Source organism: Thermobia domestica, chromosome 6 (genome assembly GCF_964235325.1).
Source record: "Thermobia domestica chromosome 6, izTheDome1.hap1.1, whole genome shotgun sequence".
In the NCBI taxonomy this organism is placed as follows: domain Eukaryota; kingdom Metazoa; phylum Arthropoda; class Insecta; order Zygentoma; family Lepismatidae; genus Thermobia; species Thermobia domestica.
This window is the reverse complement of record NC_137459.1, coordinates 156098606-156242784: the sequence shown is the minus strand read 5'-3', so window position 1 is coordinate 156242784 and position 144179 is coordinate 156098606. Positions and strand designations below refer to the sequence as shown.

At 36.3% G+C, this 144179-nt stretch overlaps 1 long non-coding RNA gene across 1 annotated transcript; it reads left to right on the top strand.

The window, feature by feature from the left end:
- The first annotated feature begins 42933 nt into the window (after positions 1-42933).
- On the top strand, positions 42934-105069 carry LOC145688282 (uncharacterized). The gene is made up of 3 exons (XR_014131867.1): positions 42934-43241; positions 66520-66784; positions 104248-105069. It is a non-coding gene; the product is annotated as an uncharacterized LOC145688282 (long non-coding RNA).
- The last annotated feature ends 39110 nt before the right edge of the window (positions 105070-144179 follow it).

The window sequence follows — 144179 nt, the reverse complement described above, 5'->3', positions numbered from 1 at the left end:
AATTGTAATAATTGTAACAGATGTTTTTACGGTAACGAATGTATGGCGTATCATATAAAATCAGGTTTGTGCTCACAACTAAAAGTATGTAAAATATGCCTTAAAGCTTATGTTATCAAGAAAAATAGAAATCCTCACCAGTGTGGGGAAACATTCTGTATAAACTGTGGCAATATGATGCCCCCCGTCATTTATGTTACATGCAATCACGAAAATATTCAAACGTAAGAAAATGGATGATGATATTCTATGACATTGAGTGTAGGCAAGATGAAATATTCCGTGAATATGTGCCTAATTTGCTAATCACTCAGCAAGTATGTTATCATTGTTTTAAGAATAGCGAGGGTAATTCATGTACTATTTGCAGCAGAAAGGAAAACATTTTTTATGGTGAAGAGTGCGTTACTGATTTTCTGGAGTATTTATGTAGTAAACCATCCAATATTAATAAAGTTATATGCATTGCACATAATGCAAAAGGATATGATGCACATTTTATTTTGCGTGCAATGATATCAGCGAAACGGTGGACTCCAAGCGTCATAATGAAGGGGTGTAAAATAATGAGTAATGATTGTAAATATTTAAAATTTATCGATAGTATTAATTTCTTTCCGATGGCTCTATCAAAATTATCTGATGCATTTGACATAGAAGAAACAAAAGGTTATTTCCCGCACTATTTTAATACGAAAGATAATCAAAGTTATGAAGGGCCTATGCCCGACCCTAAATTCTATGGTTTTCAGTATATGAAGGAAAAAGAACAAAAACAGTTTATAGAATGGTATGAAAAATCCTCAAATCAGACATTTAATTTTAAAGAAGAATTAATTCGTTATTGTCGCATGGATGTTAACCTTCTACGGAACTCATGTGTTAAATTCGTAGTAGAATTCTAGCAAATAACTGATGTTAATCCATTGGTCGAAGCAATTAGTATAGCCTCGGCTTGTAATCTGGTATTTCGACGCAAATTTCTCAAAGAACAGACTATAGGTATTATTCCTCATAATGGTTATCGTTGGTCAGATCAACAGTCCATCGAAGCGATTCAATGGTTGGTTTACGAACAAGAAAGACTAGGTATTACAATCAATCACGCAGCAAATGGAAAGGAAATGGTTCTAATGGGTGTTTTTTAAGTAGATGGTTACGCACGTATAGATGAACAGACCCATGTATATGAATATGAAGGTTGTTTTTATCATGGATGTGTTAAATGTTTTAAAATAGGGCGTGATAAACCTATATATAATGATCTGCATACCACTCTTGAAATACGCTATGAAAACACCATTAGAAAAATTAATCATTTAAAAAACTTGGGCTACGTAGTTCATGAAATGTGGGGGTGTGAATGGAAGAATGAACTGCGTAAAAATCCGCAAATTGCAGAATTGGTGGCACATCACCCCCTATGTAGAAAAGATCCTATCAAACCTAGAAATGCTCTATATGGGGGACGATTTTCCGCTGTTAAATATTATTATAAGACTGCCCCCGGGAAGGAGGTGCACTACGTGGACGTCATTTCACTATACCCCTACTGCTGCAAGGTGAAAAAATATCCCATAGGGCACCCAAAAATCTATGTGGGTGCTGAATGTCCACCAATAGATAAATTTGAGGGTATCGTGAAATGTACAGTACTTCCTCCCCGGGATTTGTATCATCCCGTTTTACCATATCGCAGCAATCATAAACTTTTGTTCCCTCTGTGTCGCAGATGCGCGGACATTTCAAATACAGGAAAATGTGAGCATAGTGATGAGGAGAGGGCCCTCACTGGGACGTGGGTGGTGGACGAAGTACGTAAAGACCAAGAGAAAGGTTATAAAATATTAGAAATGCATGAGGTATGGGAATATAAAGTAGTGCAATATGATCCTGTTAAAAAAGAAGGTGGCATTTTTACAGAATATATAAATATGTTCATGAAATTAAAAACAGAAGCTCATGGTTGGCCAAAATGGTGTAAAAGTGAAGAACAGAAAAGTAAATACATTAAGGATTATTATGAAAGAGAGGGAGTACAGTTAGACAGATGGAAAATTGGAAATAAAAACAAAGCAAGAAAAAGTATTTGTAAATTAGCACTAAATTGTTTATGGGGCAAGTTTGCACAAAATGATAATATGACTCACACAGAAATTATTCCAGAACCTGCCATATTTTATGATAAATTAACAGACAGTAATGCTGAGGTAACCCAGGTAATTCCAATTGATGAGGATGCGTTATTATTAAATTACAAGATAATGGATGATGCAATTGTTCCATTAAAAAATACTAATGTAATAATGGCTGCATATACTACTATGCATGGTCGATTAGAATTATACAGTTATTTAGAGAAGGTAGATAAAGATGTGATATATATGGATACTGATAGTCTTATTTATATAGTAAGAGCTGGAGGTGTAAAATTACCTCTTGGAGATTATTTTGGCGAGTTAAAAAAATGAAATAGATAAGGTAGGTCCCAATGCCTATATTACAGAATTTTGCAGCGGCGGGACAAAAAATTATGCGTACGAGGTATTCAGTGGAGGTACAACAAAGACCTGTTGTAAGGTGAGGGGAATTACTCTAAATAGTGAAACAATGAAAATTGTTAATTTCGAACAAATTAGAAATATGGTTCTTAATGATGCCCCTCCTCTAACTGTATAAAACCCTTGCAAAATTGCTCGCACAAAGGACATCAAAATTATCAGCAAAGTGGAAACGAAAACCTATCAATTGGTACATACAAAACGCAAAAGAGTTGAAGGAAGTTATGATACAGTGCCTTATGGTTTTAAGAGAAATAGACTATTGTAAAAAAGAATAAGTTGTGTAAATAGATAATTATACATTATAGATAAAAACAACTTTTAAGTTCTTTCTACTTCATCGATAATTCCACTGATCTTTGTGTATATTTGAAATATAGTAGTGATTATAAATTTTATGTGTTTGTAAAATTACGCATTGTTAATGCATGTATTGTGTTATTAATTAATGAATGGTCCAGGTTTTTATCATATTCCATGTATATAAATGATTATTTTAGAGAAGGTGAAAATGCAACTGAATACGCACTAAGTGAGAAAACGAAAGTAATACTTCACGCTAATAATGACGATGATAATTTAATGTATATTTGTGCAAATGATGATAATAGTAGAGTTGAAATAGATTTTTCTACATGAAAAAAAATATGTTACTATTTCCCATGTATTGATGAAGCAATTTCTTCATGTTCTACACTTGCTCCTCTAATAAGTAAATATCTATATGAATGTGTTGTGAAGGGTAAATTTTCTAAAGTTACTATGGTTGAAGATGCTGTCACAGCAAATCGTATTCAACTAGAATTAGTTTCTATGTTATTGGGTGATTGATAAATATTTTTTTTTGAAGAAATATAAAATAGAGAGAAAATGGAGTTTCGCCATCCTTTCACTTGCATTATTGCAGGCCCCACTGGGTGTGGTAAATCATATTTTGTAAAAGAGTTTTTAAAACATTATGCCGAAAAATGGAAAATATAGTATGGTGTTATGGTGAGTGGCAACCTCTGTATAAAACTCTATCCTCAGGTTGTACATTTAAAGAAGGGCTCCCCAAAATAGATGATTTTTCAACACAAGCTGGCCCACATCTTGTAATTATTGATGATTTAATGCGAGAATGTGATACACGAATTGTTGACTTTTTTACTAAAGGTAGCCACCACCGAAATTTAAGTGTTTTTTTATAACACAAAATATGTTTCATCAAGCTAAAGGTATGCGAGACATATCATTAAATTGCCATTATATAATATGTTTTAGAAACCCCAGAGACCAGACTCAAATTAATTATCTAGCACGACAATTATATCCTGGTAACACAAAATTTGTACAGGAGGCCTATCAGGATGCAACACGAGATCCTCATAGTTATTTGGTTTTTGATTTAAAACAGGGCACTCCCGACGAACATCGAACAAAAATTTTCCCCTCAGATTCTTACAATTATGTTTATGTACCAGTAAAAAAATAATCTCAATAACTGTTATATTTTAATACTCACTTTTAGTATAATAGCTACAAAAAATGATTAGCAAAGAGAGTGCACATTTACTAAAACTTTTAGCAAAGGCAAAACCTAAAGTACGCCAAGCAATTTTACAAAATGCTGATCCCGAATTAATTCGCTCTATTTGTGAATGTTCCTATAACGTATTACAAGGAAATGTTTCGTTAAATAAAAAAGAGAAAAATAGATTAAAAAGATATAGAAAGGAATTGAGGTATTTAGCGAAAAAAGGTCCATCATTAAAACAAAAGAAAAAACGAATAATTGTACAAAAAGGTGGGTTTCTTACCGCTTTGCTTGCACCTATTATTGCAGGTATAGTATCTACTTTAATTAAATAATTATGCACAAAAGCTTGTTTTAATTGCACCAGAAAAATTGCACCAATATCAAACTATATCTAATTTAGATGATGAGATGAGAAATATGAGTGTTGAAGAAAAATGGATACGCTATAAAGAGGTGTTACAAAAATATTTACACATTGTGCAAAAACCTACTGCAACAACACCAAATAGTGTTGGTACTAAGAAGGAGGAGGAGGAAGAGGCCGAAGAAATACTATCTACTCTCCCCGAAAATTGTCTGCGTAAAGCAAGACCTTTATTACGTAAATTAAAACAAAGTTCCAACATTCATTGGGATGACAATGGTAATGTTAATATTTATAATAATTTAATTCCTGGTGCTAATATAGTAGATCTAATAGCAGATTTTGTCAGGTGTAGCAAGAAAAATATTCCCCCTACAGATTGGGAACCCTTTGCTGTACTGTTAGCAAAATCCAATATACCATTAGAGTATCTAGGTAACCCACAGCGCATAGAATATATTCGTAAGCTGACATCATCATCATCTGCCGCTGATCCAAAACAGGAAGAAGAAGAGGAGGAAGAGGAGGAGGAGCCACCACGTAAACGTAAAGTTGTCAACAGATGGCGTGATTATAAAATATGAAGAAGCTGGCCGATATTTATTATAACCCTTCACACCCTGCCTCGTTTTCAACTGCTACATGGAGAGCTGTGAAGAAGTCAATTCCATTACACAAGGTGCAACAGTGGGTAAAAGAACAGCCGACTTATACACTGCATAAACCAGTACGCAAAAAGTTTCCACGTAATCCCTATTTAGTGTTCAATATTGACGATCAGTGGCAAGCTGATTTAAACGATATGCAAAGTCTGCAAAAGTATAATGATGGCAATAGGTATATTTTAACAGTGATTGATTTGTTTAGTCGTTATGCATGGGCTGTGCCTGTACGTACAAAAACTGGTGAAAACATTATAAAAGCATTTAAGCAAATATTTGCATCTACCCGGCGTAGACCCTTACGTCAACAGACAGATAAAGGTACAGAGTTTGTTAATAAACCATTTCAGTTATACTTAAAAAAGCAAAATATTAAATTCTTCACAACACAAAATCCCGATATTAAGGCAAGTGTAGTGGAACGTTTTAATCGAACTCTTAAGGAACGAATGTGGAAATATTTTACAGCAAAGAAGACTTACTGGTACATAGATGTGCTATCGAAACTTGGTCAGTCATATAATTCTAGACCACATAGAGCTCATCAATTACCACCTGCCAGTGTGAACCAAGACACTTTTCGACAAGTTTGGGATAAATTAATAAAACCGATGCCTCATACTAACATTGCAAAATATAAAAAAGGTGATACTGTACGCATTACTAAAGCAAAACGGCATTTTGAAAAAGGGTACAAAGAAAAGTGGACTGTAGAAATATTTAAAATAAAACAGGTGATACATAAGAAAAGGAAAGTGGTTTATGTGCTGGAGGACTTAAATGGTGAAGTAATAGATGGTACATTTTACGAAGAGGAATTACAAGGAGTGCCTCTGCCTAAAGTTTATGAAATATACGAAATTTTAGAAGTTAAAGGTAAACGTGTACTCGTTCGTTGGCGGGGATACCCCCTTCCTTTAATTCATGGATTCCTGTATCGCATTTAAAAAACATTTAGCCACAATACAATATTATAAACGACTGTTATATTTGTGAATATAGGAACAAAAAATAATGAATGATCCATACTTTAAATACTATACGCATCAAGCAGGAAGTGGTTATAACGTGTATAGGGGTGCACCATATCAGGAAGGTTATGGTATTTTAAGTTTTTTAGGTGGTTTATTACGAAGTGTATTTCCGTTAATTAAACAAGGAGCAAAAACTGCTGGTAAAGAATTGTTACGTACAGGAATTAATGTAGCTGGAGATGTATTAGGTGATAATAGATCTATTGACGAAGCTTTAACATCACGTTGGGAAGAAGCTAAAAATAATTTAAAAACTAAAGCTCAAAATAAAATAAATCAAGTGTTGGAAGGACCTGGAAGAAAACGAAGAAAAGTTCATTTTGCAAAGACTGGTGGTAAATAGAAAAGGAAGAGGGAGAGTGATATTTTTGATTAATATGGAACAGACTAGCTTTTATCTTACATTACCGAGTAACAGTTCTATGGAGTATTTTCCACAAAATACTTTGTCATGTTATACTACCAAATTATATCATCCATTGCTGCTAGAGAAAGGTGAGTGGGAGACGGCAGTTGTTGAAGTACATTATACAAATTCATTTTAGAATGTTTCCAAATATACTAATAATATTTATTACCGTCTCATGAATACAAAAAGCTGGAACATAACTAAAATCTTACCAGGACACTATTATAATGTTGATGATATTCTATCTAAAATTAATCATAAAAGTGATATATTAAATTTACAATTAAAAGTTAAAGCATCAGTAAAACGAATCGAAGTCAGTAGAGTAATAAACGATCAAGAGAGGCATATAGAAGTACGTCTATCTCCTGAACTAGCCAGAATACTAGGCTTTGATCACATACAACAAGAAGATATTGCAGTTGTGCATCATGCTCGTTATCCACCTGATTTACAAAAATCGCTACCTACACTTATGTATATTTACAGTGATATTGTAGAACCACAAATGGTAGGTGACACCGTAGCTCCATTGTTACGTATTATAAATACAAATATTACAGAGTATGGTATTAATAATGTACATATTTTTGACAATCCTCACTATGTCCCCGTGCAACGTAAACAATTCGATCAAATTATTATTGATTTAAGAGATAGTACAGGTAATCCACTTCCTTTCCAACATGGCAGTGTATGTGTAAAATTACATTTTCGCAAACGTAATACGATATTATAAATTTTACCATGTGTGAATATTAATAGTAAGAAACGAAAATGCAGTGTGAGTGTATGAAATCAGAATTAGATTTATTTGCTGGTTCACCCACTCAAACCAGTATTATAGGTAATAAAATAGTTCCATATAAGCCTGTGGCTTCGATAACTGATAATGCACCAATAGAATTTCTTGTCCCCGGCCATGGGGATGACTATATAGACTTACCGCACACAATGTTTTATATTAAAGGTAAAATTACTAAATCAGATGGTTCTAATTTAACTTCTGCCGATAAGAAAATCGGCCCTGTAAATGTTCAGCGAAGTGCAATTATATTTAAATAATCAAATTATTTCCTACTCTTCACATACATATCCATATCGATCGTATATTGAAAAACTACTAAATTATAATGCTGAAGCTAAATCAACGCATCTTCAAACATCAATGTGGTTTAAAGATACTGCAGGGCATATGGACAGTGTGGTCGATAGTAATGTAGGATTTAAACAACGTTTTCTTCTCACTACTTAAGTCAGTCATTTGAATTATTGGGTTATATTCATGCTGATATATTTAATCAGGAGAAATTTTTACTGAATGGTGTACAACTGCGTATTAAACTAATTCCAGCTAAACCTACATTTTGTCTAATGGGTGACGTAGATGCTGATGGAAAAGTTGTAATTACAGATGCAACATTGCTTGTGAAAAAGGTTGATGTTTTACCAGCCGTTAAAATAGCCCAAAATAAAGTATTACAAAATCCTAAATTTAGAATAAAATATCCTATAACAAAAGTGCAGGTGAAGACAGAAACTCTGCCACAAGGAATTATGGATAGTACACTTCCAGATCTGTTTTCAGGCATAGTGCCTAAACGTATTATTATCGGGTTTGTTAGTAATACTGCTTTTAATGGTACTTATCAGACAAATCCGTTCAATTTTCAGCATTTTAATATGTCATTTTTTTCATTGTATGTTGATGGAACGCCTGTGCCATCCAAACCACTACAACCGGATTTTGATAATAAGCTATATATACAAGCATATTCCACGTTATTTACAGGTTCAGGTATTTATTATTCTAATCAAGGTAATAATATTTCACTCGCTGAATATCCTAATGGTTATACTCTACTGGTGTTTGATTTAACTCCCGATTCTAGTGCTAGTGCTGCATTTCATACTAGTCCACAACATCAAGGAAGTGTACGCCTAGAGGTTCATTTTAAAGAAGCATTGCCATCTCCTGTAACAGCGATTATTTACGGTGAATTCTCCTCAGAATTAGAAATTGATTTCCAGAGAAAAATATATATTAATTAAAAAATGTTAAATACACTTGAACTTTATGAGGCGCTACAACAAAATCTGCCTAAAAACCATTTTATTGAAGTATATGCTGCAGATGAGCTACCGCTGTTTATTCATACATTTCCAGCAGCCATAATTATAAATACACATTCTAGTGATAAGTCTGGGGAACATTGGGTTGCTGTTTATATAACTAATATGCGTGTGGGGGAGTATTTCGATAGTTATGGTATTCCACCTTATATACATCATCATATAAGGTTTTTAAAACGAAACTGTCTGTATTATACATGGAATAATAGACGAATTCAAGGTGATTTATCTCAATTTTGTGGACATTATTGTTTTTTATATCTAGCTTGTCGTGCGTCTGGTTATTCACTACGCAATTTCTTAAACAAATTCTCATTTACCACTATTGATGCTAATGATATTATGCTCTATTCATTTATGAGATGGTCACTGGCGCGAGATTAAGTTCTCCGTAAACCATGTATGTGTGATGGTCACTGGCGCGAGATTAAGTTCTCCGTAAACCATGGTCACTGGCGCGAGATTAAGTTCTTCGTAAACCGTGTATGTATGATGGTCACTGGCGCGAGATTAAGTTCTCCGTAAACCCTGTATGTGTGATGGTGGTTGACATGAGATTATATATATATGTGTGTGTGAATAACCAGACGTCGTTATTTTTTTTAAACTCTGCTAAAATGTCTACAAAATGAATAGCCTAACCTTTTAACTCCGCCATTGCCGGTCCCAAGCCCTGGATGAGAAAGGAGGAGGGAAGGTTCTAACAGAACGAGTACACCCCTGCTATGTTTCGTAGTCTCAGTGTAATTTCTGCTATGTTAAAATAGGGGTTCGAATGAATACACCCCTTTAACTGTTATCTGATCCTCTATGTGTTACGTAGTCTTATGTATTATCTGCTATGCTTTGTGTTCGTAATCTTAGGGGTTGAAACGAATACACCCCTACTGCTATGTTACGTATTCTTATGTATTATCGGTTCTGCTGTGTGTTCGTAATTTCTGCTATGTTAAAATTGGGGTTGGAAAATATGCTCATAAAAGAGAACGAGTTCACCCCTAAAATGGAGGTTGTTGTGTGTTACGTAGTCTTATGCTCTGCTATGTGTTCATAGTCTCAGTGTAATTTCTGCTATGTTAAAATAGGGGTTGGAAGATAAGCCATGTTCTTTTATTAGCTGTGCTATGTATATCTGTTCTGTTATGTGTTAATAGTCTCAGTGTAATTTCTGCTATGTTAAAATAGGGGTTGGAAAAGTGATCATAAAAGGGAACGAGTACACCCCTTAAAAAGTGCTCATAAAAGAGAATGAATACACCCCCTTAAAAAGGGCTCATAAAAGGGAACAAATACACCCCTAACATGGAGGTCGTAAAAGACCATCGGTTGGCGGTGCGTGGGTCATAGCGTATCGTGAGACGGTGGAAAATTGAGTCGTTGCTCTCAGGAGACTCTGGAAAAAAGGGCGTTTTTTCAGTTACCGGGGGTCAGGTGACAACCATCTACTTATATATATATATATATATATATATATATATATATATATATATATATATATATATATATATATATATATATATATATATATATATATGAAGAAAATAATAAAATAGTTCAACTTCAGATGTTCATTTTTTTCAGTCCTTTGTTTTCAAGATATAATATTGAAACTTTACACACGCATTGTGTATGTAACTATCTATTTTTCAAGTGGTTTCCAGATCCCTACGTGAACCCAGGTTTGGGCCAGAGAGGCGCAAATTTTTGAAAAAAAAAATTTCAAATACACTCCCTGTTAACCCCAATGTTACCGTTTCTGATGTATAATACGGAGAAGGCAGTGGCATCGTTGGAAATGTTGCTGTATTCTAAAAAAAAAAAAAAGAGGCATAGACAATAATCCTACGATAAATAGTAAGAAAGCAGTAGTGTTTTGACTGTAAGTCTAAAATTTCCCTCAAAAAGTGGAAATCCTAAGAGGGATAGGGAAAAGAAGGTACAAAGAAAAGTCTAGCCCAATATTGAGAAGGGTGGAAACAGTGGCGGTTCTAGAAGGTAAATCTGGGGGCAACCAGAACCCAGACTATTATAGGTATATATTATGAGTTTACTATAAACTTTCAAAAATATATAAATAATAGCTTCAGTTATTTTTGTCACTCAAAAAACTGGGAGCCTAGGTCCCCCCGGACCCGGGCTGCATCCGCCTCTGGGTGAAAAGCTGTCAAACCAATTGATTGATAACTGAATGGAAATTATGATAATTTAATATGTATATTGGAATTTTGTTTGGACCAGATGCGCTGTTTCATCCCCTGATTATCGTATTGTAAGTGTATTTTATATGGGTGCATCTTATTTTATGCGTCTATTCGACTATTCGACTAGTCTGGCTGCGGCTGTTCGACTATTTTGAAAGTGTAATTTTTCCACTTGCACTTGGAAACACTGAATTTGTACATTCGAACGAATATGTAATATATTCTTGTCAAAGTAACTGTTTCATTTTTCTTTAAGTACACAGATGGTGCCTCAGGGTAAAAGTCTTCTGTTGAGACGATTCAGAGATTCTCTCTTGAATAAATACGTGTGGAGTAGAGAAAAAAATGTAATTAACTTTGTTATGTTTCTGTTAGTACATAAACTAGCTGAATTTATATCATCAATTTGATATTTTCTTGTAAAAATAATATTTCGTTATCAGAGAGAATCATTTTAAATATAAAGGAAATTATTCAGGGTTCTGTAAAGAAGTCCTTGTTTAATTCCAGTGCCGGTATATCTTGATAAAATCTCATTCAATATTCTTGTTCCGAAGAATATTATCTATATTCCCTTAACATTTAGATTGAGTAATATTCTTCTATTAAGCAGCTGACTCCAAGAACAGTGTTTCCAACTCATTAAAAACTTACTAAATTCAAATTTTATCTTGAAACGTTTATCTTTCAATGTCTTAGTTTGGACGTTGTAATTCTCCAACATATTCTTCGCCTTCTTTATTAGTTTTAAGAAGATCTTGATTAATAATAATAATTATTATAATAATAGTAATTTGCAGATGCCGCTTGGCATTTTCTCTAACAACTGGCTGTTTGACAGGTGTACTACTAAAGTCCGTTGCAATTTAATTAAGAATAATCAAAATTTTGTGGGCTTATTCATTAAATATAGTGTGATTTCTGGAAGAAGGGAAATTATTTTTTTTTTGGTTTGTTTTTATGCTTTCCTATTGTCCTTTTGGCCTCTGGTATTTTCAGAAATATCAAATTCTATACAAATTGAGGAAATAACATGAGGTTAACGACAATCGTTAGTGCATCGTTAGTGCACTTAAACGCACTAAGCACTAATGTTAGTGCTACTATAGTTTGAGATTTATTCAGGATTTTGGTGGGGGCAACTTAAGAAGTATCAAATTCCATAGAAGTTAAAGTAGAATCATGTTGTTAGCGTCAAACGTTAGTGCATCGTTAATGTACTTAAAAGCGCTAAGCACTAACGTTATTGCTACTATAGTTTTATCATGATATTGGTGATTTGTTCATGATATTTTTGGGGTCAACTTTAGAATCAAATTGCATGTAAGTTGATTTAGAAACATGGGAAATGAAATCTTTGAGTTTTACGTCCCACGTTTATGTCGGTTAGGCTAAAGGAGACGGTGATGAGAGATGAATGAAATGGTGGAATGAAGAAAGTGGGAGGAAACGTGAGAACCCAGAGAAAACTCACGCACACGGTGTTTGTCCACCACAAAGTTCACTTCGCGGAAGCAGGGTTTGAACCCGAGACGCCAAGCACCAGAGGTGAACGCTCTACCACTGAGCCAGCGCGGTCCCTTAGAAACATGGGGTCAACGGCAATCGTTAATGTATCGTTAGTGCACTTAAACGCACTAAGCACTAACATTAGTACTACCATATTTTGGGATTTATTCTAGATTTTTGGTAACAGCCAACTTCAGAAATATAAAATTCCGTACAAACTGTCAGTGATTTCTTAAAGCACTAACGAGTGCACTAATCACTTTGTTAGTGGTTGAAGTGGGGGCAAGTTCACGCTGACCTCCAAAGATATTTTACTTGTAGCACCCACACTAATGAAGCACTAACGTTAGGGGTTGGTGCACTAAGATGCACTAACGATCCACTAACGATTGCACTAGAAGAGATCACTAATGCTTTTTAATTTGGCGGAAATTTGACACAATAAAAAACTCCCTTTAAATTTCTTATGTGATTTTCATGACATGTAACTAACCATAAAAACACCAATAGTAAAGCACTAACAAAACTGATAGTGTTTTCTAGAAGCACTAACGGTGCACTAACGAACGGCAATATTTTTTCTTTATTGCCTGAAGTGGGGGTTCCAACTTCAGGCTGAATGAAGCTCTAATGATAGGTGTTGGTGCACTAAGAAGCACTAATGATGCATTAACGATTGCACTAGAAGAGATCATTACTGCTTTTGATTTTTGCGCAAATTTGACGCAACGAAGAATTCCCCAAGAATTTCTTAATGGAGTTTCTTTGGATGTAATTAGCCATATCTACATCAATAGTTCTGCGTTAAGAAAACTATGAGTGTTTTCTAGAAGCACTAACAATGCATTAATGAATGGTACTTATTTTTCTTTAGTGCTAGAAGTGGGTGCCAGGTTCACGCTGGACCGCAAAGGCTTTTCTGCTTGTAGCACCTACACTAATGAAGCACTTGCGTTAGGAGTTGGTGCACTAGGAAGCACCAACGAATGACACTTATTTTTCTTAGTGTTTGAAGTGTCTGTGGCAGCGTGAAGTTGGTCCCCAAAAAGGTTTTTATTTGAAGCACCTATACTAATGAAACACTAACGTTAGGCGTTGATGCAGTAAGAATTACTAACGATGCACTAACAATTGACACTAAATCTATCATTAGTGCGTCATGTCGGGGCCAAGTCATGGACGTCGTTAGTGCTTCATTAGTGTAGATGCTACAAGTAATAATTTTTGGGGGGGCAAGTTCATGCTGCCACAGCCACTTCAAGCACTAATGGAAAAAATGTAGTGATTCTAAGTGCACCAACACCTAACGTTAGTGTTTCATTGGTGTAGGTTCTATAAATAAAAAAAACTTTTGTAAATAGCATGAACTAAGAACCACAATAAGAACTAACTAAAAAGTCAGTGCTATTCGTTAGTACATTGTTAGTACTTCTAGAAGACACAAATAGTTTAGTTAATGCTTCAACATTATTGTAGATATGGCCAATTATAAGTCATGAAACTCCCATAAGAAATACATGAGGAATTATTCATTGCGTCAAATTACCATAACATTGAAAAGCACTAATTACCTCTCCTAATGCACTTATTAGTGCATCGTAAGTGCTTCCTAGAGCACAAACACCTAGCGTTAGTGCTTCATTAGTGTAGGTGTTACATGTAAAAAAAAACCTTTGGGTGTCCAACGTGAATTTCGCACCCATATTTTAAACATTAACGAAAAAATAGTACCATTTGGTAGTGCTTCTCTAAAACACTAACAATTTCGTTACTAGTTCATTTTAGTGCAACTCTTGCCAATTACATGTCACGAAACTCACATTTATAGAAGAAATTTATAGAAATTTATAGAAATTTATTTAAGAACTCATAAGAAATTTATAGAAAATTTTCCATTGAATCAAATTTTCGCCAAATTCTAAAGCAATCGTTAGTGTATTGTTAGTGCTTGTTAGTGCATCTACATCTAACGTTAGTGTTTCATTAGTACAGGCGCTACAATTAAAATACCTTTGGGGAGCAGGGGGCGCCCTCACTTCAATCAATAATGAAAAAATACTTCCATTCGTTAATACATCGTTAGTGCTTCTAGAAAAAATAGCACTTTCACTAGTGCTGCACTATTATTGTAATTATGGCCAATTACATGTTACAAAACTGACATAACAAATTTATGGAGAATTTTTAATTGCGTCAAATTTCCGCCAAATTCAAAACCACTAATGGTCTCTTCTAATGCAATCGTTAATGCATCGTTAGTGCTTCTTAGTGCACCAACACCAAACATTAGTGCTTCACTAGTGTAGATGCTACAAGTAAAATATCTTTAGAGGTTACTTCAAGCGCTAACGAAACAATTAGTGCCATTCGTTAGTGCATCAAAGTGGTTCTAGGAAACACTAAGACTTTGTATGGAATTTGATGTTTCTGAAGTTGGCTTGGCCCCCCACCAAAAATCTTCAATAAATCCCAAAATATGGTAGCACTTACGTTAGTGCTTAGTGCGTTTAAGTGCACTAACGATTGCTGTTAGCCTTATCTTTCTACTTCAGTGTGTATAGAATTTGATTTTTTTCTGAAGTTGGCCCGCACTAAAATCCTGAATAAATCCCAAAATGTGGTAGCAGTAACGTTAGTACTGAGTGCGTTTAAGTGCACTAACGATGCATTAACGATTGCCGTTAACCCCATGTTTCTACCTCAATTTGTATTGAAATTGATATTCCTGAAGTTGGCACCCACTAAAAATCTTGAATAAATCCCAAAATATGGTATTAATAAATTGTGAAAAGATTGAAGTTTTACAAAATCAACACCAAATACTTACTCTATAACTGAAAATAAGGTAAAGCACATTTATTTATCCCAGCATTCTTTGCGGTCATGATTCCATGTCAAATCTACAATGATTGAAATTATGTTTTCAGTAATTTATTCGTTACATATCCATTTAATAGAATAAAAATTCCTTAAAACAATTACAGAGTAACATTAAGGGGAGTAAAAAATTGCAAAGTATTGCAAGTAAAAAATTACGAGTTCAGTTAAACAGTCATTAAGTTTTGTTTTAAGTGATAGGACATTTTGATGCAGAGGCACCTACTCCTGGGCTCTCTGCTGCTCGAGCAAACCCTAGAATTTTTGTTTGAGTATTTAGCACCCACAGAAAAGAAGAAATAAGTAAAATAAATAGAAAAAAAGAATAAGTAAGAAATAGTTTCTTCTCGTTTTTTAAATTATAATAGAGCATGTTATTTTCATACAGCGTCAAGGTGAAGAAGTCTTTAAAAGGGTGAAGAAGTCATAAATTTTGGAATCGTGGAGCATTTTTTTTTTAACGGAATCATTGAACAATTGTGTTTCTTTATGTTATTAACAGTTTAAAACTTTTCAAATTTCTTATGTCACAAGTGGTCTGCGTTCAGAATGAAGTAACAAAACCTTATACTTTTTTTTAATATTCGGATTCCGAATAGTTAATTGGAAAAATTACTGATAAAATCCAGAGTTAACATAAATGAGGATTCCGGTTAAAATCTGGAGATAAGAACATTCCAGACTTCGCACAAAATTCGAATTTCAGAAAAATCTGAATTTTAAAAACTCCAGAACTTAGAATGGGTTTGAAATTGAAGTAGTTTCTGATTAATACAACGTTATTAAGTGTGCAAGTCTTAAGTTGTCTCCCCAAATTTTGTTGTTCACTCTCTACGAATTGGATAAAGAAGTCCTGGGAAAAAATTAACCAATTGAAACATAATATACACTAATTATTGGTAATGGTTTCAGTTGATTCTGGGCATTGAGTATAGCCGTGTTACCTCCACTCAACCTTCTTTTAGTGGTCCCATGTAGCGTGGCGAGTGGTCCTGGGTTTGATTCCCTTTGGTGGTACTTCGTCGAAAAATTGTAAAACGCTTTTTCAGGTCAGCCACCCTGATTGAGGTTTTCCTGAGTTTTCCTCATTCACACCAGGCAAATGCCGTGGTGGTATCTAATTTATAGGTTCCAGGCCGCTTCTTTCCTTCCCCAATCCTTTCTTCCTTCCCTTTCCCGGATAGTGTGCTCGTCGAGAGATCATATTTCATACGTGACGGGCTAAATGACCATAAATGCCGAAAACCCAGAAATCTAATTCCCTCAACCTTCTTTTGCTCTATCTCTTCCTATGTAAGCGTGGACAAATTGTGGGGCATACTCAAGAAATTAAAACAAATTGTGATTTAATTATTATCAGTATTTTGATTGATTCTCTGATATTAAGTATGCAAGCGTCAAGTTGCTGCCCCACCTTGATCTGTTCTCTCTGCCTTCTTAAATAGGCGTGAGCCAATTTAGGAAAAGATGAACAAATTGAAACATATTTTGACCGAATTATTGTTAGTGGTTTGAATTGATGCCATGGCATTAAACCTCCAAGTGTGAAATTAGATGCAGCCCAACCTTATTTTGGTATCTCCTTAAGTGAGAGTAGACAGATTATAGAACATAGTGAACAAATTGTGCTCTAATTACTCTAGAAAATGACTTTAACAGTTACATATATATGTGGTGGTATATTTTATGACGATTTTGACGCTACATACCGGCTAACTAAATGTTGAAATACAGTGAGGGTATGTTGCCTAAAAGATTGTATTTCTATTTACATAATGACTAAAAACCATTAGAGAGTTTCTCTGTAGTTACACCGGGAAACATGAAGAGACTTTATCGCTTGCCAACAACTTTTCGGAGAAAAAAATCCCCTTATCTTGTATTATAGAAAATTATACACGAAAACGCTAAAGAACCGAGTTTTCACATTAACAATTTCCTGCGGGAAAACTCCCGGACCCACCACTTGACTGAGGGGTATTCCAAACCCCCGGAAGATCCGCCCCACAGCAGACAACTCCTAAGTCCGTCCATTCTCAAAACCCGACATTTATATGCATTAAGGTAAGAAGACACACACACACGTAAGAAAGAAACAATTCAATATGGCGTCAACATATAAAACTAGATTAACTTGTTTGAAGACACGTTATTTTAAAAACAAAAAAGTAGGAAAAAGACAACAAAAATGTCGTTGTTGTCAAATTAGAATTTCTCTCTCTCTCTCTCTCTCTCTCTCTCTGTATATATATATAGTTTGTAATAAATGTTTCACTATTAACCCTTTCGGACCAGGTGGCCAAAGTAGCAAACACGGCTCTGCCAATTTTTAATTTGCTCCTGTGTGGACACTATTTAAGATATCGGGATAATTTTTTGGTCAATTATGATTTGACCATAGTATATCATATTAGTTTCTTTCCTTCTGGATGTCTGACTTCTTTCTCAAATTTCAGCACAAAGTCAAAGGCCGTGTCCAAAAGATACAAGTGCACATTTGAAGTACGCTTATTTCCGGAACTGACGTCACCTAGTGTGCGTCGAAAGGTCCAAGTTCACAAGTCTGCGAGTGCATAGTGCGTAGTGTGCGAGGATGTACACTATGTTGGTATACTTGTGTGCTTGACATGGCGATTTCTAATAAAATAACCTAATAAAATTTTAACAACCATATCTTTAATATTTTTGTTCAGGCGAATTTATTTGTGAGCTGATCTAATAATAATTTACTCGATAAATATACAATATAGTGATATTACAAATGAAATATAAAAATGTTACAGAAATAACAAACCTATTTACGTTGTTCTCAGCATGCAAAGGGAAAGCAACCGAATAGTTTCTTTAATAATGCTATAAAGACATTTGTGTTTAAATATTGCATGGTTTATATAATTTAATTGAGATAATTAGACTATCGGTAATACAGCTATTTGCACGTAAATGACAAATATTAATGCCGTATGAATTAAAATATTAAGCTCTAGTATTGAATAATGAATACCTAGATTATTTATTTCTCTATAGCTACAGTTACAGATACATCTGTAAATGTTAATTCGTAGGTAGATAGGCCTAATTTTCTAGTTTTGATTCTAAACAAATTCCATTCAAATCTACCGTATTTCCTTGCACTTGTGAGCAGTGGCGGCGGTTGGACGTTAAAAGTGGGGGGGAAAGACATGATCTGAATATTTGATATCAATGTTAGTTTTTGCTGGTTGCTTGTAACACTTTGTTTGACGAAAGGTTGTATAACTATTAGGATACTGTCTTTTTCAGTTATACCGTATATCTTGTTTTATATTTTATTAAGTAAATTGACAAGAGCAACGCAAGTAGATACTAGCTCTTTGTACTCTTAAAAAACGAAGGTGTAAGAAGAGATTTGATTCCTTGCTCACGAATATCTGTCTGGAAAATTGTGTGATCAGATTAGGGGCCTATTTAATAACAAATTTGCAAAACAAATAAACAGAAAGGATAATATTAATCAAATAATCATAGTAATGAATAATTATTCATTATAATGAGGCTTGTTTTGCAAAAGTTATATTGAAACTGGAAATTAATGAAAAACTTATATTTTTAATTCCACGAATGATATTATGTGTTATTACTCTTAGAATGACAGTGAATACTATAAGCATATGCTACATTTAAAGAAATACTTTTGAGCTTCCCGAAACATGTTCGCTGCCATTAAGTACAGTTTTCACTTTCTTGGAATATATCAAAACTCAGCAATACTTAGAGTCACTCCACATTTCAGTTATGGGCCATTCCATCGTCACGGGCAGGACATTTACACTACATTTTTGATGCTTTAAAGTTGTATAATGCTAAAAGTACAACATAAATTCTGCTAATTGTATGATATATGAGCAGTACAGACTTAGGAGTATATGTAGCTGATGTTTTCAGTATTTTTTTTTCCGTTTAGAGTAGAAAATATTAATCCCTAAACGTCTGTCACGGGCGGGGACAAAAAAGAGAAGTGACTTTCGACACACGAAGTGAATGTTACAAAACTCTGTGAATTCTTAGCTCAAAATGTTTTTATTTAAACGGAAATGTATAAATGATGAAATTTTTAAACAAACTTTACGTAAGAGAAATCTGCCAAATATTTATATTGATAAATAAACTAAACTTTACTGTGTCACGGGCAGGACACATGATTGTCACGGGCAGGACACCGTGTGAATCAATACACAAAATCTCAATAAGAATGATTTCAAAAATGAAATAAAATCGAAAATAAGTCAATTTCTGCTGTTCTGTTATGGCATTGTACACAAATAATTCTATTTACTATACTTGAGGCTCGCTTTTATCACATAAAAATAATAATATGTCGTACACTTATTTCTCACCACCTACACTTTTGGAAATGGTTTTATTTGCCCATTTACACCCACCTTGTAGGGAAATTCGTACAAAACACTGTCTAACAGTATATAAAATAGGTGCTGGTATCCAGTGTCCCTGCCGTGGAAAATCAGCGCCCGGGGCGAGAGTATACGACGCGTCGCGACGGCGCCCCGTAAATATGAGTGAGGTCGACAGACCAGCCGCAAAGCGTCATCATGGTTCGCGCGACGCTTAAGAAAATCTTCAAAAATAAACCCTGCTTTTCCTTGATTTTGAGCACTTTTTAATACTTTTCTCCTTCCATTTTATATATATCTTTTATTTTTTCCTCCTGAATTTTGCGCCCCCTTACTTTGACGCCCGGGGCCACCACTCCGCTCGCCCCTTTCCCCCCGGGACGGCACTGCTGGTATCACATGTATTATTTCATCGAAATGCACGTAAGACACATCTTCAACAGTCTTGAAAATTTTTACCGCAATCGCTTACGGTCTTCATACGAATTTCGTTGACTTTTTCGTCCTCTTCCACTGGGCTTTGTGCGATGGTTGCATGTTTATGTTTTCTTTTTCTGTCCACTAGAGAAAAATTCCATCAACAAAAATGCTCCTTGTGTTATATCTTCAACAGCCGGTCTAACACAAGCCTTGTTAACATGCACACCTAAGTCGACCCTCAGGATAGCTTCATGGCTTTCGAAAACATCATTTTCAGAATCTGAATAAAAGTCTGTTAGAAATTTAAAGATTTTACACGGATGAAGCTCTGATTTAAAAGTTGGACGAACTACCAAATTTTCGCTGTCAAATTGCAGGGAAAAAACTGTTTTGATTGGAAACATTCAATTGACAAGAGCATTTTCCCATCTTTTATTCAAAGCGTCTTTTTTCTTTCAATTTCTGTTGATAAAGTACGGGACAAGAATCAACGACCAAAGATACCATTAAAACTAATGGCATTTTTGGTCGCTTATTCTTGTCCCGTACTTTAGTAGTAAAACAGATATTTTGAAACGAAGAGTTTAAAGCTACTACGAAATCAGCAGCACATAATTACTTTATTTTGTTTCACAAAGTTCCATACTGGCTTTTTTATACGTACTCCAATTCCATCCACTTCTCGATTGAAACGAGCAAAAAGGTGACGCTAATGATAATATTTATATGACACTTATTTTAAGTTAAAACATCATATTGACAGTAATAGGTAATCCTCTATTTAAGTAAATAATGTTCATGCTTAGAAAACTTTATTTTAGTGCACATGCAATCATTTTCTATTATGAATAACCAATGTACACAAGCTATCCCACCAGTGGCATGCCCACTGTCACGGGCAGGACAACTTTTCAAATTGAAATAAATCAAAATATATTATTAGCATTATTCCAAAATTTGGTACGTGTGAAGTACACGTGCAAATTGTTACTTCTACTAATTACGAACCACATTCTCAAATTTAGTAATTCAGTACAATAACTTTTGATAGTTTTCTGTCACGGGCAGGACACTCAAGTTGATGTTTATATCTTTAATGATATTATAAACAATTTTTATCCTGTAAACACTTTTTCAACTGCAGCTTGTAGCAAAAAGTAACATCTTGAATAGCTCGAAGTTACTTCAGCCAAACATGCACAATATACCGTAAAATGTTGCCGATTACAAGAATAAAAAAAATCCTCGCAGCTGACATGTTACAAACTCACAACTTAGACTTAAAATTTTACGTGAATTCTAAGTATAAATACGTTTTTCTTTCTGAAAAAGTAAATTTCGTTCTATTTACTTCATATATACGTAAAAATGCATTGGTTTTGACAGTTTTCGAAAATTTGGGTTCAGGCTCACTTTCGCGTGGAATGGCCCTTATACAAAATAATCCTAAAACCTAGAATTATGCTGAATTCACTAAATTTAATTGTATATACACAACTGTATATGTACACCCCTAAAACTCGTATATTGCACTGCAAAATTAATATTCCTTACTGAGCTCCTTCGTGGCAAAGCGGTTAGCGTACGCGCCTTAGACGTGGGAGAACCGGGCTCGATTCCCGAGAAGAGCTCAAGTGGTTCGGACTCCACGTTGATCATTAAGTCCACGTCTCATATAACTTCGGTGCTGAACAGGATGTTAAACTGAAGAAATCAAATCAAAATATTATTATTAGAAAGAAGAAAATACATTTTAGGAACTGTCGATTTTTGTACAATTAAAGAATAACTTGTGAAGGACTTCTTTTCTTGCGAAATGTTATCTCAATTAGTTCCAGAGCGGCTGACTAACATATCGATCAATTGCAAGAAGAAATGAAAGAACGCTCGAATTGTGGAGCAATAGGTTAATTTTTGGCCCATTTTTAGTAGCATTTCAAACGCAATTCCTGTAGCTTTCTTAATTCCACGGGAAGACAATCAATACGTACTCATAGAACGACAAATATTTTATAGCACCATTTTTATTCTATGAACCAATAATACTCGTACATACAAAACTTTATATTTTCAAATAAAACTATATACATTAATGGGTAATTTCAAAAAAGTGGGGGGGGGCAACTGCCCCCCTTTGCCCCCCGAATCGCCGCCCATGCTTGTGAGAGACTAATATGCCAATTATCGTACATTTTGATTTTTGACAGCTGCCAAAAGTGAAATACAAATCAAAAATTTATTTCCATACATTTATCACAGATTTCACAAATTCCTCATGGTAAGTTTTTACTTTGGTCAATTTATTCATTTTTTCGATTCAGGAGTTTGATCTTTCGGTGCCGATTTGAGAACTTTCCTGTTAACGCATACATATAGGTTAGTAGCTAGGTTGGTTCCTTTCTGTACCAAAGTTTAATATTTAATTCACATAGTATTGCCGAGCGAGCGTTAGCGAGTGAAGGCGGGTTAAAGCCTCGCATGGTACGTTGTTTTCTGTCTTCGTTACGAATCGGTTCATTAAACGGTTCATTGAATGAAATGGCCAAAGTAAAGACTTGCCTTCCTCTTAATTCATATAATCCCATTACTGTGCCCACTATGAAACGATTATGAACAGATAATTACTTCCGTATAGTTGAACAATGAGAGCGATTACGTAAGACACTGTATTTTTTCATAAAACCGTCTCTTAATTTTCATAAAATTCTTTTTATATTAGTAATAGTATTTTTTTATGATTATACTTGGATGAGGGGGATTTGTTTCATAACTGAGTAACCATTTTCGTAGTGGGAAGCATGTAGGAGAGACAGTGGGTGTATAACAAGAGAGAGATTTAGGGCACCGAAAGCGTAGTGAGTGCATACAATGTACAGGACTCCATTTAAGCGGGCTTATAAGATAATATAGTAATTCTTTCATTTTTGTTATTTTTACCATATTACTTTAATTAGGATTATTTACCTTAAGTATATGTGATCCTTATAAATTTGTATTTCATAGTTGACGTATATTAGCTATTTCCTGTAAATTTTTGTCCTCATGTTGTTCAGCTCCACTACTTCTTTCCTTGTCATCCTTGCAAGTGTTAACTTTTGGTGTAGATTAAGAATATGGAGTCACTAGTTCGAAGATTTACAGGTCAAATCTACAGATTCACAAAGAAAGAGTAACATATAAGGAACTTGATTACTAGCGCAATATGGTAGAAATAGTCCAATCAATATACCAGTAACTGAAGCAATACAGCAGAACTACAACTATGTGTTATTTATGTGTAATATTCCGTACAGGGAAGCATTTATACCCAATATGAACTCTCTCCCAAAGTAGTTTTGAGCCATATTATTGTAAATAGCGCTTCCCTCAGTACCTTCGGTGTGCTAATGCTTTTCAAATTGCCTACTTTCGCTTGCAATAAAATTCCTAAGCTTCTTCGCAACAGTGTCGTCAGTCCCCTAAGCACCAGTGCTACTGTTCTTCCGGGAAATTAATAAATAGAACATCGCCAATAGTTTAGTGGTTTTTATGCTGTTACGACTTTATTGTGCACATAAGACATCACACACACACACACACACACACATATATATATATATATATATATATATATATATATATATATATATATATATATATATATATATATATATATATGCATGCATTGGAGGTACAGCAAAGCTGAAGCTGTTAGCATACATGAAAGAAACTTTTAAGTCATGTTATGGTTACCCCATATTGTCAATCTGTACGATATATTTATATTTAATATAACTGAAAAATCATTCATCTAAAAAAAGAATGTTGTTTCTAGTACGCGAAATTCTCCCTTCTTTTGTTATCAATGTTCCATGTTCCACCACTATGAGGCGTTGGAATCAAGTGCGGATCAAAAGCTAATTTGACGAAGTGTACACTATTTAGTGTGCACTCCATTTGTAGACTTCGAGTGTGCATCCTCGAAGTGTGCACTATGTACTTTTGGACACGGCCAAAAATTTGAGAATTTTCGAATTTTCTTTTTTTCTCTTTTTTCCTCTAACTTCCTTCGTTGTAGAGAAATCTTCTTAAGATTTATCATGTAGATACCTCGGATAAATATCTATTTGTTGACATCAACATGAGGGACACACGTTCAGTGTTGTTAGCTAGGGAAATTAAAATTTCCCCAAAGTTGGGCAAAAAAAAAAATCGAAATTTTCGAAATATTTTGTTTATAAATCCGTACCTATACGTTCGAGCACAAGTCAACTTACGCAGGTCAAACGTTGGCTCTAACTGAACAAAAGGGAGTACAGATAGTTACAATGGAGTAATTAGGGGGCGCAATAAAGATTCGTATTTAGTTTTCAACCCTTGATTTGTCTAGTTTTTATCCTACTTTTCTGTTTACCGTAATGTATTTTTTGTAATTAGAAGCTATGTGTCTTAAATATCGTCATAATACTTGTAGGATATATTAGTGGTGTACCAATGTTATTTTAAGATAGTTTGCGTCTGTCTGGCAGCAGTGTCTCCAGTCAAAAATATAATTCCATAATTTTAGGGGGAAAATTTGCAAAACAAATCCTTGTTTTGTCCTTAATATTTCCCTCGTGTCGGATATATTCAAACAAACTCACAACTTTCTGAAACACTCGTCCATATCCTACACAACGAACTATAAAAAGATTCAATAGGATAATTAGGAAAAGTACAGTTGAGGTTAATAATAAACCATGTTCTGTAAATGGTAAGAAAATGGTGAATTTCTGAGGTGAATGAGATTTTCCCTTTAATTTCATGCTTAGTTTGTTAGATATCGCCATGACACTTGTAGGATGTATTAATGTGGTACTAAGATTTATTTTCAAATAGTTTGCGTCTGTCTAGAAGCAGTGTTTTCAACCACAAAATTAGTTCCCCGATTTTCGGTGAAAAATTCGGAAAATTCCTTTTCCCCTCTTTTATTTCCCTCTTGCTGGCTACATTGGAACAAACGTTCCACTACCTAAAAGTCTTATTCTTTGCCTACAAAACGCACTTATAAAAGTTTCAGTAGGATAATTAGGGAAGCTGTAGCCCCCGCATATCTGTTGATTTTTTTTGCTTGTGAGACATAAACAGTGTCAAAATTTCATGTGTATGATGTAAGAGCATTTTTTCTTTCTTTCTTTGTATGGCAACCAGCAACGTAATGTTTTACTGTGCCTTGTCAACAAACCAAATGTTTTTCAGGTGGCCTGGACCCATGTGGTAACAGTGGTGCCAACTACAAACAATCTTGAAATTTGGTTAGGGAATTTTTTGTATATTTTTACTGCTATATTTCCCTTAAGAATTTCCCTTTCGTTGCCAACACTGTAATGTAAATTACACCCAAAATAGCCACATCCCTCTTCTAAGAAACAAGGCCTCAATCGGATAAATAGTTTTTAGCAACAAGTCACTAACTTCAAATGTAGGAAAACGCCAAAAGAGATCTGGATCCGAAAGATTTAAGTCCAGACTATATATTATTTCATTTATTTCTAAAGAACTTGGAAAGGATCTTTTACTGAAATGTTTTATTGAGTTCTTTTTCCTTGAAGATTTCAGGAAACGATTGTTATAATTTTGTTCATGAGTAAATGTTGAGTAATAATTGAAATATAAAATAAATTAAGAAATGGAATGAAAAAGGATAGTTCAATGGCTTAAAACTTGTATTTTATTTTATTTCGTATTTTCCATATAGTTTCTTATTCATTTCTCCGAGTGCTGAATCAGTGAGTGGTACTTCATTTCCTATGATTGTATTATATAATCAGGGAAAGCTTCAGCTCCCTTGCAAAAAGAAGGTAAAACAACACGTGTCTTTACGTACCTAGAGATTGTGCCTCAACCTTGAACTAGTATCCCAAGAAGTAATCATATCCCTGCGAAATGTTACAAATTCACTAACGAATTTAAGAAAATGGACGGTTTGTAAGACTAAGAAGTATTAAGGCACGTAGAACAGATTGTTATGCGTTATTTCTCATTTAAATAACTAATTATCGTCATTGCAATAAATAAGAAAACAAACTCTAAGTATTTCTCATTTTAAATAGACACCTAGTTGGTTTCTGAGGAAGTTTCATGCTTCTTGCTCTTCGTTGTACTGGATCGTTCAGCTTAAAACAATTGTTTAGTTTCATCTTTGTTTTTCATTTTATGGTGTTCAAAAATACAAAGAAATATTATGTTTAAATAATCATAGTATACTCTTTCCACCCTCTAAGTTGATGCTAACGGGTTCTTGCTCCCACTGAAGTTTTTCGGACTGCATGTCATATGTATAACAGGTTTCCTTGAAATAAGCCAGGCGTTTTAGTGTTATGTTGAAATTTATATACGCATAGCTCTATATTCTTTCATAAATACCTATATATTTAACAGCATTCTAGCAAATATATAAAGGTATCCAAGAAAGTTCTGTCGCTTTTTGTGGGGTGTATATTCAATTCGCCGTCACACTGTGAATGTAAGCTTTGAGTTTTACGTTCCACGATTATGCCAGTTAGGCTGAAGGAGACTGTGATGATCAGTAATGAATGAAATGGTGGAATGAAGAAAGTGGGAGGAAACGGGAAAACCCCGAGAAAACCCACGCACACGGTGTTTGTCCACCACAAAGTTCACTTTGCGGGGGCTGTGATCGAACCCGAGACCCCAAACACCAGAGGTGAACGCTCTACCACTAAGTCACCGCGGCCCTCCCTCATACTGTGATTTGAATGCAATGGAGATGAGGCGAAAGTCAGTTGTTGGTGTGGGTATATCCAACATACTACCTGGTTGTGACAGTTCATAAGGCCGTGCATGCTGTACGCCCACTTCACATGAAAATTTGTAGCATATTTGTAAGTCTCTACACCAGATTTCCTGAACTTGTCAAACTCCTAGAAAGTGTAGAGAGCTTTACGTTGTTTATTTTACAGGCTTCCGTAATTGAGATCTTCGTGGCAGGTTCAGCTGCAACAGCTTCAATAGCTTGTTTTCATAGCACCCACTTTACACCAAAATTTACTTCATGCATTGTGATCTGCAAAAATAAATAAATAAATAAATAAATAAATAAATAAATAAATGTACTGAAGTACCTAAGAACATATTCGAAGATTTGTCATATGCTTGTGTTCCTTGCTACAACAAGAGATCATGTTTCAGAAATTTTGTTTTCAAAGTTATAAGTTTCAACTTCAGAAATAGAAAGTGGTGTAGTGTTGTTAACGAGAAACGCTGAAAACGATGACCACGTTGTTGTTTGTAAATTCATCAATGGTTTATACAAGATCACAATAATGTCATTAGGAAAATATTTACAAACCACACCTTAAAATTGTATCATCTCTCACGACCTCAAGTCTTGTTCAATGGCACAGACAAACGCACTGCAGTCACATCTGGTATCTTCCTCTCTACCTCGTATCGCAGGAGGACGATAGGCTGCAACACTTAGCAGAAATTACAAATGCTCCTAGGTACGTTATAATCTAGGTACAACAGTTTCCTTTACAGTTTTGGTGCCAAAGGCTGAGTAGTTTTGGAATTTGGCAGAATTGTAAACTTGTCAAGTTTGTGATCTTGGGTCCCGCTCTCACTTCACCATCTTGAAAAATGGAGGCAAAGGTAGCATTAAGCATAGAACTCCATTCCTCCAGATATATTCTTTAAAATTGAAAGATGGACAGGGGAGGATTCGCAACGCACATTTCCTACAATTTTATAAAGAAATTTTGAAAATGTCACTGATTTAGCTCATATTCAAAAGGGCGACCTTATAGCCGGGATACGGACAAAATCTCCCGGCCGAAACATCGCCGCCCAAAATCTCGCCGGCCAAAACCTCGCGGGACAAAATCTCGCGCGGCCAAAACCCCGCCGGGCCAAGACCTCGCCGGGCCAAAACCTCGCGGGACAAAATCTCTCTGAGCCAAAACCTCGCGTGGCCAAAACCTCGCCGGGCCAAAACCTCGCCGCCCAAAATCTCGCCGGGCCAAAACCTCGTCACCCAAAACATCGCGTGGCCAAAACCTCGCCGTGAATGAAAATTTTCTTTAAAATTTACCCAATGAGTTTCTTAATATGCAATTCCACATTACAAATAATAATAATAATAATAATAATAATAATAATAATAATAATAATAATAATAATAATAATAATAATAATAATAATAATAAGAAGAAGAAGAAGAAGAAGAAGAAGAAGATAAAAACATCGTGTGCGTGGGCTTTCTGGGATTATTCCCTTTCCTCCCACTTTCTTTATTCGATAGATCCCTTCATCCTGGTCATCTACGTCTCCTTTAACCTACAGGACATAATCAAGGGACGTCGTAAAAACTCATATATTATTTCATACTTTCATAAATATTATTAGATTTTTGTTAAAATTTTAAGTTTTTGGATGTTCCAAAGTTCACGAAACTAACCCCGTTCGTTGTTATTACTTTCCTTCTGCAGACTTTCTTTCCCTATAACCAGTTTAGAAACATCCTGTCGTCCTACCTTCACATTGAAATCCTCTAATACAAAAATAGGATTTTCATATGGTATCGCGGGTCTTGGTCAAATAGCCGTGATACTTCTGAAACAGCGTCTTTTACACCGTCATCCTTATCATCTGTTGGAACACTTACATTTTGGTCAGGCGAGATTTTGGGTATGGCGATATTTTGGGGCGCGAGGTTTTGGAAGACGAGGTTTTGGCAAGGCGAGATTTTGGCCCGGCGAGATTTTGGCCCGCGAGGTTTTGGGTGGCGAGGTTTTGGCCAGGCGGGGTTTACGCCAGACGGGGTTTTGGCCACGCGAGATTTTGGCCTGCGACGTATTGGTCGGCGAGGTTTTGGCCAGGCGGGGTTTTGGCCAGGCGAGATTTTGTCCCGCGAGGTTTTGGGCGGCGAGGGTTTGGCCAGGCAAGGTTTCGGCCCGGCGAGATTTTGGGCCGCGAGGTTTTGGGAGGCGAGGTTTTGGCCAGGCGAGGTTTTGGTTCGCGAGGTTGTCACCGCGAGGTTCTGGCCGCGAGGGTTTGTACCCAAACCCTTATGGCTAGAGTGCTCGCCTCCGACGCGCGTGGTCGCGGGTTCAATCCACACTGAGAGCCCAATGCCTCAGATTCAAAACCGATTAACGGTTCGAATTCAACTTTAAGTCATAGGTCCCGTCTCTATAGAGGCCTCAGTGAAAAGGGATGCTTAACCCCCCTAACAATCAAACTGAACGGTCCGATACTTACGTTGAGGCTCTAGCTGTCGTGAAGGTTTCTGAGTTTTTAACAAGAGGAATTTAACATATCATTACGAAAATCACCCTTAAAAAAATGAACATACGGAATACATTTAAATCAAGCACAACTGTAAACAAACATGAGCGAGATGTTAGCTATTGCGCTTTTATCTCGAAGTCCTGTATTCAATCCCGCTTTCGACCATTCTGACCGAAGTTTTTCTTAGTTCCATCTATGAATGTAGAAATAATGCGCGTATTGTGAGGTCTGGCCGACTTACATTCTTATTGTTTTTAAATCGTTGTTATTACTAATTACCAGCAGTGACGGATTTACGAAGGGTGTTAGGATAGGGGGTGTCTTTCGGGCTGAAGCCTGTTCCCCAAAATTACGGAATTTCTAAAACAAACGAAATATTAGTTGTGCCTTTACTGATAAACTTCAAGCTACCCTCAAATAAAAATTACGAATTTTTAGAATAACTAAACATTAATGAGAAAAAAACCTCCGAAGATACTTTTCTAAATCCGCCACTGATTATCAGTATGAAATGGTTTTCAAGACTGTATCCTTAAGATTATTGCGGAATATACAAACGAAACGAAATATTAGTTATGACTGTACTCATAAATTTCAAGCTCCTCCCAAATAAAAGTTAGGGATTTTTTGAAAAAGAAACAAACATTAGTCAGAGATACAGCTCCCAAAATACTTTCTAAATCCGCTACTGATTATTTGTATAAAACATTATTCAAGGCTGTATTCGGAAGATTATTGCTAAATTATTTCACAACTACCGGATAACAGAAATGTGGAAGTACGCTCTGACGGGCATATTGAAAAACGTAAGTTTATCTTATATGCTAGAAGCAAGAGTACTAAGCTCTAAGAAATGAAACACTGATGACTGAAAATGATGTGGTCAGAAAAAAAAATGTCGATAACTCAGAAGTTAAAATAAATAGCTGTTAAAATTGCCCTCAAATATTACCTACTTTATGTTTAATTCATAAAACATGTACTCCATCCATCATGGTGATGAATTCCAGAGTGAAATATGGCATTTAGGTCATGAAATATTATTTAACCACTGGTGAAAATCCTGGGGGATGGTGGGGACATGTCCCCTCCAATCTTATACATAGGAGAATGTCGCCCCTCCAATAATCCGATTTGAAATGTGTTTTTTTGGGGGGGATTTGATAATTTATGTGCGATTGCCACAAAAGAAAGTGAGATGAAATTGATGTTTCCCAGAATAAGCCTCAAATCTGCCCGACTCCCAATGTTGAAGACAACTCTGCTCCCTAATTCTCCACAGGATTGTTTTTCAACTTCACAAATGTTTTGAGCATCGCTTAACAAAAAAAAAAGTCTTATTTGTCCCCTCCAATGTTGAAGACAGATTTACGCCGCTGTATATAACTATAGAGTTTACTATAAGAAAGCTATTTAGTTAGAAAAATCATGAAAACGAAAAAAAAGTCAAAATTTCCAAAATATCTGTTTTCCCAAAAAAGCCGGCTTTTTATGTGAAAAAGACATAGATTTAAAAAAGACCTTTTCTTCGCATCTCTACTGTTGATAGATGTCTCATATACCTTCGGTTCTTAAAAGGGCACTAAACTTAAAAAAAAAAGAAAAAGACATAGTTAAGAATTAGTTTAATATCATAAAAGATAATTAAGAATAATTAGAGACGGGGGCTTAAATTACCCATAAGTCTCTATAAAAATAAAATGCTAATTGAGAAACAGAAAGCAACATTATTTCTTTTTTTACAGTCTACCCGTTTAAAGGGTTGCGCCCTTTCTTCGGGTAAGTGGTGCATTGATATTGTGGAGGCTATAACAATTATGGTTGGTCTAAGAGTTTTTTCTCTTTATTCATTATTTTAAAGACATGAACATATATACATTAGAAATAAACTTGAACTGGTGATATACATAAATAAAATAATAATAACAGAAAATGTGCAGGGAGGCGATGAGTAATATGAAACATGAAAATAACAAAATTCATTAAATTTAGCTTTAACTTATTTCTAAGTTGATTGCACCATATTTCAATTGAGAACTGTTGTTGTATGGCTTTCCGCCAGTCAAAGCTTATGTTAACAGAATAATAATTTTGTTATTTGCCTCAGAGACTATGCAATAAATATATGTTAATTTTTGTTAGTAGTTTTTTAAATCTAACAAGACAATATTTAATACATGTAGCGACAGCTTTAAAAAGCTCTAGGAATTGTTACAAAAACTTTTCCCCTTCTATTGGAGAACAACTGAAATAACGAACTATTTTTAGTTTCAAACGCACGAAGATACAGGGCAGGCTCTACCATATGTGTAAGACGTACAGTACATTTGGACGGGGTGACAAGTTTCGACAGGTGGAAAAATCTATCACAACTATATTATTTAAAATAAATATTTGTTGTTGGAAACAGACTTCATGATGATGTAGTTACATTTACTAAGCTCACCTTCTTTTAAAATACTACATTCATAAATCTTGTTTAGGTCGCATTAGTTCAAGGTCACATGGAGAGTGCTAAAGCAAATGGTCAAATAATTTCCCTCATGAATTGCTTAATTGTTGTCAGATACAAAAAACTCAATTCTCGAACAGTAGCAAACACCTGTTCCATTTAGTTAGTTATCAGAGTTTTGATGTGAAAACTAGTTTTGTCTTTGTTAGAAACAAGTTTCTTATCAATGAAGGAGGAAACATTTTTTTTCTATTTTTTTAACAGATGTAGAATGAAATCAAGAAATAAAGATAAAGGAGGCAGTCACACTGGAATTCCAAATTGATATATTGAGATTGAAGCTCGATATTGCTTTCTATAAAAAGGATTAACATCTTTCCTCTGGAGGTGTGTTTGCTTTATCTTCCACTAATATAACATTATTAGTTAAAGAAAAAAGACACAAGATTGTATTCGTAGCGTTTAGACCCTCCTGAGTACGAATGCCCTTTCAGCCCTCTTAATTTTTCATGATGCGGTAGCATATTTAAAGTCGTGGGTTTTAAGATTTGTTCTTTCTGGTGAAAGGGGGAGAGATGCAAATGATGGCATTCCACGGAGTAAAAAAAAAAAAAATACCTAGGGCTGATCCTATGATGATATATAAATTTATTGTATATACGGTGATTGAGAACTTCTATAGGTCGCTAATATTCCTCTAATTGTAGCTTATATTAACAAAATAATTAGTATTTTGCTTGTTTTAGAATAAATTTAGGAAAAAATGTGCTATTTTTATACTGATTTTTTTTTATCATTTTCCAGAACAGAACCATTTACCTCAACCAACACTTCTGAGAAGTTCCATAAATTTTAAAAATAAATTGTAATTCCGAACACGTGGAGTAAGTGAAGGAAATATAGGCGAAAGGAATTTGCTACTAAAGTATTTTAGATATATTATATCTTTAGCTATATTTAACTATATATAAAAGGGAGCGAATTGCCTCAGTGGTATACTCTCATATTCGGCGTCAGGAGTTTGTGGTTCGACTCCAGGCCTAATGAGTTTCAGATGGATCACATCATGTGTATGAGTTTTCTGGAGATGTCTTCGTTTCTCCCACACTCTCATTCCACGACTTATTTTATTATGATTGAAGTTGATTAATCATCTGCTTTGTTCAATTTTTAAGGAAATAAAACTTATTCAGTTAGTGGCGTACGGAAGGGAGGTGTTTCCGAGTTTTAACTCCTACTTCAAATATATTCTGAATACGCTAGTGTATTCAGCTGTAAGCAGCAAGAAAGACACAATATTTCCGTAATCGGCATAATATTAATTATATGGTTTCGTAAGATGAAAAATTAAATTAAAATATTTGAGTTTTACGTCCCATGGTTATGCCGGTTAGGCTAAAGGAGACGGTGATGGTGTGTAATAAATGAAATAGTGGAATGAAGAAAGTGGAAGGAAACGGGAGAACCCCACGCACACGGTGTTTGTCCACCACAAAGTTGGCTTGGCGGGAGTAAGGCTCCAGCCCAGGAACCAGAGGTGACCGCTCTACCAATGAGCCACCGCGGCCCCCTATATGTTTTCATATGCCATTAAGAGATGTGCCGAATAAAATTTAGAAACGTCCTCTTTCTTCCTATTTGTCATGGGGCCACTTTAGCTCCGTAGTAGAGTGCTTAACTTTCATGCTTGGAGTCCTTGGTTCGATCCCGTCCAAATACGTTTGTGCTGGACAACATCATGTCCGTGATTTTTCTCGGATACTCCCTCCTCTCCTACATCATCATTAGACCAATTCTTCCATCAACACTCACTTGCATTAATCATCCTTGCATTAATGTTTGTCATGGACTATATTACGATTAATTTCTACTTAATTATCATATATAATTATTTCCTTGTTGATATGCAGATACCTTTCAGTGGAAAATAGAATGAAATTTGAAAGTTTCAAATGAAGGTAAAGTAGGCCAACGTAAATGAAAAAAAAAAAAAGTGTGAAATTCGACTGTGTCTATAAAGCCAAGTAGTGAATCCTATTGCTATTATTACGATTCCAAATATCAATATTCAAAGATGCCTCAAGTTCTTTTTTTTTTTCACTTAGGTGTAATCATCTCACGTATATAGAAACAAATGAAAAAGAAAGAAAAATGGATGTCTTCAAATTAAAACGTAAACAAATTCACCAGTGTTTAGAAGATGCTGTCTACAATACACTGAGCAGAGTGTGCCGGTGGGTTGTAGTGGGTTTATCAGAGTGGGTTACGTCCTGTTGACCCACGGCCCAGTGACCCACTCCATCTTTGCTAAGGGAAGACGATGATTAAAAGAAGTGAATGATGATAGAATAATTGGTGGAATGAGAAAATGGAGGAAACAGAAGTACCCTGAGAAAACCCACGGACACGATGTTGTCCACCACAAACTTACTTGCCCGTGACGTGTAAACCGAATAATATGAGCTACCACCGGGACCGGTCTAGAGGGTCAAGAGCGCTCAGTGGAAAAGCGCTTACCTTTGGCGGGTGAGATCCTTTGTTCGATACCCGGCCAAGTAAGTTTGTGATGGATAATATCATGTCCGTAGATTACTCGAGATACTCCCGTTTCCTCCCACTTTCTCATTCCGCCAATTCTTTCATCATCATTTACTTTCCTTAGTCAAAAATGAAATGAAATCTTTTGAGTTTTGCGTCCCACGGTTATGCCGGTTAGACTAAAGGAGACGGTGATGATGAGAAATGAATGAAATGGTGGAATGAAGAAAGTAGGAGGAAACGGGAGAACTCCGAGAAAACCCACGAGCATGGTGTTTGTCCACCACAAAGTTCACACGGCGCGAAACTGTGATCGAACAGGGACCCCAAGCACCGGAGGTGAACGCTCACCACTGAGCCAACGCGCCCTCTTTCCTTAATCATCATTCTCCCTTAGCCCAATGGGCATAATCTAAGGACGTTAAACTGAAATATTTCATTTTTTCGAACCCGGGTCACCGTTTACTCAAGAGAGAGAGCTCTAAGGATTATCGGATACGTAGGCTTAAAATACCTATTTGTGTCTTCAAAAATAAAAACGTTCATTTGGAAAGAAGAGTTAGTGGTGAGGTCTCCTCGTTGACCTAAACTGTAAGCTGACTTCTACATTGATTTCAGTTGAGAATCCCGCTACCAATTTCTAATATGATCTAACAAGGGTTGATACTGCTCTAATCTTAGCGTGTACTAGCAAGATAATTATTACTTTATTAACTTCACATATACTGCAGTAAATTAATGTTATTTTTTCAGGGATGGCTTTTCTTTTTTAAAAGAACGGAAACATTCACCTCTAGTGTCAATTCTGAAAAGCTCTGAGATGCATTTCTAAAGCTCGGTGCGCACACATTGAGAAAAAACTGAAACAAATGGAGAAATTGTTTCGCATTTGAACTGGGAGATGTATTGGCTAAAAAATGTATTAGAGCGCCGCGAATGGGAAACAAAAGATTAAATATTTTACAACTAAAGTACCAGAATATACACTATACCAATAAGTATAAACACCTGTTTTTTTTTTTTTTTTTTTTTTTTTAACTTTTGAGCAATGATAGGAGAGAAGATAGTACACAGTATGTCGGGAAAATAACGAAACTTTTGAAATTAACAAAACGAAATGAAATGAAATCTTTAAGTTTAACGTCCCACGTTTATGCCGGTTAGGCTAAAGGAGACGGTGATAATGAGAAATGAGTGAAATGGTGGAATGAAGAAAGTGAGAGGAAACGGGAGAACCCCGAGAAAACCCACGAGCACGGTGTTTGTCCACCACTAAACAAAACGAGTTAGGTATTTTACCAACTGTAGAATCGTTCTTTTTGTTCAAAGTAATCCCTTCCGCATCAATACACCGCTGGGCACGTTCAACCAATGCTAGCATAGATTTGTTAATGTCCTTTTTCGAAATCGCCTCGATAACTCTCGTCACGTCAGACTGGGTGCGGGCAACATTGCCATAAAATGTTCATTTCATGGCCAATTTTAATTTTAGGAATAGGAAATAGTCTCATCACCAGTTAGAATCGATTCCAGGAATGTTGTGTTACATCTGGCTGGTTTAATCAGGTCCTTGCAATGTTCAACGCGAGTAATTTTTTAGTCTTCAGTTAAAGTGTGCAGAACAAATCGAGCACAGACTTTCCGTTTCTTTAAATCCTTTGTCAAAATTTCGTGAATCTTATCTTTCGTCGTCCAACATCCATCTCACAGTCAAATTCGCATCGTGGGCGATCATTTCACGCACTTGTTTCACCAACATATCGCGATTTTTGTTTTTCGTTCTGCCTGGCTTTGGGTCATCTTCCAACACAGACAAAGGATATCCTTTGGATATATCCTTTGTCTGTGTGTGTGACAGTCGTTGCTAGGGCTGCCAACGTCAGGCTACACGACATTCCATCGAAAATAGGGATGGCTACATTTTCCGGAAAAACGGAAAATATTTTTCCGGAAACCGGAAAATTGAAAACGGAAGACGGAAATTTTTTCGGAAAAACGGAAGACGAAAAATTTTCCGGAAAACGGAAGACAGAAAATTTTCCGGAAAAACAGAAGACGAAAAATTTTCTGGAAAATTAAAATGTTCACTTAGAATAGTGACATTGGTCGTCTTACATTATGAAAAATAACGAAAAATGCTAGGCGAAAACAAGTAAATGAGGCAATGCTCTTCACCATCTAGTGCTACAGAAACGCAACTCAAACTTAACAGCAGGGGCTGATTAAAGGGGGGGGGGGCGAAAGCGCGATCTCCCCCCCCCCCCCGAAGAGCTCTCCAAAATATTAAAATTACACACACTGTTGCTTATAGCTTACCGCCACACGAACGAAAGTTTGGGATCGTTCTTGCGTTATTTCAAAAGAGAGTTAATTCTTTAAATTCTATTTAAAAATTGTGTCTGTCCAGCATGCCGCGTTTACGCTAACGATAACTCGAGTCATAATATCAGATAAATTTCAGGAAGAAGGACGCTTTTACTTGAGGCCATAACATCAGAAAAACTATCCATGGCTGGTTCTTTCCCATGAGAGGGGTCTTTATTTTTTTAAATTTTTTTTTTTTTTTTTTTTGGTAAATATTGCTCATTTTTCGCAACGGGTTTGGTTGCAGGCTATCGAATAAACATGCCTCTCCAAACTCTTGTGACTAAACCTTTGAAGAAATTCGCTACTTTCTACGGTATTTTAGAAACTCACAACAAGGCATAATAGTACATTAACGCTGTTGAGGTCGGAAAAAAGTTTCTGATAAACTACTGGGAACCAGTGAAACCAGTCGAGAATCAAATCAACTCGTCAGGAAGACAAGCAATCCTAAATCGCGACAAACTGAAATTAATGTTGTAGAATGTGATATTCCTTGGAAGGCAAGGCATTGCTTTTCAAGGCCACAGGGAAGATGCTTGTGCGGATAATTGAACCTCAGATGGTGACGATGTAGAAACTAAGTTCAACGAGGGCAATTTTCGAGAATTGGGCAAATTTAGAATGACTTGTGGTAACGATGTCTTAAAGAATCACTGGAAGAAAGCATCGAAAAGGACAATTTTTGCCAATAAAACCACACAAAATGCCCTCATTGTGGGTTGTGGATGAGAAATCACGTCTATAATATTGTCAATCGAGTGCGGGAGGGTCAGGTTTATTCTATTATGTTTGATGAGACTACGGACGTTTCACACACATCTCAGCTGTCTTTGATTCTAAGGTACGAACACATGGGTGAAATAAGAAATAAGAGAAGACTGCTTCAGTTTCATTGATCCTCGATCAGCAGAGCTGAAACGTGAGGACATTGGTTCGAGCTCGGAATCCGAAAACGCAGAACCGCCCGAACTCTCACTGACTGGAGGGAAAATTGGAGAAATTGTTCTATCTTTGCTACGAGTCTTCTCACTCGATCCGAAAAACTACGTTGGTATTGGTACAGATGGTTGCGCCTTTATGACCTCTCAAAGTCGCTGGGCGGTGCAGGAGATCCAGAAGGAGGCTTCAAACGCGCTGCACTGTTCATATTGTAGTCACAGCCTCAACTTGTCCATCTTCAGGTCATCGTCAGTACAGTGCGTGAGGAAATGTCTGAAAACGATGAAAGAGATCATTGTGTTTTCCACCGCATCGTCAAAACGTATTGCTGTCCTTAACCTTACGCTTGGTGGCCAATTGGAGACATTTTGTGAAACGAGATGGGTTGAACGGAACGACATGGTGTTACAATTTCACTTGAAATTAAAAAAAAAAAAAGTGAGGCCCTACAGTGTGTTCCAAGTGATCCAAGTTAGATGCAGGCAAAGCACGGGCACTTTCTTCTGCCATGCACGACAGCGAGTTTATCGTAACTATTACTTGTCTTCAGGATGTTCTTACGATAACTCTCTCCTTTATCGACTTTTGCCGAAGACGGATTTAGACATGAACGCAGCGTCAGATGTCATTCAGGACACTATCGTAGCATTAAACAAGAAGCGTTCAAACAGCAAAGAAGAATTCAAGGCAATTTTCGAAGCAATATCCAGAGTGGTTGCCAATGTCAAAGTGCAGATTCGAACTCATCATCTCACCCAAAGACAAACACATCGTGCTCACTTCAGGGCAGATGACACGACATCTTACTACTGAAGAACTGTCTACATTCCGTTGATAGAGTCGGTCGTAGAAGACCTCAAAATTCGTCTTGCGCCGGAAGTTTTAAACGTATACGGACTCAACATTCTATTGCCAACACGTGCAACTGACAAAACTCTGAGCAACACCTCCGTGTTCTAAAACTATCGGACTTTACAAAACTATCGGAACTGAAGAAAAAATGCTGTTGTCCCTCCTTAGTTCTGAATTTGCAATCTGTACTTCTAAATGGAAGAGAATTAAAGAGGAAGGTGAAACTCTATCACGGACTGCGTTGGGAGCCTTGGCCACCATTGACGAAGATCTTCGCGTGACTATTCGAAAACCGCTGTGAATACTTGTAACCCTGCATTCGAGTGTGGCCAGTGCAGAACGATCTTAATCCACATTGCACCGACTGAAAACGTGGTTGCGATCTCGTTCTGGCGAAAAGCGGCTGAATTGAAAAAATGAAAATGAAATTTTTGAGTTTTACGTCCCATGGTTATGCGGGCTAGGCTAAAGGAGACGGTGCTGATGAGCAATGAATGAAATGGTGGAATCGAGAAAGTAGGAGGACTAGCACTTTTGAATGTCACAGGAACATTGTCGTAGATCGCGACAATATAATATCGACAGATACGCCTTGTGTGGTATTCACCAAAAAGCGCGTTTTGCGTTGCAACTTGTCGTAAGTTCTTTTGTCCTTTTGTCTAACTCATTTTACTAAAATACAGAAACATTATGAGCGTTCTAAGAAATGTTTAACCCGATATTTTTCTAGCGAAATATTTAGTAAAGCATAGCCACGACCAGGCCTGTAGACAGAATATCGTTTTAGGGGAGGGGGCATTGTGGTGAAAATTCCGTAGCAATTATATCTTTTACCCTCTTTTCCTGAATCCGTTTTATATTTCTTTTTTTCTGGAGGGGGTAATTTATGGGAACATATTCCACTCCACAACAAAGAGCCCCCCAAGACGTTTGGTTCAATCCGCCAGTGCTTAACAGTGGATAGGAGAGAAAAGGTCGAGTAAATCAGCGACGAAACATTCCTTCCTGCTACATCTGTTTGTACACTTCTTTAATCACGTATTTTTTTTTTTTTTTTTTTTTTTTTTGTTTACGTGAGGACTTGCGGATCATTCGTTTGCACAAGGAAATTTCGATCATGCGTGTGTTTCGGGGAATCCCCGATTATGCGTGTGCCTGAGGGCAGACCCCTGGCAGTAAAGAGAGCTGGCAGTGTGTTATTAGTACAACTGGTATGTTTATATTCCAACCATTTCTTCATTGCTTATCACGATCACGGTGATCTGTCAAGGTCACAGATCCTGGGGGCAGTTCCCTCAAAGTTCATGTGGACCCGCATTGTATTTATAAATATGCAATATTTTGCACAATTTGATTTCAATTTGTCTTAAAACCCTCATATATGCCTTCTGCATCTGAATGGATCCCCAAAGTTACAGAGAAATCGGCGCCCTAGATTCTATAGAATCCATACACAGTAGTCTTGTATCATTTCATGGGCGGGAGTACTCTATGGATTCCAAATGCGCTCAGGCGTTAGAACATCGGATTAACATTCAGAAGACTGATGTTCGATTCGAGCGCCCTACCGTCCCGACTGTTTTTTTTTTTTTTTTTTTTTTTTTTTTTTTTTTTTTTTTTTTTGTAAGTTTGTTACTCAGTTACACCCGACCTGTGCCATAGACTTTTTAACCCGTAAGATAAATTCAATTCTACTGATGTAATTCAATTTTACACTGTACTCTAGTGTTACCATCTTGCAACTATAAGCGTCACGAATTCCAAATACCGGTACTATTGACTATAAATACAATAGTGTGTAGCACTACTTGAAACTAGCGCCAGCTATTCATGTCGGATTGTTTCCCACTTTAAACATAGTACTTTGGCAACGTCAGAACTGGAAAAACAATAAAGGTTATTAGGATTGGCAGTACATTCCCTTATACAGCAAGTTAAAACTCGGTGGTTGAGTTGATTTTAGTTTAGCGTCCCTTTCAGCAGCGAGGCTATATGAGACGTGGACCTACTGATTAACGTGGAATCCGAACCACATGAGCTCCCGCCGGGAATCGAACCCGGGTCTCCCACGCCAAAGGCACGTACGCTAACCGCTTAGCCACGGAGGAGCTCTTAAAACTTCGTGGATTAGCATACATGGAATGCTTGAGAGACTGATAGAACAAAGAAGAGCTCTTAGCAATGAATTATCAAATAGAAATGTAACTAAGTCGTCAGATTGCAAGACGTTTAACCCTTTAAGGATTTCCACTTTCTGAGGTAAATTTTCGACTTTCACTCAAACAGCTACTGCTTCCTTACTATTTATCGTAGGATCATGGTTCATACCTCGTTTTTCTCACGATAGAGCATACTTACCAACGGTACCACGTGTCCGTATCATAAACCTTAACCGGAATAAACGGAATTTTTCTGAAAAAAAAAAAAATCCCTTGGTAACACTTGCGCCCCTCGGGCCCGGCCCCGCTTTCACGTAGGGATCTAAAAAAAATTGATAAATACCCAAAGGTACACACAATCCTTATGCAAAGTTTCAATCTGATATCCTGAAAACTAAAGGCCTGAAAAAGTTTTGAAATTTGCCTTAAGAAAAAAGTCACGCTCCTTCGCCCCACTTGGCGAAGCCAAGTTGACCATCCGGTTCCAAAACGCATCTGCGGTGTTCTTTGGTCCATCCTTGACTTGAAAAATTTTTTTAAAAATCCCGGCTTAAATACCTGCTATAGAACCTAAATAAGCGGTCAAAGACGATAGTACGCCATGGTATACCTGAACTCTTAAAAAGGTTAAACTTCTTACAGACTAGGGATGACCACATTTTCAGGGAAAACGGAATATAATTCTTCCGGAAACTGGAAAATTAGAAAGGAAAGACGGAAAACCTTCCGGGAAAATGGAAGACGGAAAATTTTCCGGAAAAACGGAAATTGTGATTTCCGGAAACTGGAAAGCTCTTTTTCCGGAAATGGCTATCCGTAATCGAAAATGTACTGGATGATTCACATATGTACGATATTCCGAATTTTTTCTCCATTGTCATTGCAGTAACGCTCACATTTTTTGTATAATGGTCACCAATATCTGGCGTATATGTCGGAAGAGTTTTTCTTGTGTACGACAAATAACATTGTGTCCATAGTCCCACAAACTTTGAAAAAACTTTTTTTATCTTCTTCTTCTTTTACGGATTGGGTACAGAGGACACAAAACTTATCTCGAGGACACAAAACTTTCATAAGCTGTGTTCCATAAGCTTTACAACGATATATCGTTTATGTCCCTGTGATAATTAGAAGGGGTACTAGAGCCGCCAACGTAAATGTCTACGATTTTCTTGAAATCCCTGTCGGTCCTGAAAAGGTTGTGTGATCATAATGTATTGACTGGTCGGTATATGTTGTGTTGGCTTTTATTTTACTGAATAATCGCTCAGATGTTGCCGTCGTCACAGGCAAAAGATATGTAGTTGCAACCCATTTTTTAAAAAGAAAAACATTACATTATTTTAACCAGGGGCGGATCCAGGGGGGCGATCGGGCCGATCGCCCCCCCAGAAGAGGAAACCTTCTTATTATATATATATATATATATATATATATATATATATATATATATATATATATATAACTCATCTCAAAGGTTGGAGCCCTTAAAAGTAGTAGTATGACAACCCATCGCCTCCCCCCCCCCAGAAGTCGGTCCTGGATCCGCCCCTGATTTTAACATCCTAACATAAAATTAATCTTCGAAAGTTAAGTGGGTCCCTTTTGGTTCTGGGCCTCCCCTCATTGCGGGATAGTTAGTTATGCCACTGTATCTAACCATAAATTTGAATAGGATCATTAGTTTACTTCGAAAGAAAAAAAAAAAAAACATCACTTGGGATAAGTTGGGGAAAATCGTTGCATCATGATTAGATGGTGGTATAGTTTCCAATAGAATTTCATAAAACAATACCATTATGGTATTAGTTATCTAAATAACACTGTGATATATGATTTGGTTTCGTCGGGCGTGGCTGTTTTATATTTCCCAAATGTTGTTTCGTTAATATCATCTAACAAAATTTGGTCTTTCTGCGTTCATGAAATAAGTTTTTTTTTAATATACTTTATTGGTTACACTATTACTTTCAGAAGCAGTTAAAAACGAGAGTTTTAATACAAAATAAATATATTTAAATCTCGATGAAAACAAAGTGTCTAAAGAAACACGTGTTATCCTTGCAGTGAAAGTTCATTGACGAAGCTATAAAACTTCCTGTCATAAAAGTCACCCTCATTTGTAGGAGTTATATCAACTGCAACTAACTTTTCTATTTAATTGCGTTCAAAAATAAGAGAACGACTAAATAAACTGTTAAAATATCTAATATTTAAAAGTTTGTTTTTCCCTCGATCACATTTTAGTGAGGAGTAATTGCCGTAACTAAGCTGCACATTTTTGCCTGCCATCTAGGAAATCTTATTAACATAAACAGTCAGTTTCTTGCAACTCTATGTTGATATATTGAATTTTCCCTGATAGGGAGAAATGCATCTTTTCATTTATGGGGTTTTACACTTAATGTGTGTATATATTAAAGGAATCGTATTGTTAGAAGGAAGAAAATACATAATTACAAATATATTTCGCTGAACAGGATTAGATACGTCTATTGAATGTTTTTGCTGTTATTAAGAGTACATAGTAAAAATGAAACAAATAAGAAAAGAAAAAAAAAAAAACGAAAAGCTAGTGCAGGTGAGTGAAGGTTATTTTATATACTTTGGATGTACTGTAACGAAGATGCAGTACAGACGACAAATTTATTGCTTGAATATTTTGCTTTTTATTGTTATTAGGTAAATTTGTTATGGTAGTGAAAGTAAGGATTTTCTGATCCATTTGCTGAAAGTATTTTGGCTAACTTTTTCCGTGTACAAAAATATTTGCAAAATGTCATATTTTAAAGTTGGATTCACGTTTATCGTTGCAGTATTTGTAATATTTTTGGTGATGTAGTTGTGTGAATATTCGTGTAACATCAAATAACTCCATAAATTGCGGTTGTACATGCTTATCGCATTTTTGTGATTATAAGAAATGGATAGGGAAGACATGTGCATACAGTATTAGACTAGTAGGTGATGGACAAGTTTACGGACACCACACTTCGCAAAATTACAAAATTCAATACTCTTCATGGAAAGACATGCTTACATGGAACAAATTACGGTACTAGATAAGTTTAGGGACACCACATTTTGCAAACGTTACGTATACAATTCAGTACTCTATGAAAAGACGTATTTATAAGGAAAACATTTCGGTAGACGGCATAATTAAGCAGTAACTAATGCAGCTGTATTTCAAGTTCGTGCAGATTTACTTTTAGCGTACCACGGGAAATAATTAATGAAAATTCTTTCACTACATTCCTTCGTATTGTCTCCTAAAAGAATTGCGCTAGGCGACATGAAAATATCTCACTTTGGCATAGATAAAATTAAAGGGGCCACCAGAATTAATGGTTGAGAAATTGCAGTTCCTTTCGCTTTACTTATAAATACGGCTTCCGCAAGTTTGGCTTAAAAATTACAATGGAAAGACAAACCAACCTGTGCCAGGTGGCCACCGAAAAGCACGAATGCTATCTAATCGAGTCAGGGCAGGGCGAGCTGGTGGTTATGCGCGTAAGCGAGGATAGTGAAAATAAATGGGCTTCGGCAAAGATACGGGTTTCGATAGCATTTGTCATGGTTTCACACTAGTAACGCTCCACTGGTAAACATAAAATACAGCTTCTGTGCACTGTGCAGAAATACGCCGCCGGTAGAAAATAACATATAATAGAGTCATCTTATGAACTCACTTATTTTGTCCGTCTAAATGCACATGCAATGGTTTTACACTAGTAACCCTACACTTGTAAGCCTAAAATACAGATGTATTTCTAAAAAATTCTGTCGCCTGCTGAAATGTCTTCCTTATAAATATGTCTTTCCATACACAGTATTCAATTTTACCTGTAAATCTTGCAAAAGGTGGTGCGCCAAAACTACACCAGCACCTTCAAGTTTCTGAGTGCAGGATTGCTGGTGGAAAATTATTACAAATGGTTTAACACGGTTAAAATAAGTAAGTGAATATGAAAGATGACTATTAGGTACATTTTCGGGTATTATTTAGTATCTCCTCCAAATCTCTTCGTAGTGACTCTGGCTCACTTGGTAGTGATTACGATTAATTATTTCTAACTATGACGTAGTCATTCAATAAGTGCAGTGCGAATGTATGGTATAAAACTACAGTGCGTTGAGACACGAACCGACTTGTGCTGGGAGGCTACTGAAAAGTAGGAATGCTATCTAACCGAGTCAGGGCAGGAGTACAGTGAGGGGCCGCCGAGCGATAGCATGGAGTTGCGTTCATAGGGAACAGGCGCGACAGCGACGGTAAGTATACGCATACTAGAGATCGTTTACATTCTCTCACTATAAATCACAGTACTGGCTCCGGAGGTTTGGTGGAAATACTTAGTGCCATCCCTATTTTCCTTCACCAGAGAATTTCTGGAGTGTCCTATAACTGTATTTTATGTTTACGAATGTAACGGTATTTGGGATTTACGTCATTTTGCAAAACCCACGTAATTTCACTACCTCGGCTACGAGTATAAATACCATCGCTGACGCACCTGCTCACTTTGGACGCGCTACTGCACTTTCCTATTAGCTTCAACCTACCCTGAATCGGTTGTATAGCAAGCCTATTTTTAGTGGCCGCCTAACACAAGTTGATTTGAGCTTTTTGCACTGTAGTTCCTATGCAACAGATCTGCGCACAGAATTTATACAACAAATCGTAAAAGAATTGTAATTTTTCAACAATTACTTACGGTGGCCCCCTTGAAGTTCATCTGTGTTAAGTAGGGTAACGTTATTGCCTAGTGTAAACCTTACGTAAAACAATAAGAAGAATATTCCAATTTTTTAAAATTCAATTTCGAGTGGTATGCCTAAACTTGATCTACCAGCGAGTTTCTACTTGCAGCAGAATTAAGTGCGAGGTAATGGGGATGTAATTTTCAGCTCGGCAAGTTTTTACTTTCGTCATTTCGTTCATTTTATTCGATTCTGTGTTTTGGAACTTTTTGTTGCGGCTGGTTAGGGGACTCGCCCCCTCATGTGTATACTCTTAATATGTGCTTCTTTTTTTTTTTTTTTTTTTTGCGTGCGTGTGTTTTTTTCTACTTTGGGTTTCTGGCCTTGATAATTTGCTTCTGTTTTTTTCTTGTCTGCTGTCTGCCCTTTATAACAGACAAGAAATACTACATTGTGGTTCTTGTGGTCGTTTTTTCTGTTATTGTATACATTACATATTTTAAAATTTGATAAAGTTAGAACTGTGTTACGATGGAAAAGGTTCTGAATCTTTCAGCATTTGTATCTGGCAGTGTCTCAAATAAATGTAGAATCATTACAGTCTGAATCACGATGATTCCTATCGGATTCGATTTGTAAGGAACTGGTTCGTAATGATATTTAAGGAGTTGCTTCAAGGATCCAGTTCCTTACGAATCGATTCACTGAATGAGATGACCAAAGTAAAACCTTCCCTACAGCGCTTCGCGTTTCAAATGACAGGTTACATGGCGTCGAGCGGGCTTTCTGCTTTCTCCAGTCGCAGTTGCCCAGTATTGTCAATTTGCGGCAGGCGATATACGCTACTGACTTTTCGCAATGCTGCGAATGTTGTAAATACTGCAGAACATCTTACCTTTACTCTTCAATTAGTTCTTTTGTAGTGAATAATGTTCCTGTTGCGTGTGACCGTCAGGTATAAAGAATGTGTTTAAAAAGTAAATATCAGTTCTTGTCATGCATCTATGCTGAAACAATTAAGTCCTCAGAAGCGTAGGCCTCTCTAAAACTTAGAGAAGCTAATCACGTGATAAGAATACTGTTCATGATCTTTTGCATAGCATCTAGAAAACTTAACAATGAAATATTTAAAGAAATTGTGAATAACAAAATTTGGAACGTCATGGTTTAAGACTGATTCAGACAACGAAAATGAATTTTGTTTTTTTTTAAAAAAGTTGATTTTCATGACAGGATGAAGTAGACGACATGCTTTTAGCAGTTCTAGTGGAGTAAATTATATTTTCAGTATGTACTGTGAATATTCTAAATTATATTGGAATATAATTTTTAACATTATAGATAAGGCTGTCAAAATTCACTTGCAATAACACTAGATGCACAAACAGCAGCAAGGAATAGGGGAGTCCGCAATCCGGAAACGCTACGAAAGTTATCGCGTACCATTGCCCATGTCTCATGTGGCTTCTTATCTAGAAAGAGCTATAGGTTTACAAGTGTAAGGTTACTCGCGTTTACTCGTGTGCTACAATTTCTTGATGACAGCTAAAATAAGTGAGTGCATAACTGTATTAGATACTATTTTCTAATATTCGGACCCAAGAGGAACAGGAATGGGGAATGGCGGAAACTTCATAACGAGGAACTACATAATTTATATGGTTCACCCAACATTGTTAGGGTCGTCAAGTCTAGGAGGCTTAGGTGGGCGGGTCATGTAGCTAGAATGGAAGAAAGTAGAAATGCTTTCAAAGTCTTGACTGGAAGACCAATCGGAAAACGACCATTAGGAAGACCTAGGCGCAGATGGGAGGACAATATTAAGATTGATCTCGCAGAGATTGAAATACCAAGTAGAAACTGGATGCAGTTAGCTAAGGATAGAAGTCAGTGGAGAGCTTTTGTGAACGCGGCATTGAACCTCCGGGTTCCATAGGCCATAGAGAGAGAGAGAGAGAGAGAGATACTATTTTCTACTTGCTGAGTATTTCTCCACGGTGTACAAAAGCTGTATATTATGGGGTAAGGTGCCGGAGAGTGGGTCCAGAAATAAGAGAAATACGTAAAATTTACGGAAGACGTGAAATTATTTTTCATGAAATGCATGCTAATCAAAGAAGTGTTAGAAGCTGCGTGTTATTGGTACAATTTTGAGTGGAGATATGGTGACGTCAAACATTATGGTGTGATGAGGAAATTATTTTCCAAAAATTCAAAGATGGTAGTTGCATGTGACATTTCGATTGTAAGTTTTATAACACTACGTTGGTGGAGAAAAAAAGGTTTGTTACTTTTTCTAGAGCGGCAGAAATTGAGTAAAAATTATGCCGAATGTAGGAAGGATTGAAAATAAAGAAATGGAGCAACAGTTAAAAAAATGAAAATTTTGAGTTTTACGTCCCACCGTTATGCCGGTTAGGCTAAAGCATACGGTGATGATGAGAGATGAATGAAATGGTGCAATGAAGAAAGTGGGAGGAAACGGGAGAACCCCGAGAAAACCCACGCAAACATTATTTGTCCACCACAAAGTTCACTTGGCGGGAGCAGGGTTTGAACCCGAGACCCCTAGCACCAGAGGTAATCGCTCTACCACTGAGCCACCGCGGCCCCTAACAGCAACAGTTAAGTTTTCAAATGTGATCATCGTGTTAAGGTGCAAAATGTCATTGTCGAAAGTTGGCAGTGTAAGGTAATTTTTCCAAGGGCACAAAGGTGTACATAGAGAAATTATTATTTATAGTATGTTTATTCGAAATTAGAAAAAGTAAACCTAGTGTTTCAGCAACGTCATCGTTTACGCGCATAACATCATCGCTGACGTGCCTGCGCCTACGGATTCAACCCTTTGCTGCCACTCGAACCCTCGTACTGCTCTCCTGTCCTGACTCGGTTAGATAGCATTCGTGCTTTTTAGTGGCCATCTAGCACCTGTTCGTTTGTGTCTTTTATACACTAGTTTTTATGGCATATTTCCGGGCGCAGTATTTATTCGCTAAACTGTAGCGTCCTCTCGGAGTGATTGTCCACTGCGGAATTATTCTTAAACATTTTCTAACGTAATGACAATGAATTTTCTCAAATGACAAAGTATTCATTTTCTGCCTGAAAATACTTCACTTACTTTCCGGCACGAACGCTGTTTGGATTTACTCATGTAGTGTTACTACTGTGAAATCAAGTGCTCTTAGAACTCGTATCATTGCGAAAAACCATGTGCTTCCACTACCCTCGTTATGCGTATACCCACAAATTTCGCCTGTCCACTCAAGATAGCATTCGTGGTTTCCAATGGCAACCTATGCAGCACCTGTTGGTTCGTATTTTTGTACTGTTGTTTTTATGCCATACACCCGGACACAATGTTTTTGCAAGTCGTAAAAGAATTGTTTTTTCAGCACTTCCTTCTAGTGGTCCCATTGATTTTTATATATATTAAGCGGGATAATACCATGTATCCAAGAAATATAATTTTTCAAAAATTATTTCGAATGATGTGCCTAAACGTGTTCTACTAGAACTAGTAACCGATGTATATAGTTAGAAGAATTATGCTTTGTCGAACTTTATTAGTTTATAAATTATCTGTTTATGTGTATTTGTATTGTTTCTTGAGTACAAAATTTTCGGAGAAGATTAATAACACTGGGGTATTCTACTTTTTTTTTTTTTTAATCTGTTTATGCGAAACAAGTGGAGCACATCATAGTGAGCATGTCTTTCTAAATTTACCACAACAATTTACGTGTTAATTTTACATTGCCGACTACAGTTGAAATTCTTACGCAGTGGTTCTACTTTCAACCATGAGAACAAACACTCATCACTCGATCGAAAATGTGTAAAAAGCTTTTACAAGCCAGCAATAATGAATGAAGTTTTCCTCATTCACACCAGGCAAATGTCAGGGTGGTACCTAATATACAGGTTCCAGGCCGTTTCCTTTCTTTTCAACTCCTGTTTTCCTTCCCTTTCCCCGGATAGTGCAATCGCAGAGGTACGTCTTCCATCATATATGACGGACTAAATGGCAATAAATGACGAAAGCCTAGAAATCTAAATCCAGAATTCTAACAAACACTCATATTAGGAAATTATGAAACAAATAAATCACATTTTATATGCGTACGCACTTTCGCTAATGTTCCTGATTCTTACAATCCCGCTGCTAAGCGGGCACTCCTGCTTTCCCTGCCGGATTCAATACTTGCTTGTAGGGACCACCTTGCACAAGTTAGGGAGTGCTTTTCAATATAACTCGATACCGGCCGTAAAAACTTCCTACCTAGCCATCCTTTTCGATGTGCATAATAACGAAGAGTGATGCCTTTGTCAATTCCGAGGCAACGCTGAATGAAATGAATAAAACATACACCTCCTTTGGCCTTGCTCCTTTGAAGATAAAGAAACGATAAGGAATGGTTTCGGCGTTTCTCCTGTCAATTCCCAGGCCACCTGTGGTGTCCCATTTTGCCTAAATTTGGGCTTAAATGCCATCGAGATTGTCACCAATCATCTCAGGGACCCCAAGAATTATGGATTCGACACTAATATCGGTCATTTTCGCTTTTTACACTCACCTCCGCGAGGGGTACTAGGGTTGTCTAGCCCGAATTTAGGCTTAAATGTTGAGTTGATTTTGAGTTTAACGTTCCGTTCAGGTGAGACATGGACCTACTGATTAACGTGGAATCCGAATCACATGTGCTCTAGCTGGGAATCGAACCCGGGTCTTCGACGCCAAAGGTGCGTGCGCTAACCTCTTAGCCACGAAAAATTTCTGATACTGTAACATACATACATGATACGTACATTTTTATATAAATACATGCCCCTCCCTTAAATGGAGATTTTCAGAAACTCTGGGACTTTGGTTAATTTATTTGCAATAAGGGATTTTTATACCAAGTTTCATTTTCCAAACTTGAGGGGTTCATGAGATACTCAATTTTTCGCATAAATCAGACCTCCCCGCTTTTCCCTTACGACATTTGTTTTGATAAATTTAATATCATATGACCCTTGGGTGTAGATAAGGTTGATTATCATGCCAAGTGTCATTTCAAATTGGTTCAGTAGATTCTACCAGACAGAAACTCACATTCGCTTTTATACAGTAGATTATGTAGGTTATCGCTGTAAACTTCTTCAGCAGTTTTTCTTGTTATAAAATTCGAAGTTGTTAAATATCCATTGTAGATGTTGTTTCCCTGTAAAATGTTGAGAATAATGTGTTATCTGAAAGCTGGACAATCTTGCAGCTTTTCCTTTCCTTTCCACGTTTTTTATGTAGTCAGGTATATAAGGTTGTTCAGATGATGTTTTTGCAGTAACGCAACTTGTTCAATGGTTATGCAAGAAATTTAAGCTTAATAAGAAAAAATGGTGCTGAAAGTTACGACAGTAACAGGCATAATACACTAATATTATGAAAGTAGTCATTTGATCATATCATTTAAACAATCGTTTGTATGTGTTTGTTTATTGTAATTTCCACATTCATTGTATATCAAAATTCTCTGTACTTTGATGTTTCTTTAGGCTATATGAGTGATGAAATCTAGAGCACATGAACTCTGTTGAGAGTCAAAGCCGGCTCAAAGGCGCATATGCTAAGTAAACAGACACAAGAAAACTCTCTCTCTCTAAATATTAAACCAAATTTACGATAAGTACCATCATTTAACACTGCTGTAAATCTGTTTTTGGTCTCAGCACTACAAACTTGAATATGTATATAAAGAAAATGTACTCACTCAGGTTAGAAAAATCCACATCATACAAATGAATGAAGGATCCTGAGGCCCGGTAGCTTTAGATTATCAATTAACACATGTCAGAAACTTTTTTTTTTTTAATAAGATTTGGGTTGAACAACTTATCAAATATCTTTTTCGGGTCTTTAGGAACAGTTCCAGGACAGTTGGTCACACCTGAAATGCCCTAATGACCACTAATTTGTCTTCTTAAACTTTAGTGTTCGATTTTTTTTTCTTTCTTTCTTCTTCATACACTTCTTCAGTTCTTTCTTCAGTTGTTTAAAGATTAACAACCAAGTTTTTCACATTATATGAGATCTTATACTCTATTCCAAAGCCCTAAAGTATGGTTAGTATGTAGTCTTTAATTATGAGAGCGTGAACTTGGATTGTATGTATAATTTTCCACCAGATTGCGAGTTGTGAAATATGATTTCACCACGTTACGTAGTTGCATTAAAAGTGTGTATATATACAGGGTGGATCATTTATCTTGATACGCCCGTGTAACTTTTAAACTAATAAATAAAAAACTGAATTTTACACCATGCAAATATCAACAAGGTGCCATTCTGTGATACCACAAGGTTAGCAGCGTGCCAATCCAACGTAAGGTTGTATTTTTTGAATGGCAATACGTCAAGTTATTGCATATTTCAAATCTACATGTAAAAGGAAAACATAAGTATCCAAATTCTCGTGGAGTCTGCAACAGTAATACTGGAAGTAAGATAGACGGACCAATGCACATCCAAGGTACTTTAGTGTCGAATACTATGATCATGATATGACGGAGTTCGAATAAATACAAAGTTACAAGAGGTTGAAATTTAGTTTTTTTTTTTTTTTTTTTTTTTTCAAAACTTTTTCTCGAAAAATGGTTAAATAAGTACCTCGTATTGTTATATGGTTTTCAATAGATGTGGAAATCACAATGCCATTTACAGCAATTGGATTTATCAAACCATTCTGGACTTAAGGTAATAAGTGTTAAAATTTGCAACACTGCTTAAATGTAATATTGAGAACTTATTGTAGTTACACCTACCAAACAGTGTTGTTGTAATATTCTAGAAGCAAAGTAAATAAAAATTGTTTTAAAAAGTTCCCATAAACATGTCATTTTATGCAATATATCAAATTTTACCATTTTTGTATCTCCCGATTGGTTTGAGATATCAAATTGTCGTAAATAGCAGTATGATTTTTATTGCTCTTAAAATCCATGTACACAACTTGATGTGATACTTATCTAAACATTTTTTCCGAAATGAAGTCTTGAAAAATGTCAAGTTTTCAATTCTTTGTAATTTTATTTCCACTCGTTTGAAATACATCATATGATTTTCGACGGTAAGGTACTTTACATGTGCATTAGCCCATTCTTCTCAGTTGCGTTACTACTGTTATAGAACCCTCTAAACTATCGTTGTTTTTCGATGCTTGTGATACTGTATTGTCCTTAGCAACACTGCATAACAAGTATGCTGTTGTATGTTATCCTTTTACATGTAGATTTGAAATATGCAATAAGTGACGTGTGCCATTTAAAAAGTGCAACGTTATGTTGGTTTGGCAACACTTTTAACCTTGTAGCATCACAGAGTATGTCAATATCCCCCTGCCGATATTTGCAGGATCAAAATTTCAGCGTTTTTTTGGCCATTAGTTTAGAAGTTACAAGGGTATATCAAGATAACTGCCCCTTGAGGAATATGTTGAAGGAAAAAGGGAAGTAAGTATAAATGATTGTGGTTTTGCTTAAGGTTTGCACTTGAAATCTTAATAGGGGTACATTGCAAGACATTTTTGTGATTTAAAGATAACCAACTTTTCACCGAACTTAAAAAGTTCGCTACTGAATTCTCTATGTCTGTCCGTCTGTCTGTTGTTTGCGATTTTTTTTTCTCAATTTTGAGCCCTCCATTCGATAGAGCATCTAAAACTATCTGAGAAAGTAATGGAATTTTTCGTGGCACTCTTACCGTTCCCGAGATAATGGCCAAAAAATGGCTGGTTTCAATAGATTTCCAGCCATATCTTGAGAACCATAAGCTATAAAGAGATCATATTGCTGTTGATCAATACCGAAGCGGATGGTAAATAATTTGGTACCAAATAGTAACTTGTGGCCACTGTCCAACTGCCCACTATGTTTACTATCCTCTTAGGTATTGATTAACAGGAATATCATCCAGTGGCGTGCTGTGACTTTTCTCATAGGGGACTAGGTTTGAAGAGGATGTGCGCTGTACAGTGGAGGTCTTGACTGGAATTGTTGACAGCAAACAACACAATTTATATGTTTCTGTAAACGCTTCTTCTACCAAGCCCTTTTTTTTTTCTTCAAGAAATGGATAATTTCAGTCACAGTTTTGTTTGAAATATCTGAGTGTCTATAAACCGATATTAATTCACTCCGTAAATTGTTAAAATTAAATTTAAAAGACTCCCCTAACTTGCTTTAAGGGGCAAAAACAAGCAATCAGGAGATCGAGATTTAAAGCACTGAAATTTCTTTGAATCCAAACTCAAGAAATTGTAACTCACTGAGATCTTGAAATCTCACCTCCATTTGTCCAATTACAGTATCAATAATGTCATTGTAGAGACGCACATATTTAATTTTTGGATCTGTTGAATCATCTACTTTACGTGTTTTATTAGAAGGTTCCCGTTATCATCTAATTCTACTTTTCTATAAGTCTCTTGAAATTCGTTTCTTGCATTTCTAAGGTGAGAAACTGTCTCTTGTACTTTTTCGATACAATATTTCTCATCCAAGGTTTTATTTTAAAGAATGTTGAATAGTATGTCCGTGCGCATAAAAATATGACTGAAAACTTTTAGTAGAAATGCAAAATCGAAATCCTTCAATCATAACACACAACCTTTTACAGTCATCAAAGCTTCGGTGTCCCAATTATCTGAATCTTCTGCAATGTCCTTAAAACACCGTAAGAGCTGTGTATGATTCACATACACAATTCTATAATTGTAATTCCATCTTATACTGGCAACCGTTGGAAATCGCTTAGTTACTTCTGATTCAGCAAGCACGTTAGAGCGTTTCGATGAATGTGAAAGAAATTTGGAATGCCACTTATTGTTCTAAAAAATATTTTACATTTCTTGTGTGATTAACAGACTGTGGAACAACGAGATTGAGTCTGTGCGCATAGTAGTGTATGGAGAGTGCTCTGGGATACATCCTTTTAACAAAAGATTATAAACCGTTCAAATGTCCAAAATGTGGTAGCTCCATCATAGCCTAGTGCTACAAGCTTTTGCTTACAATTAAAGTGAGAGAGAGCTTGGAAAACATGCTCACTTAGAACAATGGCAGTGCAATCACTAGTAACATCTGCAAAACAAACAAATCTTTCATGAATATTGTCGTTTTTCACGTACCGAAGACGATTGAAAGTCTGCTTTGCAAAGTCCGTAGTTTTGTCCAACATTATTGCTGTAAAAAGTGTATTGTTTATTTCTGACTTAATTTTATCGAGAATTACGTCACTAAACATTTAATAATATCGTTCTGAATCCTGTTTGATGTTCCTTTAAACTCTCCCGTGCTGTGAAGATTACAAGGCAATTTAGTGTCATGCTTAGAAAGTAACTGAATTACTTCAATATAGTTTCCCTAATTGAGAGAATCTTCCTGTTCGTTATCTTAACTATATATAAAACTACATGAGCTGACATAAAGTAAATCAGTACTTCCGGTTGATATGAAAAGTTGAAATTTGGCATGATTGTAGCTTTCCGGAACTAACCGACAGGAAAATTGTCAAATTGAATATTTTCAATTTTTAAAGGGTCTAAAGGGATATGAAGTAATTTCTGTGTTACTTAAATGGGCGTTTTCCTGGGAAACAAAATCTTACCTTTTAGATAGTTGAAATAGGCAAAGAAACTTGAAACTCGGTAGAATTGTGGGTTGAAGAGGTGCGAGGCCGTAGGCCGAGCAAGGGCGGGGGAGTGGGGGCGGAGCACTCAGCTAGCCAAAGTCTATATTATAAAATTGAAAGTTACTATGTTTGTGACTCTTAATCTCTTGAACCGCCTCACCGATCTCGTTCAAATTTTTGACGTAGATGCGGTTCTGGCCTGGGAGTGTTTTTATCTATTCAGTTTGACGGTAGAAGTTTGGGGAGGGGGAGGAACGGAAATTATAAAATAATAAATAAAACTCAATAGCACTTGAACCACCAGACCGATCTCGGTCAAATTTTTAACATCGATTATGTTTGTGCCTGGAATGTTTTTTATCATTTTACTTTGAGGGAGCAATGTAGGGGAAGGAGAGGAGGGAGAGATATACAAAAATTAATATAAACAAAAATAAAAGCGACTATGTTCGTGAGTTAATAACTAGTAAACCACCCTACCGATATCAATCAAATTTTTAACGTAGATGTGGTTCAAACCTGCGAAGTTCTTTATTATTTTACTTTGATGGTAGATATTAAGGGAGGGGGAAGAGAGGAGGGAAAGTATATGAAAATGAATAAAACTTAATAACTCTTGAACAACCTAACCGATCTCGATCAAACTTTCAACATATGTAAGGTTTGGGCCTGGGATATTTCCATCATTTCACTTTAACGGGACAACGTAGGGGAGAGGGAGGGGGAGATATATGTAAAAAAGTAAAAATAAAAGTGGCTCTCTTTGTGACTTCATCACGCTTAAACCACCCAACCGATCTTAATCACATGTTCCACAAAGATGAGGTTCGGACCTGGGGTGGTTTTTATAATATAACTTTGACGATAGAACTTAGGGGAGACGGGGAGGAGGGGAGAAATATAAAAACAAATAAAACTTAACTCTTGAACCACCCGATCGATCTCGATCAAATCTTCAACATAGATGACGTTCGGGCCTGGGATAATATTTATCTATTCACTTTGGCGATAGAACTTAGGGGTAGGAGAGAGAAGAGTTAAAAAAATTAATAAAAGTTAATAAGTCTTGAACCAAACAATGAATCTCGATCAAATTTTTAACGCAGATGAGGTTGGGGCGTGAGTTGTTTTTTTATCATTTCACTTTGACGATAAAACTTAGGGGAGGGGATGGAAGGTGAGATAAATAAAACTTAATAACTCTTGAACCATTGGACCGATTTCGATCAAGTTTTCAACCTAGGTGATGATCGAACCTGACAAGGGAAGGGTCTGAATGGGGTACTCGACTTGCCGAACGGCATGTATAAGATATGAAAGAGGATGTGAAACTATGTAAATATGCAAATTTATAGCGGCTGAGGGCGACATGGAGAAGCATGAGAGCCGGAAGAAATATGGTCGACCGTAGGGCTCAAAACACAGGAAACTAAGGGATTACAGAATGGCCACAGAAATGAAGGTCAAATGTTTAGTAGTAGATATATGATAAGATCTGCTATATATTGGGGAATATGAACATGGCTTCTGTATTCAAAACGGCCATCTTGAATTTGGATTCACAATGTAAAAGAGAAAGTGGATTATCTGGTATATCAAATAGCACTGAAATTTTACAAGGAGTTTATTTGTGTTATCCATTCTGTAGTAACTCTATTGTGAGTTGAGAAGTGATTTGCAAAAAGCACGCATAGAAACTGTGAGTCTCACTAGTGTGACGCAAAAAACTGGAGCTTGGAGAACTCTGGTTTGCGCACAGACCAAAGGAAAAGTGTGTTCATATGCAGAATATTTGAGAGTAAGGGAAAGATCGTCAATTCCCTGAAAAGATGCCTTACATCCGATTCGAATATCAAGGCACTTGCTAAAAAATCAGCAAATATGTGCAAGGATGATACGAACTTTTTGTCTTCAGGTAATATTTGGCCACATGTGCATGAGAATTTCATCTTGCTGCTGACTGATTCGTTGAAGATGATAAACTGATACATTCCACTGTTCCGGATAATATTCAGTTTCACAAGAAACTGATACCCCCAGGCCCGCATCCACTGGGAGCATGGGGGGCCGGGCTCCACCTAACTTTTTAGTGACGCCTCTAAAATTTTCAAGTAGGCTTGCAAATGAACTATAATATGGTGTTTGTGAATTGATTTATGTGTTGAGACATAGTTTGCAGTTGACAATTTTTTTAAGCACATACTTGCGGTTTTTATTGAAGTTATAAATTGGCGCACTTAAACCGCAATTTTAGCACAAGTATTTATTATTGTCGAGATTTACAGAGAGGTTTGTTGTTTAATCAGCTGCCTTTTTTGAACTTTAACAAATATTGACTATGTTGTTTGGAGTTTGAAGACAAGATGTGATTTTAGTTTTAAAGCAATATTGAGGTAGTTAATAATATAATATTTGCTAACACAACATGATAATTTGAAAGTACTTTGAGGTTTTATACTATTACTTTTGCTGAGGTTGTTACCCAAAGTGTTTGTGGTTATGACGTAGAACCACGCGATTGAAAGATTGACTCAAAAAATTGGGTTTATATATAAGACTGAATTTCGTTTAGAGGATGCAATTTGTAAACGCAAGATTTACATACTGAGGAACTTCATTATGTAAGTTCTGTTTTAACCACAAAATCAATTTGCAAGCAAAAGTACGTAATAATTTTTAACATTTTATGATATAATAGATTTTATGACCTGAAATTTTGTATAGCATTTTATTTATTTATTTATATTTGATAATTATTAAAGTACAATAAAAAAAATATAAGTGGCCGGTTACATGATGAAAAAGTAAAGATAACACAAAACGCGTGACAGAACACTTCAAAGTCCTTATTTTTCTTTCAGCAAACTACGCACGTAGAATCATGGAAGATTCTCAAACTAACAGTATTCTGTCACGACCAATCAGCCGGCAAGCGATGGCCTCCATGGGCGCAAATTATACGGATGAGGAGTGCATGAGTCGTACATACTATAAGTCACATTAATCAGTAAGGAATACATTTGATTCCTTTTCAAAATTTACTGGCTTGTATTTACTTTTATTATCTACAACTGTTAAACTGACACCTGAAGACAGGTGTTTCTCTCTTGCCGTGAGTATGTATGTCTTATAAGAAGATGCATCAGAATCGTTAAATAAATAAATAAAAAATATTGGGTAAGTTACTCGTAAAAATGTAACGCGCTACTTGCTCCAGAAAAGTAACTATTACCCTACTTTGAAAATAACGTGTTACTTATAGGTTCGAAATGTAATTCTGATTCTCCCCAATCATCGTAAATGTTTAGAACTGTAGGTTGATAATAATCACGCTGCTATATCCTTTCATGCGTACTGAAAGCATTAATATAATATTTTTAAGGGCACGCGTGCTGTTTCGGTCTACACTAGTAATTTAACTATTAAAAAAAATATATTTAATCTTTTATTAAATTTGCAGATGAACTCCTGGCTGTTGATAAATATTTCCCGCTGGGACACTTTTAAATTCTGTCCACCATCATCCTCAGCTTGTAAGCAAAAGTCAAGGATGTTATAAATAGAGGATCTGCCCATATGTATCTTCATCCTATTAAATCGATGAAGCCAAAAAACAACCGAGCATCGGCACGTCTGATTGGCTACTCTCGTTTCTGCCATCGTCTGATTCGCTACTTTCGTTCCCGCCATGATTGTTGGCTCAAAACATTGCGATCCTATTGGGCGGAGTGGGCAGAGTAGGGGTGGTGAAACTGTGACGTATGGCTTCAAAATTTTGTTGTAAGGGCAGATCCTCTATTTTATAAGATCCTTGGGAAAAGTATTGTTTCAAATGTTCGAACGGTAAATAATTTTCGTTCTCCATGTTTGTAAGAACAAGAACCAAATTAAACTACATTACCATTGCACTCGCAGTTCATTCACTGAATGTATTGATTTGGAGCTGTCAAAATCTTCCAGGTGCTTGAAATCAGTACACGTGTTTTCCCTGAGGCTATACTCACCTTCCAAAAACATCAAGTGTGACTGACACTGTTTCTCTGTGTGTCCGTGACTGACTGTCGGCCACTGACATAGTTCATGCTCCATTCCGAAAAATTTACTTATAGGAAAGAAACATTTGTTTCCGAATATATCTATCTATCTATCTATATATATATATATATATATATATATTGTAGTTACTCATCCGGAATGTAACGCAAACTAGGTACATTACTTAAAATTTGTAACGCGTTACTAGAAAACGTGACTTGAAAAGTAACTGTTAAAAAGTAACGAGTTACCTCCGTTACGTAACTTTCCAAGACTGTATATAGATGTATATGGAAATTAAAAACACAAAATTAATAAACACATAAACACAAAGTAGTGTTTGTATTCTTTGTTAAATGTTGTTACACTTGGACATTTGTACCCAAACAAGGTATAGGCATTGATTTGAATGTGTGTGCTTGGACACTTGAGCTACAAATTATCTTAAAATATGTGCTAATTATCGAGTAATGGTTACTGAACTGATTGAAATTTGAACCCGTATCTCCTGCTTGTCGGACGGTTGCTACTAACGGGATTACCTTTTTTCTGCCTTGTACTTCAAACCTCTGTTCACCAGTGTCTTTTAGCGATTTGTAGAAGTAATGTAACAATAGTGCTATTTTAGTTAAAGAGACTTTCGCCTGTCATGTAAATTATTTTATAAGGTTGATGACTACTTGGCACAAACTAATGATGAGATAGTACAGAACAACAACAGCCAGGCAGCAGATTAGGGTCCGAGTCCTGGTTAGTTCACCGTTTGGATTTGGTTGTTTCTACCAAGAGGAAATGTTCTATGACTTGTTTCTTAATAGTGTCTTCTGTCATTGACGTGTTTGTATGATGTTTAAAACAACTGCGAATATTTGTAATTATGCATTTGTTTGTGTATTTACTGGTGGAAGCATATTTAAAAATACTCGGTAGTAATTCACTGACCTGGCCCATAGTTGGTACACAAGAAGATAATGGTAGGTTCAGAATGTATGTTTGGAGTATGCTAGCCTGGGTCCTGGTAACGAGGAGGCGCCATTTCAGCAAGATCCAGTAAGCCAGGATAGAAGGCGGGTACCGAATAGAGTACGTTGGGTTCTCCTGGTGGTATGTAGCTGCATGTTATCCTGCTGGAGTATGGGGTCTTGCTAAGTCTAGACAAGGTCGGAGAACAGGGCTAATGTCACCATATAGATTTACTATTTATGTTCTCTGCGAGATGTGTAGCTTACTTCGCTTCATATTAGAATACAAGTATCTTGTGTACCGAGTGCCCCCTTCCCCCTTATCTCTACATCTGTGGACACACAAGCTTCCTCCACTGTGCCAGACAGAAACTGCTTTTGTTGCTGAATACTACCGCCCCTATTTGTCTTAACACTGCACTCTTTCCCGGCGCACCGAAAGCATGCTTGATAATGAGCGTCTGGTAGTCGTGCGCGTACATCTGTTTCCAATTGATTATGTAATATTCGTACGCTCACATGGAGGACAGGGTGGTTCTTAAATGCATTGGCGATCTCAGTCCTATGAGTTACAGCAGCCCGAAGATTGTTCCCGGTGATTAGGGAGGACAATGCGCACACATCTGCCGTCTATCGTGTACACCATCAATGGAGCATTGCCACTTCACAATTTCGTAATGAACACTATGCCTCTCGCAGTCCCACTCTATGGCCAATCTCCAAGTCACTTACTGTTAGTTGGACTATATGTGTCACTCTGTCGTTGCAGGCACATAACCGTGTAATCCACACACAACTACAATCATGTTGTTCGACGACCTTCAACTACTAGCAAGCAGCATGCCCTGTACGCACATACATTCTGTGGGGCGAATTTCGTTCGGCTAGGATTATATTCTGAGTGTTCTTAAATGCGCTTCCAACAGTGTATTTTGGAAGTGAGATAACTTTATTTCTCTAGTGTAAATTTGTACTGTAAGATTCAATATACTATTTAAAAATATGGCTTCCTGGCGCTAATAATTCAGTGGTTTCTAGTCTTTTACCATTTCGTAAAGAAAGAAAAAAGAAAGCTAAAAACTTACGAACAAGCATCCACTAAAAGAAAAAAAAAATGTATTACATACTTCCCGCAGAACACTTTATTTAAATAATGGGGAAAAGTAATAAGTTAACCGTGACTTTGAATATTAATAATCGAGGGAGCCAAAAATATAGAGGAGACAAGTGAATCAGTTAATGCAAAAAGGGTTTCAGTCAAACTTAGTTTTGAGAAAAATAAGAAAAACATCGCAGTTTTGAAACTATAAAATCAAATGACCCTTTTTTTTCGTGTAGATAACAATTACATTAATTGAATGCCGTATAGGAAAATCATTTTTATGCTCATTGCAATGGTTAAAGAAAAAAATGGTTTCCGCTGTTCACTGAATGTACTGCATATAAATTATAGACGAAGCCCTGTATGCTTGTACTTTTATTAAGTTTTGCTCGTTTTTTAACACAAAACTGTGTTAAGAGGTTTTTTGTCAGTTTCCAAACGTTGCAGATCTACCAACCGAATGGGACGAAATGTTATTGCTACTAACATATAAAACAAATAAAATTCTCATGCAGAAAGAGCTTCAGTCACTGTCTCAAGCACGTGCTGCCTAGAATAATCGAAGTTGACATATGTTTATAAAATGTTAGACCAACGAAACTGAAGCTGTTTATGCATAGAAACATAGGTGAACCCAACAGAAAAAAAATCCGGTATTAATTCAATTTTGCCTTTTTGGTGACCGTAACCCTTTTTGTATGTACTAATTCAAGTATCTCTGCCTGTCCTTAATTCATAAAGGTGTTGGCTGAAATTTAAAGTAAAGAGCATATTTTTATTTTCTTTCTCATAAAACATACAGCTTTAATTACACAATATTACAGAATTCAGTTTATGAAACAAATAATGTTAGAGAGAGAGAGAGCAAATAAAAAAAAATCAGCTTTCTGTCCAATGAGGTGGGAGACCAAACGTTTAGCGTTGAATTCAGTAACGACAGTCTTTAGTATACATAAAAAGAAAATACAAGTTACATGTAAAAGGAAAGTTGTCTTACGACACCACCAACTTTGTCGTTTCCACTTATGTCCTCGTTCGCTGTCCAAGCCAGAATCCGAATTCCAATGCCTCCCTGGTTTCTAATGGACGTTTTTATGTTAAACAGTTTACACCAATTTATACTCTGAGGTTCTCTACAATCCTTTATTTATTTATTTATTTATTTATTTAATGACTCAAGTGAGTACGTGACCATCTTCAGGCTTCTGCCTGAAAACTAATTGACTATATACATATTTAATCTATTTACCTAAATAGTTTAAAATTCATTTTGTCGTCATTAAGATAGCCATCACCAAATCTTATATATATATAATTTTCATTCTAGGACAATTTCCTTGACCAATTTCAAGGAAGTACAAAATAATAGTGTACGCTTGAATCTTCTTTTCACGTTGGAATAAAAATTTTTAATATATCTACATAATATATGTATTTTTATTATTTTCATTGTAGTCCTTATAATTTCATTGCAGTGAGGATCAGTTCCTGATTACTACCATCCAGTGTGTATCGTTTCTGTACTTTGTTTTTATTGCAGTCACTCTGTCCACACTTTGAGGGGTGAGGTAAAAAGTTACACTAAACACCACACACTGATCAGTGCACTGAGCTAGTTGCTCGAAGTAAAACAAAGTTGGCCAATCACACTCGAATCACTAAGGTCTGTTCCAGGCAACCTGATAGGAAACTCACCTACCTCCCACCACTTACTGGTGCAGAAGGGGAAATCAACTCATTGGCCTTCACAGGGAGGGAAGCTTTTCTATTAGAGAGAATCGTGTAAACTCTAAATTTGTACGTCAATTCACTTGCACCTGATTTTGAGAAAGCACTGCTGTTCCTTTTAGCTATCAAACCCGAATAACAAACAATTAATGTTTTAAATTATTGTTTTGTAGAAAAGTATTGCATATTATTTATGTACTAAAGTTTACCCTACTGTAGAATATTTTTTTGTCTTAACAAATATTGAGACATTAAAATCAATAAGAGCTTAATCTGCTCAATGAACGAATGTGGAAGTTGATTCCTAACACGAATACAAGAACGGAAACTGCAGGTTTTTGAAAATAATTTGTTGGTAAAAAATATTTGGAGCAAAAGAGAGATACATTCAGGTGAATTAAAACGCTATATAAGCTTTTATTTCACGACAAGTACAGGTCACCGAGTATTATAGAAATAATAAAGTTAATACGTATAAGATAAGCATGACACGTTGCTTGTATGGGAAATACGCACTAAGTCACAAAGTCCTATTCAAAAAGCCTAGGAAAAGGAGACTATTCGCTGGGCGAAATAGAAGGCTTCCGGACAATATAAAGTAGGATCTTTGAAGGATGGTTGATAACAAACATGGTACATTGACTTTTCGCAGATTAAAATCTAATGGAAGTGTTTGCTTCTGCTACTATGAGCCTTTGAGCTCTTTAAGCCAAAGCGATCGTTATTTTTATAATTGAACTAACTCGTATTTATCGCACTCTTTTTTTCTTATACATTAATCAACTCTTTTTCCAACATTAGACTATCCTGCACGCCTGGGGCTGCGGTGGCTCAGTGGTCTGCCCTTCCCGCTGGTCTAGTAGCTAGCACGTGCGCCTTTGGTGTACGGTCCCGGGTTCAATTCCCGGTGGGAGAGCCTTTATGATTTTAACTGTCCTCGATGTTTCTGTATTCGTGTCCCTGTCGTTCTAGGATATTGAAAAAGCCAGTTAAACGAGTAAAGCAAATAAAATTAGTAATAAGCAGTTCAAGTAAGTTGCTGAGACACGTTCGGTGAGTCACTTAACTTAAAAAATTGGTAGAGCCTTCACCTGTGATGCATGGGGTCCTTGGTTCGATCCCAGCTCGTGCCAAGTGAACTTTGTGGTTTACAAACACCGCGTGAGTGGGTTTCCTCTGGGACCTCCCGTTTCCTCCCACTTTCTTCATTGCACCATTTCTTTCACTTCTCATCATCACCGTCTCCTTTAGCTTAGCCGACATAACCGTGGGACGTAAAAATCAAAGATTTTATATTCTCCACGCCATAACCGTATCTCTCTTGCAAGTTAATTACTCCAAATGATTATTTCTATTAATGGTGACCGATAATATTTCTAAGACAATATAAAGTCATATTCCCCTCTTTAAGTGAGGCTCATCAAACAAAATTATTATTGGAACACTATTATCAGTATGTGTGTAAATATATGATTCTTTTCTTCTTGTTCTTTTTAATGTAAAAACATCTGTTAATAAGAGAGGAAACCAAAACTTTTTTTTTTTTTTAAGCATTTCAGGTTCTATTATTATCATCTTAACGCTCTGATAATTTACCCATACATATTGTATTTGGTTTTCAGTTTTGCACCGTGTGAATGGGTCTTCTCGGCGTTCTATCGTTTCCTCCTACTTCCTTCATTTCATTCATTTCTCATCACCGTGTCCTTTAGCCTAGCCGGCATAACCGTAGGACGTAAAATTTATAAAGATTTCATTTTCGGTTTTATATTATGAAATTCTTGTATCAATAAGTAAATACCCATTCAATTACCAATCCTGCCATTCCAACATTATGTCACAATCCCGACCGACTGCCAAAAAGAGGGAAAATAAACAATATAATTGTTCAATAAAATTTTCATTAGAATGACACGTGTTACTTACCTCACTAATACAGGCAAAGTAATTAAGTGTTTTAAAATACGTAGTGTTATTATGAAAGTTGTAATTTATTATTTAGACATATTTAGATACACTACACATCCGTGTGCGGGGGCTGATGGTGGAAGACGGAAAACTAACATTCAGCTGTACTTCAGCGTGGTGGGGGTAAAACTTCTTCTTTTCCCTATTAGCTTACGTGAAACAGATTATAGTACGCACTATGAAGTAAGGAGACGCAGTCTGATGTTACATATACACACACTAAAAGACAATCAGAATTGAATAGGTGTTCTTGGACCACGATTATTTCGCATTGAACGAGCTTCACGATGCTGGTTGGCATATTGAAGGCCTGAATGACTGCTATTTATACCAACATGTAGGTAAGCTGCAGGCAAATGCGATGTGGAGACATCCCTCTGTTGTTCATGGTCCACGGTTGGGCAGCAGAAGATATGAGGCTCAAGGCCAATGGGCCTGTGTGTTAATGTACATGGCCGCTGCTGAAGACTTATGTAGAAAGTCTTTTTGAATGTGAAAGCAGAAAGAGGTCTCTTCAAGTGCATCTGGAGACAATAAAAAAATAAAAAATGAAAACCTATAGTAACTTTTTTTTATCTCCTCAATTTGAGGTAACATTGTGTTATATAGAGTTCACACTGGTGTGTGATACCGCAGATATCACGTGTCAACGCGTAACCATGCTGCGTCTTCAGATTCCCGGTGGGGGCACTCGGTCGGAAAAGTATAAAATGCTTTTACAGGCCAGCCACCCTGAATGAGGTTTTCCTCATTCACACCAGGCGAATGCCGGAGTAGAACCCAAGCTGCTTACTTCCTTTCCTTTCCCCGGATAGTGTGCTTGCCGAGGGGCGTCATCCCTCAAACGGGATGGGCTAATTGGCCACAGCTGCCGAGAGCCCAGAAATCTAAATCCTAAATCCTGCGTCTTCAGGTTCCACTATGGGTGGTTACTGCATATGTGGTAAGGCTTGAATTAACGTGTCGTAGCAGTACTGCGCAGTTCTTGGTCCTGCCTTTTTGAAGGATGGTCAATGGTGGTTGAGGGATAGGTATAAGAATAAGGGAATTGGAGGTTTGTAGTTTTGCGTTTTATACTAGACTAGCAGCGTTCACCCCGCTTCGCTGCGGTCACCCCGGAACGCAATAAACGTTGTTACTTAGATAATTTTTACTTTTTCGCTTTCAAGTGATATGATAAAAACCATAGAAGATTGCATTAAATGTTAACATTATATCGCCTGTCATTTATGTTAACCCGCCCCGCTTCGCTGCGGTCACCCCGGAACGCAATAAACTTTGTTACTTAGATAATTTTTACTTTTTCGCTTTCAAGTGATTGCAGTAAATGTTAACATTATAGCGCCTGTCATTTATGTTAACCCGCCGAGTGACACGGTCATGCGGGTTGCATATAAATACGTTTATTTTTACCTATGATGATCTAACAAAGGATTTGTACGTTATGGACACTTGAATGGTCAATTATCTCAAGACACTGGTAATTAAAAATTAAAGTGATATGATAAAAACCATCTAGGGTCCAAATCCTAATAACCCCCCAAAAATAAAAGAAATTGGTTCAGCCGTATTAGCGTGATGAGGGAACAAAGGATTTGTACGTTCTCTTTTATATATATAGATTATGTTTGTTTATTGGAAGATTTAAGTATAAAAAAATACTCCTTGAATTTTTTGTGTACAATAGGGCCATAGTGAAAGACGTTAGGTGATTCTCCGCCAATATGAGCAGTGGCTCTCAGAAGAGATAAACCACTAGAAGCAGTGTCGAAGGAAAACGGGATTTCCAGAAGTAATTAAGAAAGATGGAAAATGGATGCCTGTCATTCTACTCCGGCGACAACCAGGGTAGCCAAGGAGGTGAAGAAGATTGTATAGTAGTACCAGAGTAAGAAGAGGGTCACCGTAAATGGAACGCCACTGAGAAGAGGGAGTGAGGCAAAGAAAAGTTGGTAAGTAGTAAAAAAAAAATAGTATTGTGGAAGAATAGCGTAGGAGTTATTTTAAGGGGGAGCAACAGGATTGCGCACAAATCTCTGTTGGTCTTTCTGAACACAGATTGTTGCCCAACGTTGCCACAATGGTAGATTTAAAATCTGTGCGCAAAGAAGGTTTTCCTTCAGACTAGGATAGAAACAAAAATTAGAAATAAAATTCATATTATACTGAGGATTAACTAAATATAATTTGGTCAGTAGATACAAGAAGTCATGATACCTCCAAATTTACAATCCAAATGTTAAAATCAGTGTTGGGAAGTAACGTAACGCAAGGAACGCGTTACTTGTAACGCGTTACTTTTTAAGTAACGTTTCCTAGTAACGCGTTACATTTTTTCCAAAGTAACTGTAACGGTAACGCGTTACAAATTTTTAAGTAACGTATCTAGTTTGCGTTACTTTTTTCGCGTTACATTTCGGATGAGTAACTACAATATATGTATATTATTTTTCGGAAACAAACGTTTCTTTCCTGTAAGTGAATTTCTCGGAATGGAGCAATGGAGCATGAACGATGTCACTGAACGACAGTCAGTCACCGGCACTCAAAGAATCAGATAAGATCATAGTACCACTTGCTGTTTTTGGAAGATGAGGACAGCCTCAGGGAAATCACGTGTACTGATTGCAAGCACCTGGAAAGTTTTGTCATTGATTTTGACAGCTCCAATCCATTCACTGAGTGAACTACGAGTGCAATTGTACCGATAGTCTATTTTACTTTGATTGGTGTTGTTTTTATAAAGATGGAGAACGAAAATATTTTACCGTTCGAACATTTGAAAGATACTTCTTCTTAAAAGCTCAAGATGATAGTGGACAGAATTTAAAAGTAAAGTGGTGCCCCGGCGGGAAATTTTGTCAACAACTAGGGTGCCATAATTAACGATATAGAGTAAGGGGTTAATATGAATAAACTGTGTTCTGATGAGCAGGCCTACTTTAATACTAGAAAATAGTTTGTTGATGGTTTGCAATATTTGAGTTCTTTCAGATCAGTTTGCGGATCCTAGAGTCCCGTGGATTACAGAGTTTGGAACAACTAGCTTTAAAAAGCATGTATCGATTTTAGAGTTATTGGCAAATTTTGATTCACCTCCAGTTCATGTGTTCTCATTTTGTCAGTTGTAGTGTAAGTTTCTCTATATTCTGTATTTTTAATTTTACATAGCAACATTGTTATTATTATATAATTAGTTTAGCAGATAATAATAAGCAATCATTTTTTCTAACGCATATTGATGGGCAAGAGTCGAGCTAAAACTCGACTCAGATTCAAGTCGAGTTTTGAGTTGAGTCGAAGGTAATATTGTCGAATCTAGTTCCGAGCCGACTCACTGTTTTTGGCGTCTAGTTTCGAGTCAAGTTGAGTTTGATAAATGGTTCTCTCGTTTTAGCTCGTTTTGAAATCTGGCCTGATTACACTGGAAAGCGAAAGCCGTGAGAAATGTAAGCTAAGCAGTAATATGGGATACTTTTAGTGTTGCTCACGAAAGGGGACACTGCTCGCATCTCTTCTCGTCTCAATATCGAGACCACAAGAGATTTTTTGTAAAAAGCTCGGCTCGGCTCAACTGAGCCGATGCCTCGAGCCGGCTCGCTTGGGGTGAACCATCGGCTCGAGCTGGCTTGGTTGGGATGAGCCATTTGCTCGGTTCGGCTCATCTAGGCCGAAGGCTCTAGCCGACTCGGTTGACTGAGCTGTTGACTCGGCTCACTTCTCGGTTCGGGTCGATAGTGAATGAGCTGTGAGCCGATCTGCTCGAGTCGTTGACAATTCTAAACCCGGGCCGACAGTTTTGAAGATATTTGGCCAGTGCCCTATAACTTTTAACAATGCCCGAATACTCAACCTAGACCCTCAACCAAAATTCAGAAGCACGTGAACAATGTCCTTGACTCCTAGGCTTCACGACTACCGAGGTTGGCAATCAACTAGTTTTTTAGTATTCAAATACAAACCGCCTACCTTTCATCTTTAAACACAGTGTTGTTATAATTAATAATAATAATAATAATAATAATAAAAGTTGTAGTAGTATTAGTATCATTGATAACCTATATTGTCTATGCAAGATACTTGAAGAGAGTACTCGAAACTACACACCAGATTTGGGTCGATTCCGCTTGAAACTCGACCCGAATTCGAGTCGAGTTGGAGGAAATTTTTCGAGCCGAGTTCTCGAGTCGAGCTCAAAGATGTCTGTTTCTAGTCGAATCGAGTTTCAAAGAAAACCCGCCCATCCTAGAGTGACCAGATTCTAACAAACGAAAAGTAGGACACAAGTATAATAGTATATGGTAGTTTGCTGCGTCGGCAATACGCATATTCTTATTTCATTTAATGTTAACCTTAAGTTAATCAACATTTTTTTAAGAAAAAGAAGAAGCACTGAACTAAAGTATTCCAGGAATTCAACATAACTCCAAATGCTTTGATGAATGACAAAATGGTTTATTTTTATGAACATACAGTGAAACTTCGTGTTGGGCTAAAAAAAAAAAAATCGAAGCGTGGTATTATTTTAAGATCATCACTATCATAAGTTAAGAAACAAACTTTTCCTACCTTACCGATATCTCAACAAGCCCTTCTCAGTAAAAGCAATGTATTGTAAAAAATGGTTTGTTGATTCTTCTCCGTCCCTAGTCTTTTGAGGAGTGTTAAAAGAATACAGCGGTTCATTATTCAGGAAAAGAGTGCCTTTGATTCAAAATGTTGTGAGTAAAGAATGAAACATTAAGATATTGCAAATGAATTAACTCTGGACATTTCGACGAACATTTAAAAGAAGGATATTTCTAAATTTTCTAGGCGCCTTCGCAACACGCAGGACAGCTCTTTGAAAAACAGTACTGTACTGCGAAAATCAGTACGTCTGATCACCGTAGCCCATCCCTATGAGTAACACAGTATGGCATTTTAGTCAATGTTACATTATATGAAAATATTCATATGGCTGTCAAGTAAAAATTTGTCCTTGCATTTACATAAAGCAATTCAGAACGTGCAATAATAATAATAATAATAATAATAATAATAATAAAATAGCGGTAGTAATAGTAGTACGGAAAATTGAAGTAATAAGATTTTTTCACATATTCAAAGTTTCGGACCTAAAAGTAACGCGTTACTTTCGAAGTAAAGTAACAGTTACTTTTTGGGACAAGTAACGCGTTACATTTTAAAGAAAGTAAAGTAACTTGTAACGCGTTACATTTTTACAAGTAACTTACCCAACACTGGTTAAAATTTTCTTGTCTCATAATCTGAATCCCTTTGGAGTTGTAGTTCCTATTTTTAGGTACTAAAGTAGCGTCTTCCTTATTCGATTAAAAAAGAACCAATAAAGCGTTTTACTTTTTTTCAAATCTAGAGGCACTGTAGAACACGTTACGTATGGTTTCACGCCTTCCTGCGTCGAGACATAGGAGGTGATGACATCATAACTTTAAAAAAAAATATTTTTGTTAGGCCTATTTTCATTATTTTTGGCGGGCTTACTTTCGCACGTAGAAGATTGAAATTTTGTACAAACATTCAGTCCACTGAGTACTATTTATTAGATTTTTTCGGATCTCTGCGTTAGCACAAGGTGGATCCAGAGGGGCAAAAAATGTAAATAAAAGGGATTTTGTGGTTTAAAAATCCTTTTTTTCGCGATTTTCCCGCCTGAGATACATGAAGGGTCCGTTTGAAAGGCAGTTTTATTCTGAAGATAATAAAGGGCGAACTATGATTCTAGGATATATAGGGATTTCCCAGGAAATGTTCTGCCTGAGATCAAGGTATTTTACAGTTATCCGGGGCATTGTGGGGATTATTGATATTTTTTCCCGCCCTGACTGTTCAAGATAAAAGCTTGAAATTTTGTACAGGCATTTAATACACTCCTTAGTGTTTTCCAGTTGAGTTTTAGGTCTCTGCATTAACACAGTGGGGGTCCAGAGGGGCTCATTTTTTTAAAGAAATATTTTCAAAGAAAAATCCCGATTTCTCTCAAAATTTCCCGCCTCAGGGACATGATAAGGAGATGTGAATGGTACCATATCAAAGGTTGCTCTATTGTAAAAAGAAAACGAGGTATGAACCATGATCCTATGATAAATAGGGTTAAGCATTTCATACTGCTTCAATATAATGTTATGTTTCTTTAAATCTTCCTTTTTTTGTGTATTGGTATATCCTTTCGCAATTGATCTTAGTTTCAATTTTGTTTCTGATTGTATCTTCAACAAAGAAGAGAGCACCTGATAAATATCTGGACCAAGTGAATAGAATTATTAATTGTAATGTTTGTGAAATGTTTCCGCCCTATTTTCGTTCGAGGAGCTACCGAGGGTTCTGAAGCCCATATTCTAAGTGGGAACCTAAATAAAACAAAGCAAACATTTATGATGACATTCTTAATGTTAATAATAATAATAAGAAGAAGAAGAATAGTAATATAGTATACATACTTCCCACTACTAGTCAAGTTTTATGGAAAAATTGAAAAAGTGAATAATTTTCTCAATTGTTGTAAAGTTTTGGTTTGGTAAATTTATTGAGGCCTGTAGTTAACGTCTGGCCATATAATAGGATACTTGTATAATCCTTGTATAATTACACGATTTAGGCCTACTTATTAATAATATGGAATCTGTCAATACATATCTTAATTATCCTTCCTAAATCTAGTTAGAATATATAATTAGAAACAGTATGATGTAGCTACCTGCTAGTTTTATTACATATACTACGACTATGCACAGTAAATGCTATCATTGTTCGTACCTAATGTTACTTGCACAAGTTAGGACGATAAGCTTAGCTTCTTCATTAATAAATAGTAACTTTTCTCCATTATAACTGAATTCAACTTCTCTTTCAATCACTTACTGAAGCAGCCTCTGTAATATTTCTCGGAAGAACTGGTGTGAGATTTTTTTTTTTTTTTTTTTTTTTTTTTTTTTTCGAATGCAGTATATAGCTTCTCTATCCTTATGTGTTAATTCCTCTGTATTTTCTAAATTACCTCAATCCTAGTAATTTTATTCGGCCCTTGGTTCGGGTATTACGCTGCTCTTTTCTTACAGATTTACATAACTCAAGAGAAAATATTTTCCATCTGACAACATTGCTTAATTTTTCTGTGCGCAATTCTGTACATAATGACAGCTTGTCAATGACTTATCAGATAAAACTGATAAAACTGGAAAAGTGTGCGCAATCTCATTGCAGCTATTTTAAGGTACTAGGGTAGTGTCTACATTATTCGATTAAAAAAGTACCAATAAAGCTTTTTACTTTGGCTTTTTTTTTTTCAAAACTGGTGACATTGTAGAACACGTTATGTATGGTTTCACGCCTTTCTGCGTCGAGACATACGAGGTGATGACGCCATAGCTTTAAAAATATTTTTGTTGGGTCTATTTTTATTAGCTTATTTTTGCACCTAGTAGATTGAAATTTTGCACAAACATTCAGCGAACCGATTAGTGTTCTCAGATCTCTGCGTTAACACAGGGAGGCCAGAAAGGAAAAAAGGTTAACAAAGATATATATATATTTTTTAAAAAATCCCTGTTTCGCGATTTCCTCGCCTCAGATACATGATGGAGACATGTGAATGGTAGCGTTTGAAAACTGTTCTATTCTAAGACCAATGAGGTGTGAACCATGATCCTAGGATAAATAGGGATATCTCAGGAAATTTCCTGTTTTATTTGGGAATTTGGGGTATTGTGGGGATTTTCTTAGCACATTGGTAAATATTTGTTACCTTACTTTTCAATATAGAAGCCTCAAGTTTTGTACACACATTCAATATACCCCCTTAGTATTTTCAGATTTGTTTCAGATCGCTGCGTTAATACAAGGGGGTAGGGGGTCCAGACGGGCAAAAAGGTAAAAGATGGATTTTTTTTCACAAAAAATCCCTATTTTCCTATAAATTTTCTTCCTTGGGGACATGGTAGAGTCATGTAAGTTGTACCATTTAATAGGATATTCTATTTTGAAGAGAATGATGTATAAATCATGACCATAGAATAAATAGAGATGTCTCAGGAAATTTTTATATTACATCCAGGTCTTTTAAGGTCATCTGGAGCATTGTGGGGATGTTCTTAGCTCAATGTAAATAATTTTTCCCGCCCCTACTATTCAAGATAGAAGCTTGAAATTTTGTACACCCTTACAGTTTTTCAGTTGATTTTGAGATCTGTGCGTTAACACAGGGAGTCCAGATGGGCTCAAGGTTTGAAAAAAAAAAAAATAATTGCACTCCCCCCCCCCACCCAATTTTCAAAATGTCACATAACATGATTTAAAGTGCTGCAATTAAGGATAAATAAATCCTATCAATGCTGATAACAGAATCTATTCCAGCGACACGAAAAATCCTATTCATGGTACTATTGACAATATTTATTAAAATTAATGGGGTTTCCTGGGCAATGATTGATTTGTAGGTTTCATGACAGTACAATGAACTTACGATCAGTGATTAAGCATATTATTCAAGTTCATGTTTTCATTTAAGATTTGTATTATTTCCCACTTTGACATTGAATTTGGGTCTTTAAGTGTCCTGTTAAGAAGCTTCAACCTCTGATAATAGGCTCTATCTAGCCATATGAGCCCAAGAAACGTAGATCCTTTTTCAAAAAGCCGCAAAAGCCCAGCTGCTGATCCTAAAAATGTATTGACAGTTTCGTCAGTCTTCATCTTTTCCAACGTAAAGAGAATTTCTTCATAATCTTAAACAACTCCCATTATTAGACTGAGTCTACAAATTCACCTAGTGGGACACAAGGGTTTAATGTTTACAATGTTTGAGACAAGTCCACCAGCATTAGCCTCGATCAGAGCAGAAACTCTTGACCTTACTGAAAGTGACTGCGAAAACAGTACTCCTAGTTCATGCACCCATTGCAGAGTTTCTCATTACTTCTGACACACTACAGGCACCCTTAATCACAAGATTAGTGCTATGAGCTCCACAATGTACGTACAAAGCAAGAAGTTGCTGTTTACATATAACAGATGGGATACTAATTCCAGAGCCGTCACTCGTATTTCCAGAGCCATCATAAACTTGTCCACTGAGTTGAGCAATTGAAAGCTGGAGTCTCACCATCTCATCCACAATAACTGAAGCTATAAACTCACCAGTAGTTTTTTGATATACTGTAGAACACAAGAAAACTTTCATGAGAACAGAGATCTTCATCAACTTACCTGGCACAAACACTTAATTGTTCTTCGCCATTCACATCACGGGAACCATCAGACACGATAGAGAACAGAGGATGGTTTTGAGATTTGATTTTGTTTCATATATGAAAAGCAATTTCTTGGCCCATGGTTTCGAGATTCGTTCTGGATTTTAACATACATGAAACTACATCTCTTCCTGTTTTCCTTTATCCAGCTTTTCAATTGTGGAAAATCTATAGAGCGAAGACTCATCAACTTTAAGAAATTCCTGAACCGGGAGTCATGTCCTCTAAATGCAAGTCTTTGTCTTGCAAGATAACGTATACTTGAGATTACATTTTTGCCAGGAATTTCCTGGCTTTCAGTTGTTCACCTAAAATTTGTCTGTTTTGTCGGTTTTCTATTGGATTTTTTCTCTGCATGTAGCACAGTACAGCCAGTTTGTGGCATTCTGAAGTTTCGTGTATGCGGAATTTGCCTATAGCCTTCTTCCAGTTGCAAAATCCTACAGTAGAAAAAGCATCTTCCATGGTTTTAGTAAGAACTTTTTTAAAAATTGTTTTTCAAGATGTCCATACAGTAAAAACAGAAAATGACGTTAATTTTGTTTTGGATCGACGTGCAACCACGGAAGGAACCAAGTAGGCACAAATTTCAATGTTCGACCTTTCTGGGACTGTTGTGGAAAATTTGTAGGTAACACTAAAGTTTAATTGGGCTTTGAAAATTTCGAAGGGTAGGGAGTATCTGAACTACTTGCTAGCCGTGGAGATTGAGAGGTTTCTTCTATAGACATTGATGGTGATGGTGACCGATACGAGATTAAATTTCCATTGTCACTTTCAGGTTGTATTCCATCAGCAAAACTATCATTTGAATTAATTTTTCTCTTTTTTCCTTCAATAATGGCACTGCTTTGACCCACGTGCTGTCTTCTTTTCATTTTCTTATGACAGATTGATCCATTTCAGAAATAAAACAACACTAAACAGAAACAACATATGAAAAACTTCATATGAACGCTATATTCACATAAACACACATAAACACAGCTGTCTAAATAACATTACTGTTGGAGAAAACACGCTGCAAAACATGTCCTTTCAAAAACAGTGGGACACTTGCGCACAGCCCAGTTGACGAAGTTCAACAGTACATTAGAAAGCACACGCAAAGAGACCTACGTTACCCGCACACGAAGAAAAAGGTCTTTTAGGCAGGTTTTGAGTTATATTTCCGAAACTAAACACACAGTCTTGTAAATCTTCCATCGATTGTCAAAGTTGACGCAATAATGGTGGTATTTTTACACGAAGCCGATACAGCGAGAGTCTGTATATTAAATAATAATAATAATAAAAAAAACATTCAACATTTTCTCTTTTCTCTTTGTAATGCTATAAGTGTGAAGGGAAAGGAATCTTTTTAGGTACTTAGAAAGCGACATTTTTTCTTCCAGCTACCCCTTTCGTGGAAGATAAAATCTCAAGGCAAAAATATTTGAAACTGAGCATGAAACTTTTGATAAGTACTAATTCAAATTCGAAATATTTTTTGCCTTGGAAGCAAGTTGTAAATCTTTCACAAAGCGGTAGCTGTTCAAAATAAAAAGACACACTAAAAACTGCGTATTTTCAATTAGAATCTACTATTTTCATAAAGATACTAGCTCAGCCTGCGCTCACTACACAGAGCATCATTCACATTATGAGCATGAATCTCCTTGTCATTCCTCACAACATTTGTACATGTTCCTCTACAGACACAAGTGAAGGACGTCTTGATAAAAATCGGCAAGGTGTATCATAAAGGGGAGATTTTTTTTTCGATTATTTTTTCAATATCTTGCACCGTTTGCAAGATTTGAGCCTACTTCCGGCTGGAGTTTCTAATTCATGTATGATCAGTGTTTTCTTTCTTCTTGCATGCAGTATGCAATGAGCAAACACATTGCACACACAATGAATTATAATGTCAGTGATAAGCTATATGGTGTTCACTGCGCCAAACACTCAAAACAATAAAGATTCATCTTACACTGGAGAAAGAGTTATGCTTCGTTTTTCATTATCATTTGACCATGAAACAAATGCCGGAGATATATACTAACCTCGTATACAAATGGGCGGTGTTGGGATATATAACTCGTAGGATATGATGTTTTACTTTTTAAATTTTCAATACTTCCGTGTACTCCTAAAAAATATAATAAAGAAATAACGTCCATTTAAAAAGAAAATTAAATTAGTACTCAATCTCCACAAAATTTGCAATCGATCAGTGAAAACGGCATCTTTCCAGAGCTTGTAGTTTCCGAGATATCATTGTTAAAAGAATTTGCCACAAACGTATAAACTTTTCTTGACCACAAACATGTAAACGTTGCTGCAAATGAATGTGTGCACGTTTTATGGTAGTTTTCAATGTAGCTAATACAGTGTCCCTATGTTCTGTACTTCATTTGTATACCCTGTGTAACGTTGCATGCTCACACATACAACCGTGGTCCCGCGATTAATTTGTCCACAGGTAAAAGTCAAACCTTGCCCAATAAACAGACACAATTCCTTCCTTTACCTGCATACAAATCAATCACAAGCACACTAGTCGAGTTAGATTTCCCCGATTCTTGTTTTGGCAATAGCAGAGTAAAAACACTGAAAAATAATATGTTTTTTTTTTCCTGGTAGCAATCAAGCTTGTTTGAACTAGGAGACATATGTAAACTCGAAAATTTCAACTTGAACAATTTATTATAAACAAAATATATGTATAAGAACAACAAGAAATTTCCAAACCCCGTAGAAAAACGATTAAATACTGAAATAACTTCAAAAACTTCCCAACAAATGACAATATCAACGATTAACATTTAATTTTTCCAAAGTTACGTAAGTATCAAATTCTTTTAACATTAAATTATCAAAAAGAAACGTTATTAATTCCAAAAGATACAATTTTACCCGTATATACATTTACTTTTTCCATTCACTGAAGTTTACCACCCTTTTGGCACTCTGTGACAATCCGGATCCACGTGAATAATTAATTTTGCTTTTCTTTCCCCAAAACTTACAATATTTCTTGGTTAGGTTAGGAATTAACAGTAATACGTCTACTCGGGTTTTACGCGTTTGTTTCTCATGAAAATTCCTACTCAAATATTCTCCCAGTAATAGTTCTAAAGTTGGCATAAATGTGCTATTTGGGATCCGAACCCAGCATGCGCGATCCGAACCAATATATAATATAATGGGATCCAAACCCAAGGATTGGGTTTCCCATGCACTGCTCTGAAAAATAACGCGAGGACGAATAAATTTCGAATCTCCTTCTACAGCCAAAAGAGGTTAAATAATTCGTCCTCACTTTATTCCCCAGGACAGTACTAAGTACAAACCCAATACTCAACTTCAATAGAAAAATAGCACTCTACTTACCAAAAAACACAAGAAATTCATTACACATACTATTATTCATAATATTCTGAAACCACACTAGTTGAAGCAATATTATTCATGTAGTATCAAGCCAACTATCACATAATTCCAAACCATATGTTCGAAAGGGAATTTCAATGTTATAACATACCGAAATTGAATTTAATTAATTTCCAAGACTATAAACCTAACCCTTACCCTTTCCAATCTTCAAGTGACCGAATTGCTGGGCAAACCCACCCAGCAACTACAGCCACTAGTGCTGCCATCTCTTGAGATTCGAGGGAACTCCTCGTGACAAGCACTCATAAGTGAAGTGGAAGGGCATCTATTGAGTAGAAGCCGTATTACTTAACTCCTACCTTTACATCCAAATATACAATTAGAATTCCATCAGAAATCTTTTTTTTTTTCTTCGACGGAAACGCTAATATACGTTACATATAGATTCGTCTGCCCAAAAATTAATTACATCCATCAAAAGTATATGCGTTTAAGGAGAAGAATCTTGATCTTAATAATAATTACCAATTCCATGCATTGCATGCTTATACAAAAATTTTTACAACTTACAGTCTCCATCCATCTATACCTTGAGGACGTGCTTTATTACAATGGTGTGATAGATCCGCGTACATATGTGTATCCAAATTCGGGTATATACTGGAAGATCGTCTTCCCTCATTCATTCTGACATAACCACAAAAGACAGTAGGACCAAAACCACGGACAGCTCCTGCAGGATACAAAAATTAAGCGACACAAACAATTCACACAAACATGTCACATATTTATATATATATACAAGATAAAATAATCTTCCTTACAAAATTTTTTTTTTCTTCTTACACCTAAACCTTTAATCTCCAACCTGGTTCACGGGTTGCGCATTTCTCGGCAGAATATACCGTTTACAATGCTGAACATGTCTTTTTATTTTGACCTGGGGGTTGTCCACCTTTTCCAACCATAAGGTATTCATAGTTGGTTGACCAACTACAAAATAAGGACCCTCCCAAATTTCAGCAAGTTTAGGGTTGAAATGTTTTTCTAATGATGCCTTCATGAATCTTTTGGTCAAGACTTGATCACCAACTTTAAAGTTAACTGGCAAATGCCTCTTAGAGTAGGTCTTTCACATCTTTTCCAGGCGTTCTCCAAATTCCTTTTTATGATTTCATATTTCGTATTCTTATCGACTTCTTCGTCTAATATACCCAAATCTACTAGCCACTTGACATCAAGCGGGCTATACATGGTTCTTCCATAGTAGATATCACATGGAGAGAGACCCGTAGTTTCATTTAGACTCACATTGATAGAGAAAGCAATTTTAGATAGTAATTGGGCCCAATTCCTTTGATTCTTATCAATGTATGCCTTCAGAATTCCCTTCAAACTACGTATCGTTCTCTCACAAATGTTCGGAGATGGATTATACGGCGAGGTTTTTATGTCCTGTATCCCTAGGCTATACAGGAAATGAGTAAAGTACTGTGATACGAAATATGTCGCGCAATCATGAACCACCTTAGAGACAAATCCAGTTCTCAAAAATATATCCATTAATTTCTTACAAATAGCTTGACTTGAGAGTTTCCTTAAAGGTTCAAGAAACACAAACTTACTACAGGCGTCTACTACAACTAATACATATTCATATCCCTGACTACTAGGCCATTTCCCGGCGATATCGATAAAAAACGTGTTGTTTGGAGCTTTTACATGTCTCGTATAATAATTTCCCTGAGGCAAGGTGTTCCTATCACGAATCCTTTGACATTTCGGACAAGATCTCACAAACTCATTAATATCCTTAAACATATTCGGCCATGTCATACGTCTAGCAATGGCGGCAGTTGTCTTTCTTACCCCTCTATGAGCACCACTTATTAATTGAGAATGGAAATAGTCTAGTATAGTTGGTACTAAACTTTGTGGAACTACTACTCTATAACCATCCCCAATCTGGCTCTTCGTTTTCTTTAACAAGATACCATCTCTTAAAATATATGAGTCTACACTTTCTTTCTTTTTTAATTTCCCTATAATTTCTTGAAGATCTTTATCTGTCTGTTGATGTGTTTTCAAAGGTTCATTTAACAACGGCAATTTCCAAAAATTTACAAAACTCAAGTTGACATTTTTACCATTATCTTTTATAACCTCAGCTGTATTAGGTTCATTAGTATAAAATTCCACATGATGAGGAGTAGACTGTTGCAGGTTAGATGGGGGATTTATAGGAATTATTAACTTCCTAGCTTGGATTTTGTAAAGTCTGTTGGACACATCTATCACTGCTTGATATTTTCGATGGAAACTATTTCCCAATAAGAGATCAAACTCTGTAGATGGAACTATATAAAAGTTTTCAGAAAACTGTTGAAAACCCATCCGAAAATATAAGCGAACTCGTGATTTAACTGTCACTTGTTGATCACCAAGACCTACAACTTGCAAACTAACATCTACTTCCCTGATTTTACACTGCTTTTGCAGATTTCTAAAGAATACTTCACTCACAAAGCAGGACTCGCTCCCTGTATCGAGGATTGTTTTTACTAATTTCCCTTTTATATATGCAGGCACAACCAGAAGATCTCTATTATGTTTATTAGGTTGTGAAGAATTTATATTTTGGAAACCAGATTCATTCACCAATGACTTATGTTCAGAATTTCTACCAAAAGCACTGTTCCTTTTTCGAAAATGTTTGTTAGAACTCGAAGAACTATTCACAATATTTCTCCTAATGGCACCTTTATTACCTTGATATTGTTCATTACCTGATGACGTATTAGTATTCTTACCAGAAACTATTACATTTTGATTTTGTTCAGGATTTCCGTCTAAACATCTACCTTCAATCAAATTTACCGGTTTACTATTAACACTAGGTTGACTAATTACATTACAAATAGCGGTTTTATTTATTATTCCCTTATGGGGATTTTTATTTACACTACCCATTACTGGTCCGACAGCATTTCTCAGTTTGTAATAATCCCTACTGTACCTATACATATTATCAAAATGTAAAGCTGCGTCCTCAAGCTGTTCAAAAGTCATCGGTACTCCCCTACAGTTGAAAAACTTATGAACCATTGGACTAACCATATTACAAATTAAGTTACAAATCACTGGTTCTTCGAAATTCATATCTAAAACATGTATTAATGCTAATTTTTCCTCCACAAATTCATACAAGGTTTGATTTTCCCTCATAACTCGGTAAAACTCTAAACGCATAAACTGTGTTCTAGCCAAAGGTGAGATGAATTTAATGACAAGTTGTCTACAAATGTCACTCCAAACTGAACCTGTACCAATCATTGACTGCAAAAGGTAATTAAATTCCCCTTTAGTCCGCGCTAAACTAGCTATTAAAATAACATCACACGGTAAATCTTTACTACGCACTATTTTGTCTAGTTTCAAAATGAATTGGAATGATAATTCTGTATTTGTACCGTCTACCAAAGGTAATTGATTAGTCTCGGCCAACAACAATTTATACACCCCTTCGGTTGCTAATTTATTAAAATCAAAATTCAAATGCTCAGAACGCATATTATGTCTGTGTACATTTCGTCTATCTAAGCCTGGAACAGAGGAAGAACGTATCCGTGGCCTCCCACGATTTGGTTCAACAAAGTTACTCTCAAAATTTGACTCAGCATTATGAAAGCAAGGATTTTCAAAAGCTACATAACCTACAAATCCTTCTTCACTACTCGAACTACTACGATCAAAATTGTCAATATTTCCATAATTCTGCCTATTATCCATCTTTACTGTAGCCAAAATTCAAAATTATCCGTAAATTCTTCTCCTTTTACAAACAACAAGCAAATGCGCAACAACTCGTTCCAACTTGTGCTAGGTGCACCCTCAAAAATTTCTTCACACAAATTTATTTTCCTCTCATATATCTCCTGAATATTACTCTGCGCTTTATTTTTAACATTAAATTCTAATCTAAGCAAGTATATAGCCAAAACAAGTACCACTTGAAGATTGGAAAGTTGTAACGTTGCATGCTCACACATACAACCGTGGTCCCGCGATTAATTTGTCCACAGGTAAAAGTCAAACCTTGCCCAATAAACAGACACAATTCCTTCCTTTACCTGCATACAAATCAATCACAAGCATCTATTGAGTAGAAGCCGTATTACTTAACTCCTACCTTTACATCCAAATATACAATTAGAATTCCATCAGAAATCTTTTTTTTTTCTTCGACGGAAACGCTAATATACGTTACACCTGATAATTGTTAAAGAATTTTCTTCAATGAAACTGTAATTCCTTTCAATTCCAGGAATTATTATATGACAATCGACATTTCCATTCCAGTATTTCATCATTTTTGCAGAGATATTTGGGGCAGAATTCCTGTTATACAATTTTCTGGGGGGGGGGGACAATCCTCTCCTAGAAAATTTCTGGGGGGATGCGTCCTTCTCATCTCCCCTGGCTGGCACGCCCATGCATAGCGCGTTATACACGCTCACATTCAGTTTAGATTAGTGTAAAATGCGCTAAGTAGTTACTTTCTATGCATGCTGACAGTAATTGTATAAAAATCCTTGAAATACTGCTTTGTTTCGAATGATGTGTTTTCAAGTTATTAAAAACAGTCTTATTAACATGAAGAGCTACAAGAACTAATAATTTTCCCTAAAGCGGATTTTGGATTTATGTCTGAACTTTCAAATGCGATTTCTCTAACACACTAATTTTTGACAACGCACTTTGCCCACCCACCCGCCAAACGTGCGTGCCGAAAACTTGAAAACGTATTATGCAAGTTAAAATTATGTATTATTGTAAGATATCCAACTGTTGATCATGCAATGGAGAATACTTCAGAAATGCTTGAGCTACGTGAGATATTTAAATACTACAAAGCAAACTACGTATATTATGTATACTTGTCATTTGGAACATCATAATTATCCAGTCGCCACATTTACTCAATATACCCCGAACTTATGAGGCTTTGGAACGCCCCTGTTCCCGAAACACAGAACGCTGTAATTGTCTAGCAAGGTCATTTGAAAAAAGAAAGAAAAGAATCCCACACACTGCTGCAGCCGTATCCTACATTCATTGACCACATGGCAATTTTTCCACTGGAATCAATAGTGTTGCTCAGTGACTGAGTACAGAGTATGATTGTGCCTATACAGTCAGTTGCAACTGTTTGATACAGTTTTTATTTTTTTGTAAATAACTTTGGAATAGATCAGTCTGCTTGAGAAAACTTTTCTGTATTTTCTTTAAGAAAGCGCCATTTTCTACTGGTCTCCAAAAATATATACAAACCGACTGATTAATTTGAAAGTTTGGGGGCACTTTGGCTCCGGGTAGAGCGTTTACCTCTGGTACGTGGGGTCCCTGTTTCGATCCCCGGCCAGGTAAGCTTGTGGCGGACAACATCGTATCCGTGGCTGTTCTCGGGATACTCGTTTCCTTTCACATTTTCATTACACCATTTCTTCCATCATCATCCTTAATCATCCGTCTTCCTTAGCGTAAAGGACATAATAGTGGGCGTTTATTTCAATTCGAAAGTTATTCACAGAAGAAATGTTATACACTTTTGAAAGTGACTGTACGTGGTGACACCTATTGAAAATACTCTTTGTTCTTTGTTATTAGACAGCAGTTTATAATCTATGTACTAACGCATTGTGTTACTCAGTGAGGTACCTCGGTTGTGAGCTCGAAAAGACAATACGTGAAAGAGCACACTTGTTTAAAAATAACTAAAATAAGCAGGTAGGAGGTCACAAACCATTAGCCAAGCACAGTGTTAAGCTTCACTGTCTTTAAAGGTAGTGTTTGATACGCAAGCAAATTTTTGGAACTTAATGAAAAAATGTTGGGGTTCATGAAAACGGAAATATTTGTCTGCTAAATGTGAAGTGTAGTGAATATCTTTCGTAGCTCCCTGTTATTGATTCAATCTATAATTTTATTGCTGTGTGTGTAGAGTAAGAGTGTTTGCACACAAGACCAGCAATACCGGTGGAAGCCCCGACAAAACCGTTGACGGCGCTGAAAGGTACTTTAGGACGTGAAAAAGAGAACATGAGTCCAGTTTTCAACAAAACATATCTCCTTGCCTTGTTGTACATACGACGTAGGAATAGGAAACGTATTGCACGAAACCATCATCACCATTTTCAGCGCCAGAATAGAGATGAGACCCTATATATCACCAATAGAAATGTTGGCACTTGCAATTATTATTATTATTATTATTATTATTATTATTATTATTATTATTATACTATAAAGCTCGAACGAAGTTACTGACTTCTGACTGATCACGGAAATTCTAACCCATTTCCATCAGAGGTAAAGACTGTGAGTGTTTTTCTTTTTTTAATCACTTCCTGGTAGTCGGTTTTAATGACAAAAAAATTTGCAGTTCAATTATCGAATTCTAAAGCTGGCGAAAAACCCATAATAAACTTTTTCTGAATATCAAATTTTATTTTATTTTTTAAAAATTTTTATTCTTTAAGAAAGACCCTAAGGAGAATTTTTGGTCATCAATTCATTTTCTCCCCAGACTTCGTATTTTGTTTCTCAACCGTCGATTGCGGCCATTTTCAGTCGCTCCTGCGGGTAAAACTAACCCCCTAATCGGATAATCGGAAGACTTGAATGTACAGTGATCAAGGGATCCCAATAAATGAATCTTGATGCGTTTTTTCTTTCTTTTTTTTTCGATCACATTCTACTCCTCATTAAGCCGATTGAGTTATGGAATATTCCTAACTCTTTAACCCACCTTTTTATTTTTTTTCTTTTTGTTAGGTCTAGCGGAGAAACTCCATGCTGAACGCAGGCTAGTTATTAGCAATAATAATAAATAATGCAAGTAGCATTAATTGATAGCGTTTTTTGAAGGCTCCTGGACACGTAAATTTTTGGTGGGCAACATCGTGTCCGCGCGTTTTCTCGGGGTACTCCCGTTTCTTCCCACATTCTAATTCCAGCAATTTTTCCATCATCATTCACTTGCGTTAATCATCTGTCTCTCTTATCTAAAGGGCATAATCGTGGGACGCTAAACTATAAGATTGTTTTTTTTCGTAAGGATTACATTGTGAATAAGTTATTTTATTATTTTAAAGAACTTTTTTTTTATTAAAGAAAGGAATATACAACAGCCTACATTATTACTCTGAACTTGCAATTTCCATTATATTCATTCAACGAATTGTCGAAATCCACAATGCTATAATATAATAAAGCGTAAATGCATTAGTAGGTTACAATCAGAGAGAGAGAGAGAGAGAGAACAATTTAAAATAATAGAAAAAAAGTGGACGAAATACCTAACAGAAATTAAATAACCAATCACATCCTCCTTGCTGGAGGGAAGAACCCACGTCGACTTGAGTAATATGCTGGAGAAAATATTCAGTGATGAGCTAGCGATACAGATGAGCTGGGGAAAGGCAGTAGCAATAAGTTTGAGATAAAACCGTTTTCTACGACAAAGATATAAGCAAAGTGAAATGTAAGTCTTCTGTCAGTATAATAATCTATAAGGTGTCCAATTTACAATGCAACCCGGAGTTTGGAATAGTACAACTTTGAACCTGAAACAATACAGACATAATGGTTATACCAAAATGAAGCTTTGTTCATGCATATATTTTTAAACTAGGAAGCAATGATTGAAATACACTAGGAACCACACATTGTTGTCAGATGTAACCAAAGGTATAAATCAATTTCTTTGCAAAACATGTAAATTGACTCATAACTCATACGTATGGATATTCTGTCGTTAATTTTCAGTTTGTTTGGTTGTAGTTGCTTGGAAACTATGGAGCAGAAAAAATAATTATTCATTTCCACCGATAACTAATCGGTTGAGGCCTCTGTAAGGGAGAACTAGGAAAATCGTAGTTTTCATAAATTAACATACTAAATTGGCAACACTGCTGATGTTCCAGTGCATCAAAAGGTGTGTTAAGGATCTGTCCACATTATACAATTCTTGAAAATATTTAAAAAGAAACTTTGAAATTATCATGATTAGTGTTGTAAAATTTCCGGAAAAATTGGGAAAATAACAAAAATCTTTGTATTAGGTTAGTTTTACTAGTAATGGAACGCGTGAAAAATGTAAATTGAGAAATTTCAATATTGTGAATATTTAAAAAAAAGAAGCATTCCAAAATAAAACTTGTAATTATTCGTGAAAATTAATAGTCTGCACTCATTTCCTTTATGTGCCTTTTAGTCGTTTATTATCCAGTTGTGCATTAATTACAGAACTTTTACAGTTGGATTCAAGTTTATCATCATGAAGCCTTCTTGCTGCAACAAATAGGGCTCTTGAATGAAACTGAGTTCTTAATATGTTCTTTGATCTGGTGAAATTTCCTTAGGGATGTCTACCCATCATCAGGGGCTTCAGAATCTCCATAAGGTAACATGTAAAATTTAATTCATAAATATCTTACAAAATACTGCATTTAGTAACTTGCAATTTTCTATACGAATGCCAAAGAGCAATACAAAGGAGGTGGTTATCTCAATTTTAAACTTAGATTAACTTAGATTACTTAGATTAACTGTAATAATTACTTCCGTAATGACGGAATCACTATTTCAGGTAAAGATTCAAAGACCACTTTCATACTTCATAAATTACTACGGATGACATTGTTTGAAGAACACATGCTGGGGAGGAATGCATTGTGACAATTGGAGAAGCGAAACTCGTGTGTACCACCTCCATTTTCATAATCATTTACGCCTTGAGCAGCCTTCGTTCCCACCCCTACCCCCACTTTCCTACTGAGTTCCAACAACTTTACCACGGCAACTATAGAACAAAGATAATGGTCTTTGAAACCTCAGTATCGAACATATGTTTCCGATTGCTTTTCTACATCTTTTGTTGCTTCAAGCGGACAGATTCTGCGAACAGCTTTCACCTCTGCCACTGACAACTATAGTACCATACCCAGGTTCTAGGTACAACCAAAGAAAGTCTAAATGTTTCTTATTTGCGTATTTGATTTGTTGTCTGAATGGATAGATTTCTTTTCGTTTTATATTATTCATCACAGAAAACCACAGATGATGTTTCTGCTGTTAGAAAAAATTAATTGTATGCAGGGGTGGCAGAAACCAAGTTTTCCTTTTTTAAATAACTAGTTTGGTTTACCAAAACTCCTTTATATATTTACCATACCCGTGTATGCATGTCTGTCTGTGTGTGTGAAAAGAAAAAAAACTAAAGAACCACTTCCTGGATCATCACCAAATTTGGTCAAAATATAGAGTCAAGAGTCAGGAATTGAGTGTATTATTGAAACCATGTAATCAAACCGGAAGGGTTTGAATAAACCATTTCCGGTTTGATCATTGATCACCATAAATCGAAAACAGTAATATGTAGTGAGATCCGGTTTTGTGCTTTGTGAGAACACATTTAATCTCTATTATTAACTCTCTACCAAAACCAAAAATGATTCAAATTAACGATAATTTCTGGTTTCAATAAATATTGATCTACTTAGAGCAAAAATGGTAAAAAAAAAAAAAAAAAAAAAAAAAGATGAAAGCGGTTTCCTCTAATCGAGTAGCTCTCAGGCGTCTTAAGTCTACCTTTCATCTCCTCGTTTGACCTCCAATTGAAACCTGAAGTCGTAGAAATTAACCACTTCCGGTTTCAATAGTGATCTCCATAAAACAGGAATGGTAAAAGCGAGAAGCGGTGTTTTACTTTCTATTCAGCGTTCTAAAAATAACTACTATCTTCAGTCTTTAGGCTATATTCAAACCAAAAGAGATTGAAATCAACCATTTCGGTTTTAACGGTGATGGCTATAGAATAAAAACTGTAATAGACAACAAAAGCGGTTTTCTGCAATCAATTAGGAGTTACAAGAATCTATTTCGTCTCTAGTCTAGTATCTACTAAAACCGGAAGTGGTAGAAATCTACTACTATTTCCAGTTTCAATATTAGTTCTGAAAATATCGTACAACAGAAACCAAACTCCTTTGCGTGGTGTACACGTCTCACTGCTACTTGTTTCTGAACCATTTTCTTTACCTTATGGATAATCGTGGCCTCTATTTTTTAAACCATAAAATAAATCAAACTCGATGTCATACGTAAACTAGTTACCAGTAGAGCACAAATTATAGTCTGCCCATTCAGCACTGTTCAAGATTGACTAAGCCGAATCCAGTAGCGCGTCTGAACAAGGGATTGTGAGTTATGGAAACTAATATATAAAATTATTTTCATGAAGTTAAATCTACTTTAGATTTGTAATAAGGGATAAGAAATTGTAAACATCTGAGAGATTATTTGGTTCACAGTTACAGTTATGAAATAGATAAGAGCCTAAGATAGATTAGGTTAGAGCTTAGTTAGGATAAAGCTGGAAGTAAAAAAACCTTCCATTATGCTATTCTGTGACAAACAATTATGTTACATAATCTTCAATAAAACTCGTAAGCGCTTACACATTTTTGTAATGAAAGTCTTGATGCTGAGCGAAAAGAGCTAGCTGACCTTTGACCTCGAGTTGGACCGGTTTTCGGTTATTAATAAAATATTTATTTAACAAAGTTGTCTGGGTCATGATTTTTAGAAAATCGAAACTTATTTTCAAGAGTAAACTACCCCGTAGATTCTTTGTAGGACAAATGAGTTACACTATACTGTCGGGTTACAAACAGAATGGCCTTTTTCTTTCTTTCTTTTTTTTATCGTCAGAAAAGAACAGCCCAAAACTGAAATACTTTTTTTTTTCTAAATAACTTATAACACAGTATATGGGTTGTAAATACAATTGATATATGAAACATAAACAAAATCCTTTGGAAACGTTTCCGAGAAAATATTTTTTCTCCCTAATTTTCACCCTTCAGGAAACAACTATTATTTTTAGAGGTACAAGAAAATGCAACCTCTTTCCTGGAGAATTCTGGAAAACTAACACACTTCCTATATCCACTAGAATCTAGGCTGAAAATAATCACTTATCCAACATTTCGCTCTCTAGTTATTTCTTTTTTCCACCATTACAACCAAATTTCTGCAGACTATATCTCTGAAATAACGCATTTGCACCAAGATTGGTCTATAGGCTTTTTCACGTTTAAGTGTGAGGATTCACTTCCCAAAGTTATTTCCTAACACCATATATATATATATATATATATATATATATATATATATATATATATATATATATATATATATATATATATATTACACTTACTTACTTTCGAGTAACAAGAACTAGAAATGTTCGAAGCCCTAGTTCCATTCATATTTATGACCATAGTTTGAAACATTATAAAATCTCCCACGTAGTCTAAATTATGGTGACAATACTGCGTCCGTCCTTTATTACCTTAGTTGGCTTTGTGGGTTTAGAGTTTAGCTTCCATTTCTGTACCAGTGTTGTAAGAGACGGGAGATTACGGAACCTTCAGTGGGATCCGTATCCTTAGTAAGGCATTGAAATTTCAAGGCTCTTCCACCGTGTATCGAACCCGAGATCCGTGCTCCAAACTGTGCGAGCTAGGCACTATACCAACGGGAAGAGCTGCTGTATTTTTGAAATGTTACTTACGTATATTTATTCAGAGGCAATTTGGTTCTGGGGTTCAGTCCATCGTTTCTGTTAAATGGATCTTGAAGTAAAGTTGATTTTTTCATTACCTCCTGAAAATTTGAATAATGTTGCCAGGAAGCGGAAGTAACTACCCGCCACAAATTTCAAATCCTGGTCACTAGACTAAAGGGAATTATGTATTTTGTATTCATGTAAATGTCTCATACAAACTTAGTGCTGCAAAAGAACGCTAAATTTCAGCCATGATCTGTATCGAACTGTTGATCCTACTACCCAAAGTATAATGTTTTTACAGTTGAGGCAGTGCTATTATAAAGTTGGAACTAACTAATGCAGCAGCAGGAATTCGTAACAAGCGAAGAGTTCAAATTGTCGTGTTGTTTCTTTCTGGCGTTTACCAGAAAATCTACCTGCTCTCCAGAAACGAAGGAAACAAATAGGATGAGGGTGGCACCCCGGGGCGTTCTACCACACCCATTGGAAAAGGACTTGAGAGGGGGAGGGGAATTCTGCCTGTCAGCAGCACATCTGTTGGTGAAGACCAAATTGGAGCAGATACCTTCAACCACTATGTAATATATAGTCCACTACAATGTTATCAAAAAAAGTTCATTACTCGCGATCTACGTCATTAAGCGTGAAATTGAAACAACTACTTAATTTCTATTGATTTTCTCTATTCATATGGAAAATTTTAAGTTGTTACGTACCATATTTCGTTAGATATTCATGAAGTAAAATTTACATGTTATCTTATGAGAACTGAGAAACCAGTGGTAAAAGGTATAAGATCCCCTTAATTTTAACCAAATTACTTCTTAAAAGAGAGAGCAGTAGACAAATTTCACTAGTACTCATGTACTAAGACATATAATTACTATTTAATATTCAAATACAGACTTTGATATAAACTTCAAGTACAAAATTTTGTATGTAAACTAATACCTGTTTTCTAGTGCGACAAATTATCTACATATATGAAAATGAAAGTGATTATATTTGTAACTTAACAACTCTTGAACCACCAGACTGATCTCGATAAAAATTTTCAACACAGATGAGGTTCGGACCTGGGATTGATTTTACTATTTCATTTTGAAGGTGCACTTGGAGGAAGGAAGTGCGGATATATATATATATATATATATATATATATATATATATATATATATATATTAAAAATTACCGATCTTAATTTTCGGGGTTGCTGAGATAAACAGTGACATTTCCGATAAAGCTTAAATTCAAATTCAGGCCCGTAATTTAGGGGAGGGGGAAGGGTAGATATATAAAAATGATTGAAAATAGCCTATGTCATTGTCGAATCCATAGTTTTCGGAGTCGCTGAGGTGAACAGTGACACTTTCGATGCCGTTTAAATCCAAATTCAGGCCCGCAACTTGGGTAGGAAGAGAGATATAAAAATGATTGAAAACAGGAGCGTCATTTCAGATTTTTCTTGTGGGGAGAGGGGCAAGATCCCTTGATACAAGTAAAATTTCGCACTTTTCACTGATTTAGTACTATTCTATTGATAAATCTCAAACTCAAGTTGGGGCATTTGCCCCTCCTTGCCACCCTAAATGACTCCCCTGACTGAAAATGGCCGATATTAGTGTCAAATCCATAGTTTTCGGTGTCGCTGAGATGAGCAGTTACATTTCCGATGCTGTTTAAATCCAAATTCATCCACACAACTTGGGGGCGGGGAAATATATAAATATGATCAAAAAGGACCGATATTAGTGTCGAATACATAGTTTGTGGGGTCGCTGAAATGAATAATAACACTTCCGATACCGTTTAAATCAAAATTCATCCTCGTAACTTGGGGGCGGGGAAGAGGGGAAATATATATATATATATATATATATAAATGATCAAAAATGACCGATATTAGTGTCGAATCCATAGTTTTGGGGGTCCCTAAATTCATTGGTGACAGTTTTGGTGCCCTTTATACCCAAAATGAAACGCATTCTTCCTTTGCGAAGAACGGGTATTCTGCTAGTCTTCATTAATAACGAACGGAAATTTCACATGTTAAATTCTTTTGTCGCTGCTCAAATTTACGCACTTGTGTGGTGTATGTGTGTATATGTAAATAAGATCATCTTTCTTTTTGAGTTGTTCGAAAAATATAATTACAAATAATAAAAAGGGATTTTTATTAGAAATCAGAAAACTAAAAAATAAAATTAAAAGCTGTTGCTTTAAGTATTTTTCCTGCTAGCGAAATACATTGTATGTATGCTGCAGACACGTTACAGCTAATAAGATTAGCATCAGGCGAAGAAACTGTTTTTAAATTATATTTTCCGGGTTTTGCCAATATTTCCGAACAAAAGATTTTTTCTAATGGATTCAAAATTTCCGGAAATTTTATTGAGCACAAGGAAGATACATATCTCCATAAAATATACAGTGTATTTGATTCTAACATACAGATGATGATCAGAAAAATGGAAACACCTGAACGAAATTGCAACTTACCAGATTAATATGGTGTCGGGCCACCTTTCGCCTTCAGAACAGCCTTAATGCGACGTGGGATGGAGGCATAGAGGTCGTGAATGGTAGCAAGTGGAATTTTACACCATTCCTCGTTTAGGGCATCGGCCAGTTCTGTGAGAGAGGATGGAGGTGGAAATCGTCGCCGGAGTCGTGTTTCCAAGACGGACCACAGATGTTCAATTATGTTGAGATCTGGGGATTGGGCGGGCCAGGGGAGGTGTTGAACTTCATCCCGATGTTCCTCAAACCACGCTGCAACAACGCCAGCTGTGTGAATGAGTGCATTATCTTCCTGGAAGATGGCGTCATTGTCCGGGAACAGCATCCGAACCATCGGATGCAAGTGGTCTCCTAAAATTGCGACATAATCATTGGCAGTGATTCGTCCGCTAAGTGTGACCACAGGACCCAATGAAAACCATGATATTGCGGCCCACAGCATCACCGAGCCGCCGCCATGTTTCACAGTTGGGCGGAGACACTGCAGATCATAAGCTTCTTTGGGCGTTCTCCACACATAAACACGGCCCGTGGTTGGGAATAGGGTGAAGGATGACTCATCCGACCATATCACACGTTTCCAGTCCTCAACGGTCCAAGTTGCATGGTCGCGGCACCATTTGTGGCGTGCGAAAGCGTTATGGTCCCATGAGCGTTTTGGCCCGTGCAACACGACCCCGTAAGTTCATCTCATGTAATTCGCGGCGGACTGTGATTGTCGAAACAGGGTGGGGGAGGTGCTCATTGAGTTCCTCCGTCACTTGCTCCGCAGTGGCACGACGGTTCTGCGTGACAATGCGCTGTAATACCCGGCGTGACCTGTCACTCATGATTTTCTTCCGCCCACTGTTCCGCTTCCCCGATGTGGTTTTCCCGTGTGTTGTGTAGGCCGTCATCACCTTCGATACTGTCCCACGCGACACACCTAACACAGTAGCCACTGCCGTCACACTCACTCCACATAACCGCGCACCAACAATTTGCACTCTTTGAAAATCTGAGAGGTCTCCCATTTTACACTACCTCCGTCTGCTGCAGCCACTGGACACTGCTGTTCCACTGCGCCTGACGTAGAATGGAGACCGACCTAACACACCACCACCAGCGGTCCGGTGCTGCGGGCGCCACGACACCACTGCCAACCCATGCATCTGACGTGTTCCCAACTACAGGTGTTTCCATTTTTCTAATCACCATCTGTACTGGTATTAACTAAAATGATTCTGGCCCTGTTATTTTAACACTGCCCTGTCATAAAAATGTAAATTTATAAGATTACGTAAGATCATTTAAATGCACCAATATTAATTAAACTAACTAGGATTATATTTTAGGATCTTTTGTAGCCATAACTCCATTCTATCACGGTGCTAAATTTAAAGATGATGTTATTTGTTGCCACAAAACTTCCCTATTCTAATACAAGAAACATAACTATTCAATGATCTTAAATGTAAACTTGTTAGTTTTTATTTTAAAAGTATAATTTAGTAAAATATTTGAAAATTCCAATTTTTCCGTTTTTTTTTTTTCTTTCAAGCTCGGGAAAAATCTTTAAAGAAACTGGTTTTTTACCCAAAATTTCCGTTTTTTTCAGGCCTTTACAACACTAATCATGATAAAACTTTTACTTACGTGAACCCGGCAACACTGCTAGTATCACGAAATGAGTTATCAGCTCTACAACGATGCTGGAAGTGCCCCCTGTTCTGATTCAAACACTGGTTCACCATGTTGGCAGCAACTTTATGAAGAGTAGAAGGGTTGATGTTCTTAATGGCACTGCGAATGTTCGTTTACAGGCCTTGTATAGTTCGAGAATTGTTCTTGTATACCTTTTGCTTTAAGTAGCTCCATAGAAATGAATGGCACTGTTTCCGGGTGCATGTAAGTAAAAGTTTTATCATGATAATTTCTAAGTTTCTTTTACAATGTTTTCAGGACTCGCATAATGTAGACAGATTCTTAACATACCTTTTGATGCACTGGAACATCACCAATGTTGCCAATTCAGAGTGTAAATTTCTGAAAACTACGATTTCCTTAGTTTCCCCTTACAGAGGCCTCATCCGATTAGTTATCGGTTGAAATGAAAATTTCTTTATCTGCTCCATAGTTTACAAGCTACTACAACCAAACAAACCGAAAATTAACGACAGAACATCCATACGTATGAGTTATGGGTCAATTTACGTGTTGTGCAAAAAAAAAAATATTTACACCTTTGGTTACATCTGGCAACACTGTGTGGTTCCTAGTGCACTTCAATCGTTACTTTCTAGTTTAAAAATATATGCATGAACAAAGCTTCACTTTGGTATAACCACTATGTGTATATCGCTTCAGGTTCGAAAGTTCTACTATCCCAAACTCCGGGATGCATTGTATATTGGACACCCTGTACTATTGAAAGCTGGTATAAACACTTGACAGCTGTCTTTTTTACCGACCGACCGTAGCTCAATCTGGGAATAGAATTTTCCCGAGTGCCCTCCGGTTATTTCATTTGATTTATTTGCCTGCTTCATTAGCTTACAAAGCATGAAAAATTCTCATGTAAGCATTACAGTTGTCAGAAAGAAAGAAAGAAAGAAAAAAAAACATACAATATTGTCAAGTATCAGAGATATACATCATGCATCTTTCTAAAATACATAACCACATAATAGGATATATTAAGTATAAAAACATGACAATTTACATCGTAATTAGGTAACTGTTTGTACCAGACCAGCATGTACTCACGAGTATCTGTTATCAACTCTTCACCTAATGAGTCATTTAAATATTCTTTAATGGTGTAATAGCACTTTTCAGCGAATAGATTATATAACGTCTTACCAAGAATGGAAACATTAGCCATATTTTTCAAGTGCAGAGCAAGTTTATTATACAATCTGACACAATTCATGTACACGGTATTGCTTATATTAGCATATTTTTGATGCATCACAAATATGTCACTACCTTTTGTCTTGTATTATGGTTATGAACATTTTTGTTAAAGATAAAAAGATGTTTGTTTTTCACAGTAAAAAGAATAGATTAATAGATGTATAAGCTGGGGAGTGTTAAAATTTTTGCTTCTATGTAAACCTTTTTACATGTCGATTTTGTGGGTAATCCAAAAATTATTCTAATCGCTTTCTTTTGCAATCGGAAAGCGCTTAAACTATTTTCCGCAGATCCCCAGTGTATTATGCCGAAGTTAATTAATGAATTAAACTTGGCGCAGTAAAAGCTAAGAAGTGCTTCTTTCGACACAGTACCTTGAAGTTTGTATAAGGCAAAACACACGCTACTTATTTTCTTGCTTAAAGTGGAGATATGAGGAGACCATGGATGATCGTCACTTATGATTACACCTAAAAGCATGCAAGAATATTGGAGTAAGTTAGAAGATTTTTTTATTCTAGGTGATATACGCGGTTTTCCTGGAAAATGAAAATGTAAGAGAATCGATTTATCATGATTTATAGTTAACCTGTTCGCTGTTAACCATTTTACTAATTTGTCCGTAAAAATCTCAGATTTCCTCTCAACTTCTACTGATTTTCCTGATATAGTGATGTCATCAACATATAGAATACATTTTGCTGGATACATATGTTCTAACAAGTCATTTATATATATATATAATATCTCAGGAAGAGAATAGAACCCAAAATGTAACCTTGGGGAACACCTCTGATTACAGTTGACAAAGACGAACAAGTTGTTTGAAACCCATCTGGTGCTATTTTGATATTTTGGTATTTGTTGTTTACTGGATAAATAAGAGAAAAAACAGTTGTGAGCTACTCCTCTAATACCATAAGCATACAACTTGCTTAAAAGAATAGCATGATCAATTGTATCAAAAGCTTTGGATAAGTCGATGAATAGGCCAACAACATACTGTTTTTTAATTCAAGAGCTATATTGGACGTGTAATCAAACAAGGCTGTTTCAATACATTTCTTATTTTGGAAGCCATGTTGCGATGGTGATAGTAAGTTACATGACTTCAAAAAATTGTAGAGTCGTGACTTCATCACATATTCAAACATTTTTGAAAACGTGGAAAGAATGGAGACTGGGCGATAATTTCTTACATCATGCACACTGCCCTTTTTATGGAGAGGAATTACTTTTGCCACTTTTAACACTGATGGAAAATATCCTTTCTCAAGAGATAGGTTTACTAAATAACAGAGATGATTTACAATGAAAGGAAAACATAATTTAATACAACTCCATCAAAACCTGAAGATCCCGAATTGGACATCGTACTCAGTATTTTCCATAACTCCTCTAACTGTCGCTGGAATTAAAAAGAACGTGTGTGAATGCATTGGAATTTTCATCGAGTCGTCATAACTCGCTTGTATGGGGTTAGGTAATTGTACACTATCTAGAAAATAATCATTGAAGACATCTGCAATCCGCTTAAGTTCTTTAATAATTTCGTCCCCAACTTTAACATACTCAAAGTCGCTCTTTTTATTGTTTGTTCCACCATTTAAGGTTTTCTACATAGTTTTAGCTTTATTAGTAGAATTAAGTATAGAGGAGCTAGCTATTTGATAGTAATTTAGCTGTTTTAATTACTCTTCTGTATATTTTCCTGTACTTAAAAATATAATTTCGAAACATGTGAGGAAGTGATGTATTTATTTTGAGTAATCTATTATATCTAAATAGGTTACTTTTAGAAATTTTAATACCTTTAGTTAACCACGATTTAGTAGACGCCATCCGGATTTTACGAGTAACTTTTGGAAACGCCATGTTGAAGTAATGTAAGAAAGTTTCAAAGAAGTATTTAAACTTACATTCACTGTTAGACGTTTATATATTCCGTTCCAAGACTCGTGAGAAAGCAAGAAATTAAGATATTCCATATTATGACTGGAGAAAATTCTCTTTGTAACTGTGTATACTTTAGACTTAAGAACAGTGGTATTGTTTAAAGTGATTTTTTAAAATAATCGCATCATGATCAGAAAAGGAACAAATACTTCAAGGTTATAGGCCAATTGTTTTTTACTAATGATGAACTGATCTAGGGCACTTTTATTATGACGTGTCGGTACATCCACTAGCGCTTGGAGATTGTACACATTCAGCAGATCTTGTAGATCGGATTTCTTTTTTGTTTCCACTATCCAATTTACATTAATATCACCACAGATGACCATTTTTTCAAAGTCTTTTCGTATGAAATCCAAAAGACTTTCGAGTTTCTTTAAGAAAACAGTAAATATGCCGGATGGCGACATATAAATGCATATAATACAAATGTTAACATTTGGTAAATTAATGGCTACAGTTTCAAAGTCAGATTCAAAGTCGAAGGATATCTAGAGTCTATACTGACTGAAAAATCAACTAAATTAAAATGAATCAAGGAAAAGCTTCAAAATCTGCAATCAGAGAGATCCACTTAATTTATCAGAAAAATCATGTTATTTTGATTTAATTGCGTGAAACACTCGGTATAAAATAATAATAATATCATGTTTACAGTTTGAGCACAAACAGCTGTTCATTCAAAGTTCCTTCGTGGCTAAGTGGTTAGGGTACGTGCCTTTGGCGTGGGAGGCCCAGATTTGATTCCCGGTGGGAGCTCATGTGGTTCGGATTCCACGTTAATCAACAGGTCCACGTCTCAAATAACCTCACTGCTGAACGGGACGTTAAACTCAAAATCAACTCAACTCAATTCGTCATTGAATTTACATTTGCTAATTATTGCCACAAAGGTTCTTTTGCATACAGGGTGTTTCGTTACAAAACCAATAAATTTTGGGAGGTGATTTCTTACACCAAAACGCAAAAACAAGTTCATATGAACAACCACAGAAAAGCAATATATATTGAGAGAATCGATCTCAGAAGTCGAAAAATGTCAACTATCGGATTGGTAAATTAAATTTGGTAAGACGTTGAATGGTTCATGATATTCATTTTATAAACAAAATATCTCAATGAAAAAATATCCAAATTGCTCTACAAATGACATAATTATGGTGCTTTTAAATTTATCAGTAATCCTCTTGTGCTGATTGAGATGCGGAGAATTACCATCAATTTGCAGGTGAATTAAGACTGCGAGAAGGACTTACGTTTGCTAAACATAATCCTCTATTCAAAAGCATGAGGTTAACAATAATATATATATATATATATATATATATATATATATCATATAAAAATAATTGAATTTTAACACAGGTAAAAGTGTCATTTCAGCCATAGTTTCGAGGATTGTGAATACAGTGAAGTCCGGTAATCCGAACACCTGGTATAATCAGATCCGTATAATCAGAACATCTGGTTAATCCGAACAGATCCGGGAGTTTTTTTTTTCTTTTTTTTTTTTTAACAAAGTACTTTCGTTAAATACAGATTCTTTTTCTTCAATGCATGTATTTAGGTTTAAAGCCACATTACGACAATTACACAAAGTTTAAAATAGAATACAGTGTACATACTGTACAACATTGAAACTTGTAGGTTTAGTATGAGTGGAATACAGTAATATAGTAGAATAGGTATTGTACTGTAACGTATACTGAACATACAATAGTGGTAGTGTACATTACTAGTATTGTACTAGTATCTACCATAGTATCATAGCACCGTACTAGTATTACTTGTTACAAGACATGAACTCAGTTATTGTCTTTTATTGGAGTGAAGAGAGTCTATTGGACGACGCGCAGGGTTGTTGGAATTTTCCCCAACCCAAAATTCCCCAGTGTGTTTTATTGGGTAAAACCCATATAAAAAAAAACACAATAAAACCCAAAAAAGACCATCTCAAAAAATACACTTCAAAACTTGAATTGAAATAATAATCGAAATATGATTATAATTACTTTCTTTTAATCGTACTTTTTAGTGTATGCCTAGTTTCAAAATTGGGTTAAAATGTGTATTTACAACCAGAACAGAACACCATTGAAAGCAAACAAAAAAAAAAAAAAAAAAAAGATTTGGGAATAATTCATAACGAATTTTATTTGCGCTCGATCAAATTCGCTGTAACACTGTTCAACTGTAATCTATTATATAAAAATGAAAGAATTTTGTGCGCGCAACACGGGAAAACGGTTAAACCGTTTGGAATGAATTTTTGGGTGCACGTACTTCGAACTAGGTGTTTAATCAGGTTACTTTGATTAAAATGTGTGTTCTATGGGGGAGTGGATGTTCAAAATCTATGCGAAGATCTTAGTATCTCACGATTCTGTCAAGTTAGGAAGATGACATTTTTTATGTCAACTTCCCACTAAAAGTAAGTGAACCCTTGTCCCAGTATTTTTGAAAGTTTCCATTTTAAGTGGGGAATGGAAGCATTTTCTATAATTTGAAAGCGATTTTAACTGTTGTTTCTGATCATATAACACAGGGAAACGGTTAAGCAGTTTGAAATGAATCTTTTGAACATACAGGAGTTAGTACCTACCTGAGCTGGGCTTTTTATATTATTTTGATTCAAGGGCGCATCCTAGGAGAAGGAATAAAGGAAGTTCAAAATTAATGTAAAAAAAAAAAAAAAAAAACGGTATATCACGAGCTCGCCAAATTAGGAATATTAAACTCGGTATATAAACTTTTCATTAAAAATAAGCTGGCATGTGTTGCAATGTTTTTGAAAATTTTCGTTTTGTGAGGGAAGGGGATGATTTTCCATTATTCCTTTGTTCATATTGAAAGCGATGTTGTTGTTTGTGATCGCATCACAGGGAAACGGTAGAACAGTTTGAAGTGAATTTTGATACATAGTTCATTATTATTGTTTATTTATTGTTTTACTTAGACTGTTTTTGAAAATTTCAATTTTAAGGGAAGAAAGAGGGTGTTTTCAGTAATTCCTTTCCTCACATTTAAATCGACTATGTCTGTTGTTTGTGATCGCGTCACGGGAAATGCTTGAACAGTTTTAAATGAGTTTTAGAACACATTTAGTACCTACCTCAAACGACGATATTATTATGTAACTTTCCTTAAAGGGCGTAAGGGAAGGGGAAGGTAACTTTCCTAAGGGAAAAGGAGATTAAAAATTCATGCCAGAAAAAGAATATCTTACTACTATTTCATTGATATGCGTATCCTAATGGAGAGACGAGGCTCAAACATTTTCCTTGGGCCTAATTCTAGCCATACAAAGAAGGGCACTTCAGCTAGTATGGAATGCGGCTATATTTCCTTTGTTTTTGTTATATATTTGGGTATTAATATAAACAGATAAAATGTCTTGCTCCGTGTGTCAGTTAATTACAAATCGAGGACGCTTCACTTGAAAAAGGAAATTACTAAAGATACACCTCTATCTTCTCAACACTAACGACAATCATATCGTGGAACTCCCTATTTATTTTTGCCTATATGATGAAGTCTGTGAAGCACAGTACAATTATTGTATGCCACAATGCCCCTTTAATCGTAAAATATATTGTAAAAAACCAAATTGGCAACTGAAAATGAGAAAAAAAATCCATTTCCAACATTTCAGTTCTTACAAAAATTTTTTTTATTTCTTTTAGAAAAAGAACATCCATTCAATAAAGTAATTTTTTTATCTCGCTCCTGAACTTGAGGTACTATCCCATTATTAGCCCCGCGTGTTTTAATTGAAACTCAAGACGGCTGGCTCAGGGATTTGAATCATAAGTGTAAGAGGGGATTTTATTCCTATTCTGTATTACATAAAACTATCGACCTCTTTGTAACTAGAAAATTGTGGACTTCTTTCTTTTTAGAAATCGAAATACAAGCGAGTGTCAATGGTGCAAAGTCTCTCTCACGAAACGCGTATGGGACTTCACGGATTCCTTGTGCATTATTATTATTATTATTATTATTATTATTATTATTATTATTATTAAGTGTAGTTTAATGTCTCACGATTATGTACCTCGGCTAAGGGAGACTGTGATGATATGGATAATAATGGTGGCATGGCGAAACCACCCCCAAAAACCCATGTACACGATGTTTGTCCACCACAAAACGTACTTGGCGAAAGTTGGGATCGAACTAGGAACCCGCGCCAGACGTGAACTACCAGTGTCACGTGGGAATTTCATAATTTCGTGTGTACAGTATAACATATAAGGTATATTAAGTAGGAATATGGCTTTAAATATACGTACAAAATTTAATAAAACCCAATTTTGCCCAATTTTACCCAATGAAACCCACTGTTTTTTTTTTTTTTTTTTAAACTTGGGGTTTTCACAACCCTGACGACGTGTAGTTTCATCATCGTCTCATAAACTACCGTACGTGGAAAAATAAAGGCATCGAGTGTTTCCAACATTTTAAACATTTTTCCAGTACAGTACATATACGTGACTCAGAAAACGTGTTTTGAAATATTATACACTATGTATTAATACAATAGACCCGTTCACCCGCTTCAACCCGTGATTTTAATGTTATTTCGGCTAATCCGAACAATCACGTAATTCGAACAGGGTTTAGTCCCAATTAGTTCAGATTAGCGGGACTCCATTGTATTTATCAAGGGGTCCTTCTTCAGGTGTTTGACCAATTTGAATTTGGAGTCCACATGTTCTGGAAGAGGGGATCCCGTTAGCTAATTCCGAGTCGCTGTGTTAGTTTACCTAAAGAATTGAGCAGACTTTAATATGTCATTCTCCATTTAATAATTAAAATCACAGAATTACTGCTAAATTGTTAAATCTACACGTACAATCTATCAGCAATTCTTAGAGTGGGACCATTTATTCATTCATTCTTAAAATCATAGAAGAGGGATAGGATGAATCAATGGTTTCTGATTTTCTCAAGAACTACCGAATTTTCGATGAATGTTCAGATAAAGTATACTTTGTTTTGCTGTGAGAAATCTCCCTCGATTGTTTAAGGGTTTAGTGACGGACACCCTGTATCGTGATATATGATGGTGTTTATTATTTGAAAGCAAGGTTAGAGCTTTCACTGATATGGAGACGTGGATACCGACTTAAAAAATATGTCTAATCATAAACGCTATTGTTCGTAGTATAGCGGGTCAGGGATAGTTTACTTAGTCATGGAAGACTAAGTGTCGGGATGGTACCTTACCTAAAGGGCCTAGCCGCTATCTTCTACATTCCTTTCCTGGGTTTATACGTCCGCTGAGAGACGTTATCCATCGGACGTGACGGGTTTAGACCAAGTTCTCAGTCCGTCCAGAAAAGTAAATTAAATATATAAACTTTTTTTTTTTGCAAAAAAAAAAAAAAAAAAAAAAAAAAGTATAGCAGTGTACTTCTCGATATCAATCATTGCTGAAAAACAATTCGCAGTTCATTTCGAAGCTTGTTTTATTTGTATGTTCGTGGTTTTGCTCTTAGCCCTCGTCATACCGAAGGCAAAGGTTACTTTGCTCTCACATGCATTGTTTCTATCTTTCTCTGTTTTATTTTTCCTATTAACACTTAACTTTCTCAAGCTTTTAGTTATTGTCGCCTATCTTTTCCTGAAATATATAGCAACCAGTAAAATGCATTTTAAATGTTCTATTTCATAGTATTTTCTTTTTCTCCTTCTGGGCACAAAATTCCTCCTTCCCCGTTAGTAGCAGACGCAACTCCTTTTGCGAGATTGTTTTTCTAGTGATAGTACATATGCAACTTCCTCTTTTCATACACCTTTTGCTCACTTACTGGAACGAACTCGAAGATTTATTGCCGCAGCAATATATAAATTTCGTTGATTTATATCCTCGGTACTCTATCCACTCATTACTTACAGCTTCAATTTCGTGTAACTCCGTACATACAAAACTGCAAAATAAATTTCTTAGGGTTGAGTGATTAGTTTGAAAACAATTGGCTGGTTCCAGTGAATAACTGGCTAAGTCGGGAAAAGTAAATTTTATAGGAGAGCAGTTTGAAGGTTTCAGAATAGTAGGAGAGCAATCAGATATAACTGGTTTTGACATACTGTAACTTTCTCAATTTTAGGAATTTGACTTAACCGTTCCTATACAGTGTAAATACAGAAATGGCTTATGCCTCCAAAATCCCCCTTCCCCCAAAAAAGTGTGCGTAGCCAATTGTGTACTCGAACCAGCCAATTATATTTTTTAAATGATTAAGTTATTTTTTATAATAAGGTGGTACTTTGTTTCTAAGGGCCATCAGCAGTGTGAATATCTTGTATAGCTAGGGAATCTAACCGAAAACTTTTCGCAGATGTATTTGTGCTAACCACTGCACAAATTCTTCTCCTGAAATATACTTTGTCTTACATGTATACAGGTTTCAAAACAACACCGACAACGTTTGGGAGGTGATTCTTGATACCAAGATAAGACAAAAAGTATAGACCAACCTGGGTGCACAAATGCTTCCTTTCGGAATTATAGGCTGCCGAAAACATGAAAAAATGAACTTTAAAGGTCCATAGCTCCAAAACTATGGGACCTACCGTAGTCGGGTGAAGACATCACTTAGGAACTAATATGTGCCTTATTCGAAAATTCATGTTTCAGAATCCTAAGGTCCTCACGCAACAATATTTATAGAGGGAGTTTGGCTACAGGCATATAATTTGAAGTACTCACCAACTACCTTTATAAAAATTGTTGTGGAAGTACCACACTTTGGTTAGGACACATACTAGTTCCTAAATTAAGTCTTGACCCGACTACGGTAGGTCCCATAGTTTTGGAGCTATGGATCTTTAAAGTTCATTTTCTCATGTTTCCGGTAGCCTATAACTGCGAAAGGAAGCATTTGTGCCCCCATGTTGGTCTATACTTTTGTCTTATCTTGGTGTCAGGAATCACCTCCCAAACGTTGTTGTTGTTGTTTTGAAACACCCTATATATTCTATAGTTACTTTGGGCCGCGGTGGCTCAGTGGTAGAGCGTTCGCCTCTGGTGCATGGGGGTCCGTGGTTCGATCCCAGCTCGCGTCAAGTAAACTTTGTGGTGGACAAACACCATGTGCGTGGGTTTTCTCGGAGTTCTCCCGTGTCTTCCCACTTTCATCATTCCACTATTTCATCCATTTCTCATCATCACCGTCTCCTTTTAGCCTAGCCGGCATAATCATGGGACGTGAAACTTAAAGATTTCATTTTATTTCTATAGTTCCTTTCAATAATAATAATAATAATAATCAATAGTTAGTTTTATTAATTAACTCGTCATAATTGTGACCTTGAAATGAAAAGAATGCCTATTATGAGTTACATTTCACCTGTATTTTATTTCCATTTCACACAATTATTTCTATGAACGTATACTTGTCATAATTCAAGTGAGCACAAAATAGCTCCCCCACTTGTTGGTAGTTCGTGTTCGTGGATAGATTTCGGTAGTGCGAAGGTTAAATTTTTTTTTGCTTTTATTTATTTGTATCCAGTTTTAGCATATTTTTTTTCTAATTCTCGCGCAAGAACATATAATTTTTTTAAAAAAAATGCTACTGGTTTACAAATAAAAGTGACTGTAGGAAGGGTGTTTCTCAGTTTTAACATTTTATGAAATTTTTAATGTGACAGGACAATGCATTTATTTGATCCAACTTGCATGAGTTTTGTAATGTGCATTATGATCAATTTCTTTGTTAGTTTTATTTGGGTGATCTAGAATTCTTCCTTTCAGAAACTTGAAGATGCAGCACACGAAAAGCTCCGATGTCGCCACCACTTAGTTGCTGGCAAACTATGCTATGCAATTAGATGTGTAAGAGATAAGATTAATGTAAAAACAGCTAAGTGTATATATTACTCAAATTTTCATTCTACAATAAAATATGGCTTGTTGTTCTGGGGAAATGAACCTAAAAGTATTGCTATCTTTAGGCTACAGAAGAAAGTAGTAAGAATACTTGCAGGAGTAAAATGGAACTCTTCTTGCAGAAATATTTTTAAGGAACTTGTAATAATGACTCTTCCCTCAATGTATTTGTTCGAAATATTAATGTATTTGAAAAAACATAGTAGTGAATTTATTGTTAACAAAGACATTCACAGTTATAACACAAGAAGTAAAGACGACATTCACTTGCATGCACATAGGACAAATATATACAATAAATCAGTTACGCACAAAGGTACTCTATTATACAATTTACTTCCATCATGTATAAAAAATCAAGTCTCTGTCAATAGCTTTAGATCCAAACTTAAAAGGTACTTGATTGAACATTGCTTTTACTCGGTTGAAGGATATGTAGAAAATAATTCGTATACGTAAAATTAAATGTATAGTAAGTAAATTAGTGAAACCATAAGAATCTATATGTAGTAATAGTATGTATGTTTATGTATACTGGTATATATATAAATGACATGTCCAATTTCGTTGTATGACGATGAACGGATGCAATAAATTATGATTACTTTTTGATACATCTTGGTTATTCAACAGATGTATACATTGTGTATGAAATGAATGGAAGAGTATAATAAATGTTTACTAATACTTATTGTTTTATTTACTTTCCTTCTTTTTACTTTGTTCATGTGTACTTGCTTCTCTAATGGCATTGGCTTTAAAGATAAATCAAGCCAAGCGACCATAGCTCAGTTGGTAGAGCGTTAGATTTGGGAGGCTTTAGGTTCGAATCCGAATTCGGCCTTACTGACTGTTTATCCTCAGTTCCACATAGCAAAAACTGGGATGATATCTTCCCTAAAGAGTTTTGGCCGCTACTGTCGTTATCCCTTTGCCCTGGTGTGTGGTCCCCAAGGCCTATCATCATTCCGACGTAAAATTTTAGGCCAAGTTGAAAAAAAAAAATGCCCAAAAATAAACCGGTAAATTGAAATAAAAATAAAATGTACCGTGTATTTGTGAATCCAAGACTAGGTATTTTGCCTCAAAATACAAGGTCATCTTGCTTTCACGACATATGATATGGAGTTGTTCTTTACTGAACGGAATCACAAGCTTCTATCAAAATTTAAATTTACCTTCCTTCTCGCCTACTACTGTAGCTTTGAACGTTCGCAGATTCAGCATATTCTCCCAGTGACTAAGACTAAGGGAGGTATATCCAGTATGTGCTGTAGTTGTACTTTTTGTCATCTTTTTTTGAAGAGCAGAGGTCATCTTGAATACAGAAATAAATGTTTAATTCAGTCGGAAAACTGCTCTTGTCCACTTACAGAAAATCGAGAAAAACTGTAGGATTGAAGCGTTTCGTAGAACTGGAAATATTTGAGGATGTTCAGGTTTTTCACATGAGCACACTGAAGTATTCCCAGTTCTACAAAACATACAAATTCTACATTTTTTAAAGTTTTCTGGGATTTTCCGTAAATAGACAAGAGCCGTTTTGAAACTGGACGACTAAGTTGAAAAGAATCGTGGCCTCTTCACTATCCCAGTCGCTTTTCCTAAGCACTTCGTACAGTTTGGCGTTTATTTTTGATTTGTATCTGGATATGTTTCATGGCAATTTACCCTACTTTGAGTTTTTTTTAAAGTTTGTCAGCAAGGAATCTTCAAACATTCAGTGAGAAAGTAAGCTATGTCACACAACATTAAGCAGGTATAACTTGACGACTGCAAAAACTTGTTTCGTCACATATATAGAACCTCTGCTTGATGCTTATAATTCCAGAATAAATAATTAGCTAAAAAGTGATCAACACTCTTGATTTTTTTTTCTTTCTTCGAATGCGGTATAGCTTCCTCTCACTGAACGCCTCAATTTGCTCACTATTGGTGTTTGGGTTTTGCGAAAAGTTATTTATCCACGATACTTGATCTTTGAATTTTGGCTAGCTTTTCGACCGAAATGTTCCACTGTCTTCCATCGCCACGTCAGTCTGGCACCGGATGTTATTGTGTAAGGTGACACTGGATTTCATGGGTTAATTCCCGAGTCGTTGGAACAGATTGCTTTTTTTTTTTTTTTTTTTTTGTAGTCTTGCCGGGAGAGTACATTGCAACAGGACAACCCGCGTTCTCGTTTTGCACGTGCTGTCCTATACTTCGTGGTTGGATACAATGTTCCTTTCTATCCTTGGCTGACATGCTCCCTGGTCTCTTGTCGACTTAACACTCTGGTCGATGGTTGAACAACGCCTCTCGTGTCTGCAAACTTCACCAGTTGAGCTGTGGAAATCGTGTCGAAGATACATGGCTTCGCATACCTCAGGAGGACATCCAAGGGCTCACCTGCTCAATATTTCGCCATGTTACAGCCGTTCTGACCGTCCATGATGGTTCCAGAGGCTACTGTCATAAGTTGTACTTCGCTGTCGCACAGAGCGGTGATCTAATCATTTGTTACTTGTATCATGTCTCAGTTTGCCAATTTTGGCGCTGCTATTTTGTCGTCGTCTTGGTTTTTATTGTGTATTGCTACATTGGATTATTGTTACTACGGCAAAAAAAGGTAACCAATGTAAAACAGTTGGTAGCCGTTCTTTCGATATGTACAATTTCCTCTCTGAATTTCATGATTTACAGTAAATAAAAATATTAGGTTGCTAGAAATGAAATATTTACTTTGTTGTCTGGAGGGAATCTCACCTCAACAACACAACAGTAGGATGAAGCAGGGTAACGCGTTTAACATCACCAATTCCTTACACGCCGAGTAAACAAGCTGGAATGTCCAGACAGGCAGGAGGGGTTATAGAATAGAGTCGGAGGAAAGTGTACCATGGACGGCACACACAATTGTGAGTAGTGTTTCTTCATGATTTCAAACTGAGACCTTAAGTACAGCAAGTGGCAATAATAAAAATAAATTCGCATACTTCAGACATTTTTTACACAAAAATAAATTCACATTTGGGCTAGGAATGACGAATAAACGCACCGTTCGCATTAGTTTTTCAAATTTCGATTCAGAGACAAGCCATTGCAAAATGAGTCCCAAGGGTACCGATCAACATCAAGTTGGGACAAGCTTCTTAGGAACACCGTGGAAGCAGAACCTCGGAAGATTGTTCGTGCCATTGCAGACGGGTTAGTCACCATACTGCTGTTGTTTGACCGGTCCGTGCAGTCGCTAAGATGAAAAAGTTGGACTCATGACTGCTGTATTAGTAGGCAGCAGTCAACAAGAATCGCTCTCTGAAGGTGTGTAGTTCTCTGAGTGTAACAAACAAACAGGGAAGTTTCCTGCATCAGATTGTCACTTCAAACGAAAAATGGATCCGCTATCGCAATTCTAAATGGCCAAAAGTATGCTTGGATCGTGATCAACGTTCAGGACGATTTCCAAAATCCTCAGAACATACTATTGTTAGTATGGTAGCAGTGAACCAGTACGTCTTCCTCCGTCGAGACGAAACCATTAATGGGAACCTTTGCAGTACTGAACTCCATGAAACGCACCGCCAGCATTTGTCAACAGACTCGTACAAAGAACTTTCCCTGAATTACAGTATGAAACCGTTCTTCACCCACTGTATTTCTCCAATATCTCTCTTACTATCACCTCTTTCGGTACCTCGATCACTTCTTGGGAGAAAAAGCTTCTGATGATCGGGACGTGCGGTTGAGGTGTTCTTAGAATCGCAGACTCCAGAAGTTTTTTGCACGGAATTAAATCATTGGTTGAGTGATAGAAAAAGGGTGTGCTTGCAGACGGCGACTATTTTGATTAGACAGACGATGTAGCTCCCACTTTTTTCTTCGAAAATAATGCACTTGGAACGGATATTTCATTCGCACCAATCTAACAATTTCATGTACAAACTAAATGTATTGATTTCTGTGATTGTGATTGATTGATTGTGCATGTATCGCGTTTGCATTCCTGCACCTTGAATCGTTGGCGTACAAATGCTGCAAAGAAAACCGAATGAGAACAACTGAAATACTAATTCTAAGCAGTGGCACTCTTTTTCTAGTCACCAATGTCAAGATACACTACCTTGTCAACTCTGCACGGCTTTGGATCCCACTTCGTTTCTCAGAAAAATTTGTAAAATCACTCACACTAACGCAAACACGGTAAAAATGTCTCCAGTGCTTGTCCAAAAGGTTGTCACAAAACCCTAATTTTCAGTCACTTCCAGTTAAGATAAAACAAGGGTTGATTCTAATTGCCGGAGACAGAAGATAAAAAAAAAAAAAAAAAAGATTTACAGGAGAAATAAGTTATTGCTAGTGACGCGTAATTAATGTGTGAGTAATATGTGAAATAAATGGAATGGAAATAAAAGTGTGTATAAGGGAGAAAAAGGAAGTGTTAGTGAAACAAGAGAATATAGTGCACACCCTTTTTGAAAGCCATTGCCGATCTATTTAATCAATGAAGGGAAGTACAATGTAATCTTACCTAACCTAACCATTTTAGGCTCTAGATATTTAAAAAAAAAAAAAATGTAATCCTTTTAAGGAAAAGATTCTGGCCCCTCGTAACTATAATTTAAACTTAAACATTTCTCTAAACATATGTATGGAGGACCAAAATCAAATTCAAACTTTTACCAACGTTTTAAATTTGTGTATTCCGAGATATCAAGAAAATCAACAATATCTGTAAACTTTTAATTCAATTTTCCCAAAAACTTAGTTTCTAACTTAACAACCTTTGCACAAACACCTGAGATCTATATGAACTGATTACGAGAAACAACTAAAAACAAAAGAACTTAAGAAATTCAATAATAAAGTCGAATATAAAGTATGCGAAAGGAGAAGAGTAATATCAAAAATCGACCAATACAAAATAACGACATTCAATATAAAATCACATTATACCATGGAAGCTGAAAAGTGTTTCGTATTGCTTTCAGTCCTCTAAAAACGGGGGGGACGCCACTGTCACACTTCATACATACTGCACACACTACAATATGTATTAAATAACCATTATAAAATGGGAATGTAATATACTGTAGTCATAAACCGAAGTCATGAGTTTAATTTACAACGGAGTCCGATCATTATTATGATATTTCTTATAATTCCAAGTTAACACGGAAGCTTAAGGGTAGTAGAGTAAAGCACAGTAGGGTAGGTAGATTAGGTTAGGTTATTTGGGAATAGTTGGGTAGGTTACCACAATTAGATTAGATTAGTGCTTGTATCTTGTATTTATAAGTTGCTTAATAGGCTTTGTACAATGATACAGTTCCTATAGCACTTGTAATACTTTCACCCTAGTAACCCCACACTTGTAAACATATAACACAGCTTTCTTACACTGTGCAAGAATAGGCCGCCGGCGAAAACTTATATTTAATACAGTCCTCTTTTATATGTCTTCACTCATTTAACCGTCTTGTAGCACTTGTAATGATTTGGGAATGGTAACCCAACACTTGTAAATATAAAATACCGCTTCCCTATACTGCGTAGAAATACTCCCTCGAGCTAAATTAATATCTAACACACGTGCATATTTATTTTTGGCACACCACTCAAAATAATTGTTTAAAAATTATTCCTATTTCCTAAATGATTTGCACTGGGCGACATTAAAATCGCACATAGCATAAATAAAATTCAAGGGGGTCAACATAATCAATTGTTCAAAACTTACAATTATTTTAAGATCTACGTATAAATACGGAGTCTGGATGTATGCACAAAGACTAAAGTGCAAATACAAAACGTGTGCTAAGTGACCGCTAAAAGGCAAGAATGTTATCTAACCGACTCAGACAGGGCGAAGCTGGGCGGCCCGTGCGTTAGCGAATGGGTGCGTCCAAGAGGAGCAGGCATGTCAACTAAGGTGGGTATACGCGTAAGCGAGGGTATTGAAAACGAGTGTCATATTAGTAGCGCTTCACTTGTAAACATGAAATACGGTTTCTGTACACTCTACAGAAATACACCGCCGGTATAAAATAGTTTTTAATACTGTCATCTTCCATATGGTCTCCCTTATTTTATCCCTCGGAAAGCACTTCTAATGATTTTACACTAAACCTACACTTGTAAACAATATACAGCTGTATTACTTTGGATTCACTTCTATCACCTGAGAAAATTGGGTGCAGTTTTGTTATACGGACCCATAGATTCTAAAATGTACAGAAAAACTTGGGCAAGTTTTTAATTTGCCTATTTCATGTCGAAAACAGAGCCCAGCCAACCCCTGCGGGGCTTCTAATCCGTTCTTACTACTACTTATACTATGGACCCGTGTAATAAAACTCCACGGAAAATTGTTCTTTATAAATATGTCTTCTCACGCAAAGTATTGAATTTTACCTGTAAATTTTCCAAAATGTGGTGCGCACTCACCCATGTTAATCGTTGAAATTACCATTTTTGCGACTATCTACTGTAAATCTGCACCCAGAATAAAATACAAAATTAATTCAATATCCTTGTCTTTTCTATATTTTATATTTGTAGTAATTTTTATTCATTTTAGGTTACCACAGTTATGCGGCACTCCATTCGTAATATTCTGGGACTACTATCATATTGGCATTGTTCGCATTTGTATATTTCCGTCTCTTCCCAGGCCCCTTTGTAGCAATTTGCACTTGCAGGTCTAATGCACTGGAGCCGTTCTGTTTCTCAATACCCTAGTTACTACCCATGTTTTGTTAGTAACAATATAACATATTCTGAACTTAGGTTTAAAACCCGTGCGCTAGCGAATGGAGTATACATATATACTACATTGATAATGCCATGTAATGTCTATTTCACATGATATAAATCATCAGCTAGCTTACCACCATTCATTTATAATTTCCCTATGCGAGTTCTGTGTTTTTACCCTAATAGAATCGTTTGGAAATAATTAAATATAATCCACCAAAACATTTATGCAAATATAAAATGATTTTATCGATGTTTGTTACCGTTTCCCTACCAGGTTTGGTAAATATTTTGCAGCATACCAAAAATTACTTAAAATAGGTAGGCCTATTTTCGCAAACTAAAACTATTGCGTTGAGGAAAACCGTTACAGAATGGAGCTTATGATATACTATGTAAAAATATTAATTTTATTTGAAATGCTACAACATGGCGGGTGTTCTTGTCGTTAGTTTTCCCTATATAGGTACTCCTTAATTCGAAACGAACGCTGCAGTTTCAAGTTCATACAAAAACACTAGGCATATAAAATCAATTGTGTATTACTTTATTGGCAACAAATAGTCGTAACTAAAATCTGTAGCTGTTTACGCCATAGTTGATCTCCGTTATTTAAGAAGATGCACAAATCCTTAACTCTCACTTAGGTTGTATTAAATGGCTGCTGTAAAGTTTGAAACTTAAACACATTCCTTTTGTTTAACTTACAACTTCATGCTACCTATTCCGGACCTACAGTTCACTTTCAAATTCAACCAATAGAAGTCTACGTTTAACATGGGTACTGCTACCAACACTTATATACTACATATAATTATGGCTTATAACTTACTTTTTCTTAACATTCGATCAGTCTTAACACACCACGTGCTCTTTACGCAGCTTCTTCAAGAAGAACAAATTGCAGCCTTTGCACTTAACGAAACTTACCTCGCACCACATCTCAACTGTTACTTTCCGAAATATCACTTATGGGGAGTTTACACTTAGTCGATTTGCGTTCGATTCAGTTGCATTGACGTCACTTTCAACTTAATCGACCGTGTAAACGGGACTTCAACTTAATCGCTTGTTGATCGAAGGCGACTAATCGATTGGCAACTGAATTGAAAGACGTTTTATTTTCTGTGGTTGAAATAATTCAACACATCCATCGATCTGATTCGGCCTAGTTGCTTCGATTTAGTGGCAAATGCAGTGAGTCGATTTAGTCGTGCGACTAAATCGACCAAGTGTAAACGCCCCATTACTCCGACATGATGCTCCATCTGGTCCACGAGTCTATGGAGGAACAGCTATAGGTGTTAGTCAACACCTTCCTTATCGGGAAGTCACGGTTCCATTAACGCTCACACTGCACCTACCTGAGCATAATGTCACGACTATTTATTTTCGAGGCCGCACTGTCACCTTTGTTACCATATATTTTCGTCCAGGTAAAGCACTCAACTACGACTTCTTTCGATATATCGATTCTACTTTTAGGCACTATCTTATCATGGCAGATCTAAACTTTCATAGCCGGTCACAGCGTGACAAAAATAACTTTCTCGATTTTCTGCAAACTGAAACAGTTGCTGAGTTCCATGTTCTACCGAAGCCTACACGCCCCGTCAGCAATACTACTCCTGATGTTGTCATCACATCAACATCTCTCTCACAGAGTATTCATATCGATGTGCTTGATTCAATTGGTAGTGATCATGTGCCTATCAAACTTACACTTCACTGCTCTCCTCACTCTCAATCTCAACTACCTCTTCAGAAGGTATTCTGCTACAAACGCGCTAATTGGGAACAATATCGCTCCGATCTGGACACTGCTGTTAATAAATTGCTCATGCCTACAACACAATACGATCTTGATCACACAATTGTTAATCTTACCGAATCTATTCAAGAAGCAGCACAACGTTCTATTCCTACAACAGAAATACAATTGCATAAACCAAAATTGCCTCCTCATTATTTACCTTTCATATCCGCTTCTCGTAGAGCACATCGCGAGTATCTCACTACAGGAAATCTTGACGCGCTTCGGCTTTATCGCCAATATCTTCGGATTACACATAACTATATTGTTGCATATAAGAAGCGCCATTGGATTCAAACTTGTAACACACTTGCAAGTGAATCACACCCTAGTAAATATTGGCGCAAATTCCATCAACTCACAGGGACAGTTTCCCGCACACCATACCCCATTGTTCAAAATAATCAGGCAGTCACCACTGATATGGATAAAGCTAATACGTTTGCTTCATTCTTTCAAGATATTTTTACACCTCTCCCAGGTTGGCATACACCGCAACGCCTACAAAAGTCAATAAACCGACTTACAGATCCATCTTCTGCTTTTCTGCGCCCATCTATCAACCACTCTTTGGAACCCAATAATCCACTTACCACTCCGATTCAACCAGACGATATTCGCCAAACATTATTCCGTAAACGCAACACCGCCCCAGGATTTGATTCTGTTACGTATGTTCTCATCAGGCAAGCTTCACCTTCTTTTCTTCTGTTTCTCAGCACCATATATACCTTCATCCTCCGAACTGGATTTTTTCCAATCGACTGGAAATACTCAAAAGTTCTTCTGTTTCCGAAACCTAAGAAACCTCCGTCAGACGTCCAGTCTTATCGCCCTATTCACCTCACCAGTTGCCTCTGTAAAATTTTGGAACGAATTCTAGTCCGCCGCATGCACGCTCACCTTGCAACTCATAACCTACTTCCTATTCACCAAGCCGGTTTTCGACCTCATTTTAGTACCCTGGATCAACTATTAAGACTATCCACGGCTATTTATAATCAATACAACACAGGTTTTCCTTCTTGTCTGGTAGCCTTTGATCTAGAGAAAGCTTTCGACAAAGTTTGGCATCCTGGTTTACTTTACAAACTCCATAAATATCTACTACCATCTTCATATATCAGGTTCATACATTCCTTCTTATTAGGGAGGCTAGCATATATCTCTATTAACGGAACACTTTCTCATCCGATTTTCCTACAATCTGGCGTTCCTCAAGGTTCGTCACTGTCTCCTCTCTTATACTTACTGTATGTCGCCGACCTTGTTGTCCCACAGAACATAAGCATATTCCAGTTTGCTGATGACACCGCCTTTTTCACGACGGCCCGCACAGTGCAATCAATCAGTAAAAACATGCAAACGGCAATTGACGCATTCGTTCACTGGTGTAATATATGGCGATTAAGTATTAATTCTACGAAAACTCAGGCTATTGTTTTCCTGCCACGTAGACGCCGTTCACGAATATACCGAAATCCAAGTCGATTAAACATTCACGTAGATCATACACCTGTCGTGGCGTCAAATACACTGACTTATCTTGGTGTCATATTTGACTCCAAACTTACCTGGAATCCACACCTCACCAAGATCGTACGCCAAGCACAAAATCGGCTCAACCTACTCAAGCGCTTAGTCGGTACAACCTGGGGGCTAAAACCATTAACAGTACTTAATACCTACAAAGCCTTTATGCGCAATACATTAACATATGGACACACTGCCTGGACATCCGCACCGCCAAAATTCTATCAGAAGTTGGCTATCCTAGAGCGTCATGCTCTACGTCTAGCACATCGAATCAGCTTACCGCATCCGACACGGTTACTTTACGAGCTGATTGATTTTCCACCTTTATTGCATCATCTCGAACAGCTTCGAACTCGGTACGTTTGCAAGCGAATTGACCAGCAGCATCCCATGTTACTTGATATCCTACGGTACGATCGGGATCACGACGCACCTTCAACTTACGTCGATACTCCTCTCCAGCACTTCATGACCTTCTATCATTTACAACTAGATGATGCTGTAGTGGATCCCGAAATCTTTCACATCTATGAACCACGTGAACTTTCATCATTCATCTACCCATCATATGCACCGTAACTACCTATTAACATGGGCTTCCTCTGTCTTCATCAGTTCCTGAATCGCCCCAGGAACAGAAGATAACTTGCATTCGTCACTACTAACAAAACCCTGTGATGTGGCGTCCAGAGTACTGCATTCCATCTTCATCTACTTCTCTGCCCACTGCACCCTGCACTACAATTATTCAGTTTCGCATTCACCATCATTCATCACGGCATGCTAATACTGTATTATTTTTTTTTAATATTATTGTGGCACCCTTGGCCTCCCATCATATTATGTTTGATCCTCATTATATGTTATTTTTCACCTTTCAATAACCTCTCTATGTGTATGTGTACTCAATAAATGAATAAATATTAAATATGTACACCTCTTAGACCATCCACATTAAAGTGCAATCAACTCTTCTATATATGCAGCACTTACCCGAAGAAAGGGCAAAACCCTTTAAACGGGACGACGGACAAAAAAAAACATTCCTCATGCCAAAGAGAGGGCGCAACCATCTGAGAGGCTGGAGAAGTATATAAATTTTCAAGAAACACATGATCTGTATAATTACTAAATTTTCTTTTCTCCTTTCCGTAAAAAAAAAAAAAAAAAACATTCCTCAATTACCGTACTTTCTTTCATTTCCTTTATTGAAATAAATTTATGGTCATTGGCAATTAATACTTTTCATTTAAATCATGTATTCAAAGAAACCATATAACCAGTAATTGTGATTATCAACACTGGTTACGAATTCTCATGTAGCTTGCTTGCCAAAAAACAAAGTCTAGTGTTGAGCCTTATTGCTTGCTGTGGTAGCTAATAAACACTAAAATATTTTGATTTGATTTAATGTTCAGTTTAGCGTCCTTTTCAGCAGCAAGTCCGTATGGGACGTGGATCTGTAGTTTACCGTGGGATCCGAACCACATGAGCTCCCGCCAGGAGTCGAACTCGAACTTCCTAATGGAAATAGCCTATGGTATAAATTTATATACTTAGGTATGAGAAAGTAAATTCACGCACTCATTTTCTTATCAACAAACTATGCATAAAACTTTGAAATTTTGTGGAAAGTTTCCGCTAGCCTGTGAATAAGACAGAATTTTGCAAAATACCCAATCTAAAGGCGCGGGGCGCTTGAATGTTTTTCTGTCGCTTGCTAGATCCCCGAAACTATTATACGCAGAACCTTGAAAATTTGCGTATTTTCCCTCCAGCCTAGTTCACAAATATGACGAAGGTTTGGGAATTGCATATCCTAAGGGGGTATTTGGGCTTTTATATTTTTGTGTATGTTCATCAAATCTCCGAAACTATAAGGCGTAGAACCAGTGGCGTATTTACGATTTTGTTTCGGGAGGGCTTTGCCTGAAAATGTGAAAATTCTGCAAGATATTTCATATACTTTAATATAGTAAGTAATATTTCGGGGGGCTTAAGCCCGGAAGCCCCCCTAAATACGCCACTGCGTAGAACCTTCAAATGCTGTATAAATATTCAGCTTGCTCTCTAGGCTGCAAATAGGACGAGATTTTGGGGATTGGGTATTCTAATTGTAAGGGGAGATGGAGTTTTATTTTTATTTATTTATTTTCTGCTGTTCGCCAGATTTCCGAAACTATTAGATGCACAATGTTGAAAATTAAAGGGGGTGCATATCCGAACGTGGTTTTGGGGAAGGGGTTTCAATGGTTTATGCTGTTCTCGAGATCTCCGAACCTATAAGTCACAGAACCTTGAAATTTTGAATAAATGCTTTCGTTGCACCCTAGGCTGTAAATAACACAGAGTTTCGGGAGTTGTATATCCTTAAATGGGATGGGGAGCTATTTTTTTTTTCATTCGTTAGATCTCCGAAATTATAAGGTATAAATGTTCTCTTTGTACCCTAGTCTGCAAATAAGAGGAGTTTTCCGAATTGCATATCCTAAGGGGGTAGGGTTTATATATATTCGTTCGATAGATCTATGAAACTATAACTAGTAGAACCTTGTAATTTTGTATAAATAATATCCTAGCACCCTAGACTGTAAATATGATAAGATTTTGGAATTGCATATCCTAAGGGGAACTATCGAGCGTGACACTTCGAAATTGTGTTTGTGCTATTCAATTGCATTCAATATCGAAGACGAAGAGAAATGGAAGGAAGGGTGAGGAGGAGATGAAAAATATTGTCCGCGGATTAATACGTTGGTATACTGTATAAAAGATAAAGTTATCTTCTATATGATCTAATCACGGAAAAACGACTGAAATGTTTGAAATAAATTTTTGGATATAGTCTTGTTGTCAACTACCTCGGACTGTTTTTTTTCTCTCTCATTAAAATGCATATTCTAAGTCTGTGGTTCCCAACCTTTTTCCACTGACGACACACTTTGAGTTGAGTTGAATTTCAGTTTAGCGTCCCTTTCAGCAGCAAGGGTATGTGAGACGTGGACCTACTGATTAACGTGGAATCCGAACCACATGAGCTCCCGCCGGGAATCGAACCCGGGTCTCCCGGACGACACACTTTACTGAGCGTCCGTGGCATTCTGATACACTTGATTATCTTTTTAATTATTAATACTGGTAATTTAAATTAAATAATGTAAGCCTATAAATATAAGTAATGGCTATGTTGAACTGTCGTGAGTATAGAGCCATTGAGTGGTACCGTACAGTCTGTCTCAAATTTATTTTTAATGAATTATTAAATGTTTCGTGATACACCCTATGGGCTGCGTGACACACCGGTTGAGAAAATTTTGTTAAATCTCCCTACGCAGCGGGATATTTCCCTTCAAGTAGCATCACTGCTGGATCTCGAGAACCTCAAGTGCTAGAAACGTGTCGTCGATTCCAAATTTTGTAAAGATTGTCCAGTTCTAATTAAATATTTTTTTTAAAATGTGGCTGTTATTTCTATATTACATTTTTAGAGGTACACTGGAAGTGTTGAATTTTTTTTTTAAAATCTTATGAGTTATACATTCCAACACCACATAGTTGTATACAATGGTTGTATATCTCTCAGACGTTTGTTTCATAGCCAAATGATAATTAGAAATGAAGGATAACCATTTCTCCAGCCTAAGATCAATCTTCATTGTTCGGAGTGGTTTGCCCAATAAATACCATATCACTGACATATAATTATTGTGTATGTAATGTATTTGCTTATTTCATACTGCATGTAAGAAGAAAAAAATACTGATCATACATGAATTAGAAACTCCAACCGGAAGTAGGCTCAAATCTTGCAAACGGTGCAAGATATTGAGAAAAAAAATCGAGAAATCTCCCCTTTGTGGTATCGCTTGCCGATTTTTATGAAGAGTTTTTAACTTGCGTCTGTAAAGAGACATGCACAGATGTTGTGAGGAATGACGAGGATATTCATGCTCATCTATGAATGATGCGCTGGTAGAGAGGGCAGGTATAGGTATATTAAAAAATCCCACACAAATCAGAAATTATAAGGGGATCGCTAGCAAGTGGATGTGATGAAATGGGGTCGTGGTAGAAATTAGGTTGAAAACCACTACCATAAAAGATTAGTAACAACTATTAGAGACGCGGGCTTAAGTTACCCATATGTCTCTGCAAAAATAAAGAAAATTGAAAGAGAAAAGGAAAAAGCTGCTTCTTCTTCTGGTAACATCCGTTTGATGTTCAAGTTCATTTCTAAGTTGGTCATGATATATTTCTATTGAGAACGATTGCTGTAGATCCTTACAAGAACTACCATAATTTAATACTGGTTAACTCATAGCTTATACAAACAGAATAATTATTATTCTAATTGCTTCAGAGATAATACATTTAGTTTAGGTTAATTTTTGATTATTTTCTTTGATTTCATAAACATGAAAAAAGCGACATCTACAAACAATTCTGGAAAGGTGTGGAATATATTCTAAAGTGTTGGCGCACTCCTATCGGCAAAACTAGTGCGAAAGTATTTTCATTTTGATCACTGGAAGATAACGTAAATCTATTTTTCTATATTTATGTATGTAAACTAGAAGATCTTTAAAAATGTCCTTTCGAGAAGACGGTAAAATCTTCGTTTTACTCTTGTAATTCAGGACATTAAAATTTTAACATGTTAGTTAAGTTAGAAATCTCATTCTGTTTAATTAATATTTGGCTGTTCACAAAGTCTCAATGTCAATGAAGATATCTCAAAAACAGATTTAAAAAAGAAATGTCTCAGTATCAAAATTTGTCGATTTTTAATAATTCAATTCGTTTTATACTTTAGAAATTCCTCAAATAAATTATCTGTTAATGAACTTACGTTCTGAGCAGTGACGTAACTAAGGGGGGCAAACGGGGCTTGGGCCCCGTTTGCCGGATTTGAGGGCGAAAAACTGGGTAAATATTTATTTTAACTGTAAGGCAAGGAAACTAAAGATCATAAAAAATACCCCAGAAACTAAACAGAACAACAACGACTCACCAACCATATGATCATATCCATAGAGCAATGAAAATGAAATGAAATCTTTGAGTTTTTACGTCCCACGGTTATGCCGGTTAGGCTAAAGGAGACGGTGATAATGAGAGATGAGTGAAATGGTGGAATGAAGAAAGTGGGAGGAAACGGGAGAACCCCGAGAAAACCCACGAGCACGGTGTTTGTCCACCACAAAGTTCACTTGGCGGGGGCTGGGATCGAACCCGAGACCCCAAGCACCAGAGGTGAACGCTCTACATAGAGCAATGGTTCTCAAACTTGTTGTTACTGCGACCCAGATTAAATAATAAAAACTATTTTGTGACCCACCAAGCTAGGAAGAGGTATGAATAGACAGCTGTATTTATTTCAGTTCGCTTAATAACAGCCCGTATGAGTGATTAACGTGAAATTTATTTAGGGAAGTTGTGGACACCCCGAGCGACCACAATGTTACAAAGTAAAGCTCGATACTTAAATTTTAATAAATCAAAATTTAGTTGGTTTCCTTTATGTTTATCGTAAATATCCCACTTTCAAACTAAGTTGTAATAGTGCTCTGTCGGTATGAGAATATCAGTCGGTGACGATTGTGCAAGTGTAATGAAAATTTCTTTCACAATAACTGTATCTGTTATATGAAATTGTACGCATGCGCAAAGACGGTTAAAGAGTTAAAATGTTTCCATAGAAAGGTAATAGAGCTACGCTACTTCCGACGCAATGCATTACCCCATGACAGAATTTGACCCTCCCATTCTCTTTCCATCCTAATCCAGCACCTCTACTGACTGTACAACACGGCAGGGCTCTGAGTAACCACTTAGATTTTACCTCATTAACAAACGCTTCCAATTTTCATTTTCTGAATAGTACTTCACAGTATGTGTTTTTGTATCAAAATAAAATTTTCAAAAAAAAAAAAAAAAAAGGAAAAACTCGTGACCCACCAAAAAAAACGGCCCACGACCCACCAATGGGTCGATACCCACACTTTGAGAAACACTGTTATAGGGCATAAGTTATCTTCAAAGCTATCGTTTGAGGACATTGTAAAAACCTTTGCAGCCAAAAGAGCCCGGAAAGTTAAATTTTTATTCCAGTCTTTTGTGTTTTTATTTCACTTACATCGATTTAAGAGATTTGCTAAATATCCGAGTATAATATTCGAGACAACAACTTGACTGTTTGTCATAATTAAATATTCTATTCTAAAGCAACAGACTGTTGATTCATTCTACACATATGCACATCCCGATACAGTTCCAAAAACATTTTGATTTTTAATTATTATGAGAAGACTATAAGAATACGTCAAGCATGCTACTCTCAGATTATTTGGCAATGAAATATAGATTAGTTTGGTGTTTTATCTTGTAATAAAAACTAATTTGTGTATTGCAATTTTGAAATCAAACTGTGCTTTACCATTTGAAGAAAAATAGAATAGGAGAATTACTGTGTGAAGTGAAGTAGGGGAGTGTTTTGGTTTGGTTGGTCAGGGCCGGGGGCGCTAAGGTGAGTTTTTGCTACGGGCGACAACTAGCTAGTTGCATCGCCGATTCTGAAATATATATTCCATTATTTTTAGTTAAGAGTTCAAATGGCGAATTTTGTATCTCCAATTTATTTGATTCATTGCAGTTGGAATTTTGAAAACAAATAATGGGAAAATTTAAATAGGTCTACTATAGAAATTGCTCTTTTTCCCCTTAGGTGCGGAATTTTCAAGAACGCTTCTAAAGAGAAAGGGACAAGTTTTATATTTTAAATGGTGAGTTTTTATGCCAAGTTTCACCTTCCTATCTACAATATGAGATACACTATTCTTGGGGAAAAGTCACGAACCCCATTTACCCCCTTATCTAATCGATTATAAGTAAAATAAAGAGTTCGTTTGCGTATCTGTCTGTGGGACTGTGTGCGGCCTGGGGACCAGGCGATTGAACCGAGAGTTACCAAATTTTGGTAACGGGCACCTTGGTCCAGGCCCGGACCAAGACGAATAACTTTTTTCAAAATTTGAACCAGAGGGGTCTCAAGTGGGCGTTTACCGGGACATGTAAAAGTAGTAGAAAATGACCGATATTAGTGTCGAATCCATAGTTTTGGCGGTCACTGAGATGAATGGTGAAACTCCGATTGCATTAAGAGCTCCTTCTTGGCTAAGCGGTTAGCATACGCGCCTTTGGCGTGCAAGACCCGGGTTCGATCCCCAGCGGGAGATCATGTTGTTCGGATTCCACGCTAATCAGTAGGTCCACGTCTCATATAGCCTCGCTTCTGAAAGGGGCGTTAAACTCAAGATCAACTTAATTCATGTCCCCTTTAGACTCCGTAAGACTTAAAAGTATTCAGTTTTGGCAATTTTCCTGTGGGCTAGTCCCAGAAAGCTACAATCATGCTAAATTTCAACTTTCCATATGAACCGGAAGTACCATTTTATTTATGTCAATTCGTGTAGTTTTATATATAGAAAGAATTAGGATTATTGTATACATACAACCCATTCTTAAGAATTTCTGCTCTACCTGCTGGTCTGGTAGTTAGCGCACGCACGTTAGGTTCACGTGGTTCTGGGTTCGATTCCTGGCTCAGAGAAATGAAGGCATTTCGGTATTACCTTAATCTATATGTCTATGTCTCGCATAGCCTAGTAGCTGAAAAGGGTAACTGAAGTTAAACAAGCTTATAAGTTAGCTTCTAGCATTGAAGATTATTAAGAACTAACTGAAATACCCATTCTTCGCATAAATCAGATAAAATATCTATGCAAACAAAGTGAACAACGAAAGAAAAAAAATATCGGTCATTTTATACTACTTTTACATATCCCGATAAACGCCCCCTGGTTCGAAATAAAAAGAAAAGCCTGACGCCCCCAGCCGATGGGAGCTTTATTTGCAAGTCAACGCCTGTGGGAGTATCACCGTTCATCTCAGCGACCGCGAAAACTATGGATCTGACACTAATATCGGTCATTGTGGATTATTTTTACCTGTCTCGGTAACCCCCACCCACCGGTAATCATACAATGGTAGTTGAATTTGAAAGTCATCGCTAATGGAAGTGTCACCATTGATCTCAGCGACCGAGAAAACTATGAATTTGACACTAATATCGTTCATTTTCTAGTACTTGTACTGTTCCGGTAAACACCCCTCTGAGATCCACCTTGTGCGAATTAAAAAAAAAAAAAAAAAAAAAAACGCTTCGTCTTGGTTTGAACCTGGACCAACGTACCCGTAACCAAAATTGGTAACTCTAGGTCCACTCCTCTGGTCCTCAGGCCGCACACAGACACAGACACACAATCGAACTGTTTATTTTATTTATATTAGGTTAGATTATTAGAGACGCTGGCTTAAAATACCCATATGTCTCTTCAAAAATAAACAAAAGGAAAACAAAAGACAATCAAGTGACTTCTTCTTGTGCCACATCCATTTCAGGTTTAATTTCATTTCTTAGTTGTAACATATTTTTATTGAGAACTGTTGTTCTAGATTCTAGGATGACCTACCATAACATAATATTGGTTGATTTCATAGCTTATACCAACAGAATAATTATTATTCTATTTGCTTCAGAAATAATACATTTAATTTATGTCAACTTCTGATTGTTGTGTTTGAACTCAACAGAACGGGAAATGCTACATCTATCAACAATTCTGAAAACGTCTGGGGCGTATTCTAAAAATGTTGCTGCGCCTCTATCGGCAAACGAGTAAAATTAACGACAAAGTATTTTCACTTTGAACAGTTCAATATAATGCACAGTAAATCTATTCCGCCTTATGCAGAGTCGTTTTGAAGTATGATTAACGTCATACTAAGGGCCTGACTAGTACAGGAACCTTATGTTAGTCGAACTCTTTAGTATGGCACTAATCACGCATCAAAATAACTCTGGATACGGCCCACTGTGTCTACGGTTAGATGTATAAATATATTCGTATTCTAAAACCTACTGACTAATGCCTCTTGGAACAGAGTTATCGCTTAATTACTAACAAAAAACGTTCGCAAAGTGTCTTGCGAGTATGTATATCTCGTCCTTTGTATATAGGCACAAATTACTCACTAAAGCCTGTGACAAACATCTTGACATTTCAGCTAAACGAATAAAACGCAACCTCTGACGCGATGATGCCGAGTGAGAAAGGGATGTGGCTATGGCTTGGCTAAGCAGACGAACTACAGTGTGATCAGGTGGCAGAGGATAGACGTGGATGTGTAAAAAATAAACGTGGCAATACCGCTGGCCTCTCATTTGCTAGCAGCATTTAAAGGGAACTTGGAGCGCCGCCTTCAAACGCCAAGATGTTTGTCACGTCGATACACTTTACAGAACGATCTATGACATAGTGACACACTTGTTTGATATATTATTAATAATCATATACATTATAGTAGTGTAAGACTGGAAGTTTCTTTAAACTAGAAATTCTATGTACACTGAGAAAAAAAATTGTACTTAAAAAATAGGTTACCTGCGTAATTCCTGTAGTTTTTGGACTTAACGTACAGCAGACGTATAACTGAAAACGAATGTTTTATAATACTTTCCTTATAAGTGTTCCATATACACGTACTTTCCGTATGAAACAGCGTAGGTGGTCAGGATCTCACATACAAATGAACGCATATAACATATAGCTAACGAAGAACATAAGTATATCCATGTGATATACGGAAAACTGTTAGATATCTGATATCCTGCAACGGCATGATGTAACATCTAAGGGCAGCATACGGATAACGTATGCTCCGTACTGATTTCTATAGTAAGCAAGAGGATACCGTATATTTGTACAATATAGCGCTGTACGGAGAACGGATTTTTCTCTGTCTAGTACTCAGCAGTATTTCTGGCGCTGGAGGCGTTGAATGGTACAGTTTGTCTTTAAAAAATTTTAACTAACTACTAAATTCTAAAATTTTCTAAGGAGTGCACGATAGCTCAGTGTAAGAGCGCTTGCCTCTGGTGCTTGGAGTTCATGGTTTGATGTTAGCTCGCGCCGAGTGGACTTTGGCGGGCAAACACCGTGTGTGTGAGTTTTCTCGGAGTTCTCCCGTTTCCTCCCACTTTCTTCATTCCACCATTTTCATTTATTTCTTATCATCACCGTCTCTTTTAGCCTAGCCAGCAGATACCTCGGACGTAACACTCAAAGATTCTATTTAATTTCATTTCGTGTTACTCCCGTTTCGTTCCATATTTCGTTCCATTAATTCATTAATCATTATTCACTTGCGTTAATCATTCGTGTCCCTTAGCGTAAAGAGCATACGCGTGGGATGTTAAACTGAAAAAATTATTTCATTTTTTCTAAAATGTTGTAAATTCTAAAATTTCGAGACAAACCCTACAGGACTTCGTGACACATCGGCTGGGAATCACTACATAAGGAACTTTATTACTAGAGACCGGATTTTTAGGCATCAAAAATCCGGAAAATAGGCAGGCAAATAGTCACTTAAAATTAAAAAAAAAATAGGCAGTAAAATAGGTACTAAAATGTAATTCGAAATAATGAGGATAAATTCTCAATACAATTAAAAACGAAGCTTGACATGGATTCCCTGTATATATTTTTTATAACAACGCACACACACACACACACACACACACACACACACACACATATATATATATATATATATATATATATATATATATATATATATAGTAAAACCTGTCTTCAACGAAATCGAACGACACTGGTAAAAATTTCCTTTAAAGATAGGTTTCCGGTTAACAAAAGTAGATCTATGGAAAAAAAGCATGATTGCATATAATGAACATACTCAGATAAAAATAAGATGTACGTACACTCATGTCCAAAATTATTGTCGCATGTCTATAAATACGTTTTTGTAGGCATATAATTTGATAACGAATTCACCCGGTATTCCTTATAATGTTAGTATGTGTATAATCGGCAAAGGCATGTATGTGGAAAATTTCATGTCAAAAGAGCAGTAAATAAGAACAATAAAACGAATATAAAACTTTCTTGTCCATTTAGCAACATTTTCTTTTATTCATTCTAATTTTCGTATTTATAATTATTTTACTATGAAATTTACCACAAATATACATGTCCCGATTATACACATAGTATCAGTATTAAAAGTACCCTGCAAAATCATTATCAAATTATATTCTTATAAGAAGACAGTTATAGATATGCGACAATCATTTTGGACATGAGTGTACCTTAGTCAATTTATAGTATTTACTTCTACTACAAATTAATACACGCGAAACTTACAATGAACACAAAAAAGAAATGCCGTACACACGTTAACTTAATTTTTCAAATAGTCTTGAAGAGTTTTCTATACACACCGATGCTTGTCTACTCAACTTTCCACAGTGACTTTAGCCAGAGAAATCTAAGCATATCAGTGTTATTTCGACATTGCAGGCAAATGTTGCAGTTCTTTTAAACTTTTGACAGAATCTTGATAAGTTTTTAGCTTACAGTCTCCTTCCAAGTCAGTGCCTTATTTCTCTTCTTCCTCCATCTTCTCTTCTCCTTCCAGACTTTCCATATAATTCTCTATTAAAGCATACATGTCCGTCGTGTCTACTTCGATTTCCACATCACTGTCTGTTTTGCTAGAAATATATCTAACCTCTCATAGCATATCTAAAAACTTTCTAAATGCTGCACTGTGAAATTTGAAATTTTCCGTTAAGAGGCTTATTTTGATTTACGTTGTCTGCGTAATACAGTAATAAATGATCCATTGAAGGCAGATTTTACTGTATATAATTTCTGTATTTATATTTCTCAATGAAGTTTAATTTTGAAGAAAATGCAGAGAATAGGCAACGTTAGGCACTAAAATAATTATTTAGACAGTAAGGGACGAAATAGGCAAAACAAAATTTGCTTACATTGAAACTACAACCTTCCATATAAACTTTATTTTTAGTCATATCTTTAATATTAAAGAATAAACATCCGGTCTCTATTTATTACAATCTGCCTCTTACTGTTTAAAACAAGATCTTAACGTGTAATTGCAAACTGTTTGATCTTGATAATATACAGGGTGAATAGTTTATATTGATCATCCGCTATAATGAACAAACCAAAAGAGAGAGAAAAGCGAAACTTTGCACGATGCAACTATAAGGATGGGGACATCTTAGCACGTATTAAACAGAAAGACCGAAGAAGCAGTGTTGTCAACCCAATACACTGCTGAAAATGGCATATTTGTGGAAAATATCTAAAATGATTTTTTCCCTTCTCTTCTATAGCATTATAGCAATAGCTTTTAGTAGCTCTAGTTACATCAAGCTGTAGCAATTACACGATTTAAGCAGTGTTGTAAACTTCAACAATGTTTATCATAACTCTGGAACGCTTTGAGATATCGAAGTGCTGTAAACGGCAAAATAGTTTCCTCGTCCATTACTAACAATACAAGTAACTAGATATGATACTTATCTCAGAAGTTTTTCGAAATAAAGGCTTTCAAAAAAAATTTTTTTTCAAGCCCTGGTAACTTCGTTCCTATTCATTCGAAATAAGTCATGCCATGACCATAGTATAAACGCTAAAGCACTTTCGATGTGCATTATCCTGTGTACCTTCGTTGTGCTTCATGTGCGTTGGAGGCTTCCGAACTTTGGATGTTTGTGATACTGTAACATGCTTAGTTTGCAACACTAAATAATAAATATGGTATTTTAAGTTTACGTTTGACATGTTGGTTTGAAATAAGTAATAACTTGAAGTAGTGCCATTTGAAAAAATATAACTTTATATTGGGTTGGCAACACTGTTTTGGGGCCTTTCTCTTTAATACACGCAATGATGTCCCCCTCCCTATAGTTGCTTCCTGCAAAGTTTCGCTTTCTCCCCCTTTGGTTTCTCCGTTATAGCAGATGATCAAGATAAATGTCCACCCTGTGTGTTTACATTTAAAAAAATATTAAATAATCATTTTAACTTCTGGTTACTTTCTTAGGTTCTTTAAAATAATTTTGATTTCCCTCCTGATTTACTTTTATTTTCAACTTAATACGTTCACTAATGTTCATGTAAATTTTAACATACTGTACACGCATAATAATTGAAGAGTACAGTGAGAAAAGGGGATGACCCTTTTTACTAATTTTTCAGGAAACGATTTTTAAAGTTCAAAACATTTTATATCCTAATCTAATCGTGGAAAGTGCTTCAAATTTGATTTACAAGTTCGTTATTATATTGGAAACCAGCTTCCGAAATTTTATGCTCAACGTATATTATTGTAAGGAAGAGAATACAAAAAAAAAAAAAAAAAAAAAAAAGATTGGTTTGTACAAGGAAAACAAGAATTTTAGGAATGATCCAAAAAATGGATCAAAAGATTGTGATCTTGGCCAATAATTAGATGTTGGGTCGTGAGCCACAAAATTTTTGAATGGCCTCTAAATCGAATTTCCGTATATTTTACGGAATAAGCACATCATACTGAGTTAAGTGGTAGTTTTGGTTTGGCTACAGTATATGTAGTTCCCCAGATATAAGGCCTACAAGAAAATTTCCATCTGAAATATATTGAATCTTTTGATCCAAAAAGGGGTCTATTGCAGGCAAAATAATGAAAAAAAAAGAAAAAAAGGCGATTGTTGTTTTCTAAATTATAAACAATATTATTAAAAATAGATTGTTTTCTTCCTTTGTTGTTTTTAATCTCCATTACTCAGTGGTGTGGTGGACAAACACCGTGTGCGTGGGTTTTCTCAGTGTACTCCCGTTTCCTCCTACTTTCTTCATTCCACCATTTCATTCATTACTCATCATCACCGTCTCCTTTAGCCTAACCGGCATAGTCGTGGGGCGTAAAACTTAAAGATTTCATTTCGTTTTCATTACTCAGTGATGCTATTCAGCTGGTTCGCACCGGTTGTTAAAATATTTGGAGTTTGGAGAACCGTTTGTTATACCCAGGCATAACAGTAAATTTTACCAAGTTATACCCAGGAACAGTAAATTTTAGTTTAACTATCTTTGTTTTTAGAAATTCTTATAGCTACAGGGTTAAACTTATGGTCTCTCAGAACAAGATATAAGCGTTTATTTCTTAATTTCAAATGCTCAGGTATCAAGAATGAGAAATGGAATCACATGAGTATAATGGTGAGAGTTAATTGTATTTGAAACAAATACATACCACCGTCAACAATTGTCGATCGAATTGCTGGACTAATGTCTTTCCAATACATTTTGACAACCATCTATCTATCTATATATATAAAAGAGAACGTACAAATCCTTTGTCCGCTCATCACGCTAATACGGCTGAACCAATTTCTTTTATTTTTGGGGGGTTATTAGGATTTGGACCCTAGATGGTTTTTATCATATCACTTTAATTTTCAATTACCAGTGTCTTGAGATAATTGACCATTCAGGTGTCCATTACGTACAAATCCTTTGTTAGTTCATCATAGGTATAAAAATAAACGTATTTATATGCAACCCGCATGACCGTGTCACTCGGCGGGTTAACATAAATGTTCTATATATTTTAGCCCCTGCAAAAGCGGGGTCACTTCCGGGCACAAAACGAACACCTGTTTTGGAACTTGCTTGTGAAGTCCTATCAGGAAATATATATAATGTCTCCCAATTCAAGGTGCAAAAAATGAAATGAAATCTTTGAGTTTTACGTCCCACGGTTATGCCGGTTAGGCTAAAGGAGACGGTGATGATGAGTAATGAATGAAAATGGTCTAATGAAGAAAGTGGGAGGAAACGGGAGAACCCCGAGAAAACCTACGCACACGGTGTTTGTCCACCACAAAGTTCACTTGGCAGGGGCTGGGATCGAACCCGGGACCCCAAGCACCAGAGGTGAACGCTCTACCACTGAGCCACCGCGGCCCCCTAAAATTCAAGGTGCAGTTTCGATATCATCCCTGGTTAGAGCAAGTTGTTCGGTATTGCTCCTGTCCATTTCCTGTTCAATTGATGTCCCATCTCGCCTGAACTTGGGCTTAGATGTCATCATGACTGTCGCCAAACATGTTAGAGATTCTGAAAATTATGGATTAAACACGAGAATCATCCAATTTCGACAAATTCTTCACCCATCCCACACGACCATGGCGGCTTAATTTGAACTTGAACGGTGTCGGGAGTGTTGTATTCATCAAACCGTCCTAGAAAACTGGATTTGACACTAATATCCGTCGTTTTATGTTATTTTTACACTTCTCCCACCTCTTCCTCTGCAAAGCAGATTTAAGAAAGAGCTGGAACAAATGTACTTTTTTTGTAATAAAAATCTCATATACCAAATTTCATCTTCCTAACTTTACGGGCTCTATTTTGTTTTCCGTGATATACTCAATAGTAAATTTTTATCCACCTCCAATTCTTCTCGACTTCAAAATCGAAAAGACATCTTCGTACTCGATTAGATATCTTAAACATCTATTTTCGCATAAATCTGCTGGCTCTGACTACTTTCTAAGTGGCAATCTGATGACAGACACACATCCGCAATATTTCATTATTATCAAAGACTGGCTCTAAACAGCCAAAGTTCACAGACTTAAATGAAAAAAACTGAACTAGAAGAGGTGAAGAATCCCAAACATTTTCCCCAGAGTCATTCCATTGCCCATACCTTTACCTTCTGCTATAAGGACTTTCTATTAAAAATAAATAAACACGAGTTTCATTATTTTTAAAAATATTTCCTCTAGATACGATGAATAAAGGCGAGAAGAGAAAACGTCCGTCTTGGCAGTCGCACTTCCAAAAAATTTCTTTAGTGTAACTCTGTCACAAATCATATGCATTAATAACATTTCCAGGTTCTAGGTTAAGCGGTTTGGCCTTGGCGCTGATCAGCCAGTTATTCATTCAGTACTTCGTTTTGTATATACACAAGGTGTCTCAAAAGTCCCCTGACATAGGGTAACTCTGTTATTATCGGAGTTACAGCAAAATGTAAAAGGGAAAACCGTCTCCAAATATGATGTTTAAAATCTAAAATGAAGTTACTTTTTAAATGGGAAGAGCCGTTTGGGTTGTACACTCTTTATGCGCCCAAATTTAAATGAAAATCCGACGTTGCCATTTACCTGGACCCACAACATAAGTAAATGAAGTTACTGATTGAAATGGGGGTTGGCCATCGCCACGTTAGCGTAAAGGACAGTAACTTCATTCACTTATGGTGTGGGTCCGGTTTAAAATAATCTTTCACTTTAGATTGAAAACATCATATTTTGAGACGGTTTCCCCTCTTACATGTTGTTCTAATTCTGATAATAACAGAGTTGCCCTCTGTCAGGGGACTTTTGAGAAAGCTTATATATATATTAAGGATGGCCAATTCCGGAAAGTAAAATCGGTAAAATTGCGGATTTCGAAAAAATTCTGTTGTCGGAAAAAATCCGGACTTTTTTCCGAATTCCGGAAAAATTGTCTGGAATTTTGATTCCGAAAACTTTTGGCCATCCCTAACATATATTTCAACATAACACTGAATCACGTGGATCAGTTTTAACGAAATTTGCTACAGATGTGAAATACTGTTCTAGTAAGACTTCCCTAGCATCATCTTAGGGAGTGGAAATAGAATGTTATGATTAGTTAAACACAATGTTTGTTTGCATTTTTGAACTCCATAAAATGAAAGACTAAGATGAAACTAAACAACTGCTTGAACTGAACGATGTAATACAATGAAGAGCAAGAAGCATAAAACTTTCCTAGAAACTCACTAGGTGTCGATTTAAAATGAGAAATACTTAGCGTTTGTTTTCCTACTTATTCTAATGCCAATAGTTAGTTATCAAATAAGAAATAACTGTTAAGAAATCTATTGTTCGTGTCTTAATACTTTTTAGTCTTGAAAAGCGTTCAATTTCTTACATTCGTTGGTGTACTTGCAACATTTCACAGGGATATGATTACTTCTTTGGATACTAGTTCCACTTTGAGGTAGAAGCGCTAGGTAGGCGGTAACAACAAAATGTTTATCCTATTCTTTTTGCAAGGGAACTGAAGCTTTCCCTGATTATATAATACCATAATAGCAAACAAAAATCCCTACCACACACTGAGACAGCACTCGGAGAAATAACTAAGAAACAATATAAAAACTCCTATATATATATAAAACTACATGAAGTGACACAAATTAAAGGTTGACGGTTGACGTGGAAAGTTGAAATTTGGCATGATTGTAGCTTTCCAAGACTAATCGATAGGAAAATTGCCAAAGTGAATATTTTTAATTTTTAGGGAGTCTAAACGAGGGATGAATAATTTCCCCATATTATTTAAATGGGTGTTTATTTGGACTTATAATCTCATGTTTTAGGTACTTGGAATTGGAATAAAAACTTGAAATTCGGAATGCTTGTACGTTTACGTTAGCGTTAACTAAGTAAATAAGTAAAAATAAAAAATCCAACTGTACAGTGGTTTTATGGGGAACTGAAAAATCTCTCCCATGTTATTTATATGGAACACCTTTTACACCCCAAAATTATTGGGCACTTCCTTATAGTTCTACAATGATTACATTTGACGTGATTGCAAATTTTCGGAACTAATCCTCATGAAAATAGCCATAAGTATATACTTTTACTTTTTAAGGAGTGTAAAAGGTGGGAAGAAGAAATTCCCATGTTGTAAAGGAAACCAAGAAAGTTCAGTCGCTTTTTGTAGAGGTCTGTGTTCAATGGGTCCTCACACCTTGAGTTGAATGCGAATGGAGTTAAGGCGAGGGTCAGTTGTTGGTGTGGGTATATTCAACATACTACGTGGTTGTGGCAGTTAAGTTACACCGTGAACTTGCGTAAGAACAAAGGGAACATGGGACCTCCAAAGAGCGTCATAAGGGCATAAGGGCCTGTATTCTGTAAGAATTCAAACTGGAGTCAAACTCATCTGCAGCGAGGCGGAAGATGTGAAAGGTATTTGGTGAGAGTGTCGTGGCTACGCGGAGAGGCAGCGGTGGTTTAACAGGTTTCAGGACGGTGACGAAACACTCGAAGACGCACGACGTGCCGGAAGACCAACACGTGTAGAAAATGAAGATCTTCAGGCTGCAATTGAGGTAAATTGTGGCCATACATGTGAGGAACTCGGACTACAATTCAGTGTGTGTGGAGAAACCATTCGGCAGTACCTCCATCTGCTTGAGAAGCACTACAAGTAGGGTTGATGTGTCCCACACGATTTGACTCCGGGCTAGAAGGCAACGCGACAGACACCTGTGTTTCTTTCTCTAGATAAGCTTCATGTGGCTAGGATGATCCGGGACACCATTCTAAATCTTGGATGGGAAACACTATTGCGTCCGCCTTACTCCCCGGACATTGCACCGTCCGATTCTCACCTGTTCTATTCCTTAGACAATCACCTTGGAGGACGACAGTTCAAATCCCTAGTAGGGGTGCAAGTTGCACTTGATATCTTCTTCGGGTCACGACTCACCAACTTCTACCGCGATGGAATCTATAGTCTTCCAGAACGTTGGTAGGTCATCGATGCTAATTTGGACTAATTTTGATATTTCAGGTATGTCTTAGGTGACATATCGATGTTCGAAATTGGTGGGTTAAAAAGCGACAAAACTTTCTTGGTTACCTTTATATTTAAACGTGCGTTTTCTTGGGATACAAAATCTTATCTTTTTTTTTTTTTTTTTTTTTGAATATCTGAAATAGGAAAAGAAACTTGGAATTTGGTAGAATTTTGAGTTCAAAAGTTGAGATTCCGTAGGCCGAGTAAACACGGGTGTCAGAGAGCGAAGCCTCCAGCTGGGCCAAATTCAGGAAATGTTAAGAGCAAAAGCAGGAAATTCACTCTTAATGCAGAGGCTGATACATAAGAGACGTGAGGCCGTAGGTCGAGCAAACACGGGGGCCTGGGGACCGAGCCCCCAGCTAGCTAAAGGCTAGTCTATATTATAAAACTGAAAGTGACTTAGTTTGTGACTTAATAACTTTTGAACCACCCGGTCGATCTGGATCAAATTTTCAACATAAATGAGGTTTGGACTTGGTATGGTTTTTGTCATATCATCTTGACGCTGCATCTTGGAGAGGGGTGGAAGAGATATAAAAATATCAAAAATGACCCATATTAGTGTCGAATCCATGGTTCTCGGGGTCGTTGAGAAGAACAATGACAATGTTAGTGCTGTTTAAATCAAAATTTAGCCCCGCAACTTAAAGGAGGGGAGACTGAGATATAAATAAAATAATAGAAAATGACTGATATCAGAGAGGGCTTCAATAATAGTAAAAAATGACTGACTAATGGAACATATTACTATTTTTTCTTAATTTAATCCAACAAAGCGGGTACTTGATATTAGTACAAAATAAAATAAAAGTCATGAGCCACTGAATTGATCTTTCTCGTTCCAATTTCTTAATCTATTTTGCATTTCAATTATTACTACAACATTAACTCCATGAGCAAAATTATAATAATTGTTTACTGAAAACTCCCTCCAAGGAAAACTCATCCTCTCGGTAAAAGATCACTTCCGAGTTGTGTAGAAATTTATTAAGATATTTTCTGAGTTTAATAGTGAAATACTTATTAGAAGCTATAAGAAAAAGTCATTTTCTAGAACGTAAACTAAGCAGAATATGAACACCAGTAAAGTACTGTATTTTAGAAATTTCATTACTCCCCAGGGAGGTATATCCATAGCACGCCATGCGCAAATAGATATATCCAGGCCATTATCATAGGTATAAATGCCAAATTGAGAAAGAATATTTCTTTAGGCACTAAAGCAAGGAATTTCATTTGATCTGATTTCATTTTAGCGTCATTTTTAGCAACGAGGCTATACGATACGTGGACCTACAGCTTGACATGGAATCAGAAGCACACGAGCTCCCACCGGGAATCGAACCCGTGTCTCCCACGACAAAGGCGCGTACGCTAACCGCTTAGCCACGATAGAGCTGAAGCAATGAATATTTTTTTGGAAATATGTATCCTAAGGGGGTGATGAAGGGATCAAATGTATTGCCAATAATTGTGTATCTCATTAATCTCTGAAGTTTTAGAGATGTAACTCTGCATATAAACTCTTCGATAAAAATAAGGGAACGCGTGTTTCATCGTTTTCCAAAATTCTGCTCCTGACGGGAGAACGGGTATCATTTCAATATATTTAGTGTCCCTTTCTTTATTATTGAGAAATATCTTATATGAGAATACGTTTAAGTTGAAGGTGTAAAATTTGGCAAATAAAGGAATAAGTTTTCCACGTTTTCGAAAATTCAGTGGGGAAATTCTAAAGGGGAAAATGGAGGTCACTTCTATAATTTGAAATTTCGCTACTTTTCTCAAATTGCCCAGTGCAAGTATTCGCATAAGTTGGAGATTTGAAATTCGGTATACAAGGTGCTTCAAAATAACACCGACAACGTGTGGGAGGTGATTCCTGACACCAAGAAAAGACAAAAAGTATAGACCAACCTGGGTGCACAAATTCGTCCTTTCGGGGTTATAGGCTGCCGAACACATGAAAAAAAAATGAAGTTTAAAGGTCCATAGCTCCAAAGGTATGGGACCTACCGTAGTTGGGTCAAGACTTCACTTAGGAACTAATATTTGCCTTATCCAAAAATCCATGTTTCAAAATCCTGCGGTACTCACAACAACTTTTATAAAGGAAGTTTAGCTACGGGCAAACGGCGCCGACATTCCGAAATGTATGTAGGTGTATATCAATGGCGGGACGCGTTTTATGTTCTCAGGGGTCTCGATATTTTTTAATTGTTTTGCTTTTAGTTGAAATCTTTTATGAACACTGTCATAAAGGGCTGTGCCCGATTCTATTCACAATAAAATTCCATTTTTATTGTGGGGACTGCCTTTGACTAGAGCAGAGACAGGCAAGAAAGGGGTGCGTGCGTTGCTTGGTTGGACGCTGGATGCTGGACCCCGGAATTATTTGTGTGGATGCTGGACCCCGGAGCACCCACGTAGTCGGCGCGGATGCTACGGTCAGATAATTATAAGTACAACAATAATTTAAAGTAAAAGAGCACCACCAATTTCAGCATCTGGTTCCAAAACGCATCTGGGTTGTTCTTTGGTTCATGCTTCACTTGACAAATAAAAAAAAAAAGAAAAACGTCTTAAATGCCTGTTATAAGATCTAAATTAGCGGTCAAAGATAACACTACGCTATGATAACAAAAGTTACCATTATTCCCATAAGTGTTAATTTGTATATGTTAGTTACACGGTTTCACATTTTTTACAATAATTCTGTTCAGTTGAAGGGAGTCCCTTATTTAGCATTCAAAACAAAGAGAGTTTGATACAGGGGCATATGCAGGCTGATTGTTTGGGGAGTGGTCGTTCGAAGTCAATAGGTTTAATTTTACATTTATAATGCAAAGGTGAAGTTTTTAAGTATAGGTTTTATTTTTAAAATAAAACATCTTATTCTGGGGACGATCGATCACCCGCTGGATCCACCCTGGTTTGATATGTTAATGACTTTTAACTGTTACAAGCCCTCTCTGATATTTTAACTACAATAATTTTACTTCTTCCCATGATAGAATATCTCTAACAACCTACTTGTTCCAGACTAGCGTCCATTAATAATAATCAGTAAGCTCCAAACCACTCGACTCACTACTACAAGGATTTCTCCATTAAGATTATTTTAGAATTTATTTACAGAGTCACGGACATATTGCGTCCATTAGTGCTCTTTCAAAAAGTGCATAAAGCGTTCCAAACATAGTTGCAGATATTATTGCACGAATGCAGTAGGAATAAACGCCGCTGGTTCAAATAAACACTTGCGTACACTTTTAAAATATTCTTCTAATTTCATATTATTTATTACAGTACAAGGAAAGAACTTGAAACTCGCCAACAAAAATACAAATCTTAACTTTATTAGGAATGGAAAAATTAACAAAAATACTTTTGGACAGCAATAATTGTCATTTAATTAATTTTGGGATTTTGCACCATCTTTTGAAGAAATTATATTTGTTGACGGAAATTATCACAATGAATATGAGGAAACATGTAATTTCAACAGAACGCTTGTAACTTGCATGGCATAAATTTGTTGAATATCTGTGTGTGTGTTCTTAAGAGTCACTTCAGTGGGGACGCAAGTGGTCAATTGTAACCAGAATTTGAGAGTTCTTTACATTTTATCATTAATAAGAATGGCAGTATAATATAAAATAATGCAAACTACTTACACCTATGTAAATATAATCTGTGTCTCCAAGCAAAACCTGAAATTGCAATGCTTTGCTGGACTAGAATTTTAAAAAGGGGCTGCTCAGTGTTACAGAAGAGAAATGAAACTATTGAATCACTCACACGATGTGTATGAACTACGATATACGATTGAATTTCGATTGGTATGAGCAGTTTATTGATGGAATAAGTCACAGTTTGATAACCTTTAAACTTCTACATCGCTTTTAGATGCCTTTTCAACGAGTAACTGAAATATTAACCAACGAATCTGATTTTAAACCACGTGTTTGTTGGTTCCTTTCGTCTTTCCTTAGTTTTCCACTACTAGCGTATTTGCATTTCAGTAAACACTCCTAAAATACCCTCGTGACTATACGGTCCAGGACTCGATTCCCGGTGGGGGCACTCCGTCGAGAAATTGTAAAATCTTCCTCAGGCCAGAAATCCTAAGTGAGGTTTCCCTGAGTTTTCCTCATCCACTCCAGGCAAATGACGGGATGGTACCTAACATACAGGTCCCAGCCCACTTCCTTCCTTCCCCAATTCTATCTTCCTTCCCTTTCCACGGATAGTGTGCTCCCCAAGGGACGTCATCCCTTATACTTTACGGGTTAACATGGCCATAGATGCTGAAGGCCCAGAAATCTAATTCCTAATTACTATTTCATAATTATTTTAGAGTGATCTTATTGTTTTTTTTTTTTCGTTTTTTCTCTATTTTTAACATTCTTAGTTTTGAGAGACTATAGAAAAGAAATATGGTGATCACATTTCATGATCTCTATGTGACGCAAAACGAATATTTGGATGTCTGTCTGTCTGTCACCTCGTCTAGAAAAATCCAGAAGTGGTAATTTATTCTTGGTAGTTAGTTTTCTGAAATATTTTCTCAAGAACGACACATGCGACCTTGTTCATATTTCGTAAATAAATATTTCATGAGTTACCTGTTAACTCGTTTCTCTTTTTTTTTTTTTTTTTTTTTTTTTTTAAAAAAAGCTATTCTTCGGGTCAATTTTCTGGAAAATTTTCCTAGAAACAACTAAGGTGATTTTGTTCATATTTCATTTATAAGCTAACAATATGGCATAATTCATTTGCCCTACAAAACTCACAAGGATAGTTTTTTCCTGTACGTGAGTTTTTCTCATAAAAACGACTCAAATTATTTTCATAGGTCGTTAATAAGTGTATAATGTTCCCTAATCATGTATCACGAAAATGTTTACAATAGTAGTTTCCTTTTTAGTATTATTATTATCTACTGTTTCCTCAAATACGACTCATACGATTTTGTTGGTAACTCATAAACAAACGAAGACTTTGGGGCAAAAACAGGTTAAGTCCAAAAAATGAAAATGTAAAGGAGGTAGCTTCACAAGAGTTTCTCGTCGTCCGATTTTCTCCAAACTTAGAACATATATAATAGACCGAAAATGAATCGACACGTATTTTTTTGTTTCTTTCGGAAAATAGGTTAAGGGTGGCAAAGGCCCCATTTTCGAAAAAGGGCTCCCTTGATTAAAAGGGCCAATTTTAAGAAAGGAAACTCTAACGATGCAAAGATGACTTCACAGTAGGAAATACGGTTTTTGTGGGTTTTGTGAGAAAAGGGTTGCAGAGGCTATGGCCCCCTTCGAAGTGACAAAGAACCCCGCACAATCCTTATGGAAATTGGATTTCTTTGGAATTGCTTAAAACCATGTTATGTTGTAGATATAATGTTTTTGAGAAAAAGTCTCAATGAGCACAACCACAAATCACTGACAGTTTGGCCACTACAGGGCCACTTTTTTGAAAGCAGCCGAAGATGGTGATATTTTAGATTTCGATGAAAATGACTAAGACTGTGATCTTTTGTAGATGTTCTGATCCTGAGAAAAAGTTTCAGCAGGCATAACCACAAATCACTGACCGTTTGGCCACTACAGGGCCATTTAAAAAAAACACCAGAAGATAATATTCTGGATTTTTGTAAAAATGACTAAAACTGTTATATGTTGTAGATATTGTGATCCTGATAAGAAGTCTTAATGTGTATAACCACCAATCACTGATCGTTTGGCCACTACAGGGCTACTTTTTTGAAAGCAGCCGAAGAAGTAATATTCTGGATTTCGATGAAAATGACTGAAACTGTGATATGTTATAGATGTTCTGATCTTGAGAAAAAGTCTCAACAGGCACAACCACCAATCACTGACCGTTTGGCCACTACAAGACCATAGTTTAGAAAACAGCAGAAGGTAACGTTCTTCTGGATTTCGGTGGAATTGCTTAAAACCGTTGTGTGTTGTAGATATTCTGATCCTTAAAATAAATCTGAAGAATCACAAGCATCCATCACTGAGCGTTTGGCCACTTTCTTAAACCGAACAAGAGGTAACGTTTCGTGGACTTCGGTGAAATTGCTTGAAACTGTGATATGTTATAGATGATGTGATCCTGAGAAAAAAATCTCAATAGAAACAGCCACCAATCAGTGACTGTTTGGCAGTTTTTAAAACAGCAGAAGGTAAGGATACTCCGGAATTTTGGTAAAATTGTGTGAAATCCTGAAAAGTCCGATCCCATAACCGGAAAAATGGAAAAGAACACAGAAGCACAAACAACATTCAGATGTTCATCTTGTCGGTCAAAGGAAAAACTTGGAAAGCGCTAAACAATTTTTCTCAGGATCACGACATCTGCAACATATCACAGTTTCATTCATTTACACCGAAATCAAAAATATCGTTATACCCGGCTGTTTTAAAAAACCTGGACCTGTAGTGACCAAACAATAATAATTCGATGATATGTTGAAGATCTTCTCATCATGAGAAAAAGTCTTAATAGACACAATCTTAGTTTTACTCAATCTTACCGAAATCCAGAACATCGTTATACTCGGCTGTTATCAAGAAAGTAGCCCTGTAGTGACCAAACGATTAGTGATTTGTGGTTATGTACATTGAATCTTTTTCTTAGGATGACAATATCTACAACATATCACGGTTTCAGTCATTTTTATCGAAATCCAGAGCATCACTATCTTCCGTTACTTTCATAAAAGTTGCCTCCTAGTGGCCAAACAGTCAGTGATAGGCGGTTATTCCCATTAAGACTTTTTCTCAAGATCACAATATCTACAACATATAACGGTTTTAGTCATTTTTACCGAAATCCAGAATGTCGTTATCTTCGGCTGTTTTAAAAAAAGTGGCCCTGTAGTGGCCAAACGGTCAGTGATTTGTCTCTGTGCTCATTGAGACTTTTTCTCAGGAACACCATATCTACAGCATAACATGGTTTAAGGCAATTCCACCGAAATCCCATTTCCATAAGGATTGTGCGGGATCCTTTGTGATTTCCAAAGCCCCTGCAACCCTTTTCTCGCAAGAACCAAAAAACCCGTATTTTCTACTTTGAAGTCATCTTTGCATCGGCAGAGTTTCGTTTCTTTCATGTGGCTCTTTTAATCAAGAGGGCCCATTTTTGAGAAGGGGGTCTTTGCCCCCCTTAACCTCTTTTCTGAAAGAAACAAAAAATACGTGTCGATTTATTTTCGGTTTACTATATATGTGCCAAGTTTGAACAAAATCGGATCAGTGGAACCCGTTGTGAAGCTACTCCTTTACATTTTCATTTTTTGGACTTCACCTGTTTTTGCCGCAAAGTCATCAAATGTTTAATAAATAATTCTCTTACATGATAGTCATTTTCATAAAAGGTCCAACAATTCTAGTTTACTTCTGAAGTTGTTTCTTTGATTGAAGTTTTTCGAAGACATTTATTTGTTCTTATTTCACAAATAAATGTTTCAGTAATAACTGCAGCATAACATGGTTTAGCTTAAGAATTTATAACGAGAAAGTTTAGTGCTGCAGTCCGTGCCTTTTATTTATACACATGAAGACAAAGTCAAACAAATGGACTTCCTAAAATGCTTTTTCTTTTTCTGTGAATAATTTACTTGCACATCTCCTTCGACGTAAGATTCATATTTTGACCAATCTCAAAATAAATGGTTCAAGTGAAAATAATAATAATAATAATAATAATAATAATAATAATAATAATAATAATAATAATAATATTAATAATAATAATAATAATAATAATACATGTAGTCTATCCATGGCGAGCTATTATTACTTTCACATTCTGAAACAAAACTTTCGGTATCTTTTAGTATGTTAAATTCTGGTTATTATGAAGGGGCCGCGGTGGCTCAGTGGTAGAGCGTTCACCTCTGGTGTTTGGGGTCCTGGTTTCAAACCCTGCTCCCGCCAAGTGAACTTTGTGGTGGACAAACACCGTGTGCGTGGGTTTTCTCGGGGTTCTCCCGTTTCTTCCCACTTCGCTAGAAACATAAAAAGAGAACAAAATATAAGATATCTGGGAATAATATTAGATGAAAAACTAAATTTTGATGCACATTTTAAATTTATAACAACTAGAGGGAACAGCATAGCAAATAAATTAATTACGATAGCTAGAAACAAATACAAACTACCATTGAAAATTATAAATTTGTACCAACAAACCATTTTAGCAGCTGCAATAACATATGCATCAAGTGTTTGGATTGGGAGAACATTAGAAAATAAAACATATAAGAACAGATTAAATAGACCACAAGAAACATACTAATAATATTAAGTGGAGCTTTTTCATCAACATCACATAGCTCAATAAGTATAATATTAGGAGTAAAACCCATGAACATTGTAGCTCTGCAGAGGGCAGCGAACTATTGGTTAAGAAAAGGAAATCTAGACAAAATCAGGGATACATTTGATAAAGAACTAAATACAGAAAAAGAAATTGAAGATCATATGATAGCAATTTGGAATGAAGATTGGCAACGGTATGAAGGAGCTCACAGAGTACATCAGATATTTCCAAACATAAAAGATAGACTACAAATAAAACATTTAAATCCCACTTACGGAATAATTCATTTCCTAACAGGACATGGACCGTATTAAAATTACTTGTATAAAATTAAATCCAAACAAACACCAAGCTGTGAATGTGGAAAAATTGGCACACCAGAACACCACATTATGTGGTGCCCAACAATGGAAGATGATGTGATATTAAGAAGGGATATTCGAAACAAGACTTTACAAGAAATATTAACTAGTAAGGAAGATTGTGAGAAATTGAAAAAAAATAATTAATGAATACTCAGATATAAGAAGAAATATATACAGAAGAAATTTAAACAACAGAGAGAATTAAAGTGATGAATGAAAGAAAATGAACCAATGTGATTCTTGTTCCTGGACCGGAGAAAAGACTCCAGGAGAGGAAACACAGGAAATCCATGTCTCCCATCGGGAACAAATTGAATGAATGAATGCGGCTGGATAGGAACTGGAAGAGGAATTCCGGTGCAAGAGTGTGTGAAGAAGAGTGCGTGAAGTGGAGAGTGGTGGTGGGTTCACGGGAGGGAATAGGGTAATGATAAGAAATGACATAATGGAAAACACCGCATTTACCGTTCGGGCGCCGGGGGAGGTTGGTGAGGATAGCACTGGGATACAACGCACCGGGGTCCACACTAAGTGCTCCGAGTGGACCCCGGACCCAGTCTATAAGAACCAGCCAAGATACCAAGGAACGCAAAATGAGAGGTTAAAACAGATAAATAAATAATGAATACACTAATAGAGTTAAATGAAAAGAAAAATGTTTAGTATGTGGAAGAGTGAAAGTAAACAATAAATGGAAAAACATACAGGCTGAAAAACAAAATGCTTAAGTTAAGCCAGAAATTCGTGTGGTGCAATGTGAAGTTAATTATATATATATATATATATATATATATATATATATATATATATATATATATATATATATATATATATATACAAATAGAAAGTCATATAGGTGAAAAACAAGTGTTAGTGATTATTAGTGTTAGTGACAGCAAAAGCATATAGTGTAGTGTAGTAATTATATTAGTTTTCGTGCACAAGTGTTAGTGTGGAAACACAGGTGAAAACCATTAGTGCAGTGAAAGAAATAGATGAATACCAAAGAAATATATTTAAAAATATGTATATATATATATATATATATATATAAATAAACATGTGGGTGAAAAAACCTAAACACACAGGGAAAACCTGCAAGAAACAAGAAGAAGCATAAGGTAAAAAGAAGAAGAAGCCAAAAGGAAAAAACATAAAAACATAACTACGCAGAGAACACAGGTACCAAACACACATATAAAAATACACAATAAACAAGCAATCCAAATTCAAACTGTTTTGTTAAATTTCATAGTTTTTTTTGTTTTGTTTCGTTTTTGTAAATTTTTCCCTTTTTTGGTATATTTTCCTTCCCCATTCTTTCCCTCACAAGTTTTCCTACTTTTTTTTCTTTTTCACTTATGGAATTAAAGAAAAAAACAAAACTACCATAGCAATCATTCGCAATGATGATAACTCGTCGGTTTTCGAATGCTCTAAGTAACCGACTAAGAGTAACGCGACTAAGCGAATGTAAAAAAAAAAAAAAAAAAAAAAAAAAGTTTGGATAATCAAAAACAATCCCTCCGGGTAGCTTGCTTCTAGCGAATGGAGCGCGTCGCTGCGGAGAGTTTCATTACTTTCAGGACACATACTGTGTGTGAGCATAGTGCTTCAGTGAGTTAATTGTTTGTATCATCCAACACAATACCTCGGGTAGCTTGCTTCTAGCGAATGGAGCGCCACGCCATGGCGAGTCTCATTATTTCTGGACACATACTGTGTGTGAGCATAGTGCTTTAGTGCGCTAATTGTTTGGATCATCCAATAAAATCCCTTCGGGTAGATTGCTTCTAGCGACTGGAGCGCCACGCAGTGGCAAGTCTCATTACTTTCTGCATACATTTTATGAGGGCATAGTGCATCAATGCGTTAATTGTTTGGATAGTCCACCACAGTCCCTCCGGGTAGCTTGCTTCTAGTGAATGGAGCGCCACGCGGTGGCAAGTCTCGTTACTTTCTGCATACACTTTATGAGGGCATAGTGCTTCAGTGCGTTAATTGTTTGGATCATCCACCACAAACCCTCCGGGTAGCTTCCTTCTAGCGAATGGAGCGCCACGCGGTTGCAAGTCTCATTACTTTCTGCATACACTTCATGAGGGCATATTGTTTCAGTGTGTTAATTGTTTGCGTCATCTACCACAATCCGTCCGGCTAGCTTCCTTCTAGCGAATGGAGCGCCACGCGGTGGTGAGTCTGATTAATTTCTGCATTCACTTTATGAGGGCATATAGCTTCAGTGCGTTAATTCTTTGGATCATCCACCAAATTCCCTCCGGGTAGCTTGCTTCTAGCGAAAGGAGGGCCACGAGGCGGCGAGTATCATTACTTTCTGGACACATACTGTGTGTGAGCATAGTGCTTTAGTGCGCTAATTAATTTGATCATCCAATAAAATCCCTTCGCGTAGATTCCATCTAGCGACTGGAG